Source organism: Pseudorasbora parva, chromosome 10 (assembly GCF_024679245.1).
Source record: "Pseudorasbora parva isolate DD20220531a chromosome 10, ASM2467924v1, whole genome shotgun sequence".
In the NCBI taxonomy this organism is placed as follows: domain Eukaryota; kingdom Metazoa; phylum Chordata; class Actinopteri; order Cypriniformes; family Gobionidae; genus Pseudorasbora; species Pseudorasbora parva.
The window spans coordinates 39239520-39382356 of record NC_090181.1 but is presented as its reverse complement, the minus strand read 5'-3'; the positions used below and the strand labels follow the sequence as shown (position 1 = coordinate 39382356).

Genomic DNA, 142837 nt, shown 5'->3' with positions numbered 1-142837 from the left:
CATTTTAAAAAAGTGAGTAGGACACTCCGAATGCGACCTTCGAATGCGCCCTTCTTTCACAGGAATTCGGAGTGTGCATGAGGTGTATCCTTCATGGCTGGAGACAATTCTTTGCGTCGCTGTTAACAACCGTCATATTTTTTAAAATATTATCGGCTTGTTTCTCCAGCAACCAATGGGTGCTGAACTACTTCCGCTTTCTACTATTGTGCTTCCTGTTCAGTGGCTAACCTCTACTAGCGTGGACCATGATATCGACAGAGAAGGGAACATTACATTGATTAGAATAAGTTGTTTAAATGTTGTTAACATGAGCTCAGGTTCAACTTGTGCCTTTAATGGTTGCCATAACAATTCAAGATTTTGTCCGAAACGTCTTGCTTAAAGGGGATCGCACACCGGACGCACATTATATAGGCGCAAGCTCAATTTTTAATCGACTTTAGGTTTTTTCTTTTTTATTCAAAATATTCATAAACTTGCTACCTATGTCATCTATAGTAACTTATATAATGTGTCTGATATGAATAAAACAGTCGAATTATAACTGTCTGAAAGGATTGATATTGCCACTTCCAGAGACATCTGCGTGTTTTTGCTGCTACTTATGTGCATTTATATGTCTGAAACCTAAAATAAACATGATGTGGTGAAAACGCTGAGTAGTTGTGATGTGACGAGCACTGAGCGCGGCTGTTTCTGGCTCAGCGCCAGTCAAAGCGTGAAAGCACGTTTGATGGCACCAAAATGAGGAACCGAAAAATTCGAACATACGGCAGCACTCGCATGCATTGTACAAAGTTTACCAGGCAAGGACTGTTTTGCCCATGTTTTTGTTTTATCACTGTTGTAGTGAATCACTGAGGAGCTAGCACGTGCATCCATCGACAAACATTAGTGCTGCAACGACGCGTCGACGTCATCGATGACGTCGACTACGGAAATACGTCGACGTTCGTGAAATGCGTCGACGCGTCGTGTCAGACGTTCATCTCGCGTAATGTTGGCTCTATCACAAAAACCTAGACCGCGAATATCAAAAGTATGGGAATACTTTAAACAGAGGCCAAACAGTGTTTCCCACACATAGACTAATTTGTGGCGGACTGCCACATAATCAATAACGGCCGCCACATTCGTCATTCATTCATTTTTACGCTATTTAAAAGACGCACGCATATTCGTTTAGCTGCATTTCCTTAAATTCTCTCTCCGCCCTTTTGCGCGTCTCTTACTCACTCACACACACACGCGTTGCATTCGACCGTAAAACAAGTTTTATTGCATTTTAGCGCATTTAGTATGACATAGCCTTTAAAACCAGAGCAGTTGAATAACAGAGTTGCGACACGCCTTCATCACGCGGCAGCGCGCGGTCACGGCGCTCATATAATTCTAAACAAACCAGCGCGGTGTCAATCAATACAGACCAGTGTTTCCCAACCGGGATCCCGAGCAAAAGTTGCGGGGACGCGCTTACACTTCGGTTCATCTCGCATCTGATGACGCATCTTTATTATGGGTTGTAACTTGAAAATAATGCTGTATGTATGTTTCTGTCGATGGATACACGTGCTGACTCCTCAGGTACACTACAACAACAGCGATAATAAAAGAAAAACGTGGGCAAAACGGTCTCTCTTTGTAAACTTTATAAAACGCATGCGAGTGCTGCTGTACACGTACAGCATATGAGCAGTCATTTTCACCGTCATCACCCCCGTGTAGCAAGGAGACGCGAATGAGAAGATCTGTCTCTGCACTCGTCCCAAAGCGCGCAAATATTGAGTTATCTTTCAAATCCTGTGCTTAAACGGACAAACTCACAAGAAGTATGTCAAAATGTCATAGCCTACTCTATGCCTTAAGTGAACTTTATACAGAAAATACGACGACTATCCGTGGGTCTTAAAGGGGCAGTAGCCTTCACTGCTGTCTGTTTAATGTCAAACAAAAGATAAAGACATCACTCACTGCTCCTGACTGAATAGCTTTTGTAAGTTTAATAAGGATTATTTTTTAATTTTAAACCGTTAAATGTGTGGTTATTTTACTTTTGATTACTTAATTCCATTTCTCTACCTAAAAACTAATGTTAGACCTACCTGAAAATCCTGAAAAGCATTGTTTATTTTGTTCTCATCTTTGCTCAATAGTATTTATTTGTGCTGCTGCTTCTATTTAAGTTATCTGTTCTTATTTTCTTTATTTTCATTTGACAGTAGTCCTTTTTCCCCTGAACATAGCAAATACCGAACTGTACTGAAACGTGAACCTAAAACCGTGATACAAAGCGAACTGTGAGCAGTCTGTACTGTTACACCTCTAGCGTAACTTATGCGAGGGGGTGCCACAGAATTTCGAAAAATTTCAAAGGCTAAAAAAATTAATCGTTAGATTAGTCGACTAATCGAAAAAATAATCGTTAGATTAGTCGACAGAAAAAATAATCGTTAGTTGCAGCTCTAAAACAAAGCATTATTTTCAAGTTACAACAAATATTTGCCTCATCAGATGTGAGATGAACCACATACGTCCACACCGCAGATATATTGCTTTAGACAAGCACTGTTGCGATATCTGTTTTCGTCATCACAACATTTTGCCCGTATTGTTTTGATTATGAAAGTGAACCGAAATTGTTCAGAGGAAAATTGTCCAAAAGTGCATTCTCGGTTTTCGGTGGCCGACTACTCGGTGCATCCCTAGTGTGTATCCACCTTCATTTTTTTTGTCTATTTGTACTTCATCCATGGAGAAACACTGGCTTTTACAGCAAAAAAGATAAGCAAGCTATAAGCTATCAAACATACATTAAGCTTCGAACAGGAAAAGGACAACCGACCTCCTCAAACCTGCTATGATGAATCATGGCAGACTGATCTCATGAAATGGTGTATGTATGACACGGCAATTCGTATGCCATTTTGGCGTGCTATAAAGACGCATAATCGCTTTTTAGCGTGTTTATCAATGCTGTTTCTTTCTACCCCCCTACACTTCCCCTACCCCTAAACCTACCCATCACACACACACACAACCCCTAAACCTACCCATCACACACACAGCCCCTAAACCTACCCATCACACACACACACAGCCCCTAAACCTACCCATCACACACACACATAGCCCCTAAACCTACCCATCACACACACACACAGCCCCTAAACCTACCCATCACAAGAAACATTCTGGATTTTTACATTTTCAAAAAAACATAATTTAGTATGTTTATAAATCCATTTACCTTGTGGACAAACATATTCAGGCACCTTTTGAATGCGTAACTCAAACGCTTCCCTAAACCTACCCATTTGTGTATTATAAAAAACAGGATAACAGGCAGATACGACTGCAGGCATTTATTCAGAAAGTACAAATACTCCAAGTGTTCCGAGGCCAAACGATTGATTTATGTGAAGAAAATCCCCAAAAGCGATCAGTAACAACCGAGTCCATCCGCCAAAGATTAATACATTTCAAATATTGCCGCTGGAAGAACCGTCACGTCAGCTTTGACAGCATTGGCTCTCGTGTGTCTCGTGACCAATCGCATCATTCTCATCGTTGTCGTCTCGTGTATCATTTGAATCAGAAATATTAACGAGTGCGTGTGTGTTCTGTTCACGAAGGGGCGCGCGATCATAATTTCAACGACTAAAACGTTAAGATCAACTGTTCTTAACATGGAGATATCGTCTGACTTCAGAAGACTAGGAATGCAACATGAGTTAATACTTTTATACTATTTTTGGTCCGTTTTTGCAATAAATACATGTGACTGTACATTTATTTGCCTGTTACTTGTTTTATATTGTTGAGAGAGTTGCTCCAAAATATAAAATTAGGCTATAAATATTAATTCTGTCAGATCAGGTTGGCAGAATCGCACGGCGTAGACATGCACGCGGAGATGATGGTTTGTTTAGGCATAGACATACACACGGATAGCTCAATGCGTATAGATAACGTGCCACTTGCCTTTAGAAAGTGGCGTGTATGTTTACGCAAAGTCATGATGTCATGTTGCCTGTCAAGACAAGAAACATTTCATAGTAATTTTCAAGTTATAAATAATTTTCATTCATATAACTGGCGTGAGAGTGCAACGAGGCTGAACGTGTTGGCATAGCAACGTGGTACTTCCTGCCTGTGTGTCCTAAGAAATACGTCTCGTTTAATTCTGATTGAGGACACTCCGTATACTGCATCCTACACAGGATGTGTCCTCCGGACGCAGCCTTTGAAATGTAATGAAATGAGACACAGCTTGTGTTTCTCCCTCATTTAAAACACCTGATTCAACTCTATCACCTTGTTAGTAGAGACTGAGAACTAAATTGGGTGTGTCTGATAAGGGAGACATACAAAATGTGCAGGGCAGGGGTGCCTTCAGGGCAGGTTTGAAAACCACTGCTCTATACAGATAAAAAGTATGCACCCATATTACGTATTCAAACACGCTTGCCAGGCTGAACTTGTAATGTTTGTGTACATGCCGTGGCTGTTTTTGCAGATTCACCTTTCTTGGGGTTTGCTCAGGGATGATGGTGGTATAGTTTAAAAACTATTTCAAAACCTTTCATGGTTTGCGTTCTCCGGCTGCCAGGTGATGTTGCCGTGCAGAAGGGCGTCCGGAACGCATTGGGGGGTTTCTGTTTTGGCTGAGGATGGTGTTGGCGCCAAATAAAATAATGAATCAGTAACGGACAAAAGAAATGTATCAAACAACTTACTTTAGCTTCTCTTCTAAAGCAACATTAATTTCCTATTATCACTGTAAAGCTGCTTTGAAGCAATCTGTTGTAAAAAAAAAAAGTGCTATGAAGGTGACATGACCAAAATTACAATTTGGAGGGGAAAAAAGTTAGCCTTTCTTTCAAAATTTTACTTTCTTTTGCAATTCTGACTTTTATTTCTTGGAATTATAAGGTTTATATATCACAATTATGAGGGGACAAGTCAGAAAGTTGCAAAGATGGTCGCAATTATCTTTTAAATTTTTTTTATTTTGTGGTGGAAACAAGCTTCCATAGCAAAGAGATTGTAATTTATTTGGAGAATGCATCTCTTATAGATAATGAAATGACAGTAATGAGCGTTTGTTTTTCTTTATCACAATTTGTTAGGAATTTAAACCTTTCTTGCAAATATAACACTACCATTCCATTTACCTAAATAAATATGATTTCCTAGCCATCCTTAAGCATTGTGGAATAACACTCTTGAAATGAAATGCATAAATCTTTTCTGATTAGATTGAATGTTGATTATTTGATCAGCCATTTATTAAAACAATTGTTTCTTGCAGCACTACATCAGTGTTTCCCCTACCATTGTCCTGACGTTTGATTGCGTTTTTGTAAAAGACTAACGTTACGTCCAGATGTGATTCAGATCAAAACACAGATGGATAAGAATGAATCTCAGCACTCCTAAAGCTTGATGGTCTTATAGCTTGTCCAGGGTCTGCATTTTATTCAGTAACATTGGGCGGTTTTGATTTACATGCTGCTTAATGTTGATGATTGCAATCTTTTACATAGTGATGTCAATTTCAAACCACTGCTTCATGAAGTTTCGAAGGCTTACAAATCTTCTGTTTTGAGTCCATTGGTTCCGTTGACATATCAAAGGGTTTCGAAACAGTAATGACGTAACAAAGCCTCGTTTACAGAGACCATGTGACTTGGGCAGTTTGATATGCACTCCAAAGTGTCCAAACTGTCAAAGTCACATGGTCTCTGTAAACGAGGCTTTGTTACGTCATTACTGTTTCGAAACACTTTGATATGTCAATGGTTCACCACGAGGGGGGCGACGAGTCATGAAGTGATGAATGAATCATGAAGTCACTGAGAACCATTGAGCAAGTGTCTATGGATTTTACCTCATCTCTGATCAGGCCATCCTTAAAAATATTCTTGTTTGCCGTAACCCGACCGACCCTGTCAATTTAGGGCCGACTCAATTTTTTATTTTTTTTTCCTTTTAGTCCGACCGACTTGCCGGTTGTAAATTGGCTTTAAGACCGACCAATTTCTTTTTTTACTTTTCAAACAACTAATACAACAGTAATAAAATAATATGAATTATATTTTAGTAAGTATTATAAATGTATAAATTGCCTGGGCCATACAAACGAAGGCTACGTTCTTTCGTTTATAGAAAAACCCGTGACGTCATCTATGTTTACACTATGGTTAACGGATGTCACACTATGATGTCACACTATGGCCTGCACGTGCGTTCGTTTCGGTTCGGCTCATACTCTCATTCACTGTAACGTTAGACTATTAAAGCCTTGTCGGAGATTTCGCCGTGTGACAGGAGTCAGGACCATGGACACGTTACACACACCGGGCAAGTGCACTGCAGAAGGGAGGGCTTAGTTTGAGCCCCTGCCCTTTTTGAAAATGAATCAAAAGTGCCGCTCTCAACATTTATCATTACTATATTGTGGCGAATAAAACAGATTTTGAATTATAATTAATATAACAACGTGTACAAAACAGTAACAAATGGCGGAAAAGCCGTTTATCTTGTCTCTGTCAGTCTGAAATGTCGTTGTCATAACGCGTTGCTATGGGTAGCGTGTGTTCTGCTCGACCCCAGCGCGTGGTGGGAGCGGCGGCACTGGTTGTAACTTGAAAAATAATGCTTTATGTATGGTTCTGTCGATGGATACACGTGCACTACAACAGCGATAATAAAAGAAAACATGGGCAAAACGGTCTATATTTGTAAACTGTGTTCAATGCATGCGAGTGCTGCCGTATGACCAGTCATTTTCGCCATCATCACTCAGTATATTCGCCAGAAGACGCGAATGAGAACCCTCTGCAGTAAGAGAAGATCTGTCTGTGCGCAGCGCACGCACGTCTCACAGCGCGCAAATATTGAGTTCTTTCAAGTCTTGCGTTTGAACGGATAAACTCACACAAAAAGTATGTCAACATGTCGATCTTGATGAGTATCCATCAGACAGTCTATATCCCTTAAGAGAACTTTATACAGTTGAGAAAGACGATGCATATCTCTGTATTAGGTCTTAAAGGGGCAGTAGCCTTTACTGCTGTCTGTCAAACAAAAGATAAGGACTCACTCACTGCTCTTGATTGAATAGCTGGTTATAGCTACTTAATTAATTGAATTCATAAAAACAACTTTTTGCTTTTTAATATTCAAATGCACTAGTCTATATCACCAGATGCGTTGGTCTGGCAAGAAGTGCAAGCCACTTCAGAGACACAGATAGTTGCGTGTTCTGAGTTAACACAATCCAGCATAAAAATAAGAAACATATCACGGGAAAATACTAAAACGGGAAGACAGCGGGAAAAGAGCTAAAATACGTGAGAAACCCGGAAAAAAAGGGAGGGTTGACAGCTTTGAGTCAATGACAGCTAGCTGGTGGTTGGACCCTTTTCTTAAAGAATGCACCTGAAATTTATGCAATAAACATGTTTTTGACAAATATTTCAATTTGTTTGTGGTCTATATAGCCTGCAATTAGCCTACACGCCCGAAGGCACGGCTTGAAGACCCAGTCAGTGATGTCACGATATGCCAATTTGTTTAAATTCATACCTACGTAATCACCATCACCAAAAATGTACATTTTTTTTTTTTTGTATTAAAATTTGAAAAAAAAAATATAGACCTACCTACCGACCCTTTTTTTAATTTTTTTTACTGTTACTGCAAACCAAAATATTTTTAAGGATGGCCTCAGTTTTATACATTTGTAGACGTTTTAATTAGACATTTTAATTACTATAATTAAAAGAAATAATAGTAGTTAATAGTCTCGTATCGGTTTATCTGAGCCATCCATGGAACAAACCAATCAAGCCCTGGTAGTTGATAACATATAGTCTAGACTCTAGACACTTAATATTTACTTTTATTAGATTATTAATTACTAGCATTTGAAATGTTATGTTCAAAAACATTTGCAATAGATTTGTAAATGTTTTTATGCATTTTTGGCTTTTTTTGTTGCATTTACACTGTTCTGACCAGCAGGGGTCGCTGTGGAGATGGTTGTCTGATTGATTGGAAGCTTTGACACAATATGGCACATTTGCTTCAACTGTTTTTGTTTGTCATCTTCATGTCCTTTGATCAAGAGAGGCATAAAAGCACCCTCTACTGTATAAAGCCTTGTTTATACTTTTTCATACTATAAATTAATTTTTATTTATTTATTTTTTTAGATTTTCTCCATTTATGCTCTTTAACCATTTGGAAAGACAAGATTCAACCAAGATGTGTTCAATTCCTGGTTTGCCAGAAGTTGGATCCAATACGACTGTTCATATCTCAAGAGTCACTTTAAACCCACACACTATCTTAGTGGAATTTGGGGGGAATTTAAACAATGGAAAAGAGTCCATTGATGTATATCAACAACTAAAAAAAAGCATTGAAGCCCTTCGGAAACCACAGCAAACTTTTGAAGGCAAACTTGGAGAAGTATGCTTAGTAAATGAAGATGGAGCGTGGCACAGAGCAAGGATACTTTCAAAATCTAAACCTGCATACAAGGTGTTCCTTATTGATGATGGTAAATTACTTTGGGCCTCAAGCAAAGTTTTGACAAAATGTCCACACAACCTTTGTAGTCTACCTCCCAAAGTAGAGCTTTGTATACTGGCCTGTGTATCACCTCTGTGTCTTGAGACTGCATGGTCTCAGGCCGCTTTAGAGTTCATCAGATCTTTGTGTGGGAAAAACATCTCTGGGTGTGTTCAGGATGTGATAATGCCTTCCAGAATTATTCTCCTTGACATTCCAAGCATATCCAAACAAATGTATGAACTTGGATTTGCTAGAAAGGTGCCTAATGAAGACTTTAAAAGCCTTGTAATGCATTCATTGTATTTGCCAAGAATTCCTTCCATGCAGACAAACATTGCAACTACAAATGGCCAGAAGGAGACTGCCAATGATCCTGACAAGTTGCATCAATACTTGTGTCCAGAGTTGTTGCCTGGAACAATTGAGATTGTAACTGTAACACAAGTTGTTCATCCATTGAAAATCTTCTGCAAACTGCATGTCTTTTCACATGAGCTCAAGAAATTAAGTGGTCAGCTCCGCGAATACTATGAAGATGCATTCTCTCCTCAGATGCCTATGCCGCTGTCTGATGGGTCTCCATGTGCAACCAAAGGAAGTGATGGCAATTGGTATCGATCTTTACTTCAGCAAAACAACATATCTGACGTTGTCAAGGTCTTTCATGTCGATTATGGAATTGGAGATTTTGTTAAACTCTGCAATATCAGACCCTTATCTGCAAGGTTCTTCCAATTACCAGTTGTCACCTATGCATGCTCGCTACATGGTGTCATTGAAAAAGGCTTTGGGTGGAGGACTGATCAGATAGATTATCTGAAGTCTGTTGTACTCAATCAAATCCTTGTTGGAAGATTTGAGCATTACAGTGAGCATGAATGTGTCTATTATATAACTCTTTATGGAAATGACAATGTTAATGTGAACAACACATTTGGTCGTAGAGAGCAGTGTTTGTCAGTGACAGAGAGGATTTGTGGTGACCCAACTCTTGAGACCCTAAACAAAGTGAAATGCAAATATATGCTTGACAGGAATGTGTCTGTACATTCTTTTCATTCACCCGATTTAACCAGATGCTCCAATTCTCTTGAAGATGTCACTGCAGTGAGACCTTCTAAAACTGAAGAAAACCCTGCAGTCCAAGGGCTCTCGCCGAATATTGCTGCAGCTCTACCCCTTCAGAGTGACTCATATGTTGTTGATTTACCACCTCAAATTGAAGTTGGCGCAAAGGAGACTGTACGAATAACCTGTGTCCAAAGCGTAAACCAGTTCTATGGCCATTTTGCACAAAATACTGAAACGGTTAGGAAAATGACCAAAGATATTCAAATACTGTGCCGCAAGCGACCACAAGCAAAGTTTTCAATTTCCCCTAAGATGATGTGTCTTGCCAAGTATGCAGATGGGCAGTGGCACAGAGGACAAATTGAATCGACGTATCCAAAAATACTTGTCCAGTTTGTAGACTATGGTGACTTGGTAGCTTTGGATAAATCTGATATTCTGCCATTTCCTCCAAAAGAAAGTGTGATTGCATCCACTCCCATTCAGGCTGTTCAGTTTGGACTTTTTAATGTAACGTTACCTGAGACATGTGAGATTAATGAGTGGTTTAAAAACTACGCTACAGACTGCAAGTTTACTGTAATAGTGAAACAAAATTCCACAGGCAAACTTTCAGTGGAGATGTATAATGAAAAAACAAACGTCAACTTAAAAATTAAAGAGCTGTGGAAAAAGACCAAAAGAAACCTCGGCGAGGGAACTGACAAGACTCGTACTTTCAAGGAGTCTTCAGAAGGAGTTGAGTCTAGAGGCACAAGACCTAATTCAAGCACTGCATCACAAGCACATAAGAGAACTTCTACTAAAGTCATGAAACCAGTTGTTCAAGGTACATTGGAACAAAACTTCCAGTCTGTTACTAGTCAAACAACTGGACACCGTAGCAGTAGGCCTGCTTTACAGCAACAAGTGACATATCCTAAGCTCATTGACCTTCCCTCGAGAGCCTTTGATGCGGAATATGTTTCTGACATCTATGTTTCACACTGTAATGGTCCATCAAGTTTCTTTATACAATTGACAAGTGATGAAGATGAAATATTTTCCCTTCTCGACAAACTTAATTCTGCTCCGTTAAGTGATGCACAAGTTGAACTAAACTTGTTGCAGTCAGGTGACCTGGTGAGAGCTGAATATCCTGCTGATGGAGCCTGGTATCGTGCTGTTGTTCAAAGCAAGAGAGATGGCATGGTTCAAGTGCAGTTTATTGATTTTGGGAATGAGGAAAAACTTCTTCACACTAAAATAAAGCAACTTGGCAAGCAGTTCCTTTGCACCCCCAGGCTCAGTATTCATTGCACGCTTGAGGATGGTAGAAGAAAAAGAGATTGGACCCAGGAAGAGATTTTGAATTTCAAAAAGGCAGCAGGTGAAAATGGCGAGAAGAGAATTCAATGCAAGTTTATCCAAGAAGGCATATCTGCTTGGCTTGTCCGTTTAGAACACCAGGGTGTTGTATTGGAAGGGCCTTTGTTTAATGCTGCTCTCAAATCAGTTCCTCAAACTGAATCACAAATGTGCTGCAACGAAGATGTCCAGCTGTTCACATTTAAGGAACCAGCTATAACTCAAGGACAAATTGTAGAAGCATATGCTTCATCTATTGACGGACCAAATTACTTCTGGTGCCAGTTCAAAAACTCTGAGGAACTTGACAAAATCTCCTTGCTTGCACAAGAAATTGGAAACTGTAATCAAACTAAACCAATTCAGCCAGGTCAGTTGTGCAAAGGTGGACCGTGTATAGCACGCTTTTCTGACCAGCTGTGGTACCGTGCACAGGTTATCAATACACATGATAACACGGTCTCTGTTCTGTTTATAGATTATGGAAATGAGTCTGAAATTGATCTGAACTACATTAAGTCCCTGCCTGCCAAGCTCCTGGAAAGCCCACCACAAGCATTTTGTTGTCAATTAGAAACTTTGGGGTCCGTAGATGGCACGTGGAGCGACGCTGCAACTGATGCATTTTTTGAGCTTCTAGTGGATGAACCTTTAAAAGTGACCATTCGGAACAATGTAATGTCCTCTGACCTTCCAAAGTGTCCTCGGTATTGCGTCCTTGTTGAATGCAAGGGGCTTATTGTTAATGATCTTATGAAAGATTACTGGTGTGACCCTAAAGCTCAAGCCTGTAACAAAGTGAGAGAGCCTGTTAAAACAAAACCCTCTGTAGGTAAGGACATTTTTGGAGTAACAAGCTCTGAAACTATTCAGAAAGGTAAAACTCCCAAGCTTAATTCTAGTAGCAGACCATCAAATGATAATGTTAACCCTGACCTTAAAAGCTTTGAGTCACAGATTTCTCAAAATGAATCCAAACAAGAAGAAAGATTACAGAACAATGATGGATGTCAGTTAGAATGTGTTGCAGCCATGACCCTAGATCAAAGCATTACAAACCCAATGTCTATTGACGATGGGCATACTGTGGTTCCTGAACTATCAGCACAGTGTTTACCTCAAGTTGGAGATCTTCCTCCTCGTGTGATAGAACCAGGTACAGTGTCGGAAGTTTATGTTTCGCACATCAAAAGCCTGACAAGTTTTTTTGTGCAATTGGCAATGGATGAGAATACATTATTCACCATCAGCGAACTATTGAATTCCCCTCAGCCATCTGAGAAAGATGAAATTAATGCGTTCAATGTTCAGCAGGGAAGTTTAGTGAAGGCCATGTTTCCTGAAGATGATTCCTGGTATCGTGCTGTTGTGAAGGACACAACTGAAAATGGCAGGATTCAGGTAGAGTTCATAGATTTTGGAAATGAGACCACTGTATCTCCTCTTGAAATTCGCAAACTTGATGAGCGGCTTTTGTCGTACCCAAGGTTCAGCGTTCACTGCAGTTGTAGTGTAGATGATCGATTCAAGACTCAAGAAATGGAGCAGATATTTCTCTTCAAAAAAATATTTGGTGACGCTGGTGAGAATATTCTGTCTTGCAAGTTTATCAAAGATGATTTCATCAGTTGGGAAGTTCAAATGACTCCCAGTGGCAGCTCATCAGATTCGTTGAGTGAGAAATGGGATAATTTAGACTTGAATGCCTTACTGGCAGTTTCCAAACCTATGAAGGAGACATTACAGCTGCTCTTCAAGAAACCAGATGTATCTGTGGGACAGATGGTAGAAGCTTTTGCATCATGCATTGTTGGACCAAATTATTTCTGGTGCCAGTTTTCAAACTCTGAAATGCTTGACCAAATAACCCATGTTGCCCAACAATATGGAAACTCTAGTGAGACTCAGCCAATTCTGCTGGATAATTTGGCTCCTGGAAGCCCATGCTTGGCTTGTTTCTGCGATGATCTGATGTGGTATCGTGCACAGGTTATTAATAAATGCACAAACACCATTTCTGTCCTATTTGTTGACTTCGGAAATGAGTCGGAAATCAATGAAGGCTCTGTTAAGGCTCTACCTTATGACTTGCTGGAAAGTCCACCTCAAGCTTTTCTTTGTCAGTTAGAAGGATTTGATCTGTCATCCGGATCGTGCGACAGTGTAGCTACTGATATATTCTATGAGCTTGTTGTGGATCAGCCTCTGAAAGTAACTGTGCAGTGCATTGCTAGTGCACTGGACCCTAATAGCCCTCCATATTATGTTAAAGTTGAGTCTCCGCAATGTCTTGTAAATGAGCACATGGCAATGTTTTTGAGTAATTTTGCACAACATAATCAGAACTCTGCAGAGGTGATTGAATCCCATGAGAAAAACACTGCATCAACATCTGTAAATCAACCTGTTTCAGTGGATAAAACAAGTGTGAACCTTTCAGTCTCAACAGAGGAAGATCAACCTGTTTCAGAGGATAAAACAAGCGTGAACCTTTCAGTCTCAACAGAGGAAAATCACACAAATGAACCTCATTGTGCTGCTGAACAACTTGGAGATAAAAAAATAAAGTTGTTCATAACAAATGATGAATTGCATGATGTACCTGAAAACAAGTTGGATGATCTGCTTGGAGATGTCATTGCGAATGATCCTACAAAGACCAATTCAGTTTTAAAAATTCGAGAAGTTTGTCATGAATCAGATGGAGTTCCTGTTGGATCAGCTAAGCCAATGCTTCTGCATACTGAGGAAAATGGAAAAGATCTGGAAGATTCTGATAAAGGTTAGTACATTTTTGATAACTTCCTATATGGGATTATTTTTCAAATTGAATAGAATTATTTATTTTAGGGCAACATTTTTAGGTTTTGGTTACTTATAAGCTCACAGGTTTTGTTTTCTAGCACTGGTTTGTTTCAGTACTTGGGTATAGTATTCTCTCTGACGCTCTCCACCTAATTTCTCTAGAGGAGTACTTTAATTTAAGGCTAGAATACATTGTGCTACTTTTGCATATATTTTCGTCACAATTTACAGTCTGAAGAGTCAGTGCTAGCTGTTGAAAGTGTGCTGTTTTTGAGCAGTCTGGTTTGACAGATTAGCATAAAATTGTGTATGATGGCCACCGTCTCAGATTATTTAAAAAAAGTTAAAGGTCTGGTGTCAATTCTTTTTACCTCACTTAATACTTACATCTGAGGAAATTTGATAGATCCCAGATCTTCTAATCGTGATAACTGACATCTGGCTTATTTGGTTCTTCAAAAAAAAAAAAAGTGGATTTGATTAAAATATCTGGAATATGTTGTCTGATATTACTGCTTGATCTTGTGTTCCTTGAAGATTGCAGATGCAGTGTTTCTCTAAACCACAATCAGCAATGCAGCAATTAGCTGGCTGCAAGACAGCAATGTAATGACCAGCAAGTTACTTCCAAACTGTAATATATTATAGACTACTTATTACTGCTATTTAAATGTAATTCTTTACATTACAATATTACCGTATCAGAGATGTAATGTTACATTACTCCTGTATTACTTTTGAGTTACTTTCACCAAAAAACTACAGAAGTAATAATAATAATTAATTAATAATTCTTTACATTTATATGGAGCTTTTCTAGGCACTCAAAGCGCTTTACATAGAAAGGGGAATTTCCTCAACCACCACCAATGTGTAGCACCCACCTGGATAATGGGATGGCAGCCATATTGCGCCAGAACGCCCACAACACACCAGCTGATTGGTGGAGAGGAGACAGAGTGATGAAGCCAATCAGGATATGGGGATTATTAGGAGGCCATGATGGACAGGGGCCAATGGGCAAATTTGGAATTTTTAACGACCGCACAGAGTCGGGACCTCGGTTAAACGTCTCATCCGAAAGACGGTGCTCTTTGACAGTACAGTGTCCCCACCACTATACTGAGGTGTTAGGACCCACACAGACCACAGGGTGAGCGCCCCCTGCTGGCCTCACTAACACCTCTACCATCAGCTACCTGGTTTTTCCGAGTTGGTCTCCCATCCAGGTACTGACCAGGCTCAGCCCTGCTTGGGCTACAGGGTGATATGGCTGCTGGCTAGCTCTTAACATTCTAAAATGTAGGTTACCAGAGAGCATTTTACATCCAGTAGAATGTGATATGATGAAGCATAATGACTGTGGGCTGTCCAGACTAACAATAGAGAATTGGCAAAGTGAAGGCTCAAGACAATGCAAGAAATCATGACAGACAGAATCACAAATTATCCAGTTCTAAGTATTGTAGAGGTAAAGTGATTATCTGGGAATAGCTGTGTAAACTCTAATGTTATGACTGCACATTTGTTCTTTTCTTATATTGTTGCAACATCGATAGTTAATTCAGTTTTAGACAGGTTGCATTTGACTTCATTTGCATTTGATTACTAGCCTACGTTCTTGTCCTTATCTCTGACAAACTAAGTAATGCGCATGTGTCCCTTTCGCGAATGTACTGTAGGGATGTGACTGTGTGGAAATTTTCCCACCGGTTAATCAAAATGTGATGTGGACACACCGGTGATAACGGTATCTGGGTATTTTAAAAAGGTATTTTAAATAACTAACTTTATCTAACTAAAACGAACATTCGCACGGCTGCTCAGGCATTAATAACCGGAGCGGATGCAAAGCGAGTGCTTTCAATGAATTCCTATAAAAGTTAAGCTTCCATATGCATGAACTGAAAACGCGCCAGTGCGCGCACACCGTGAATGACAGCTCGTCAGTAAATACGCGCTCTGTGCGGCCCAGCAGATTTTAGTTTCGGTTTAGAATTAGTGCCGATTCAGGGCAGGTTGCTTGAACTGTAGGTTTATTAGCCTGTTATTCTTAATGAAAAACACAATGACACACTCCCTTTAATAGGCGCTTTTGCATTTCACTTTGAAACCAAATCTTCCACGATCATCTTGTCTGTCAGCTCGAGATCTGAGTCCTGCTGTGTGTGTGCTGAGACACTCGTTCGGATCATGCTTTATTAAGAAGACACGTTCAGTTTTTATTTGACCGATCTGTTCTCTAACTGAACTAAATTACTTTATTACTATAAAAAAATCAAAACGACAGTGTCACAGTGCACGTGATGTGACCGGTGTTGAGTCTGAACACCAGCAACACCGTCTAATGTACAAGCGTTACTGAAAATGTACCAAGTAAAATATTACTGAAAATTCATTTGTAATGCCTTACACTACTGCGTTACAGCATAAAGTAATGTTACTGTAATGTATTACTTTTGTAACGAGTTCCTCCCAACACTGGTAATAATATCAAATAATTAAAGGGTAACTAAACCATAAAACAACTTTTTATTGTATTTTTGTCAATGATCTTTAAGACTGGGGCTTTATTAGTGCTTCGCATTGTTTCAAGTAAATGTTTTGACATTTGGGATTAGTCTCCCAGTTCCTCAATCCTGACTAGTCTCCCAGTTCCTGCCGCTGAAAAACATCCCCACAGAATGATGCTGCCACCACCATGCTTCACTGTAGGAATGATATTGGCCAGGTGATGAGCGGTGCCTGGTTTCATCCAGACAGGTTGCCATTCAGGCCAAAGAATTCAATCTTTGTTTCATTAGACCAGAGAATTGTTTCTCATGGTTTAAGTCCTTTTGGCAAACTCCAGGTGGGCTGTTATGTGCCTTTTACTGAGGGGTGGCTTCCATCTGGCCACTCTTCTATAAAGCCTGATTGGTGGAGTGTTGCTGAGATGGTTGTTCTTCTGGAAGGTTCTCTCTTCACAGAGAAATGCTGGATCTCAATTAGAGTGACCATTGGGTTCTTGGTCACCTCCCTGACTAAGGCCCTTCTTCCCCGATCGCTCAGTTTGGCCGGGCAGCCAGCTCTAGAAAGAGGCCACTGTGCTCATTAGGACTTTCAATGCTGCAGAATTTTTTCTTTACCCTTTCCCAGAGCTGTGCCTCTGTACAATCCTGTCTCAGACCTCTATAGACAATTCCTTGAATTCCTTGTTATTATGGGATATTGTTTGTAAAGTTGGGGGGGGATTAATTGTAATCCATTTAGTAATAAGGCTGTAACATAACAAAATGTGGGAAAAGTGAAGCGCTGTAAATACTTTCTGGGTATGTTGTATATGATGTGCTTGCTTCTGTTTGTGTTCAGATCAATGTGAACGTCTGGTAGTGTGCAAATCTCAGTCTTTTACTGTATGATGCCCAGCTTTTATTATCTGTTACCATTTACAAAGTCAGAAAGTTGTATGCTGAGGGTTTTATATCTGTTTTTTTAAGGTTGTGTAGCGTATTCCAGCCTTTGGTTATCATTGGTTGATAAGTCAAACTTATTTAGATTATTTTACTATGCTTGCTTTTCTACAGACATCCTGATGACACCAAACAGAAGTTCGGATTGGGTGGCTGGTTTAGAAAATCAAATGTTACCCATGGTATTGCTTTTTGTATCTGCTTTGTGTTGTTTTTTTGTTTTTCTTTCTTTTTTAAAGTAATAACTGTTCTTTTTGTTACCTTTATAGGTTTGCACTGAAGACTCATGTGACTCTAAGTGTTTCCTCAAATGAGTAAAGATTTTAACTATTTATTGTGGAAAATTATTCAGTTTTTCATGGGGAAAATAAATGCGCAACTAACTAATATTTGTTTCAAACGTCGACTCATCCTGTGAAAGATTAGAGATTTTATTTGCCATGTTTTTTGTCATGTTTCTTGTAATTTTAAACACAACATGAAGCTTGTCTGATTGCATTGTGTCAGCTTTTGTTGATAGCCTAGTTTATCTTTGTTGATGCTACGGTAATTTTTTTTTTCTTCCTGAATGGAAAGTCATACTTTATGTATGTGTATATACACTCTTGATGCTGTACCTTGAACCTGCCCTGCCTTCACCCATTTCTTTATGGTTCATATGGTGTATACAGTACGTGATGGAGTTTTTTTTTTTTTCAAAATCTTTGTGAAATACAGTTTAATTTCTTTCTTTATCTTTTGTTTGAATATTTTTGTTGTTGTTGAATAAAACATATTCATAGAGTTGAGTTTGTTGTAGTCATTTTGAAGATTTTAATGAGTGCACTTAAGTAGCCCACGAGCTAAAACAATGCAGCCATCTGAAAATAAATCTAGAATTAAGTAGTCTGTATTTTTATTTTTTTTAATTAAAACGTGTACTCTACAATTCATAATCGTTTAAATAATATATATAAATCTGAGTGAAACCCATAGACTGTTTTTTAAAAAAAAGGTTTATACCTGGCCCAGGAAATCTAAATCCGTATAAGAAATGATTTTTACAAAAAGTGTTACGAATGTATTTGGTCCATGTGGGCTGAGAAAAGTAACAGGTATCACATGACAAGTCAATGACTTATGTGCGCTGTCTAACTTTAAAGGGGGGGTGAAATGCTGTTTCATGCATACTGATCTTTTTACACTGTTAAAGACTTGGAATCCCATACTAAACATGGACAAAGTTTCAAAAGTTAAGGTGGACGTTTGATGGGAGTATTTCTTTGTCAAAAATACTACTTCCGGTTAGTCATAAGTTTCGGCAAGTTTTTTGAGATCATGCGTCCCCTTTGACGTTAATGGGGGCGGAATTTCCTTGTATGGGCCTTACGGACAATTCTACCGGAAGCGCGTGAGAGAGAGCGAGGGAGAGAGCGAAAGCAACAGGCTACGCCCATCAAAGCGCTGGCTTGTAGGATGCTGGACAGGTGATGTGCACATAACAATGTCACCAAAAAAGTGCGTTTTTGGTTGCCAGACCAAGACAGTCCTGCACAGATTCGCCAAAAACCCCGCGTTAAGGCAACAGTGGATGTAATTTGCTTTTCCGGTTCAGCAACTGAGTTGCGCGAATGTTTATATCTGTTCGCTGCATTTCGGTGCCGACTGTTTCATAAACAAGGCCCAGCTCGACGCCGGATTTTCCCAATCGCCTAATGCTGAAGGATGGAGCAGTCCCAACGTTAGAAGGGTGAGTGAGACTGCTTCAAATGTCTGTGTTTTTTTAGTCCGCTTACTGTCTACACAAACCACGCGTAAACACACAAACACACGTGCACAACTGCACTTCCCACATGTACACCTTCAAAGACAAAAATACGACGATATAATTCAAGTATAAATATGTAAATAACACAAGCCGCTAAGCATATTATATAGTTAGTGTATAACTTGTACCACATAGAGACGTCCTGCTCTAGTCGTTTTTGCTGCTGCTCCTGTTCAACTGCAGCCTCTGGGTCTGATTCCGGATCATAGATGTATGGCTGTATGATTAAAAGCCATATTTTTATTTTGAATAAAGTTTTTTTCCCGCTGTTAGGGATGACACAGCTTTACGACGCACTCGACTCAACACAATAGCAGCAGCGAGCACACCTCATTATTTAGCTCCGCTCACACGACACGCCCCCACCCGCTCGGCTTTTTTCGGAAAGACTCGGAACAGCGCATCTTTCTTATATAATTATTAAAAAAATAAAGACTTTTCGGAGATATGCAGGATGCAATGCTACTCTATAGGTACTCAAGATTGACATGACACTGACTGAAACTGAGTGTTTCACCCCCCCCCCCCCCCCCCTTAATTTAAAAGTAATTTAAAGACACTAGGAAATCTTGATGGACACTTAATTAAAATCTACATTGAATAGTTTTAAGATAGAATAATACATTTTGTAGGTATTTAAACTGTTCTTTCTAGTGGAAAAAAAAACGCGGTCACGTTGCTGTGGTAACGGGTCTTCGATGGCTTCTTGCGGAAACGGCAAAAAGAGCGAGTAAACCGAATTATACAGTTTTTAATGCAGTTATCTACCTGTTTTAAAAAAATGACACAGTTGCATCAGGCAGCAGCTGCTGGAGATTGATTTAGTGGAAGAAATTATGAATTTTTTTTTGATCCTAATCAGAAAGACTTGGACTGGAACAAGAAGACGTACAATGGGCAGCATCCAGAGGCAGGTTATTCAGGATCAAAATGTGCCATTCTAGATGTCTTTTACTTGCTTTTGTATCCTAAATGTTTATATATAAAAAAACAATCATTATTATAACTTAAACTTCTTATTGCTAGTAATAGTTTAGTAAAAGGTCAAGAAGTTATATACCGAATGATGACTTGAGGTGAAATCTCTGACCTCTGGTCTTGATTTCATGAGATTCACCCAGTTCTGTGTTGCTAAACCTAAACTCTGGTCTTGTCTAAGGTCAAACAGAAGGGGTTCGGATACTGATTGAAAATGGAGCAAGAGCTTGTTTGAGGACGGACAATGGATGGATGGCCGCACACTTTGCAGCAGAGTCTGGAAGACTAGCAGTCAGTCTTCTGCATTCCCTCCTCGCCATGATAAACTTGCCATGATTGCTGAAATCTATGGACGTGAAGATTGTGTTCATTCTTCTCCTTCTCCTCCTCCTCCTCCTCCTCCTCCTCCTCCTCCTCCTCCTCCTCCTCCTCCTCGCTCATTTAAACCATATACTCTATTGGCATCCAGTTATGTGTTTATGATTTTTTTTTATGGTAGCATTTAATTAATATTCAATAGAGTTTTATTCAGAGGTACTTAAAAGCAAGTAAAGTAGATGAGTACACGTGTGGGTAGCACTTTATTGTACAGTCCTGTAAAATGTACTTACTATTGTAATTAAACATGAACCTACCCCTAAACCGTGTAGTTACCTTATATTACCCAGTACTTTATTAGGTAAGTTTACTGTAAGTACATGTACTGTAAAATAAAGTGCAATTGATTTCTAAATAAAATGTCAAATAATCAGTTCTTATTGGATTGACTCCTAAAATTAGAGGTTAAATTATAGTTTATACACAATTTATATTAATTTTACATTGTTCTGTTGATGTGTGAATTGTATTTGTGGCTACTGTATGTTATGTGATGCTATAGACTTTAATAATAGGGTGTTCCCTGTACTTCTAGGGCAGAGATTGAGAGCAGAAACTATCGGCAAATGGCAAAGTTAAATGGGTTGCCCTTAGATGACACTGATGAAGAATGGGAACAGGAGAGAAAAGAAGCCAGACTGCAAGAAAAAAATAAGTAATTAAAAAGTAGGTTTTATTATGCCATGAGAGCAAAAAATACAAAATAATAAGCATTCGTTGCTGTGCATCTAAGAAAAGATATTTAAAAAAATAAAAAAGCATTGTTGGATGACAGTAAAATTACATGCTAAAATTCATATTCATCTATGACTACTAGTTTTGATTTATACCAAGTAGGCTATATAGACATACAAGCATAAATTCATAATACAGTAAACTAACATGACTACATCAATATACATTATCGACTCTGAAGTACAATATAACAGATAATTGTACAGTGTTTTGGAAAACAATCAACTCTTTCTGTTTTATAGCCATTTCCATCTGCATAGAATGTGACAGAAATTAATCCATGAAAAGTTTCCTTGTGTTCCGTGTCTTCTCTTTCAGTACTTCAAGAATAGACAGAGTAAACCTTTAACATGCTGATTTGGGACATAAAAAAACATTAGAACAAAACATGTAGACACAAAATAAAATAATTCTCTTGAACACAAATATAACGTACCTTCAATCTTTCCAATCTTTATTTCTTCTTAAGCGAAGATGTCATTTTGGTTGAGCTTTCACTTTTAGAATGCGCTGATTGCTAATGTAAGAAAATGTGAGAACATTAGCTCTTGTGTTTGTGATGCATTTCGCATCAGTAAAAATGTATATTTTCCTTGTACTTACTAACCTTGGAACCTTTGAAACGCTTCCGAAGTGCATCACGAACCTTTGGAGAAAATCAAATATGCACATTTTATTTAGCACATTAAATATATGCACATTTATGGGTTGTTTCAACCCATGTTTGAGTCAAATATGGATAATAGACGATTTAAACGGTTCGTTTAAATTTAAATATTGTCCATATTTGAGCCAAACATGGGTTAAAGATACACTATGCAACTTTCCGTCCACTGGAGGGCGCCTATTCTAAACAAAGGCGTAGTTTGATGACACAAAGTGTGAGCGCAGCATCTTGGTACATGTGGTCTTCACCTCACAGCCGGTGGAAAATAGGACTCGGGCAGAAATCACGTTCATGGATGCGGTTATTAATGTTACTGTAGTGTGAAGCAGAGCAGGACCGAGTGTTGTGGAGTGATTGTTGCACAAATACCCGCCTCGTGAACACCGGGACTTTTATTATGATGGAACGGGACACATTCGCCGGGCGCCTGCACTGATCCGCTCTTCCGGTTATGATTATGAGGTAACGCAGCTCTGTTTATTATATTAGATACATTTAAGTGTGTTGAAAATGATGTAATTACGTTACTCTGTGCGTTCACTTGTTCACACACGAAAAATAAAACCCGAAACTGAGGGTGGCGCAGATATGACGCAATTGACAGGCAACTTCCTCAAACGTTATGCTGAAACATCCCGGTCCTTAGTTAAAATAGCAATTTTCTCACAATTTACAAATAGTTGCAAACATTTGTTATATTGTAGGTACTCAACTGAACAAAATATATAACACTGGCCTAGTGGTTTTTGGATATTTTACTGCAAAAATACTACATAGTCCACCTTTAAAACAACCTAGAGAAATGAAAATCTGGTAATAGCTCATTTGTTCAATAAACGGTTAAAATGTTATATTTTCCTTCATTTCGAAATCATATTGAGGGTACGTAGTAGTCATAGTTACCTTTTTCTCTCCAAGGCAGTTTGTCAGCAATATGAAAAAGCCCTGTAATGCAATAAGATATTTTAAAGTACATGCATGAATGCACTCGGTATGAAAACATAAATCAAGTGTTTAATGCTTGACCCTCACCTGTAGTGAATTGAGTATTGTAAATGTGTAGTTCACGAAATAGGCCAATGTTTTTTTTGTAAGGTCAATATCCAATACAAAAAATCCTAAGATCCAAGTTATTCCGAGGACAGGGCTTAGGAAGACCATGGTCTTAATCATACTCTTGGCAACTTCCTTTTCGTCCCGTGCCTTTGCCTCTGACACAGTAGGGGTTACTATCTTCATGATCACCACAGCCAGAGTGAAAAAGTTTATAAACACAATAGTTCCAACAGGAAAGACAAAAGCAAAAATGGAGCCCTTAAACGCACCCTTGTATATGAGCCAGCAAGTCTTTTCGGAATAGTATTCCTTAACGGCACCGTTTTTGAATGCAATCAAGGTTATTGCCACACATAATATTGGGCATACGTAACCAAGAGTGATAGACAATCCCATAAAAACCCTTTTCCGCAGGTGGTCAAAGACGAATATTATTTGGTGAAGAATCACAAAACTCAAGCACAGCATCCAGAAGAAGACGGTTAGGAAAAAAAAGTGTTTGACTACTGTGATGTAGAAGCACCAATCGCGGATTTTCTCAGGTTCAGCTGAAGCTAAAAATGCACAGTCTGCAAGCAGCAAGCATAAACAGATGTTGAATATGGCTACATGCCGAAAATTGGAGATGTCTGACTTGACAACTGTATCCCATATCAAAATCTCAATGATTAAACATATAACAAGTGAAACGATTGATATTCCCAAGCCTACGTAGGTCAGTTCTTCCATGTAGGGAAGGGTCTCTTCAGTTTTAGACATCAGTATGGTGAACGCAGAGTTATGGTTACATGTGCATAATTTTGGATTGTCCGCACCGCCCCAATTACACCCTTCTTCAGACCACTTATTGTTAGTTTCATCCCAGAAAACACAATACATTATATAGTTTGGGAGTCTTGTGTTAGAATATTCAAACATCAGCTCTACAATCTTAGTAGTATTGGTATTATTTACATTGGTAACTGACAAGATGGTGGTCTCTGAGGTGGCGGTTATGTTCTCGGGTTGTGGAAAAATTTGATAAAGGTTCGAGAATGCAACGACAGCAACCCCACTGTCTGCTGTGACACTGGCATTGAAGGTTTTGCAATCGCGTTTACAGATCTTCAGTTCAACATTGTCATACTTGTAAGGAACCAGCGAGGACAGATTGGAGTTGTTCATCATTCTCTCGATAGTCTGGAGAAATGTTATTGATAAATTTGTTTTGCCTTCTGGGTTTTTCCAGGCATTTGTGTCGTTCAAAAAATTGCTTGCAGAGTTGACAAGGTCCTGCAATGTAAAAATAACAAGAAAGTCATATGAGATTAGACTTTGAACAGAGGAATTTTTCATTTTGTCGTTTTGAATGAATGGTAAAGTGAAAGGGACCTTACATGCTACAAAATCAAAAATACTGTACACATACAAATCTTAACAGCTTTTGTTGCCATTGGCCAATTCATTGCAATAACTAAGTTTTAGAGCATGAATTAAATGTTTTTGGGTGAGTTACAATAGAGCCCCATAAAATGGTTATAATTATTGTTAAGTGTTAGGAGAAGACCAAAGAGAGATAAACTAGTGAGAAGTTCTATGATATTTTTTTGACATGGGTTGTGTGTTATTCAATTCAATCCGTATGTATTTGTATTGCGCTTTTCACAATACATATTATTTCAAAGCAGCTTCACAGAAAAGGAATGCATCTACTTTACAACTTAAAGTGAATTTGTAAAGTGTAACGTGTGTCCAAGTTATGCATTTCATGAATGTTCATATACAAAGCACACAGTTAGCTAACAATGTATGATTAATCAATATAATAATAGACAATGGGCTAAGTGAAATAAGAATACATTTCGTTAACAGTGATAAGGGAATATAAAAAATCTCCATCAATATATTGTTATAGATCAGAAAAAAAGAACCCTGTTCCTGAACTGTAAATATATAGATGTGGGTCAAATGTATCTGAAGGTTTAAATAAGTATTAAATGCTTAAAAAGACAGTATTTTAGAAAAGAAAACATACTTACAGGCATGACAGAATCATTCCATTGATTTGACTGGCGTAAAGATACATTATTCATAGCACCGAAAATACCTATAGATGTCTGAATATTTGAAAATGCGTTGAATGTATTGGAAGTGGTTGTTCTCCATATACTTTCGAAAATAAATTTTGCATCGTCCTTAATGAAGCCAATACCTTTATTTAATGCCTGTTTTTATGAAGATAAAAAAAAAAAAAAAATCAAGCATTTAGTACTAAGAATAAATCTGGCCAGTAATGGTTAAATGAATACCAAAGAGTCCTACCTCTACATTCTTTTTAATGTCATCCAGCTCCACATTCACACAAGAAGAGATTTCATTTTGCCAATTTCCTTTTTCATTGCATTCTCTTGTTTTCAAACCAACTGCAGAGTTAACACAAGGCATGCTGGCAGTGAAATTGCTTTTTGCGATGGGCCAGCCTTTGTCTTCTGAACAGAATAGTGAGTTTTCTGTATTAAGGAATGAAACATTACAGATTTGGTTTTCTTGTCATTTTTTATTTAAATTTTTTATAATTATAAATCAGAAAACAGTATTTTTTAGTTAGTATAATATGCATCTGTTCGGAAGAAACAAAGTAATGCAGCTGTTCACCCATGTTATCCCATGATGGCATATAGTCCACTAAAAAATTAAACATGCCATTCCAAACCTGTGTGACTTTGAACTTGAACTTTTTTTAAGACAAAAAAAAATTCCATGTAAGCTCTTAAATATTATAGTTTTAGTCTATGCTTTTTCATTTCTATTCAGATCTTCGACAGAGGGAAAGTTCATCATTAATAATGATTTTGTGTATGGATTCAAAAGTCATTTGAGCCACCTTTTTGTCATTTCGGAGTTTAAATAACCCATGGGAAAGAGTGCTCCGAAGACAAAGTCATACAGGTTTGAATGAAAGCACATTTCTGCCACATAAGAAAAACACGCTTTGGTACCTAATAATTAGGATATAAAAAGTCTAACTTATGAAATACTTAGTCATTAATATGAGATAAAAAGTAAAAAAAAAAAAAATTAGATAAAGTTATTTATATCAAATGTATTTCTATTCTTACTGTAATTTAAAAAATTTCAACTTTTTATCTCATAGTTGTGACTCATAATTTGGACTCATAATTTTGATTTATTGTACCAAAGCATGTAAATATATAAGTATATGCATTTATAAGGTGGAGTGGGTCATTTTTTGAAGCGACAGGAACATGTCCATTACCACACACACCCCTGGTCAGACTAACATACTGGACCCGTCCCCAAACTCACACCATTGAGTCAGTGTTGCTGTGTCGGGTTGGTTGATTGCAATTTTAAAAATAACCACACACTTCACCTATAAAATACTGCAACTTTAAAAGAGGTATAGAATTAAGTTAAACAACACAAAAACTTACTCTTAATTATGTTGATCGCCACTGTCGCCGATGCACTTTTGTTCTTCCTGGATCTAACGTTTGTCAATCTACAAGTGATGCTCACTGTTTCTTTATTATCTCGACAATTTATGGTCATCTCTGCTTTGTAAGATATAAATTTCCCTTGGTTTTCTAGAGAATGCAGTAATATGAAAATTGTTTATCATCGTGTGTAAATGTCATAATGTCTATCTGCTTGTGTTTGCATAGTAATTAGCCTTACCTGTTACCTGTGTAGTTACACCACCATCCCATTGAATAGTGTAATTTTCTGAGCTGTTTAGAATTTTACACTCAATTTCACACTGAACTTTTTTTGTTTCGTCTCTACAATCAGGAAATTGGGGATTGCTCCAGGCCTGGATTTCTGGCAAAAGTGCTATGTCCAACTCTTTGCTTGCTGTGTGTTCAATAGAGCCTTGTTTGTAAATGCACTTAAATGTTCCTTCAGAAAGAAAATAGATCAAATGATTTTTCTAATCCATCCGTTGTAATTGTTTGGGTTATTTACTAGCAATTTCTGACAGAAAATTGTTTCTACACCATTTTTTTTAAACACATTTTAACCTAGACATAAATTATTCTGCATATTACATTAAAAAGTGACAAACATCAAATTTAAACTGAAATTTAAGCCAACTGGATTTAATTGTTTTAAATATTTAAAAACGAGTGAAGAGTAAAATGACTAACAAAGTCATGCGATTATCTTAATTATGTGTGCAGAAATACCTTCCCAGCTTCCTGAAATGTTCTTCAGTTGGAGAATATTTGTCAAACTTTTATTTGTCAATTCGGCCTCTATTCCTTTTGTGATCTGTGTTGTTTTATTATTGGCATCAGTTAAGAACCACTCTACATCTGACAGGCCTGCTGGAGGGGGTTGTGGTGGAGTACAAGTTATATCTACCGTGGAGCCAATATCAATGGGTTGATTCTCAGGTACTGTAATAATGATGATGCCTTTGGAGAAAACAACAAGATGTGAATGTGCAATAATTCACATAATGATTCTTTGATTTATCACATAATACTGTGTTTGTAGTATTATAAATATAAAACAATGCTGTTTTATAATACAGTAAAAGAAATGAATAATCCAATGAATAAATAAGTTACCTGTTGTTACCAGTTTAGTTTTTTCCAGTGATGTAGTTAAAGTCACAAGCTTATCAATTGAAGCTTCACCAAGTAACTGCACCGTATAATCTACGATCACACTGCCCGCCCTTAAAATAAAATGGGAAATGTTATTACATTATCTGTCATTTATAAATAAATAGAAAGAACAGGACGCAGTAGTTGCTAGAAGTGTTTGTCATCATGATTACCTGAAACCGTTGATAATCAGAGAATCAAAATATGGCAATGTGCTGTAATTTCCCACAAGCTAAAAGAAATAAAAACATACAGGTGAGGTATATGTGCAAACAGTGTAAGTAAGAAGTCAACTAATCAAACCAAAACTACAATACGGCCACAGTATTTTAGCCATTGCAGGATGACAGTGGGGGGATTTCTGTGCTTCGAACCTTAAAATGCAGGCCCACCACCACAGATGTGAATTATTGCACATTCACATCTACAGGAGGAACAATGTAATGCCTTAAAGTTAATCAAATTTGTCATTTCCAGGGAAAGAGTAAATGCTAAATATAAAACACAAAACACCAGAATAATAAAAAAAGAAGCATGATCTTTAATACAATTTGATGTATCATGCCGGGACTAAACATTGTGTGAGAGATATCAACTAAAATTATTTTTATTTTTACAGTGTTTACTTTTAGCAGTACTACATACCTCATTCTTTATTTTATTGTAACATTCTACGTATATAGAATCTTTTTTGTTTGTTTCATCCCATAATTTACTGCAATTGTTGCCTTCAATTGTAGTAGATCCACTGATGCTTACTGGAAGTAGAAGGGGAAAAAAACATTCAATGAATATTTTTTTTTTTTCATCGAGAAATCTTGTGGCCATATCAAGCCCAACTCTACCTCTCTTGTCAGATAGGCACACAGCAGTTTCTTCAGCGTTTAGAATGCAACTCTTGTTTTTGGAGCAGCCATATTTTATGCTTATGCCCTCACGCCACGAGTTTTCTGGTTGACACGAACAGTTCTTCTGCATCTCATTCAATACAACACAAACTGCAAACAAGCACATTAGTGTATTTTTTAAAAATTATTATTATTATTTTTTTATGTTGGTAATGTCAACAATTATAAATTAGAAATGTAGCTATTGCCCATTCCCCTTGTGCGGTGCATTTTCATGTCCACAACAGATAAATATTATTTTTATTGGCATTCAATTAAAATTAAAACTTTTCTGTATGGACTTTGACTTATTACACAGCAAATCCATATATATATATATATATATATATATATATATATATATATATATATATATATATATATATATATATATATATATAATTATATTAAATGAGGCAATCAGTAAAGTTTAGGCAAAACTTGTATATTTTTATTTTGTAATCATACATTTTAACTGCACTGAACTATAAATATTTAAGTAAGCTAATTCATACAACTTAAAAATATCATGTAATGTCAAAGTTTTAGTAGTGGAAACTTGACTAGCTTTAGCTAGCTAATTCAATAAATATCACCTTGCTGATTGTTAAATAAATCATTTAACATGTATCTGTTCTTAAACTAATGTCATATTATGACATGTGTATTCATACATATTCATATGCATGGAGTGATTTTTGTGCCATAATTAAACAAACAAATCCAGCATTTTCAAACAAACATGATCTGCTTTGGAAAGGAAAACTCGACTCGCAAAAAAACAGAAAGCGATGTGCAAATACAAAGAACAGTCTGAGCGAAAACACAGAGTAACAAATATATGTATTGTATTTTGCAAATAAATATTTCACAAATAAATACAAACAATCCTACAAATTACATGTAACCTTTGAACAAATACCAAATCTAGTCCACACAAATGCATGATAGGCTACATGTCTGTTAGAATCTCTCAGCTTCATTTTCTCACAAATGCAGTTCGAGCTAGCCAAGAAATCTAGACGCACCCTAGCGGCAGCAAATTTAATCTGTCTGCGAGTGTCGTCTAGCAACTCTCAATACCCTTCTGAGCTGTATTCGCCTAACTCTTGCCGGGCCAATCACATCGTGTATAGAGTCGGTGGGCGGGGCCATAATGACGACGGCCGAGTTGCGATTTGCGTGCTTCTAGTAAACACAGAAACTGGCGAACGGCGGCGGTCTCTCGAATCAGCTTTGACTGCGATTCTGGAAGACTTGGAGTTAAGCTTTTCTCTGAGAAAAGAACAAAGAACGGCACTGAAGTCATTCTTAAAAAGGGAAGATGTTTTTGGAGTTTAGCCGACTGGATACGGTGAATGTTTAATCTATCAACAAGATCTGTTTCACCTTCGTTGCTCTGGTTGGTTGTAGCGCTATCCTATCGCGTGCAGAGGGAGTTTGAAAGACAACCGTTTATCCCGCCCCTCGGATTGAGCCCTGTCAATGGTGAGTTTCCGGACCAAACATCTTGATGTGGGTCTGGCTTGTCAGGCTAAGTTCGAGCAGATTTTGAGCAACTTCCTCTACCAGAACAGCAGATGTCACTTTGGGTCATTTACAATTTTCAAACATGTTTTCAGTTGACGAAAATGAGCGGTGAACAGGATGCAGTATTTTTTAGATTTTTACTATCTCAACCCTATTTCAGAAAAAAAAAGAACATAAAATATAAAGATATTATTGTGACCGATAAGTGCAAAATCAGTAGTGACATGGCTGAAAACATTTTAGCTAGGGCAAATCTTTTTCTCTTTAAAGGGGGGGGGGGGCACTCAGTTTCAGTCAATCTCATGTCAATCTTGAGTACCTATAGAGTAGTATTGCATCCTTCATATTTACTTATAAAAGAAAGATAGGCTGTACCGAGTCTTTCCGAAAAAGCCGAACGGATGGAGGCGCATCGTGTGGGTAGAGCTAAAGAATCACAAACATGCGTAGCTGTTGCATTGAGAGTGTCTGAAAGCTGTGCCATCCTCAAGCGTGGAGAAGAAAACGTTACCCTAATAAACCATGGCTATCAATCAGATTCAACTAATACAGATATGATCCAGAATCAAAACCGGAAGCTGAAATCAATTGAACAGGAGAAGCATCAACAGCAGGACGTCCGTCTCTGTGGTATGGACTGTATTTAGTGGCCTGTCAACATTTGTGTGTGTTTACTCGCAGTTTATGAGGACATGATTCGGTTTATGGACTATTGTATGTGACTAAACCTTAGCAGTAGCAAGCAAAACGGTTTTGCACGTCAGACTAACGTTATACATAGAACAACAATGGAGTAACCGTTCGCATTTGAATGACGAAGCACGCTTTGTGTGTACCTCCCCTAGGTTTATGTTTGGGTGATTTTGCAATAAACAAACTGACACCTATATTGGTCAGCTAAACAAATGTATTTAAACACACACCATAGATCGCATGCTCCATTGATAAATAAACTAACGTTATACACGATCGTGTTGTTTACTGATGTTTACTTACGCGACGATAGCCAACAACATAGACATTTGAAGCAGTTTTACTCACCGTCTGCTTCCAAAGCATGACCGTGAACCTTTATCGTTATGACCGCTCCATCAAAAACACACTTCTTTGGTGACATTGTTGATTTGGTGAAGTCCTGTGACAGCAGTGAGTGCAGCATTTATGGACATTGTGCATTTCCTCTCTCTCGCTCTAGTCACGCGCGCGCACCCTTCCGGGAGAAGAGCCCGTACGGCCCATACAAGGACCTTCCACTCTGTCGACGCCAAGCCGACCCATACTCGAAAAAAACTCTCAGAAACTTGTGAGAAACCGGAAGGAGTATTTTTGACACAGAAATACTCCATCAAACGTCCAACTTAGTTTATAAAACTTCGTCCATGTTTAGGATGGGAATCCAAGTCTTTAACACTGTTAAAATCTCAGTATGCATGAAACAGCATTTCACCCCCCCCCCCCCCCTTTAAAATGCATGCGTCCATCCTCCATACCATGTATCCACTGTAGTGTATATAAAAAAGTATTTACTTTTATGTAATTTGTACATTTGGTGATAAAATTCAAATGAGAAGATTCAAATTTATGTAAGGGTGTATCGTGTCACAATATACTGCAATACAAAGATGCAACAGTTTTAAAGGATTTTAAGGATTAAAGTTTAGACAGATTTAGTTTTGTATGATATGTGTTAATGTCATATTAAATATGGTAAATCCTGATCAAATAAAATATAAGCAAAAAACAACTGCATTTGTGACAAAATTTGCCTGAACTGAATTTGTGAGAAAATCTGCCTGAATTTAGCCTGACAAGCCAGACCCACATCAAGATGTTTGGTCCGGAAACTCACCATAGACAGGGCTCAATCTGAGGGGCGGGATAAACGGTTGTCTTTCAAACTCCCTCTGCACGCGATAGGATAGCGCTACAACCAACCAGAGCAACGAAGGTGAAGCGGAGTTGATAGATTAAACATTCGCCGTATCCAGTCGGCTAAACTCCGAACACATCTTCCGTTCTTAAGAATGACTTCAGTGCCGTTTTTTGTTCTTTTCTCAGAGAAAAGAACGGCACTGAAGTCATTCATAAGAAGGGAAGATGTGTTCGGAGTTGGAAGTTTAATCTGTCAACTAGCTCTGCTTCATGTTGCTCAGGTTAGTGTAGCGATATCCTATTGCCTGCAGAGGGAGTCTGAAAGACAACCGTTTATCCCGCCCCTCAGATTGAGCCCTGTCTATGGTGAGTTTCCAGACCAAACATCTTGATGTGGGTCTGGCTTGTCAGGCTATTTGCACAACACTTTCTGTTTGTGAGTCGTAATTTCCTTTGCAAAGCAGATCGTGTTTGTTTGCAAAATGCAGGATTTGTTTGTTTAATTTTGGCACCAAAATCATTCCATACCATACGCTCCACTCGTCACCATCATGGTAACTGTACAAAAAACAACATAACAGAAACTCTTCTGAACTAACATAAGACATTAAACACTACTGAATCTCCCACTTGCACAAAAACATAATACAATTTACTGTCCCTTTTTGAGTGTTGTGGCAAAGCATGCTGGGAAATAGAAATCCTAGCCCAGGTTCAGTTAAATTGAAGTAACTAGGGAAATGAACCTACCTCAGGTTTTGATGTAACTGATTACAAGCATTCTGTGTTTGTTTACCTGTTGTTTGGTTGATTCCGTTTACATTAGCTTTGTCTATGTTTATTTGTGTAGATGTTCCCAGAATTGCTGTTACATTGGAATATGCCGATTCCTCGATTTCAAGCTCAATCAAGAACATCTTGTAGTAATTCACTGGAATGTAGCATTGCAATAGTATTCAGTCTGACATTCAGATGATTAATGGAAAAACACATTATTTCTTCAACAGATTATTATTGATAATAAATAGAAACAATACCTGCCCCAGCAACCTATCAAATAAAAGTGTGAAAGAGTTAATGCTTAAATATAATAAATTGTTTGTATACCATAGAATTAAAAAAAAATATATCAATCCACCTTAAAAGTCAATGCCAGAAAAAGGAGAATTATGCCTCTAGAAGATTTCATTTTTGTGGCATCAGTTTCTGGCGGATAGAACAGAGCGCTGTCATTCATATGAACATGTGCAGATGCCCTCCATCAGTGACGTCAATCAAGCAATACATTTACATTTATTCATTTAGCACATATATTTATCCAAATGAGGAATACAACAAGAGATTCTTAAGGAGGCAATAGATGTACATTTATTAACTTTCAATAAAAGGGGTGGGTCCATTCAGTTAAACTACCAATCAAAATTTTAGAATTTGTTTTTGGAAAAAGTCTTTTATGAACAAAGGCGGCATTTATTTGATCAAAGATACAGCAAAAGCAGTAATATTAAGAAATATGGTTACCATTTTAAAGAACTGTTTTCTAATTGAATATATTTTAAAATGAAATGTATTCCTGTGTGCAAAGCTGTATTTTCAGCATCATTTCTCCAGTCTTCAGTGTCACAGGATCCTTCAGAAATGATTCTAATTTGGCGAGTTGATACATTTCAGATTATTATCAATATTGAAAACATAAAATATTTTTGTGGAAACCATGATACACTACAGAATTTAAAAAATTGAGGTAAATAAGATATATAAATATCTATAAGATATAAGATATATTCAGCAACAAGGCAAAAGATTTTAAATCAGCTTTTCCAACAAAGAATCCTGGAAAAACAATGTATCATATTTCCTTTACATCTTCAATATAATAATAAGAAACATTATTAACAAAATATATTTTTGCCTGTATTTTGGATTAAATAGCTGTGAGCATAAGAGATTTCTTTCAAAAACATTTAACATCTTAATTATTCCACTTTTTCTTGAGTTATTCTGTGATACATGGAGCTGAAATGAAGACTGCTAGAAACCTTTAGGCGTGTTGACGTACCTCTTTGGTTAGTAAGTCCTGATAGCATTTTTGACCTCTGGATTCAGGCTGTAATTTAATTGCAGTGATCCCTTCCTTACAAAAGTTATGAGTGTCCATAAAGACAGAGTGAGAGGAGGGAATGATATCCCAGACAACGGATTTTCCCAATAACCCTCCTGATTTGCATTATTCAGGTCACATGACTCAAAAGCATCAGTGACTTGATTCAAAGATATTCTCCACTACAATAAAAAAAAATGTCTTCTTTCGATTAAAAATATAGTCTACTGTAAGTGATACATTGTATTAAAAAAAAAAAAAATACACCTTAAAGGTGCCCTAAAATGACAAATTGAATTAACTTTGCCATAGTCAAATAATAAGAGTTCAGTACATGGACATCACATACTGTGAGTCTCAAACACCATTGCCTCCATCTTCTTATGTTAATCTCATGCATAAAAAACACCAACAACAATTTAATTAAAAATCGTTTGTCCTGTCTACTGAAGCAACCGTGGACAGTTTTTATAACCTGGGACAATATCAAGCATGCTTCGCTCAACGTCTTAAACTGAAGAAAGGGGCAATTCCAACTGTATTCCTTCAAGCAGTAAGTAGTGATTCATCCACTTATTGACTGTCTAAACAATTTCTGATTAAATTGAAAGTTTCTTAAAAAGACAGCATTGTCTAGATAACGCAAGATGCTAGTACAGTAACAATAGGAAACATCAAGTACCATACAAAACTAAATAGTGTGTCTAATGACAAAGGGTAATATTATTTGTATTACAAAATACAACCGTAGATACGTATGTCATACTACGTTAGTTTACTGCTTACAGATCGTCACTTGATCCTTATAGCTAACGTCACCTTCTCCACTATATACACTCACCTAAAGGATTATTAGGAACACCATACTAATACTGTGTTTGACCACCTTTCACCTTCAGCACTGTCTTAATTCTACGTGGCATTAATTCAACAAAGCAATCTTTTGAAATGTTGGCCCATACTGATAGGATAGCATCTTGCAGTTGATAGAGATTTGTGGGATGCACATCCAGGGCACGAAGCTCCCGTTCCACCACATCCCAAAGATGCTCTATTGGGTTGAGATCTGGTGACTGTGGGGGCCATTTTAGTACAGTGAACTCATTGTCATGTTCAAGAAACCAATTTGAAATGATTCGAGCTTTGTGACATGGTGCATTATTCTACTGGAAGTAGAATAGAGGATAGGTACATGGTGGTCATAAAGGGATGGACATGGTCGGAAACAATGCTCAGGTAGGCTGTGGCATTTAAATGATGACCAGTTGGCACTAAGGGGCCTAAAGTGTGCCAAGAAAACATCCCCCACACCATTGACCCTCATTTATCAATCTTGCGTAGAAACGGGTGTATATGTGGGCGTAAGATTATGCTTACACTCCTCTCACCGCCTGATTTATAAAGCTGTGCGTACCTCTGCAATCCAGGTGAACGCAATACCTGCCTTTGATAAATGTGTCGGCTGAAAAACGATCGTCATTAGAATAACACGCCCCTATATATTCAAGTCTCCGCCTCCCCCACGCCCTCATTTTACGCCATGGATACACGGAAGACGGCAAAGAAGCGAAACTTCTCCGACGTGGAGATCGGGCGCGTCTCAATCATCTTACTAGTCCACTAGTCAGGGCAGTGATTAGGACATAAGTCAATGGGCTGACTCCCTGATCAGTGCCCTGACTAGTGAACTAGTGAGATGATTGAGACGCACCCATCGAGACCATCAGGGAAGTGGAAAAAAGTGAAATAGTTTTATTTGAGCACCCACAAAAACCCCTGTTGATAGTGTGGGGGTTGAGAAGCGCACTCCAGCAGTTTAAATAGGTAATTTCTCATCCAAACAGCTATCACAATGCATTACTTTACAGAACATGTTTTGAAACAATTAGCATTTATTTTCGTATTATGTCACATGTATTGGGGTGTACGATAGTGATGATGATGTGATGTGGAGTAGCCTACCATTCATTCACATTAATAATAGCATGACAATTTGTAAGATTCTTAATATTATTATGATTTTTATTATTTATGACGCTTATTGTTATTTAGAAGAAGAATGTCGTTATTATTTATTTTACTATTATTATTATTACTATTTAAAAGAAGAAGAATGTCATTTTTATTATTTTGTCAGTCTGAATTATTTTCAGTCCCAGTCCGTGCGCAGCTGCCAGGCCTAACCCTGAACCTTCAGGTAAAGCGCACAGGCTCGCAGGAGGAATACATATGCCTACAAATCAAATGCTTTGGTATCACACAAATTAAACATTGAAGTCCATGTTGCACAAAAATAAACACTGAACTTTGTAATTACTATGTTGTTGTTGTTTTTTTTTTTTTACAGTGGGTCATATAGCATATCTTTGTCAGTGCGTTTTGTGGTGTTAGGAATTGTTTTTCTGCGCATTTTTGCAACAAGTGGCTGGGGCACTCAAGGACATGCACAGTTGTCCAATAGCCACTGTTGGCTTTGTTATCTTGGCTGTGTGCTTAGGGTCGTTGTCCTGTTGATCGATGAACCTTTGCCCCAGTCTGAGGTCCAAAGCGCTCTGGAGCAGGTATTTATCTCCCAGTTCCTGCCACTGAAAAACATCCCCAAAGCATGATGCTGCCACCCCCATGCTTTACTGTAGAGATGGTATTGGCCAGGTGATGAGCGGTGCCTGGTTTCCTATAGACATGGTGCTAGCCAATCAAGCCAAAAAGTTTAATCTTTGTTTCATTAGACCAGAGAATTTTGTTTCTCGTGATCTGAGAGTCCTTCAGGTGCCTTTTAGCAAACTCCAGGTGGGCTGTCATGTGCCTTTTACTGAGGAGTGGCTTCCATCTGGCCACTCTTCTCTACAGGCCTGATTGGTGGAGTGCTGAAGAGATGGTTGTTCTTCTGGAAGTTTCTCCTCTCTCCACAGAGAAACGCTGGATTCACAGTGTTAAACAGGAAAATAATGCAACAGAATTTTCTCTGGAGAAAACGTTGATGTCACCCAGCTCAGTGCAATTATCATATAGTGTCAATGTGGGCAGATCTAGCCTAGAAATCTACACGCACCCTAGCGGTAGCAAATTTAATCTGCCCGCAAGTGTCGAACTCTCAATACCCTTCTGAGCTATGTTCCCCTCACTCTGGACGGGCCAATCACATCGTGTATAGAGTCGGCAGGCGGGGCCATAATGACGACGGCCGAGCTGCGTTTGCGTGCTTCTAGTAAACACAGAAACTGGCGAACGGCGGTCTTTCGAATCAGCTTTGACCCCGACTCTGGAAGACTTGGAGTTAAGCTTTTCTCTGAGAAAAGAACAAAGAACGGCACTGAAGTCATTCTTAAAAAGGGAAGATGTGTTCTGAGTTTTGCTGACCGGATACGGCGAATGTTTAATCTATCAACAAGCTCTGTTTCACCTTCGCTGCTCTGGTTGGTGTAGCGCTATCCTATCGCGTGCAGAGGGAGTTTGAAAGACAACCGTTTATCCCGCCCCTCGGATTGAGCCCTGTCTATGGTGAGTTTCCAGACCAAACATCTTGATGTGGGTCTGGCTTGTCAGGCTAGGGCAGATTGGTAATATATTTGAAATTTAAGTGTCCCCAACTGAGCAAGCCAAAAGCCAAAGGCAGCAGTGGCAAGGAACCAAAACTCCTTTAGGGCCAGAAAGGAGAAAAAAATGTGGATGCATATAAACAATAGTCACAAAAAAGAGAGCATAAAAGCCACAAGAACTAAACGTCAGTAAAGGCTTCATTTCATAAATGCTGTGAGGGAATGCAAAGTAAGTTGCAAATATAGTTGTGCTATTTTGAGTAGTTTTTGTGAGCAGCATTTGTATCTTGTACTTTTATTTGTTACTGTAAATGAATGAGCCTGCTGTTGACAGGCCTGTTTCCTTGAGGCTTAATTCCTCAAACAAATGAATTTTACTAATATTCAAACTAGCATCTGATGGACGGTTATTTTGCTACATTCTGTGATGTTTAGTGCATTTTTTCCTTTAGACCTTGGACGCATTATTATTTATCTATCAATCAATTAATCAACAACAAAAAAACACACAAAAAAGAAATCCTTGAAATGAGCTTTGTACACAATAATAAATGGGGCCTGCATACTGTATGAAGGTTTTTTCCCATGGTTTTTGATGATCACTATTATTTCAGTGTTGGAAAAAGGTATAATGAAAGTAAACGATTAGATGTGTCTAAACCTTTCTTTGCTTTTGTAGCCTGCTGGGAATTTTTTTCCTTTCTTTTCAGAATAACTAGATAAACCAGATGAAGTTTATTACAGTTGCATGTTGCTTGTAAGCAAAATAAATGCAAATAAAGAATGTTGTACTGGAGACATGAGATAAGCAGAGTCATTTGTGGGTTTCACAGTACAGAAATGTGTCCTTGCTAAATAAAAAATTTACATTCTAACAAATCAGATGACGCAAATTACCAGGAAGTCCACAGTGTTAAAAACTCTGTTAAAAAAAAGAAGAACTAAAATATCAACAAGAGAAATTGTATGTCTGTAAAGAAGCAGAGCCTTAAAATTATTGGTGCTCCAAGCCATATTCTTCAGTATGAGCTGATGCCCTCGGACAGGAGATATAGGGTACCTATCTGCACATTTAAAAAGTATAAATTCTCTCTAATTCCACTGTCAGTTAAATTATTGAATAATAAGTGTGTGTGGGTGAGAGTAAATGGGAAATGTGTTGGGTATTGTCATTTAAGTGTAGGTGTAGTGTAATATTAGGATTATGTAATTATTAATGTGCAATATGTCATTTGGGAATTGTTGTATGGATGAAATGCATTCGTATAGTGAATTGTTGTTTGCTGACAAATTTCCATCCATCCATCCACACATGCATACGCATATATACATTAACTCATAAAGGTCCTTCTCCAAAAATTAGCATATTGTGATAAAGTTCATTATTTTTAATAATGTAATGATAAAAATTAAACTTTCATATATTTTAGATTCATTGCACACCAACTGAAATATTTCTTTTATTGTTTTAATACTGATGATTTTGGCATACAGCTCATGAAAAATCTCAAAATTCCTGTCTCAAAAAATTTGCATATCATGAAAAGGTTCTCTAAACGAGTTATTAACCTAATCATCTGAATCAACTAATTAACTCTAAACACCTGCAAAAGATTCCTGAGGCTTTTAAAAACTCCCAGCCTGGTTCATTACTCAAAACCGCAATCATGGGTAAGAGCGCCGACCTGACTGCTGTCCAGAAGGCCATCATTGACACCCTCAAGCGAGAGGGTAAGACACAGAAAGAAATTTCTGAACGAATAGGCTGTTCCCAGAGTGCTGTATCAAGGCACCTCAGTGGGAAGTCTTTGGGAAGGAAAAAGTGTGGCAAAAAACGCTGCACAAGAAGAAGAGGTGACCGGACTCTGAGGAAGATTGTGGAGAAGGACCGATTCCAGACCTTGGGGGACCTGTGGAAGCAGTGGACTGAGTCTGGAGTAGAAACATCCAGAGCCACCGTGCACAAGCGTGTGCAGGAAATGGGCTACAGGTGCTGCATTCCCCAGGTCAAGCCACTTACTTTTTTCGGATGAAAGCAAATTTTGCATGTCATTTGGAAATCAAGGTGCCAGAGTCTTAATTAGCTCCTCCTTTCTCTTGCAGCCACATCCCTCATCTCCGATGATATGGTGCGAGGGCGGGGCAACCTGTCAATCACATGAGATCGACCAATAGCAAACAATATTCATTCAATCAAATCAATATTCAGTGCCACAAGCAGTTTTTCTCGGATATACAGTACAGGCCAAAAGTTTGGAAACATTACTATTTGTTATTTGTTTCTTCTGCTCATCAAGCCTGCATTTATTTGATCAAAAATGCATATATATATATATATATATATATATATATATATATATATATATATATATATATATATATATATATATATATATATATATATATATACACTCTAAAAAATGCTGGGTTAAAAACAACCCAAGTTGGGTTGAAACTGCACCGACCCAACAATTGGGTTGTTTTAACCCAATGGTTGAGTTGTTTTAACCCAGTGGTTGGGTTAAATGTTGCTTAAGACAACCCAATTGCTGGGTAAGAACAACTCAACCATTGGGTTAAAACAACCCAATTGTTGGGTCGGTGCAGTTTCAACCCAACTTGGGTTGTTTTTAACCCAGCATTTTTTAGAGTGTATATATATATATATATATATATATAGTGATATATTATTACAATTTAAAATAATTGGTTTTCAATTTATTATACTTTAAATGATCATTTATTTCTGTGATGCAAAGCTGAATTTTCAACACAATTCCTCCAGTCTTCAGTGTCACATGATCCTCCAGATATCATTCTAATATGATGATTCATTTTCAAAGTTGGAAACAGTTCTGCTGCTTAATATTTTTCATAACCTGTGATACTTTTTTTTTTTATAATACTTTGATGAATAAAAGTTAAAAAAAGAAAAGAAAAAGAAGCAAATGTTTTAAAAATAGAAATCTTTTGTAACAACAATATACACTACTGGTCAGTAATTTGGGCTCAGTCGTTTTTTTTATTTATTTAAATAAATCACTAATTTTATTCAGCAAGGATGTGTTAAATTGATACAAAATGATAGTAAAGGAGATTTATATTATTTAAAAATATGTTTTTATTTTGAATAAATGCAGTTCTTTTGAACCTTTTATTCATCAAATATATTAGGCAGCAGAACTGTTTCCAACACTCATAATAAATCATCATATTAGAATGATTTCTGAAGGATCATGTGACACTCAAGACCGGAGTAACCATCCTGAAAATTCAGCTTTGCATCACAGAAATAAATAATAATTTAAAGTATAATAAATTGAAAACCAAATATTTTAAAGCTACACTGTGTGATATTTTCCCCCATCTGGTAAAAAGGTATATGACCATCCAGTGAATATTAGTTTCTGTTCCTCAATTCCGATTTCGTTTTAACTCCTACGGTGGCTGATTTAGTCCAAGATTAACATGGCTTCCAGTTCGACCTTGTTCATGACTGCCATCGAGTGTTAAAACACGAAAAGCGAAGCTTGAATTTACAGGTATGTCCCTCTTTGGCTAATGTACTTTCAAGATGGAGGGGCAACATGGCGACCGGCATTCGAACCCCTCACCCGTATGTATTTTCAATGGCATATTATAAACTTACGAGAACTTTATTACTTGAAAGAAGTAAATATACATTACTGAGCACATATATTTTTGAAAGAACTAAGTGTTTTTAGCTAAGAATAAACAAAAAAAGTTACACAGTGTAGCTTTAAATTGTAATATATCACAATATTAAAAATAAATTAGGTATTTTTGATCAAATAAATGCAGGCTTGATGAGCAGAAGAAACTTCTTTCAAAACATTACAAATAGTAATGTGTCCAAACTTTTGGCCTGTACTGTACATCACAATAGATAAGAAAAGACTAATCACAACTTTTGTTTTATGCCTCCTTTAACAAACAAAAAAAAAGTTTTTTTTTTTTTTTAAATGCATGCACAGATGTTTTATATGTATAAAGAAAACAAATAGGGTCAATTTTGAGTTTATGCTGACTTTCACAACTAAGCAGAACTTAGAGACGACAGCTGTCTTCCTATGGTGGTCTGGTTACTTTAGGGGCAGATGTCAGTTCAATTTACATGTACAGTGCTTTTCATAATCCAATAAAGCTGTACAAAGACCAGTGCTTGACAAGAGCTCCACTGAGGAAACCAGGAAGGAAAAACTCTGTGATGATGCAGAATTAACACTATGCTTACAGTCAGCACTCTGAAAAACATTATGTAAATGCAGATTATATTTTCTTTACGCTGTTTAAGGGATTAAGAGAAAGTGCTTTGTATTTTTTTTGGGCTATCTTTAATAGATAAAAAAGACTTCCCAATAAGCTTGTTCATACAAAACAGCATCATTACAGCATACATCTATTTTACAATGCAAATCAACAAACACAATCAAATCTGAATGAAGGGAACAGTATGTTGTGAAGACTCGGGCTGTTACTGCATGTCACAGCACAGTATCTGCTTTCACATGGTGCCACGTGAGTGGATACTGCAAATTATATTAACATTTTGAATTGCATATAGTAATTGAAAATGTTTATATTTGAACATTTGAATTGCATCAACATGATTAAGGTCCTCAAGGCAGCATCATATTGTTTTCCATATAGATTGATAGGCAAAATAAACACTTAAAGATTATTTGTCGGCACTCTACGAGTCCATCTTTCATTGCAAAAAAAGGTTATTTGTAGTGAAAAAAAGAAGATTTTTTAGATTATTCAAATGTTCTTCACACTAAGGAAAAACATTTCCATGGAATGCTCTCCAGGAACCAAAAATGAAATTGCTGTTGAAAAATTCCTAGTGAAACCTCTGAAGGGGCGGTTGCATGCGATTTCACTTTTTTAACTTTAGTTAGTGTGTAATGTTGCTGCTTGAGCATTAACAGTATCTGCAAAGTTACAGCGCTGAAAGTTCAATGCAAACGGAGATATTGTCATAAAGGTATACCCTAATAAAGGTATACAAATATAAGAAAAATACAGTGTTTTAAAAAAAAACAAGTATTAAGACATGTTATACTGCACCCCATAAACACAACCAAGCCTAGAAAAAACCACAGAACCACCGCTTTAATTCTGAGAATGTTGAAAGACCAGAAAGTGCTGTTGATAGCTTTATTTAGCAGGAAGTTCCCGTGGGCTATCATGTGATGCGTTTCACTGAGTCTTTGGATTGCCACCGTCAGCTCACCGTACTTCAGTTAGAGAACTGACATTTAGTCAAGAAATGGTGCTCTGAAATGTCAGCATGACATTTGTCTGTTTGTAAAGTTGCATTTATGACATCTCAGCCGAGCACCTGACCGTGAAACCTAAAATCACCTCACCCAATCTGCTTTAATATACATTGTCTTTTGATTCAGAGTTTAGTCTTCAGAGGTGTTAACTATACCGTTATCTGTTTTCTAAATGGGCCTGGAGGCTTTTAAGAATGTAAGAAACCCCAGCTTGTTCCTCAAGCATATTTTCCCTGTTACAGTGCTGTGCATATGAATAGGGCCTTTCTGGATTTTGCACACTGGAGACATCTGCTGGTCCAGTGATAGAAGAACTAAAACAGTGACAATGCAGAGGCTTGAAATTGGGATGATCCTTGCAGTTTTTAGGTAAAATTACATATAATGCATACATCTTCATAATACATACACCAATCAGGCATAAAAGGGAGCGAAGGCTGGCCCGTGTGGTCCGATCAAACAGATGAGCTACTGTAGCTCAAATTATTTTAAGAAGTAAATGCTGGTTCTGATAGAAGGGTGTCAGAATACAGTGTATCGCAGTTTGTTGAGTATGGAGCTGCATAGCCGCCAACCATGCTGAGAACACCTGGGGAACACATGGCACCAGGATGCACTATGGGAAGAAGGCAAGCCGCAGGAGGCAGTGTGATGCTTTGGGAAATGTTCTGCTGGGAAACCTTTGGTCCTGCCATCCATGTGAATGTTACTCTAACACGTACCACCCACCTAAGACCATGTACACCCTTTCTAATGGTATTCCCTGGTGGCTGTGGCTCTTTCCGCAGGATAATGCGCCGCCACGAAGCAAAAATGGTTCTGGAATGGTTTGATGAGCACAATGAGTTTGATGGGTTGACTTGCCCTCTCAATCCAATCAATCATCTGTGGGATGTGCTGAACAAACAACTCAGATCCATGGAGGCCTCACCTCATAACTTACAGAACTTAAAGGATCTGCTGCTAACAGCTTGGTCCCAGATACAACAGCATAACTTCAGGGGTCTAGTGGAGTCCATGCCTCGATGGGTCAGGGCTGTTTTGGCAGCAAAAGGCACAATATTAGGTCATATTTTTAGGTCCTCATAGTGTTATGCCTGATCGGTACATATATAGAGGTCCTTCTCAAAAAATTAGCATATTGTGATAAAGTTCATTATTTTCCATAATGGAAAAGCAGTGGACTGAGTCTGGAGTAGAAACATCCAGAGCCACCGTGCAACAGCCCTGACCTGGGCTACAGAGAAGCAGCACTGGACTGTTGCTCAAATTTTGCATGTCATTCGGAAATCAAGGTGCCAGAGTCTGGAGGAAGACTGGGGAGAAGGAAATGCCAAAATGCCTGAAGTCCAGTGTCAAGTACCCAGAGTCACTGATGGTCTGGGGTGCCATGTCAGCTGCTGGTGTTGGTCCACTGTGTTTTATCAAGGGCAGGGTCAATGCAGCTAGCTATCAGGAGATTTTGGAGCACTTCATGCTTCCATCTGCTGAAAAGCTTTATGGAGATGAAGATTTGGTTTTTCAGCATGACCTGGCACCTGCTCACAGTGCCAAAACCACTGGTAAATGGTTTACTGACCATGGTATTACTGTGCTCAATTGGCCTGCCAACTCTCCTGACCTGAACCCCATAGAGAATCTGTGGGATATTGTGAAGAGAAAGTTGAGAGACGCAAGACCCAACACTCTGGATGAGCTTAAGGCCGCTATCGAAGCATCCTGGGCCTCCATAACACCTCAGCAGTGCCACAGGCTGATCGCCTCCATGCCACGCCGCATTGAAGCAGTCATTTCTGCAAAAGGATTCCCGACCAAGTATTGAGTGCATAACTGAACATAATTATTTGAAGGTTGACTTTTTTTGTATTAAAAACACTTTTCTTTTATTGGTCGGATGAAATATGCAATTTATTTTTTAGATTTTTCATGAGCTGTATGCCAAAATCATAAGTATTAAAACAATAAAAGACCTGAAATATTTCAGTTGGTGTGCAATGAATCTAAAATATATGAAAGTTTAATTTTTATCATTACATTATGGAAAATAATGAACTTTATCACAATATGCTAATTTTCTGAGAAGGACCTATATATATATATATATATATATATATATATATATATATATATATATAAAACATTCATCTAGGAAATAAAAATTGTTTCTTTAACAAGATCAGAAGTCAAGTCATATTTAACCCCAAAATCAAACATACAAACATTTATTTTTATATTTAAATTGTTGAAAGTATGGTAAATATTGGTAAAATGTACCAATAATCACATTTAAAAATCACTTTATGGCACAGGTGGTCAGTAACTAAGTACATTTACTTGAGTACTGTACTTAAGTACACTTAAGTATCTGTACTTTACTGGAGTATTATTTTTTCAGGAAACGAATGACTTTAACTTCACTACATTTGAAAGACAAATATCGTACTTTTTACTCCACTACATTTCTATCAAGGTCCTCAAAGTCAAAAGTCATTTCTGTAGAAGCTTTGAAAGTCAGTGGATGATTGTTTCCTTTTTTTAAAAGGTGTTTGGGTTTTTGCAGAAAGCCTATCAGGAATCACTCTTGTAGAGTAACGTGAAGTTCAATGATTCCCCAGACTTTTTTGAACACTGAGTTATAGTTTATAGCAAAATGGAAGGAGCCAGATGTCAACATGTTGATTTTGTTGAGTATTCACATAAACAAAGTTGATTATGTCTTAAGTGAAGGTAAACAGTTGGGGGAATATCAGCTGTGTATCAGTGTATTGGATCCGTGTATTCATCCTTAAAGTGACAGCAGCTTTGTAAAGGGCTTTGTAACTTTTATACAAGTATTAAAATGAGTTTAAGTTAGTCGTATGCTAGTATGTCGGATGGAGCATCACTGACTGGCTTAAACCATGATAGTATAGTGAGCATTTATACAACAATAATAAAATACAACATACATACGACATAAAAAAGGAAATTTAAGTACTTTTGAAAACAAATACTTCTGTACTTTTACTAAATTAAAAATCTGTTTTTGCAACTTTCACTTGTCCCGGAGTAATATTTGACCAGAAATACTTTTACTCAAGTAATGAAGTTGTGTACTTTGTCCCCCTCGGCTTTATGGCGTACCTTTATGGCTGCATAGTTACGGCATATCTCCTTTTGCATGTATTTGGCGCTCCCTATTGTTGCGGGTGTATTATTGACATGTAAATTGAATATAAGACAACCTCATTTTTTGAGACGTATTGTCAAGAAAAAAAGTCTTCAGAACAATACAGGTCATTTCACAATGGGAAAAAATCATAATGCCTAATGCTCCTATTATTTTATTAGGTTGACATATGAGCCAGACCGGTTGGTGAGATTCACCCACAACAGCAGCAGCACATGATGCACACATGCTTTTATTAGAAAAGTTGATCTGCAGAACATTGGATTTGTACTTTACATCTTTACATATATTAACATTGTAGCGCATGCTGTAAAATAGCTTTCATTGGTTTTGTATACAGCAGCTACAAATACAAAGAATACAAACATGACAGAAATATACAGCCTATTATAAAAATGTACATCCAGGCACATTTCTTCCTTTACAATAATTACAGCCAGACTGAGCTCTTACACATCTCGGCAATAAGCATTACCATCACCATCAATATACTAAATATTTATAATACTCCACATTAGAGTGCCGGCTAACTGAGCATTTTTGATATGTTTGCTACACGGAGGTCTCTCGCTCCTCATGAGACGCTGGATTTGATGGGAGAAATGTTTCTGTCTCTTCCTGTGTTCCAGCATCTTCCTTTACGTTTCCATTTATTTCTTTATGTCCATCAATCTGCTAGAAGCATTTTCAATACTGTAAAATCACTCAAAGCAGCAACACAATGTATTGATCAGACACAGTAGCGTCTTACCTTGCGTTCAGGAGGTGACGTGCAGCAAGTGCTCGGCTGCACAAGCTTGTACATAAGGGATCGTGCGGTTCTCATCACCGGATACACTGTGCCAGACGCCACATCGTCTCCTTTTGTAGGGCCTTGCAGTAAAAAAAAGAAATTGCATATGAGTGTAAAACTGTATTTTTAGATCATTGACCATGTAACACTCAACACAACAATGCAAGGGTGTAGGTGGTTGCCATCATTTTTATGTAACTATCATTACTATTTATAGTTTTTTTATTAACATTTTCTTTTACAAATCAACTTTTGTCCTTTTTCATTAGTTTTTTTTTCATTCATTTATTTTTTTATTCATCACTTATGTAAGGCACCATCCAGCTCGTCGGGAGCAGCTGGGGTTAGGTGTCTTGCTCATGGACACCTCGACACTTGGTCAGGTGGAACCGGGGATTGAACCACCAACCTTTCGGTTTGTAGACAACCTACATGAACCACTGAGCCAATGCCGCCCCTAAATTTGCACTGCTCTTGGTAAATTGCATTAATTGTGCTTTAATTTGTGTGCAGACAGTAGATCACTTGCAGATCTTTCCACTCCCGTCTGTACTTTAATGGAATCCTGCTCTCACGCTTATTTGCCTTGTTTAGTAAATCTGTCCTGAATCATTTAGAAAAGTAATATCATAACACTAATCAATAAGCAACACAACTTCAGGCATTTTTTATGTCTCATTTTGAATAAATACTATCAGAAGCTCTTCAGGTGAATGTTTCTCACCTGTCATGAAGCTGATAATGAGTCCGATAAGCACCACAGTGGAGGAGTTGAGCGCACTGTACCACATGTATGACAGAGAGTAGAAGCCGTGCAGCCCTACAGGTCTGCTGAAAATCACAGAAAAAGCATTTGAATTCTTTTTCTCAATATATGCATATACATTACACTCCATGGTACTGATCTACAAGTCACCTGGCAGCATCTATGACGGCTGTCACGGCTGTGATGGTGATGTTGTCAGGGACGGCTGCTACTGTGTTAGTAGAGTTGAATGGAGAAACTACAAAACTGGACGTCCGAGAAAAAAAGCCACCAATGCCAACCCAGAAAGCCATGAGCAGACCTGCAGCAAGGCCTATTACAGCTCCCTGAATGACAAAGAGAAAACATTCTTATGTGAAATTTATTCAAGCTTATTTACACCACAGAATTAAAAAAAGGTAATTGTGATTTTTCTACATCACAATTTAGACTTTTTGTTTTGTTTTGCAACAGCTAAATATATTATAGCTAAATTCAGATTTTTGAGATATAAACTCACAATTGCAAGAAAAAAAAATCAGAATGGAGAGATATAAACTTGGAATTGTGATACATAAAGTGCTAAAAAATTATGAGATAAAATTATTATAACCTTTTTTTTTATTATTCCGGGGTGGAAACAAGCTTCTATAGAAGCTGGATGGATTGATAAGTAGAGGGAAGGAACTTACAATGCTATTGGCACATGGGAAAAAGATGCCGAGACAGAACAGACCGAGCAGTGGCCCACCGACCATCCCGAAGATACTGAGAGCAGCCTTAAAGTGAAAAACACAACCAGAGGTTAAGTAAGGGATTACATACATCCAGACGATTGTTAGAGCAAAATATACCCTGACTGGATGATTGTGTTGGGTCTTGTATTATCTGGTTATTTTTTATAATAACCGACTAAATGTACGTTATATTAAGTTTTTTGTGAAGAAAAAGTTCCTAGCAATCGCTCATGTTTCACTTATTTCTCTGATTGGCATGCCATGAATAAAGATGGGAACATGAAATGTTCAAATGAGAAGAAACCATCTTAAAACTGTACCTGTTTATTATCTTATAACCTGTTCTATTTCACTTGTTCCAGACTGCCAGAGAAGGTCAAACATGGTGAAAAAGGAAGCATCTCGCACGTCACATCGAGAATCTCGTATTTATTTAGTCTCACGTGACTTCAACCAATGACATGTCAGAAGCTGTATACACTTCTGACTAAGTCATGGTCGGTCTATTTGTCATTCTCGGGGGAGAGATCTCTCTCAGGTGTGTGCAGCTTTTTTGGGCTGGCGTTTGCTCCTCGCTGTAGCGGTGTCTCAAGAAAACAAGGAAAACAAAGATATACGGGATTGCATTGGATTTATTACTTGAAGTTGATGGATGGGATTGGACTGTTTCAGACTCATTGGTTATCCAGGGTTCTTGTTTTCACCGTGTGTGCCTAACTATAGCTCTCAATTGTGTTACAACTGCGCTTATTGGTAAACCATGGTGTTAATGTTTTACGTGCAGTTACTGTGGCAACAACTCAACACGTTTATTGTTGAGTACTATATTTATCGCTGCTATTAACCCATTGGGTGACCAGGGTTGTACTTAAAGGAATAGAGTGATGGCTGCCTTGTGTGCTCTATGTTCAGGTCCTATGGATCCTATGGATACCCATGTTCAATGCCCTGTCTGTCTAGGCATCGAACATCTTAGGGTTGCTTTAACTGAACCTCGCCCAGAATGCAATTTGATGCCTCTGTAGGTTAGGCAACAAAGGTTTGCAAAATTTGAACCTGTCGTTTAAGATTGTTTGACACCAGTGAAAACTAAAGTTTAGACTGGTAGCAAGCGCTCAGCTAGCAAAACTGAGGGGCCTCCAAGTAAGAAGCAGACCCCAGATACACCATCACACCAGGTAGCTGAGCTTTCTAATGCTGTGCAGGGCATTCAGGTTTTATTGGCAAGATCATTTACTTCTGCTACTCAGTGCACAAGTGAGGAAATGAGAGCGCTGGTGCCCAATTCCTTATTGACCAGTTTTGGACCAGCAGCTAAATGTGCTTGGATTTGGATACATTGTCTCTTGCAGCCTCAGATTCTTTAGTCGCTGACGAGCAGGATCGTTTTACTCCCTTGGAGGAGGCTTGCTCAGTCTCAGCACTCTCATAGTTATGGGAGCTCAAGCTTTCAAGGTGCTGGTTCTTCAGTGACATTTTCGTTGCAAGACACAGTAAAGATGGCTCTTGCTAAGTTGAATTTAGACCTACCTTCTCCGATAATTGGGCCTTCGAACCTCTTGCGTCGTCTGGTTGTTCGGCCAGAGGATATTCTCATACCTGGTTGTCCAGACTTTTTCAGAGGTTGTTTTCTTAGCATTTCTTTCTGCCACTACTTACAGACCGGATCGCGTATCACGCACTTTAGCGGCAATGACTGAAGCCCAGGAAAAAGGGCTGGGTGCCGTATATTTCTTTGGTGGTATCTCCGGATGAGTCCCTTAAAAACAATTACTACCCCAACCCAGAATGCAGACGTACTGATGATTTTTTTGTTTGTGTATATAACTCTGTGTCAGGATTGACTCGTGTGGGGAATTCAATGACTCATCTTTTACTGGCACTTCATTCAATCTTGTCTACAGAAACACCAGATAATACTACATTGGGACTGCTTGACGCTTCTCTGCAGGCGTTTGGGGTAAATTGCCTTCTCCAGAGGGAAGGCCCTTGGCTTGTTACACAGGCTAGATGGGAAGTGTGGCTAGCTCAGTCCAAGCTTCCAGAGGTATATCGCAATAAGCTCTTGAGCGCAGGGCACAGGCTGTGGAATCCTGACCCCAAAATATTGGGCGCAGTGTGAGTTACCCTGCACTGGCTGCACAGCGAGTACCTGTTCGTCATTCCATTCCACAGCAGCATAGACATGGGCAATCTTACAAGCTGCCGCAACAGGATTATCGGCTTGGGTTGTCGAGTGTCGAGAAGGGAACCACCCCGGTCTCAGTTCAGGCACCTTCTCGCCATATGTCTACTCACCGGCACCCCGCCAGGGATAATGGAAAGCCCCCCGCCGTCGCTAGGGGTTCAGGGTCTGTGACGGGATTGTTTTCAACCTCTCAGTTACATCATTGGAGAGGGCAATCAGGTTACACTTTGGCTGAACCCAGCATTTCAGCCCAATGTATTGTCGCCTCAGTTCACAAACTAACATATTTGGTTGGCTGTGTTTATACAGGAAGACAAGGCACCCCTAGGTCTAGTCCGTATGTTGAGGTAGTATGTGTCCACCTCATGGCATACCACAGACCAGCTTTTTGTCTGTTTTGGGCCCGGAAGGAAAGGTGCATCTTTGTCAAAGCAAAGGCTTGCTAACTGGGTGGTGGACACTATTAGTGAGGCATATCGTTCAGCAGGCCATGAATTGCCTGCATCTGTTCAGTGTCATTTGACTCTGGCAGTGGCCACTGGCCACTTCTTGGGCAGCACTCTGTGGTGTGCCTCTTTCAGAAATATGTGCAGCGGCTACATGGTCAGCACCTTACACGTTCACAAGGTTTTATTGGCTTAACGTGGCTCCCACTACCTTTAGTTAGGCTGTATTGCCAGGGAACGTTTGAGCTTATATCCTCTTACATTCGTCTTCCACCATGTTTGACTGTCTCTGGCACTCTGGAAAAAGTGAAATATGAATAGTGGAAGACTCCCAGAGTCTCTGGTCACTTGGTTTGAGAATGACAAGAGACCAACCGTGACGTAGTGGAAAGCTTATATAGCTTCTGACATGTCATCGGTTGAAGTCACATGTGACTGAATAAATAAGAGGTTTTTGATGTGACGCACGAGAGGCTACCTTTCCCACCATTTTTGACCGTCTCTGGTGGTCTTCCACCATTCATAGAACCCCAGTTACGTCAGTAACCAGCGTTAAAGTGAGTGTACAAAATCCTTCTAGCAACAAGATGAACACTTATAAACTCGCAATTCAGAGGAAAAAAGTCTGAATTGTGAGATAATTACTTTCTATGAAAGAAACAAAGAACTGAATTGTATTAAGATGTAAAGTCAGAATTGTGAAACATAAACATCTCGGTTACGACTGTAACACTGGTTCCCTGAGAAGTGGAATGAGTAGGGGTGGGTGATATACCGTTTTTGACAACAGTACTGCTACAGAATTTGGACTATCACAGTTATGCTCACATTATTGTGCTTCATGGTCACGTAAGCTTATTGTTTGCATGCGTTTTTAAGCACTGCGTTTTAAAAACAAGTGATTTTAAACTGTTGAAGTACAGTAAGCAGTGAAAGACAACTAATTTCAGTATATGCGTGCACTGTCTGAGAGACGCGCAACATGAAGCTGCTGCTCATTAGAGCATGTAAGAACTGAACAGAGTGTTTTGCTGCCTAATTGGTCTTGAACGGTTAAATACACATACATACTTATGTCAAAATGCCCGTCTTTACAAGTATTCTTTGCAAGTATCCCTTATTAATGTCTAAATGACCGGCTGAGAAATGATGTGATTTACTCCCCCTCATGCCATCCTAGGTGTGTATGGCTTTCTTCTTTCAGCCGAACACAATCAGTTATATTATATATAAAAATGTTTAAAAATTAAATTAAAGTAACTTGGATTTTGAATCCATTCATCCATCCATCCATCCATCCATCCATCCATCCATCCATCCATCATAAAAGTAATCCATAAGACTCCAGTGGGTGAATAAATGCCTTCAGAAGTGAAGCAGTGTTTTTTGTAAGAAAAATATCCATATTTAAAATGTTAGAAACTATAATCACTGGCTGGAAGAGCCAGGATTTAAAAAAATATATTACTCTGATTGTGTTCGGCTGAAAGAAGAAAGCCATATACACCTAGGATGGCATGAGGGTGAGTAAATCATGGGATAATATTAATTTTTGGGTAAATAATCCTTTAAAGTGACAACAGCCTAATAAACTTGCTGTCATTAATGTTAATCAAACATCAAAAGAGAAAATATTTTTTCTTTCACTGCTCTTCGCTGAATCATTTTGTAAAATGAATAAGAATAAATTGTATGTTTAATTTACACAGACAGGATATATTTTTGATTCCTTAAAATAAGCTGATTGCATCTATAAATTCACCAGCGCTTACGCAAGAATGTATGCTTACCTGAAGAACTGAACTGTTCATCAAATGGACGACATAAGCCATAGCCAGACATACAATCCCATATGATAGGGCTGGATGAGGAATATAATCATGCATTATAAACACTCACTGAAAGCTTAATTTGATCACTTTGAGCAAAGGGGAAATCAGATGAAACATGTTCTATCAGTGGGAAGACAGATAATGGGACAATGTCTCACCCAGCATCTTTGACAGAAGAGTGGCTCTGGCCTCTGTCATTGAGTAATGGGGTTTGATCAGATCCACCATTGTCACCGTGGCCAGTGAGTTCAACGCTGAGGATATTGTACTGTGAATGAGAATGAGAACATCTCAGTTTTATTTTACATATAAAGTGTACTTTCTATATTTTTAATGCATCCTTGTCATCTTTATTTGAGTTTATTATCGATACAAAAGTACATGAAGTTTGAGTATGATATTTGTTTTAAAGAAATTATTGTTGTTATTCTACAAGGATTTATTAAAGTGATAGTTCACACAAATTAAAATGATGTCAATTTTCTCACCCTCATGTTGTTCCAAACCTGTATGTGCATATATATATATATATATATATATATAAACTGAAACCCTTACAGTACCAATTGATTTCTATAGTAAGACTATGAAAGTCTATGAAAGTCAATGGCCTGACTATGGCCTGAAAATAAGACTATGAAAGTCAATGGCCTGGTTACCAACATTTTTAGTTAAACAGAAGAATAAAACTCAACAGGTTTGGAACAACATAAATATGCAACAAAAATATGAAGCAGCACAACAGTTCAACGGCGCAATGTTTACAACATTGATAATAATTATAAATGTTTTTTGAGCATCGAATCCTCATATTAGAATTAATTCTGAAGGATCATGTGACACTGAAGACTAGAGTAATGATGCTGAAAAATTCAGCTTTGCCATCACAGGAATAAATTTGCATTTATGCATATATCAGAGCATTTTGTACATTATTTTTTTTTAAACATTTTTATGACAATCATTCTTAAGGAAGATTGCCATTGCATTCTTACTATAATACAGTCACTTTGCTTTTACTGAAATATGATCGCTTCAATCATGTTACCTGAGAGATGCACTAAACAAGCAAGCCACAAACAATCCAGGAAGTCCAGGGAAGTTTTGTAACGTGTCCATGACAAAGTAGAGCACCATCTGTAAAGTCAAAGAATGCCACTATTCATATCAGGAGCTGTTGATATCTGACTATAAGATCACAGTAAATGTGCTACTAGTTTGTTGCGGCTAACCTGGTCTTTGGATGTGATGTACTGCTGTTCTAAAGGGCTGTTGTTCCCGTAGCAGGCGTACATGACCAGCCCCATGAGACAACTGAGCATTAAAGCCACCTGAAGGCACGGAAACACCATATAGCAGGACCTGCACAAGAATTGTGACACATAAATAAGAAGTACGGCTCTACAGTTTATCTGAGAGTCTTTACCAGGGTCTGGTAAAAAGAGCGCTTACATAACGGCTTCTCTCTCCGTACGAGAGCTGAGGTACCTCTGAACCTGGGCCTGGTTCACGCCATAAAGAGACAGCATCAGGAACACTCCTCCAACACCTAACGTCCAGAATGTGTGTCTCACCGTTGGGTCAGGATTCAGGCTGAACAGACAGAGGCAGTCAACTGGAGTTTTAACACAATATCACTCATGTCTGTAGCACAAAGTACAGGATGAGTTGCATGGCTAGATTTAATATTTAAGATATTTAGGTTTCTTTCTTTCAGTTCATCCAGCTACTATGCTGAGGCAGTCAAAAGATGTCTATATTAAAAAAAATTCTCAAGGTCAAAACTTGGTTTTAAAAAGCAAAAAGTCATTTAGTAGAGTTTTTAAATGTTAGTTCACCCAAAAATGAAAATTCTGTCATTAATTACTCATCTTCATGTCATTCTAAACATGTAAGACTTTCATTCATCTTCAGAACACAAACGAAGATCTTTTTAAATTTCTGGAATTAATAAAATATTAAATTAATTATACTTTTTTTTTGTGAAATCTAAAATTAAATCTGTTCATCATATAGTGATCGTGCCCTCTTCAGAAAATGTGAAATAAACCGCTCAGTTAAAGGTGCCCTAGAATGAAAAATTGAATTAACCTTGCCATAGTGAAAAAATAAGAGTTCAGTACATGGACATCACATACTGTGCCTACTACTTATGTAAATCTCGTGAATGAAAAATACCATGGAAAAATAAGTGATTCTCAACATAAGGCCATAAAAATATATATACTAAAAAATATATATATATATATATATATATTTTCTCTTAGTCAGGGGCATTGCCTGTTACGTCGTTTTGGTTATTGGCTTCCTTGTTGAACGCATAATATTATATTTTACATACTTTTTTATTTTCCAAATCGAATTAATTAGACCAAGAACCGTTCGGTACATAATGCGTACCGCGTACCGAACCGAAAGCCTCGTACCGAACGGTTCAATACGAATACGCGTATCGTTACACCCCTAGTTCTGTTCACAGAAAAGCTCTGATTGGGAGATTTAAATGACTGAAATCTGGCAACTGCAAGCACGAACACTCTCTTGCGCATGCGCGGATGATCTGTAAACACCAATAAACAAGTAGGCTGCATTTCAGCAATCTCCATTTGAGATGTTCTGCTTAAAGTTTCATTCAGTCGGTCTGCGTTCTGTCAGGACTCACGAGCTCCTTCGCTGAACAACTGAACTGCTGTGAGCTGCTGAAATAAGCCAATCAGAGCAGAGCTCAACATTAATATTCATGACCCTTCCAAATAAGGCAAAAACAGAGCATTACATCCTAGGGACAATTTATAGGGTTGTAAATTGACCTGTAAAACTGTATCTGGACAAGTTTTGCCCTTAAATAAGCCACATACCATCTATGTAGATACCAGAGAATAATTTCACATATTGTTTCAACTCATTCTAGGGCACCTTTAAAATGGATTAGTTTTACAATCTTTTCATGAACTTTTTGAAGCACCAAAGTGGTAGTGTAGCTGTCAATTGAGGGACAGAAATATCTCAGATTTGATGAAAATATCTGAAGAATATCTGGGTAAAATATCTGGGTTCTGAAGATAAACAAAAGCCTTAAGGGTTTGGAACAACATTAGGGGGAGTAATTAATGATGGGCAAACTATCCTTTTAAAGGTGCACTATGCAACTTTCCGTCCACGAGAGGGCGCCAATTCAAAGCAAAGGCGTAGTTTGATGACGTCAAGTTTGAGCGCAGTATCTTGGGACATGTGGTCTTCACCTCACAGCCGGTGGAAAATAGGACTGAGCACGGCCGCTGGAGTGATCGAAATTCAAACACCCGTCTCGCGAGCGCCGGGACTTTTATTATGACGGGACGGGACACAGTTGCCGGGCGCCTGCACTATTTCCGTGTTTCCGGTCATTGGTATGATGTAAAGCAGCTCTGTTTATGATATTAGATACATTTAAGTGTGTTTAAAATTCACACTACTAAGAGAAGAGTGCTTTTGCAGAATAAAACCAAGGGTAACGCAGATATGACACAATTTGTAAGGGATGTAAAATATATTAAATGAATTAAATGAACCCGACCAGTGGGTGTGTCAGCGGTGGGTGTGTCAGACAGAGTTATGGCATGCACGGAGATGAGAATGGTATGTATGGACTTATTAACTTTGGGGGATACGGTGAATAAGATAAAGTTCCAAAAAGTCAGCGTGTTCCTTTAACAGTTTATCTGCTTTGCAACAATATTTATTGTGAAAACTGGTACCTATCTAACATTAAAGGGACAGTAAACTAAGCATACTATCAGCAGCTATCATGCTTCTCCAGAGCTCATTTACCCTCCTCTATCCCCAGCTCCTCCTCTTGTCCAATCAGGATTTGGTATTCTGATTCTCCCTGAATCAGACTAAATTCCCAAATTATGCTGTACAAACCCGATTCCAAAAAAGTTGGGAAACTGTACAATTTGTGAATAAAAAAAAGGAATGCAATACTTTACAAATCTCATAAACTTATATTTTATTCACAATAGAATATAGATCAAATGTTGAAAGTGAGACATTTTGAAATGGCATGCCAAGTATTGGCTCATTTTGGATTTCCACATTCCATGGAGTTACACATTCCAAAAAAGTTGGGATAGGTAGCAATAAGAGGCCGGAAAATATAAATGTACATATAAGGAACAGCAAGAGGACCAATTTGTAACTTATTAGGTCAATTGGCGACATGATTGGGTATAAAAAGAGCCTCTCAGAGTGGCAGTGTCTCTCAGAAGTCAAGATGGGCAGAGGATCACCAATTCCCCCAATGTGGCAAAAAAATAGTGGAGCAATATCAGAAATGAGTTTCTCAGAGAAAGAGTTTGAAGTTATTATCATCTACAGAGCATAATATCATCCACAGATTCAGAGAATCTGGAACAATCTCTGTGCGAAGAGGGGATGCCACACAGTGGTAAACATGCCTTGTCCCAACTTTTTTGAGAAGTGTTGATGCCATGAAATTTAAAATTCAAATTAAAGTTTAAAATTAACTTATTCTTCTCTTAAAGGAAAACCACTGTTTTTAGAAATAGTGCTTATTCAACTTCATTCCTACATTTAGATATGTGGGCAAATACATTTTTGTCTCAGTGCATGCATCGTTTTAGTTTGGCAGGGTCGCCGTTAGCTTAGCTTAGCATAATGAATGGAATCCTATGTTGCCAGCTAGCATGTCCCGAGTAAAAGTGATCCAAAAAAAAAAAAGCACAGCACAGACGAAGCACTGCTACTTGGGCACAGAGATATTACGGCTCTCATCTTCACGTCCTCTGGCTGTTGAGCAATCGCAATGTGTTGTGTGATTTTTCTGCGCCCAAGTAGCAGTGCTTCGCCTGTGCTTCCCCATAATAAAGTCTCAAGTCAACATCTTCACGGATACACAGGGAGTTCTTGCCCAGAAAAGAACTATACCGCCAATCCAAACAGTATGCTAATAGTCAATCATCTTTGGCGATAGTGGTCCCAACAGAAAAATTCTCCATCATTTCTTTACCCTGAAGTTTTTCCAAGCCTATATGAGTTTTTCTTCTGCTGAACACAAGAAGATATTTTAAAGAATGTCGATATCCAAATCGGAAATCAACCCACCATTGACTTCCATAGTATTGTCCCCCATACCGTGCTATCCCACACCAAACTAGTTAAAGTGAACATACTCGAAGCCAGAGATGCGTCCACCGTCTCTGACTTTAACCCAGGTCTCGGACAGACCACCAGCCTGCTGAACGCCCACAATGATGACGGCCAGCTGACCAGTAAACATTACTACTGTCTGGAAAACATCAGTCCAGACCACTGCCTTCAGCCCACCCTACCAGAAGGAAACACATGCAAAAATAATTACTTAAAAAATAAAAACTTCTTAGAGAAAATGACAACAAACTAGCAAATTAAAATGGATTGACATTCATTCTAAAGATATTTAACCCTGTGCAGCCTGACATGTGAAATAAATAATTATTCAAACTTCAGACAAAATATGAAAAATTAGAGTCAACACTTTACAATAAGATTCAATATGTTAAAGGCAGGGTAGGCAATTTGTTCCAGAAACATTTTGTGTTATGCTGGTTGAAAATATCTTCACATTCTTCTAGCAATCTCTAAGATAAAAGGGGTTATGAATTGAGAAATCAACTTTCCCTTGAACTTTTGATATATAAAAGGTCATGGTAATATAAAAATATCCTGTTAGTTTTAGAGCTGAAAACTTCCTAGTTAGTCAAAAAGAGCCTTTATAGACACCAGGCCCAGCAAACGATTGATTTCAGAATATGCCACACTTTAACATCATCTGTCGTGAAGCACCGCCACAACAGATGAACAACACCTGATTCTGTAGCCCCGGATGCAATTACATGAATTAATGAAGACCGGATGCAATTACATGAATTAATGAAGCAACACACTAATATGAGTAAAAGAGTTTTTTTTGAATAAGTGACAGCATGTGAATTCAGTGAATGAATATGCCCTTTACTGAGTGAGATTAGCCTGAATGCCAGCTGAACTCAACCCTGCCCACAACATTTGAGCTCGGGCAGTTCGGTCTGGACTTGATCCATAGAGGAGTAATTATGGCCGAACAGAAACTGTTCGGACCAATGAAATCATCAGGGCGGGCTTTAGACGATGACGGACAGATGATCAACAGTAACGTAATCATTTATGCCATCAAAGGTGCTTAGATGAAATGATGTTGGTAAGTAACTGTGTATGTTATCCTTAAATACTTTTTTTACAACACCTGCAACGATTGCTTATTCCAGCGTGCGTGCAGACAGGGTTGCCAAGTTTTTTACAACAAAACCCACCAACTAACAACCTAAAACAATAGCTTCTCGGGGGGGTTCTCTGGAAAAAAAATGGTGTTTGGGGAGTAAAAATGTGTGTTGTTTTGAGAAAGGTGCCTGCTAAAATTTGCATTCTTGGGTCTATATATCACATAATTGAGGTCGCTTCAAAACAACCCGTGGAAAAAACACAGATTTGGCAACACAGTGCTGTTGAGCTCTGTTGACATGCGTCGCTTCGTTGCTCTGATTGGTTGTAGGTCTCTCCAATTCAGGTCTTTCCTGGTTCGGTTGAAACACGCCCCATAATCACAGCCCAATGGAGCAGTTTCAGACTCATATTCTGACTAGAATTGAGTATGACCACGTCAGGCTAGAATGAGATACTTTTGAATCTGAACGTGAGATCTAATTCATGAACAAATTGAATGAACTGGTACATGTCGTTCGTGAAGTTAACATAATGAGCCAGGTCTTGAAAGATACTGATAGCGAACAGGTAGAGCTCGGCTCGTGTAGTTTGGTATATTTGCAGCAAAGAAAGAAATGAACACTTTACCATTGTAATTAGAACAGTGTAATACTGCAGGTTGATGCTTAAATGATTACAGTACAGAGTATACACACTGGTTTTGTGATTGTATTATGTATGTTTGTCTTTTGGAAGAGATTGTAACCCGTCACATTATTAAGTGGTCACTGACTAAAATGTAAGCATTTCTATGACAACACTCTCAATGGCGAAATTAATCTGTAGCAGTCAGGTGGTACAGGTCAGAGCTCTTTAAGTAGTTTATTATGAGGTATCTTTGAGACATGAGGTAGTTTAACGCCATCTCTCGTGACACTTTTGTTTGTTCTCTGCTGTACGCTTTCATGTGTTTTTCAAGGAGGTGTGGATTTAGAGATGTTTTGAAGTGAGGAAGGGATCTCATGCTTTCAAAGCTAGCTTGCAAATGCTAACATTTCCCAAAAAAATTGCCTACCCTACCTTTAACATTAGTTAACTACATAAGTTAACATGAACTAATGAAACCTTAGTTAATCTCAACATTTAATAATACATTGTTAAAATCAAAAGTGTATCTGTTAATGGACCTGAGCTGACATGAACTAACAATGGAAATCAATGGGAACAAAAAAAATGTTAATAACATTAACTAATGGGATCGTATTGTAAAATTTCACCAAACTAATTTTAAGATAAATATGCAATTTGCTGCAAATGTTGTTATTTACATGATCAAAAATTAAGATGAAATTATGATCGCTTGTAAATAACTGAGATCAGTATAACAGACTACTTACAAAAATGCATATAAATATCAGTTGTCTTGCTAAACCTCTCAATAATATGTAATGTAAGATGATATTTAAATGGTTATTTTTATGATCTTTGATGTTTTTACTGCGGGGTGCAAAATACGTAATGGTTTTAAATGTATAAACATTTTAGATGCAGTGCAAGATGCTGAAAGTTTACAAAGATATACATTTTATCATGCATTGATGAATTTTGCACAATAAGACCAGATGCATCTAATCTGTAAAGCAAGTTAGGAAATATTAATATTGCATTGGCCTTTAATAACTAAAAAAAAAAATATATATATATATATATACATATATCTTACCAGTGCCGTATATATAGTGCAGACTAACCCAGTTGCCAGTACTGCTCCCCATAAATGAAAACCAGTAACTAGAGAGAGACATGTCAGAGCAGAGAAATGTATGTCTTAATACAATGTTGATATAGTTATTTGAAAGTTATTGCAACATTACCTGCATTCAGTGCAAGAGCCGGTGTATAGATGCCAACACCCACATAAATGACCTGCAAAAAAGACACACACAGTAACTCTCTCCAAAAGAGCCATTTAATACATTAAATATGCAAATATTTAAAATGTATTTCACAACAGAGAGGCTAAAGCTTACCATCTGAAAGATAAATGTAACAGTGCCACACATTCGGACGGCTTTACAGAAGCGAAGCTCCAAATACTGTAAGGTGAATGAGAGGTGAGCATGTTTTATCAAGGCATCGATGACAAGAGCATGTTAGTGGTGCAAAACTCGCCTGGACTGTTGCCAAGCTTTTGTTATGGGGTTGCTAGGGTGGTCTCTAAATAATATGTGTACCTGGTAAACACTGGTGAGATGCAGTCTGTAGAACACAGGAATGAAAATGTGTGCTGGTATCAGGAGACCCAGAATGTATGAGCAGCCAATGAACCAGTACTGCGTGCCATTGGTGTAGACTTCAGCCGGTGTGCCAATGACGGCCACGGCCGACTGGAAGGTGGCCATGAGAGACAGAGAGAGTGGCAAGCACTTCATACTCCTGTCTGCGAACAGAAACTCTTGCGTGGTGCTCTGGCGTCCTCCGGTGAAGGCATAGTACAGCCCGATGGACATGGAGGCCACCAGCAGCAACGCAAATATCACATAGTCGATAATAGTGAAGTATTTGGGCCCTGATGGATCCATACTGAGACTGCAGACATGAAGCGTTATATTAGATTCTCCCCTGCGTGATCAGGACAAAGGTCAAAGCCATCGGCCGCCTTCAAATCTGATGACGACCTGTCACAAACTGATAAAAGATTCAGGTTATGATGTCTTGTTATGCTAGTACTGTATGTTGACATTTAAAGTTGGCATCTATTTTTCAAATGCATGTTATAGATTTTATGGTGAACATTTCATCCTTGTAAATGTTTCATTTTTTATTTCTTTTATTTGACCTGATCATTTTAATCATCTGTTTTCCAAATGCATGTCACAGGTCGTAAACATTTTTAATTATCTCATTAATTACTCATGTTGTTTCAAACCCGTAAGACATTCGGAACACAAATCATCCATGTGACTCCAGTGGTTCTACCTTAATTTTATGAAGCATCGAGAATACTTTTTGTGTGTAAAAAACAAACAAAAATAACACATTTATTTAACAAAGTCGTCTGTGTCAGTCTCCTATGTTGTTGACCATGAAGACATTCGTGTGATGCTGACTCAGGAGCTGACCAATGTAAACTGTGTAAAGAATGACACAGACAAAAATAAAATTTTTAATAAATGTTTTGTTTTTCTTTGCACAAAAAGTAATCTCATCTTCATAATATTAAGAATGAACCACTGGAGTCACATGGAGGGTTTTAATGATGTTTTACTACCGTTCTGGAATCTGGGCTGAAATAGTTAATTAATAAATAGCTGTCTATGGAGAGGCCAGAGAGCTCTCAGATTTCATCAATATCTTCATATATACAGGTGATGGTCATATAATTAGAAAATCATCAAAAAGTTGATTTATTTCACTAATTCCATTCAAAATGTGAAACTTGTATATTATATTCATTCATTACACAGACTGATATATTTCAAATGCTTATTTCTTTTAATTGTGATGATTATAATTGACAACTAAGGAAAATCCCAAAATTCAGTATTTTAGAAAATAAGAATATTGTGAAAAGGTTCAATACTGAAGACACCTGGTGCGGTGCCACACTCTAATCATCTAATTAACTCAAACACCTGCAAAGGCCTTTAAATCCCAGATCCCAGAGTCTGGAGAAAGAGAGGAGAGGCACACAATCCACGTTGCTTGAGGTCCAGTGTAAAGTTTCCACAGTCTGTGATGGTTTGGGGTGCCATGTCATCTGCTGGTGTTGGTCCACTGTGTTTTCTGAGGTCCAAGGTCAACGCAGCCGTATACCAGGAAGCTTTAGAGCACTTCATGCTTCCTGCTGCTGACCAACTTTATGGAGATGCGGATTTCATTTTCCAACAGGACTTGACACCTGCACAGTGTGCAAAGCAACTGGTACCTGGTTTAAGGACCATGGTATCCCTGTTCTTAATTGGCCAGCAAACTCGCCTGACCTTAACCCCATAGAAAATCTATGAGGTATTGTGAAGAGGAAGATGCGATATGCCAGCGCCAACAATGCAGAAGAGCTGAAGGTCACTATCAGAGCAACCTGGGCTCCTATAACACCTGAGCCACAGACTGATCGACTCCACGCCACGCCGCATTGCTGCAGTAATTCAGGCAAAAGGAGCCAAACTAAGTATTGAGTGCTGCTCATACTTTTCATGTTCATACTTTTCAGTTGGTCAATATTTCTTAAAATCCTTTCTTTGTATTGGTCTTAAGTAATAGCTTCTAATTTTCTGAGATACTGAATTTGGGATTTTCCTTAATTGTCAAATATAATCATCTAAATAAACATTTAAAATATCAGTCTTTGTGAAATTAATTAATATAATATACAAGTTTCACTTTTTGAATGGAATTGGTGAAATAAATTCACATTTTGATGATATTCTAATTATATGACCAACACCTTTATGTGTGTGTGTGTGTGTATATATATACACACACTCTACTGGTCAAAAGTTTGGAAACATTAATATTTTCAATGTTTTTAAAGAAGTCTCTTCTGCTCATAAAGGCTGTATTTATTTGATCCAAAATATAGCAAAAACAGTATTATTGTGAAATATTTTTACAATTTAGAATTACTTTTTTTCCTATTTTACTATATTGTACAATGTAATGTATTCCTGTGATCAAATCTGAATTTATCATCAGTCTTTAGAGTCATATGATCCTTCAGAAATCATTCTAATATGCTGATTTGGTGCTCAAACATTTATGTTCAATGTTGAAAACAGTTGTGTACAATCCCCCCCCCCTCCCCCCCCCCCCCAGATTATTCAATGAATAGAAAGTTCAAAGGAACGGCATTTATCTGAAATAATAAAGCTTTTCCAACATTATAAATATCTATGCTGTTGATCAGTTTAAAGCTGAATAAATGTATTAATTTATTTAAGCCCTACTCTCCCAAACAAATATCTTACTGACCCCAAACTTTTGAACGGTAGTACAATGTTACAAAAACGTTCTATTTCAGATAAATACTGTTCTATTACACAACTGTTTTCAGCCCTGATAATAATAAAGTTTACCTTTACTTATATAGCACTTTTTACAACTACGATTGTTTCAAAGCAGCTTTACAGTGTTAAGCAAAAGAATAATGTAACAATTTAATTTGATTCAGTTGTACAGCTGCTCTGGAGAAAAATGTCATCAGCTCATTTCAATGATCATATAGTGTCACTGTGGGCAGATCAGTGATATAGTTGAAATGTAGGTGTTCCCAACAGAGTAATCCAAAAACTAAAGGCAATCGTAAATGTTTCTTGAGCAGCAAATCATGATTACTGAAGGATCATGTGAAACTGAAGACTGGAGTAATGATGCAGAACATTCAGCTTTGATCATTTTAAAATATATTAAAATAGAAAACAATATTACAGTTTTTGTTTGTATTGGTAATAGTGAGTAGAAGAGCCTTCTTTAAAAACATTAATAAACCTAACTGTTCTAAAACTTTTGACTGGTAGTGTATATAGTAATCTCAAATTATTATTTTTACTTCCAGAACCCAACTGTAATGGAAACTGAGGAACATTAATATAGTACTATTTAAGTATCATGTTATAGATCACAGTACAATGTTATTTGAATCTATTCAGGGATCCAAATGGTTAATGGAGGATTGTGAGCACTTTCCTACCAGACACTGAAGGGTTAACACTAGTTCCTGGCAGTAGTACTAGTCTGCAGGGGCGAGACGCCACTAGCTTTCAACTTTACCCCAAATGCACTTCCTAGGACCATAATTCATGTAAATATATTATATATTCAAGTATAAATACAGTAGCGTTTACTAACTAATCTACCTAGTTATCCCCACTATTATTGTGCAACTTCACTTCCGTGTTATTGTCAGTTATACTGCATTCACGTGCTTTCGGAATTATAGTGAATACCTTATAGGTAAAAATTGCACACAAACGCCCTCCTGTTTCAAAATTTGAATTCGATAAGCTCGTAATCACGACTTCAGAAGTGGGAATTATCAAATTTCCGATAGCACGTGAAGGCGGCATTAGTTGTTGGACGCATGTCTTGTTCCTCAGTGTTATTGTAGTGTTTTGTTCCTGATACACAAGCACATCAGTGGTGCAGAACGTTACATGTTCACTCGACATGCAGGTGATCTTACCTAAAGCAGTCAATCAGATCAGCTGGAGCTTCATACACTCCATGAGTGTCATCCGGGGGACAGACAGTGAATGTCACTAAGTTGCCATCACGCCTGAAGGTTGCAGAGCCACTTTGTTGCAGTCAAACACCTGTGCACCTCACAATTTACTATCTCCTCAGAGATAGTGTTTCCCATCACACACATATGCAGCAATTTTTTTATTCGTGCTTTAAAAAAAGGTTGAATATTGAATTTAATATGTATTAACAATATGCGCATTGCAATAAAAAAATGGAAACACGTGGGGGGAAATAAAGCGTACTCGTGAGCACAGATTACGTGGCTGCGCAAACAGCGCGCAGTGATGATGTTCTAAAAGCACTGTTTGTGTTTTTTAGCTTCCGAGGTCGCGCATGAAACAACAGCGCGCCACAATTCGAAACACTAGATTCACATTTCCCAAAGAAACACAAAATATTCGCGCGTCAAGAACACAATAATGGACGGCCAAATGGAACCAATGGAGCAAGGTAAAGTTATGTAGTTTGTTAACATCTAAATGTGTCAAAGATGTTTTCAAAAGAGCTTTTTCTGCCTTCACATGCTATTGGACATTTCCTACTTCCCACTTCTGAAGTTGTGGTCACGAGCTCATTGCATTCAGATTTTGATATGGGAGGGCGTTCATGAGCAATTTTTACCTAGGAAGCTCGTATGTACGATAATTCCGAGGGCACGTGAATGCAGCGTAACGTTAAGTGTATTTTCACACGCCTTGAATTAATTGAGCAGATATGTACTTTTAATATTTGCAGACACGTCACACACCCAGAACCAAAGTCCCTTTCTTTGATACAACTCAACTCACTTCATTGTCAAGATTGAACAATATACAACCGACAATCCAAAAGCAAATTTATCTCAATAACAAAAAGCTAAATATATAGAAATGTGCCCAACAGTAATTTGCTAAATAACAATTTAGTAACATTACACTAACAGTCAAACTGTCACTTGTTTTACAGATTCAATTCATTAAGTTAAATCCAACTCATAAAGAGTTAAAAGATATAGTCTTCAGACATCAAAGTCTTTGTTCTACATAATTTTTCATAATAATTCATAAAATAACTAATTACATTTTCTTTTATTAAAATATAATTGAGACACGATAGCAGTCTATTTTTTGCAGACAAATGTATAAATACAATTCAACTAAATTTATTGTCAAGATTGTGCCTTTAAAATGATCCCAAATACAAAAATCGAAATGCTTAAAAATGTGCACAACATTAATTTTCCATAACTAAATAACAATTTAGTAACATTACAATACAAACTGTCACTTGTTTTACAGATTCAGTTTAATCCAATTCATAAATAATTAATAAAAAGGTGTATTCTTCATACATCAAAGTCTTCTACTGCATAATTTTTTCATAATAATCCATAAAATAACTAATTTAATTGTCTCTTAATAAAATATAATTTCTAAGGAGAGACACAATAGTGGTCTAATGAGAAAATGTAAAGTTTTTACAAAATGTTAATCATTATTATAGTTTTGATGACTTTACAATTATTCTACAATGCTGAGTACACAAGAATGCTGGTACACAAGATAACACTTCATTCTGACTTTATAACTTGCAATTGTGAGAAAAAAAATCTGAATTCTTAGATAAAAAGTTGCAATTACTCTTTTTTTATTATTAAGTGGCGGAAATAGACTTTCATAAAGACTACAGTATATCTAACTTCTAAAAGTTCACTTTTAGGCTTAAGTTATGGCTAAAGACGAACCAAAATTGTAATAATTTTTAAATGTTTTTTTTTTTTTTTTTTCTGTGAGTGGGAGTTTGCGTGAGCATATGTGTGAAGAAATGTGAACGTTTTATGCATGTATGTATAATTTTTAGTATGTATTTAGAAAAGCCCAACCATGGACAGGAGTTGAGAATTAGCACTAGCTATAAACTCTATATGCTGTGCATCAGCTGCAGTACTTCTGTTGTAACTATGTTGGACTGCATTGTCCCTGTTATATAAATAAATGAATAAAGAGACACAATAGTGGTCTAATGAGAAAATGTAAAGTTTTTACAAAATGTTAATCATTATTATAGTTTTGATGACTTTACAATTATTCTACAATGCTGTGTCCAAACCTTTGTCTGGCGGTGTAAGCATATTTTCACTTACTCTGTCATTTTTTTTATGCTCCCTGTGTTTATGTGTTGTGTTATATACCAGGTGTTCTGGGTCACCTGATGGCTTTAGAGAAGGAAGGTATGGGACGGCAGAACCAGCATCAGTCTGAGAGGTTAGAGATGCTCAAGGTCAGAGCTCTGACCCTCCGTGCCAAAAGAGATCAACTCAAACGCCAGACAGAAGCCATCAAGGTGAGACGACTTTGAAATAGTAATGAGACAATGAGCACATTTACATGCAAACCAGTAAGCTGATAACTCACAAATTTTAGCTTATTGAAATAACCAGTTTTCCCCATTTACATGCAAACCAGCAAACTGACAACGCAAGTAAATCGTGTTTACATTTTTTTATTATTAATAATGACTTTATTAATAAACCGGGTTATTTCCTTGTAGTGATTTTAAAAATAATAATGTCCGTATCTGACTCTGAGTTTTCCAAATGTTATGTCAGTTGTGATGTTAAATAAAGCGTGCACAGTGTCAGCGGGAGATTTATGGCTCATATTATTCTTTCATGCAGTTACAGATTCAGCGTTTTGACTTAACCTTCTGCTGCATGAGATGAACACATCTTTACAATTTTCTGGGTCTTAAAAGAGTTTGCGTTTGTGATATATGTCCTTATTTCATGCAAAACACTTGCTGGATGCATTTAAATCTGCTCAAAGTATGCGGTTTTTGTCACCTGTCACACATGCACTTCAGTAAGCCGACAGAAAGCAGGTTAATGCGTTAACATGCAGCGAAATTGACTATATCTGACTTCAAAAAGTTCACTTTTAGGCTTAAGTTATGGCTAAATCAAAATTGTAATAATTTTTAAATATGTTTTTTCCTTCTTTTTTTCTGTGAGTGGGAGAAGGAGTGAGCATATAGTTCTGTTCAATCCACGTTCGCCACTCGACGTAAGACGCTGCTGACGTGTTATTTTGTGTGCCCATGTATTTGGGTTCAAATAAATATAGCTTAGCAAAAAAATGCTCAGCTATATTTGTGTCTTTCTCTGTGTCGAAATCCTTAGACATGTTTGCGAAGGTTGTTTTGTTTACAGTGTGCGTCTCCCTCAGACTGTAAATGAAGCTCGGACACACAAGATAACGCTTCATTCTGACTTTATAACTCGCAATTGTGAGAAAAAAAAATCAGAATTCATAGATAAAAAGTTGCAATTACTCTTTTTTTTAAATTTATTATTAAGTGGCGGAAATAGACTTTCATGAAGACTACAGTATATCTGACTTCAAAAAGTTCACTTTTAGGCTTAAGTTATGGCTAAAGACAAACCAAAATTTCTAATAATTTTTAAATGTTTTTTTTTTTTTTCTGTGAGTGGGAGAATGAGTGAGCATATGTTTGAAGAAATGTGAACGTTTTATGCTTGTATGTATATGTTTTAGTATGTATTTAGAAAAGCCCAACCATGGACAGGAGTTGAGAATTAGCAATTAGTACTTCTGTTGTAACTATGTTGGACTGCATTGTCCCTGTTAAATAAAAAAATGAATAAATAAATAATTAACCATTCAGAATCCACTCAACCTTTGACAGCGCATGCTTATAGCAAACACAAGGTTATTGTGCATTGGTGTGAACACTAAAGTTATAGTTATTGGTTTGTGCGGGCCTTTACTGCAAATGTACTATAAACTTATTGTCATTGTGTGGTAGATCCTTAAAGATAAAATCAGCAAAGATCTTCCTTTACAAGATGGTGCTGATGCTGGCGGCCTCGTAGAAATGCAGCAGTCTTTGTTAACTGCCTGGAGAATGCAGTTGAAAGACCTTCAGCGTGCTCATCATTTAATTGGTAAGTATATACACTCCTGTTTTATTGATGATGTTAAGATCAGTCCTAGATTATGCTTCTGCTTAGGTCTGATCCATTGTTCTGTTTTTTTCTTAGGTGGCTATGATTTGGTGGAGTGTAAGGAAGGGAAAAGTGTGTGTGTGTCTTTTCACACAGCCTTTGAGGGTGTGTATTTGGACACATATAACATGGAGCTGGATCTGACGCGCACCGTGCAGATCTCCCGCCATAACATTCCACCGTCATTACCTCTCGAGAGTTTTGCCAAACAGCACCTGCAGAAAGACCTTAAAGCCTTCCTGCGAACCCTCAGCCAGAACCTCAATGCTTTAGCTGGCCGCAGACAGCAGGTCTCCCTCGTCAAGGTATTATATATATTCATTCCATAAAAAAACAAGAATTTAAATTTGTTGTGACTTTCATGCTGAATATTTTGAGGCGGTGATTCAAAATATATACTTTGATGAATCAAAATTTTAAAAGAAAAGCATTTATTGGATATATAAATATTTTGTAACATTATAAATGCATTTACTGTAATATTTGATCAATTTAATGTATCCTTGCTGAATAAAAATGTAATGTACCCTTGCTTCTGTCTTTGCCACAGGAACTCGTTGGTTCAGTGGAGGTGATGGAGAGCAATCAGTTGTTCAACATTCTCGTTCTCATGTGTACCGAACAAGGCGAGACTCCCAGAGCTGTTCTGTGCACACTTGAGTATGGAGATCTCACACAAAGTCTCCCAACACATGTCACCATTGAGAGTGAAGGTACGGCACATCACTATTTAATTGACCCTGACTAAACTTTACCCTTGCTTACTCTTTCTCTCTTGGAAGAGAAGATTCCTGTATCTCAAACAATAGAGTTTTTTTGGCTTCGCCGTTTGTTTATCTGCTTTAGCCCATCGCTTTTGATGTGCTCGGTTTGGGGACACTAAGATTTCAATCTAAGTTTTCAACTAAATATCCTAACAAAATGAATTACTAAATTAACTGTATCAACTATATCACTGATCTGCCCGCATTGACACTATATGATAATTGAACGGAGCCTGTTGATATAATTTTCTCCAGAGCGGTTTTACAGCCGAATCAAATTCTGTTGCATTATTTTCCTGTTTAACATTGTGAAGCTGCTTTGAAACTAGAGCTATATAATTAAAGGTGTCTTGACTAGAGCATTTCTAAGTCACTTTGGGTAAAATAGATGCAAATTTAACAGAATGAATATGAATTTAATGGGATAGATTACACAAAAATATAAATTCTGTCATCATGTACATCAAGTCTTTGGTTAACCTTTGAAACACACTTCTAGATATTTTTAATGAAAGCTGAGCGGTTTCTGTCCCTCCATTGAAGGTCCAGGTAACCAAAACTTAGAAGATCCAAAAAGTTCAAGAATTGTAAAATGAATCCATATCAATCTAAGGCTTGTGAAGAGACTGTATATGATTGAACAGATTTGCTAATGCTTTTATTCACAAATAAACAACACGCATGCATATAGCAGATCAGTATGGTACACGGAAACCCACATGTGCATCTCATTCTAGTACAAATCTCATTGGTTCTCGTGCGTCACACTCGTGTTTACCATCAGTCACGGCTCGTCTGTATGGGCAGATGGGCAAAATATTCATCCAAGACCTCTATACACACAAAATTAATAATAAATTATAAATGTGTTCAGCATTCTGCAGCGAAATGTTTCAATTTTTTATTTTTTTTACTATTTTAAGTCGTAAAGCGAACATGATTTATTAAAAACGAAGCGCATGGATTCGGCAGGCAAGTTTTGATGATAGTGGGTCAGCCGGTCTCGGAGCCCTCCCCAGCTCTTTAGCGGCACACAAATTTCCAATGTAAATCTGGGGTGAAACATGGAACCGCAGCACACTCTAATTGAGAGCTATTGGGACAGATTTCTGGCTGCCCTGCTTATATTCACGTTAGGTAAACACACCTTACTTAAAGCTCGCTCCAGACCAAGACGATGTCTGTCCACTTCAGCTCCGTCTGCATCATATCAGTACCTAGTTGGCATGTCTGTTCTATCTGTGTGGAGTAGCATATCAAATTAATGAGCGTAAACCCTAGTTTAAATGTTTTCTTGTGAGTAGCTTTTATATACTGTAGTTATGTTGTGTTGGTTTTATATTTGAGAATAGACATTTTCTTCCTCACTGGAATTCCTGCTCAACTTGTAATATTCTAAAATAACATTTGGTTGCAATAAATACTACATTAAGGCATTTTTAGATGGCATTTTACACGTTTGTCATGTGTAATAAAGTCTGTCAATAATCAGAGCGCTACCCTCAGACTGAATAATGCAAGGACATTAGAACGCTGTCAAAATGTCTGTCGGATGTGTTCAGCGAATAGAAAGCTTACAAAATGTTTATCATAAATTAGTGCTAAAACCCAGAATCTGCCCTACCTAAATGTATGGCCAGGAGCCGCTACTGTTTTTACCATATATGATGTGCTCTATGTATGTGCCGATCATTGTTTAGATGTAAATTAAAGCCTTAATGAAATCTGTATTGTGTAAAGTAATCATGTCTCTTTTCAATACTGCGATTAAACCACACGACTCATATGGATTAATTTTACCATATACATTATATTTATTTGACCTTTTTGGGTCTTCTAAGTTTTGGTTACCTGGTCTTTCAGAGGAGGGACTTCTACCCCTTTAATATGAAATGATTTTCAGTAAAATGGCTGGAATGTGTGAGATTACTAAATATTTTGATCTGCTATTTTTCATGCAATAACATAACTAATCATTTTTGAGGCTTAACAGAATCAGTTCAAATGAAGGTCTTATCTGATTATAAAATTTGTTTAGATTGAATGTATATATGTTCTTATGTCCATTTTGCTATAAGGGGCGGTCACATTGTTTAATCCAAAACATGCACTTTTTTAATTTAGAGATTTGAAAAAGAAAAGGAACTGAGATTACATTAATTTTGTGTTTGTTTGCTTTCATTTTTGTAGATAAAACACTTTCAGAATCTCCACAGTGGAGGAAAAACAAGTCGCTGCTCCTGGAGTCTCCAGCTCATACGGCTCTCCTGACCATGAGGAAGATGGGGAGCATTGCTTAAGGAAATACATTTCTTTAATGTAAATAATGTCCTGTTATAGTGCAGTTAAAAACTGGACAGTTCTATCAATGGATGAGATGCCACAGAGCTTTTACATTCAGGGGTAGATTAGCATGCAAATGAGGAAATAACAATTTAGCACCTATCAGTTCAAAATTTCCTTAATGACACGTAAAGGTTCATCTGACAAGCATACATTGTTAAATATGCTCTATAGTGCTGAGAAAGCTCCTTATTTTCTGCTGTAGTTTTTCTCTCTGCAGTTGCTTCAGTCTTTCTTTATACCGTCGGTAATACTCTTGCTGATACATCAGCTCTTTCTGGGAGATGCTGTCGATCAACGCCAGGTCTTTCAGCTGTAGAATAGATAGCTGACCGTTCTCCGACGCTTTGAATTTTTCTGTTGCTATCACAGGTGGAGATGAATCATCTTGCTTGACAGGAAATGATGCTGATTTGGCAAACCTCTGTTGGTTATTATCATGCTCAAAGGCTTTTGCTGAGTATAGAGCTCTGAATGCAGGGGCAGATTTTGAGAATCTCGTCTCGTGTGCATCGTTTGCCATCCTGACCTCTGATATGGCCCTCATTGTGTTATTTATCGTTGCGTATGGTTCGCAAACCCTTAATTGCAGCAGCCGCTTGTGCTCTTTCAGGACTAACTGCCGCTCCTGCTCCAGCAGCCTGAGATCGAGTCTGTATTTGACACCGATGATGTGTAGTTTCCACTGAAGATCCACATCCTCTTTGTGGTTCAGCAGTCTTACGTCCGTGTGAATGAAAGACTTGGGTTTCTTAATTCTTGGCTGTGTTGTCATTTCGAGATGTTCCTTGAAACAAATGCTGTAAATGGAACGGACAATATTTTTGGGTTAAGGACATGCAGATTGTTCCCAGGTGAATTTATTTTACAAACACACAAATGTCTCAGAAGCTTCCGATTTTAGACTGCAATGATTGTTTCAAGGCTAATTTATTTTATGAAAATATGTACATGGACATTGTATACATAATAAATGCAAGTTTACTGTACCTGAAACTGCCGCATATGTTTTCTAGTCTCGTATGAGCCCATAATAGACTACGATTCTGCTGCTATGACACTTAAACATAACATGCCTTTCGTTCTGTCAGGTTTCAGAGTTTTGAGTTTCAAAGTCCCTCAGTCACATGATCACTATTGTGTTGATTGAAATAACAAAGTAAAGTGGGAAGACTGGAATCTTCAGGCCTCTCCGTGTAATAGCTTGCTACTCATTTGTGACATTTCCTAATTTTTTGAAGGGGTTATAAACATGATTTTGTGTTTAAGTAGCTTGGTGTTTTAGACTAAGATTCTCTACTCTACAGCAGTACACGTGTCAGTTCTTTATTTGTATGATTTATTATAATATTATGTGGGGTTAAACTATTTGTTTGGGATGAAATTAATTCATAATTTCAAGAAGTTTGGAGAATGGATACAGTATTATTAAATGATAGTAATAAATAATATTAACTAATGGAAATTGTCATTAACCTTACGTTTTTCTTCTGCTGAACACAAAATAAGATATTTTGAAGACAGTCTGATACCAAACAGTTAATAGCCCCCCATTGACTTCCATAGCAGGAGAAAAAATAAAATGCAAGTCACTGAGGCCAACTGGTTACCCATATTCTTTAAAATATTTTTTGTGTTCAGCAGAAGAAAAAAGAAAAAAAATTCAGAGGTAGAACAACTTTTAAGGGGAGTAAATGATGACACATTTTTTTGTCCTTTAAGCCTAGCAATATTTGTGTATATTTTAATATGTTTAAATATGTTCCATAATAACTATTTACAAATATAGGATCTCCTTTTCAAACGTCTCAAAACGCTCAACGAATCTTTCAGAATGTGGTTCGTTAAAGCGTATGGTTGCCATTGTGTGTGTTTATAATGGTACTATATATGGATGTACCAACATTACCTCCATATAGTTTTATAATTTAAATTCTGTTTCGATGTTTGCTTTCAAACGTGAATGTCATCCATTTAAAGAGCTGTGCAAAGTAGTTATATTGTAGTCAGCAAAACAAAGATTGAAGTCGTGTCGCAATTTGTGTAATTAATACAGAAACGAGCTATATTGCACTGGTCTGATCTATACCAATATATGATATCAGTGCTGTGTAGATGTTTGCACGAAAGCAAAGAGTAGTTGAAATAGCTCATGTGTGCGTTGAAATTGCGCAGAAAACCAGACACTGGTGAAATACTCATACAACTTAAAAGTCACGCTTTTCAATCGTGTGTAAGTTAGGTTGCATTACAATGTTATGTGTGAAATGAAGCTTTACATTTATTTCACGTTTTTAGGGTTTTAATTTAAAAGGAAAACTGATGTCCTGTTTGTGTTTGTTAGATCGCATTTAAGTGCAGCAATGTCCGAGGAGAAAACTGTAAGTGAACATTTATGAATCGTCTTAATGAAGTATTGTATCTTTCCAGTGTTTTAAAGTTGTTGTTTTTTTGAGATGTTGTTTTGTAATCACGATCATATTACTGTATTAGCATTGTATACTTTGTATATTGCCAAAGTACAGGGGGAAAACAAAACAAAAAATGAAAGCATAACAGCTAACACTTTACAACAGGTTCATTTGTTAACATTAGATAATGTATTAACTAACACGAACTAACGATGAACAAAATATTTGTTAACGTATTAATCTTTGTTAATGTTAGTTAATAAAATACAGTCGTTTATTTTTAGTTTACACTGCATTAATGTTTAAAAAAAGTCTGATATAATAATGAAATAGTTAAAAATAAGATAGTAAATGCTGTAGAAGTATTGTTCATTTTTAATTCATTTAAACTTAAGTTATTAAGTAATGAAATCGTATTGTAAAGTATTACCAAATAATAAAATAATGTTAAAAAAAAAACATAAAAAATAAAAAGCATTATAAACAGCTTGTATTTCGTCTCACTTTTGAGTCAATGCAGGCAGTATTTGTTGATGAAGCAGGGAAACTGGATGTGAAACGTGTTCCTCGGCCTGAACCCAAAGATGGGCAGCTCCTCATCAGAGTCGCATCAACCGCTTTGAACAGAGCTGATCTTCTACAGGTGAACCACAAATCCTGCACATGTTTGTGCACTGGACAAAGTGAACCCCATTGATGGCTCTTTTTATTTGACAGAAAAGAGGTCTTTACCCACCTCCCCTCGGAGAGAGTGAAATCTTGGGACTGGAGGCCAGCGGGGTTATTGCTGACATCGGTCCTGGGGTCAAGGGCAACTGGGTGCTGGGAAGCAAAGTGATGGCTTTACTCGGTGGAGGAGGCTATGCAGAATATGTAGCTGTTTCAGAAGAACTCCTCATGCCTGTCCCATCACACCTCAATCTTCATCAAGCAGCAGCTCTTCCTGAGGCCTGGCTGACTGCCTACCAACTTCTGCACTTCATAGGTAACAATGTCAGCTTGTGAATTAAAGTGTTAGTTCACACAAAAATGAAAACAGTGTCATTAATTACTCACCCTAATTTCATTCCAAACCCCTAAAACCTTCATGGATTAGTTCACTTCAAAATGAAAATATCCTGATAATGTACTCACCCCCATCTCATCCAAGATGTTCATGTCTTTCTTTCTTCAGTCGAAAAGAAATATTTTTTGAGGAAAACATTCCAGGATTTTTCTCCACATTATAGACTTCTATGGCAACCAAAATGTTGAAGGTCCAAATCAATGCAGTTTCTAAAGGGCTTTGAAGGGCTTCAGAGGCTCTGCACGATCCCAGACGAGGAATAAGGTCTTATCTAGCGAAACCATCGACCATTTAAAAACAAAAAACAAAAAAAAGTGTATACTTTTTACCCTAAATTCCTCATCTTGTGCTGCTCTGGGATGTGCCACTAATTGCACAATCTCGCTGAAATGGTCACACTAGACGTAGGTGGAAGTACCGCCCTTGTGTTTACAAAGCAGACATGCAAAGACTAATGCAAATTCCCTTTAACAAAACAAAACAAAAGGTAAAGCAACAATGTCGGATGATTTTGAAGTAGACGATGAGGTGTGACTGTTCCGGCGTGATTACGCAATCTGTATAATGTGCAGAAAAATCATGGAATGTTTCCCTCAAAAAACTTTTAGACTGAAGAAAGACAGATCTTTGGAACACAAATTAAGTTATTTTGATGAAATCCGAAAGCTTTCAGACTCCTCTATAGACAGCAGTTTAATTAACACTTTCAAGGTCAGAAAGGTAGGAAAATCATCATTAAAATAGTATGTGACTCCAGTGATTCAACCTTAATGTTTTGAAGTGACTAGAATCCTTTTTTTATGTAAAACTAACAAAAATATCGACTTTAATTCCTTTATGTCTGTGTCAGTAAGTAACGAAGTAAATACAGTCGAGCGCTTCCGAGTTACGTGAGAATGCCAGCTTACCATTGGCCGAAGCTGTTCCTGTCAGCGAGGCATGTGTGTGATGTTGACGCAGGAACTGGCTAATGTAAACTGTGTAGAAGACTCACACAGACAAAAGTATTTGTTGAATAAAGTTGTTATTTTTGTTAGGTTTTTTTTGTCACACTCAGTCTTCTCGTCGCTTCATAACATTAAGATTGAACCACTGTAGTCACTTGGACTATTCTTTACTACCATTCTGAAAAATGTTCATTAAATTGCTGTCTATGGAGGGGTCAGAGAGCTCTCGGATTTTATCAAAAAGATCTTCATTTGTGTTCCGAAGATGAACAAAGGTCTTATGGGTTTCATACGGCACAAGGGTGGGTAATTAATCACAGTGTTTTCATATTTGGGTGAACCAACCCTCTTAAGTGTCCAAAAATGCTTTTGAGGGCCACTATATTCCCATATTCTGCTGTCTATTTTAGCCAAAGTGAAGCCGAATGAGACAGTGTTGATTCATGCTGGAGCGAGTGGAGTCGGTACGGCTGCCATTCAGCTGGTTCGCTTATGCCGTGCGATTCCAATAGTAACGACGGGGAGCCCTGAAAAGTTAACATTTGCAGAACAGATTGGAGCAGCTCTGGGAGTCAATTACAAAGAGGAGGATTTCTCAGAAAAAGTACTGCAATTCACTGAAGGTCAATAATTTTAGCATTCTGAATATGTTTTTTTAAATATTAAAATGAATGCATTTTAAATGTATTGTGTGTTTTTTGTTTAGGTAAGGGAGCTGATGTGATTCTGGACTGCATTGGTGGATCTTTTTGGGAGAAGAACATTTGTAGCCTTGCAGTGGATGGGCGATGGGTGCTTTATGGCACATTGGGAGGTAAAACAGCAGATGGAGACTTGTTTGGCAAGCTTTTGAGGAAAAGAGGCCATCTCCTTTGCAGTCTCCTCAGAAACAGAAGTTTACAGGTAAGATGAGTTTCTCCAGATCGCATTGCAAAGAACACCATTTTTATTCATAAATGAATGTAGACATTATTTATTCAAAGCTCATGTCACCCCATCCCATAATGCTGTTAATGTTGGGCCTGTTTTAACTCATTTAATGATGTATAATATTCAGTTTGACATATTAAAGGTTTACGCTTTAAATTAACAATTGTGTTTTTATTTCTAGTATAAAGCAGAGCTGGTCAGGAGTTTCACAGAGCAGGTTTTGCCGCACTTCCAGTCGACAGATCCTCCCTTGCGGCCTGTGATTGACAGCATGTTCAACATGGAAGATGTTCAAATGGCTCATCAACACATGGAGGCCAACAAGAATATTGGGAAAATAATTATCAAAATTGGAACCTCTTGATCGCAGTATTATTATGGAATACAAACATACATACAGTCAGTAACATCACTTTAACAGCCCATGTGCCGCAGCATTGAGAATCTATATGCATTTACATGGAGCAACAATCAGCAGATTTGTTGTCGTCACTGTTTATGACCACTTTCAAAACTGCCGTCAATGATAAAAAATAATGAGAGCTTACAGCATACAGCTTAGGATGGAGAAAAGTTCCTATATTACCTAGATTAATGACCTCAGATGTTGTAATTGGTTTAAATCTTCCTAATATCTGTTATTCCATCATTTCCTCAACCCTCATCCTCTCCTCACACTACCTGTAACAAATCCTTCTCTCGCGGGGCAGTATGGACTACAAATTTTAATCTTTTTTTTTTCAGAAACCTAATTTTGATATTTTTGTATTTTTAATTAATTTTTAAAAGATAATTTATTTTCCTCTAAATTACTTGTGTATATATATACGTGTGTATGTGTATATATATATGTGTATATATATATATATATATATATATATATGTGTATATATATATATATATCAAATTGATTTGCCATACATTTTTATACAACCACAAAAACAATCTTTTTGACTGTTATCGATTTTTTTTTTGAGTGTATTCAAAGTTCAGTTGCAACAAAGGACCTAAGTTCTTGGTTCAAAAGGACCAGAGAGGATGAGTTCTAGGTCCTTTTCATTTAAATGACTTTCAGGACATCATTTAGATGGTCTGCTTGAATAAAGTTATGTAAATATACTTTATTCAGATGGGAAAATCTTATTTTTTGGCTACTAAATTAGAATTGTTAAATTAAAATTAATATTTTATGTAATAACATGGGTGGCTTATTAATTGGTATTATTATAGGGCATGGCCTAATATGTGATGATAACAGACGATATGATCTATAAAAAAAATGCGTAGTTGACGTGACATTTAATCTTCAAGCAAGATTTTCATAAAACTTTGAATAATTATTATGCAGTAACTCATATTAATACTGAATTGAATGGATGTTGAATCGTATAGGAACATAGCCTACTCTCCGTTATTCTGTCACATATTTTATGTAAAATGTTGATGTAAAATAAAATAAAGAGACTGTTATTTGTCAGCAGATGTCCTGTAATTCTAACAACTCAAATACACCTTTGTGGATGTTTTTTTTTTTTAAATTAACTAGTGCTTTGGGTTTCAAAGACAGACAGATAGATAGAGCAGACAGACCGATAGACACCCTGCTCACGGATGCTCTGTGGCAATGAGTTTTCGTACTTGACGTAAGAGAAACTTTATTTCCTACTTCCTGGTTTAAACTGATCGTTCCATGGATCAACTTTCTGTATCGCTGTAAATATGAAGACATACGCAACTTTATCAAACATCAACTTCACATTTTCTTCTTAAACTGTAAGTAATCGATATATAATGATATCAGTCAGGATGTTATCTCTTAATCAACGTAAATTATCTGAAAATGAAAATATAGCCGCGGAAATGTAGCTATCAGCCAGTTCAGTATTAGTCCTTCTGATGATGAATTTCTAACCCTGTTAATATTTTAATATCTTAATAAATAATAGTGAAATTTACGTGATTTCTTATACCCAAATATAGCCTAGTAAGTGGCCCTGTTTGGGTGTATTAATGTTTAGCGTCACCCTCCGAATCGGTTGTGTGTTCTGCTGATTTTTAGTCAGTGTATCGCGCCAGAAGTTGTCACAGGTGGAATCAAATCACACACAACGTGTGCTCGTGCTATTTTGCTAGCACTTTACAATACGGTTCTGTTTGTTAACGTGAAGTAGCCTATATGTAAAATATTTTAAAATCTTAGTTAGTGTGTATTTCGTTTACTAATACATTATTACATGTAAAAGTTTATAATATTATTTATGGACCTGATCTAACATTTTATTAACTAACATTGACAAAGAAAATTAACATGAATAGAACATAAATACTGGAACAAACTTTTATGTTAAAGTGTTCACCCAAAAAGGAAAATTCTGTCATTAATTACCCTCATGTTTCGGAACACAAATGAAGATCTTTGTGATGAAATAAAGATTTCTGTCACTCCATTGACAGCTACACAACTAGCCTACCACTTAAAAATTTAATAAAGAGAATGTAAAATCGTATATATATATATATATATATATATATATATATATATATATATATATATATATATATATATATATATATATATATATATATATAATTATTATTATTAAAAAATCCATGAATTAAGTGGTTTTAGTTCAAATTTTCTGCAGAGACATGATAACTTTACGATGAACTCATTGCATTTGGGCTTTTATTCTAATATAAATATTCATCAGCTCACACATCAGAGGCTCAAGCATATTTGCTTGTGTGAGAGAACCAATGTTCATTCTCATGTTACGCAGCACGTTTGAGCTTCAGCAAGACCCAATGAGGTTCATTCTTGTGTTACACAGCACGTTTGAGCTTCAGCAAGAACCAATGAGGTTCATTCTTGTGTTACGCAGCACGTTTGAGCTTCAGCAAGAACCAATGAGGTTCATTCTTGTGTTACGCAGCACGTTTGAGCTTCAGCAAGAACCAATGAGGTTCATTCTTGTGTTACACAGCACGTTTGAGCTTCAGCAAGAACCAATGAGGTTCATTCTTGTGTTACACAGCACGTTTTAGCTTCAGCAAGAACCAATGAGGTCCATTCTTGTGTTACGCAGCATGTTTGAGCTTCAGCAAGAACCAATGAGGTTCATTCTTGTTTTAGAATGGTCATATAAAGTGATTGACTCAACTGCTCAATTCATATGGATTAATTTTTCGGTATCTTTATCGCCACCTTATTTATCAGAGATTTTAAGTGTCCACTGTCCAAGCAGAGCCCTCCGGTCGGCTGACCAGATGAGGCTAGTTGTTCCGAGGTCCCGGTACAAGCATTAGGGAGATCGTTCATTTGCTTTTGCTGCTCCTAACCTCTGGAACTCTTTACCTGTAGACCTGCACGTTCTTACAGACCTGGCCCTGTTCAAGTCCAGGTTAAAAACACATTTATTTAGACTGGCCTTTAACACACTGCAGCACTGTGTCACTTTGAATTATTATTATTTTTTTAATGCCTTGCTTGGTGTATTTTGTGTAATTGTTCCTTTGGTTATTGCTTAATGTATTTATATATTTCATATTGTAGATGTTCACCTGTTTTAAATGTAAAGCACATTGGTCCTCCTTTTGTTTGTTGGAAGGTGCTATACAAATAAAGATTGATTGATGGATGGATGGATGGATGGATGGATGGATGGATGGATGGATGGATAGATGGATTTTTTTTGTCCCAGAAGCGTCAAAGTGGTAATGTGTATATAGTTGCTTAGCTGTCAATGGAGGGTCAGAAAGATTTCATAAAAAAAAAAAAATCTTCATTTGTTTTCCGATGATAAAAGAAGGTCTTACGGGTTTTGAACAACATGATGGAGAGAATGACAGAATTTTCAGTTTTGGGTGAACTAACCCTTTAACTAATAGGACCTTATTGTAAAGTATTAACCTAATTTTGTAATATAAATGACATTTTGGTTTGATATTTTGTTTTCTAATACAGTGACATTTTTTACATTGCCAATGTTTTTCTGTTACTTTAAGTAATAGGATGGAAAGCTAAAAATGACTCGCTTCACTTCTGATCTTCAGTGTTTTTAGCAGAATTTAACAATGGCCGATTCAAGCCGACCTCAACGCAAGCTGTCCAGAGCTGGAGAGAGTTTATACAAGACATTAGGCCTGGAGAAAGGAGCGTCATCTGATGATATTAAGAAAGCATATAGGTATGTTTTTCAAATAATGCAACTGTTTTGTTAATTATTATTGAAAACGATCCAAATATATTTAGCTATTCAAAAAGAGTATTGATTCATAATTACTTCGATTAATAGCTCATGTCAGTAAAGGAATTCATAAATGCAACATCCCTGAAAGGCTGTTTCATAAATCCTCACCTTAAGAAAACTAGCACTGAAGTATCATCCAGACAAGAATCCCAACAACCCAGAAGCAGCAGAGAAGTTCAAAGAGATCAACAATGCCAACACCATCCTCAACGATGACACCAAAAAACAGATCTACAACGACTATGGCTCCATGGGCCTCTACATTGCAGACCAGTTCGGAGAGGACAGCGTTAAATACCACTTCCTAATGAAGAAGTGCTGGTTTAAGGTGAATCCTTTGTGTGTTTGCAAATCTATCTGTTCTTTGCTTTTAGTTATTCAGCTAAATATTACAGTTCATTTCATGCACATAATTGGTATATTAATCTCTTTTTTTGTTTTGCTGGACCATGTTCAGACACTCATTGTGTTAGGTTCGCTGTTCACATGCTGCTGCTGCTGTTGCTGCTGTTTTTGCTGCTGTGGTAAATGCGGCGGTTCAGAGCATGAGGAACATTTTCAGTATATGGATCCAGATGAGCTGGCGGCGGATATGTCAGAGGAGCACAACAGAGGTGAGGAGCAATTATGTTTTCAGGTCTGGAGACTGCAAAATTTCCCAGTTTCCATCTGGACCTGCTTAAAGGAATAGTTCCACCCAAAAATAAAAATGATCTTATAATTGACTTACCCTCAAGCCATCCTAGGACTAGGAGTATGTGACTAGAACTAAATAGTGCCCGAGCTTTCATAAAAGTTTAAATGTAAAAGTGATCATAAAAGTAATCCATATTACTCCAGTAGGTTAATAAAGGCCTCCGGAAGTGGTTGGGAAAGAATAGACGCCTCTATCAAAAACCACGTAACTCTCTCGTGAACGCATGTTCAACCATTACCAAAAGCCAGTGATTATATTTGAGTTTTAATATAGATATTTTTCTTACACAAATGCAGCATTTTGCTTTAGAAGGACTTTATTAACGCTCTGGAGTCATATGGATTACTTTTATGACGGATGGATGGATGCGTTTTGGAGCTTTACAAACTCTCTTCCTCTAGTCTATTTAATGCCGTTACAAAGGTGGGAAGGGCCAGCCAAGAAAATGTTTTTAAATATAACTGTGTTTGACTGAAAGAAGAAGTTCATCCACCTAGGAGGGCTTGAGGTTAAGCAAATCATGGTATAATTTTTTTTTATTTTGGGTGAACTATTTCTTTAAAAACAGTTGTTATTAAAGACAAGCACATTGTAATATTTATACATAGCCCACCACTGTGTTATTTGTGATTCACAGGCAATGACACAGTAATAACAGGACAGCCTATTCCCGGTCCAGCACCTGGAGATTCAGGTGAACATTTATTATTTTTTTCTCACTGCTAAATTCTACGCTCAACTGTTAGTGGTATTATAACAAAGCGGAAGCAATTGGGAACAACAGCAACTAAGTTAGGAAGTGGTAGGCCATGTAAAATCACACAGCGGGGTCAGCGCATGCTGAGGCACACAGTGCGTAGAAGTCACCAACTTTCTGCATTCAATAGCTACAGACCTCCAAACTTTGTGTGGTCTTCAGATTAGCTTAAGAACAGTGTGTAGAGAGCTTCATGGAATGGGTTTCCATGGAATGGGCCGAGCAGCTCCTCCAAGCATTATATCACCAATTGCAATGTAAAGTGTCAGATGCAGTGGTGTAAAACATGCCACTACTGGACTCTTGAGCAGGGAAGACGTGTTCTCTGGAGTGACGAATCACACTTCTCTGTCTGGTAATCTGATGTATGAGTCTGGGTTTAGCGGTTCCTGGAGAACGGTACTCACCTGACTGCATTGTGTCAAGTGTAAAGTTTTGTGGAAGGGGATTATGGTGTGGAGTTGTTGTTTTTTTAGGGGTTGGGCTTGGCCCTTTAATTACAGTGAAAGGAACTCTTAATGCTTCAGTATATCAAGACATTTTGGGACAATTATGTATAATAAGCAGAAAGGAGGCAGGAACCGGTGAACGTTAAACAAACTTTAGTCTTTGCATAAACAAAATGCAAGCAGCTCCTCATGAACGACTGCCTCGCACACACATAATAAAACATTAACAAAACAGAATGAATATTCCACGCCTGGTCCTCTCTCATCCTTCACTGTCGTCGTTCCTCCTTTAATGCGACCGAGCTCTTCTGTGAGACACGAGACATGCTCTCACGGTCCCTCGGCCTCGCTATTTGCCACAACTATGCTCCTAACTTTGTGGGAACTGTTTTGGGGTGGCCCCTTCCTGTTCCAACATGACTCCTGATAGAACACCTTTGGGATGAATTAGGGCGGAGACTGAGTGCCATCCCCCATCGTTCAACATCAGTGCCTGACCTTACAAATGCGCTTCTAGAAGAATGGTCAAAAATTCCCATAAACACACTCCTTAACCTTGAGGAAAGCCTTCCCAGAAGAGCTGAAGCTCTTATAGCTGCAAAGGGTGCGCCAACTTCATATTAAACCCTACAGATTAAGAATGGGATGTAATTAAAGCTCATGAGCATGTAAAGGAAGGCGTCCCAAAACTTTAAGGTAAATACTGTGGGGTGGGGGGGCTTTTCATTCATCAATGAACTGACACTCCTGCTAATATCCCTATTGCACAGTGATTCTTGTTTTGTTGGTCCTGATATTACTGGATTTACTTTTTTGTGTGTTTTTCAACAGAACACCCTGTGTTTGTAGGGATGCCCATTCCTGAAAAGTCAGGTGAATATCAGTAATTAGCATTAGCATGCTATATTCTGTGTGATGTTTGGATAATGTACTTTTTGGCAATGAAATGGCAAGAGTTGTGATGAAATGCTGATAGTCTGCGTTCTCCTGCAGATGGAGACACTGTCATACTGATCACTCCAGATGCACACAGCGAATAAACAGAGTGAACGACAACCTGAAGATTGCCTCGTCCCTGTTTCAGCAAAATGAGGACACTGAAACGTGGTTCAGTGTAAGGTTGTGAATTGTCTGTGCAGTATGTTTGGGTCATTTGATCTCCAAGCATAATGCTATGTCTGTTTACATCATTTTATAATTGCGTAATTTTTATTGCAAAGACACTTTTTCTAATGCTTCTTTGTTGAGGCACACAGAACAGATGCAGCCTTTTGAATGACATCTAGAGTACAATCAAACAAAGCTTGCTTGTGTAAAATATTGCCAAATTTCCTGATCTTAAAATAAGAATGTACTGTTTTTTTTAACAACACCGTATTTATTGATTTGCTCAATTTTTTCCCAGAGAGAACTGATCACAATAATTCTTATGAAGCCTTTGGAACCTTTATTAATATTATATTTGTACGATGTGAAGTCATTGAGGCTCTAATACAGTGATAACAAATAAATCTGTATCACTTTACAATAAGGTTTTTATTAGTTAGCTTCATGAATTAAGATGGAACAATACTTTAAACATTTATTAATCTAAATGAATGTTAATTTCAACATTTACTAATACATGTTTAAAATCAAAAGTTGTATTTTTTAAGGTTAGTTAATGCACTGTGAACTAACATTAACAAAAACGAACAGCTGGATTTATATTAATTAACATTAACGAAAATGAATAAATTCTGTAACAAATGTTTTACTTATTGTTAGTTAATACATTATCTATTGAAACCTTATTGTAATGTTACCAAATAATCCAGCAGTCCTTTCTTATCTAAATGCAAATAAACAATGGCAATTTAAAGCTAACCATTTTATGATATATGATCATTTACTATGGTATCTATCTTTCAAAAGTTTTAAATGAACGTATATAAAAGATGAACATTATGCCATATGATCAACAGGGCAGGGGTTCAGGTACGGTCTGTCCTGCAGAGCTTAAAAGACTACTGATATTTTATTTCAGCTTTTATTTCAGCTGGTAATTAAAGAGATTCATATTTTGTTGCTGTTTATTGTTTATGTTAATATTGCACGGGCTCAGGGATGGTTTTGTCTGAGATTCTGTATGTATATGTATGTTTATGTTTATAATTTTTATGGTTGGCAAATGACTGCTGCTGCACTATCAGTTTCTATGAGGAATTATGAAAGAAGAATAAATATGGTTGATTATTGTTTCTCCTCAAGCTTTCAGTGAGTTTGTTCATGTGAATTTGCTCTATATAGACATCTTTACAGCAGTGAAAATGCTATATGTGCACATCTGTTATCCAAAAAACTCACTTTATCTCAACTTTTGGAAAGTGACCTTGATGAAAACTAAATATGGTTTCACTGCACCAACTCATTTTTCCGGCATGCGTGTGAAACGGCATATGGCTTTAAACTGACTGGAACCTTAGATTCACATTAGTTCATCTTTAAAGCTCTAGAGATTTTAATGCATGCTGTATTTATATCTGCCCTGTAAATACAAGCACTATTTATTTGTAATTTACTATTTGGAAGGATTTTTCAATAATGGCCTCCAAAGTGAATTTGGAGAAAGTCCAGCTAAGCAAGCAGACCTTGACAGACTCACTTGAACTTTTGGGGTAAGTCTCTCAAAACCATTTAGCTGTTATTGGAAATGTTTGGGAAGTGTCTTTATTCTCTTTTTGATGCTTTCCTCTAGTCTGCTGGATAATTCAGAGGATGAATACCTCAGCACTCAGTTTGAGTGTAAACGTGATGCACAAGCTTTTCATTGCCACAGCCTGAAAGACACTCGCTTGAAGCACCAGGACAAAACACAGGCCCGGAGAAAGTTACTCATCACATGTGTTGTATGCTTGATCTTCATGATCGGGGAAGTCGTTGGTGAGAATTAAAGGACATGCTCGGTTTATACAACCTAGTCTGCTGAATGCAAAAAATGCAGTTGACATTACTGTTACTTTTAGATCTGTTTGGGACCCAACAAGCTTGAATAGCTTCTAGAAAGGGTGTTATTATCTCCTGTAGCAGGTCATGTGTGGTAGTGTGTTGACACTGCTCTTCTCATAGGTGGTTACGCTGCTCACAGTCTCGCTATAATGACTGATGCCGCTCATCTTCTCACTGACTTTGGCAGCGTTTTGATCAGTCTCTTCTCGCTGTGGATTTCCTCCAGACCGCCGTCCAAACATCTGACCTTTGGATGGCATCGATCAGGTGTGTGTGTCCTTATATTTTAAAATGTAATTTATTTGATGCAAAGCTTAATTTTCAGAATCATTACTACCAATTTTTTTTGTGAAAACTGTGACAAACAAAAATGCAGGATTCTTTGATGATTAGAAAGTTCAAAATGGCAGCATTAATTTGAAGTAGAAATATTGTATAACATTATAAATGTCTTTACGGTCATTTTTGATCTATTTAATGCATCCTTATTGAATAAAAGTGTTATTTTTTATTTAATTACCTCAAACTTTTGAATGGTAGTTTATCAAGGTTTCCACAAAAATATGAAACGGCACAACTGTTGTCAACATTAATAATAATAAATCTTGAGCAGCAAATTAGCATATTAATGATTTCTTAAAGATCATGTGACAATAAAGACTGGAGTAATGATGCTGCAAATGTAGTTTTGATCACAGGAATACATAACATAAAATAAATTTAAATAGAAAACTTATTTTACATTTTTATAATTATATTTTACAATATTACTGTATTTTTGAATAAATTAATGGTGAACATAAAAAACAATCATACAAACGTTTGACCGATGATACAGTATTGTTCAAAATAATAGCAGTACAATGTGACTAACCAGAATAATCAAGGTTTTTCGTATATTTTTTTATTGCTACGTGGCAAACAAGTTACCACACTCTAAAAACTTATACTATGATTTACTCAATTTTTTTGGTGAAACATTTTTACACTAAAAAAATTAAGTAAATTTTAAAGCAGTGAAATCAATTATAGACACCATATGAACTGAGTAAATGTAAGTAAAAAAATTAAGTAGATCTGAGTAACTGCATTTGTTACATTAACAAATTCAATTGAGTAGAAAAAATTGGGTAAAAAGCATTTAAAAAACAATATTTATGACTAATATGAACTGTTTTAATTTATGAGTATTACTAACTTGTATAGTATAACTTTTATTTCCTCTAAACCTTTGTAAAATACTCCACAGTCCACACAAACACACTTATACATGACATGGCCTTTATTGTCGACGAGTACAGCAATAACGTTACAGCATATTACTGTTTTGAAATGTAAAGAATAACAGTTATTTTACAACATTTAAACTCATGTAACAAACATTTTAGAAGTAAAAATTAAACGTTTAAAAGTAATTCAAGTGTAATCAACCGGTCTGTTAACCCATTTCCACCGTATCAGCGCTGTTTCTCGAGCCTGAGATGGACTAACGTTAGTGGTCTGCGGGTGGACTTTGAACTTGAGACCGCTGTCCTGCTGTCCTGTTTCATAGCTGAAAGATGCTGCGAGGCGCCAGACTCCATAACCTGACAATAAACAAACAGTGCCCAGTTTTAATAAGATTTTATCATCCAAATTCATTATATTCATTATCTTTAGGAAATAATGTTGTGTTTTGAGCAACACAGCAGGCGTTTCAAAGACCAACGCCACACGTTAACTTAAGGTGACTCACACTGTCCCTGTATGTTGTTTTGAATTAAATAAAATGCCTTTAAGCACAGTAATGATTATATAGATTTAAAAAAAACACACACAAACCTGATTTTCACAGAGGAAATGCCCCAATTCTGCGACGCTGAGAAGAAGAAACTGGCTGCTCTGGTGACTGAGGAGAATTCAAATATCCGCACTCACTCAACCGTCGAGCTGTCGTCGCGTCAGAGGGTGGGGGAGGGGTGCATTGTTTTAATCGAGTAAACTTACTCAATTTCTTCAGTGTGTGTTAAATATTAATAATCTTGATTTTAATTAAGTAATATTTGTGGTTCTTGAATCAGATCGGTTTAATTCTCCATTCTCAAATATTTTGAAATAAATTTCACAAATGTATTAAGTATATTTAAAATAAATAATTGGTTATTTGAATACTAAATTATTTTAGTGAAAAAAACTTAAATATAACTATAAATTTTAGACAAAATTAACTGTTGGATTTTTAGTCAATTATTTTGTTATGTTTAACTAAAACCATCAAGTAAATGATATTGAGAGATTTTATTAAGTTAATAAAGTTAATCATTACTCTGATATTTACTAAGCCACTGAATTATTTTTTAGAGTGCAGTAGGTTCAGTAGATTCTCAGAAAACAAATGAGACCCAGCATTCATGATATGCACGCTCTTAAGGCTGTGCAATTGGGCAATTAGTTGAATTAGTTGAAAGGGGTGTGTTCAAAAAAATAGCAGTGTGGCATTCAATCACTGAGGTCATCAATTTTGTGAAGAAACAGGTGTGAATCAGGTGGCCCCTATTTAAGGATGAAGCCAACACTTGTTGAACATGCATTTGAAAGCTGAGGAAAATGGGTCGTTCAAGACATTGTTCAGAAGAACAGCGTACTTTGATTAAAAAGTTGATTAGAGAGGGGAAAACCTATAAAGAGGTGCAAAAAATGATAGGCTGTTCAGCTAAAATGATCTCCAATGCCTTAAAATGGAGAGCAAAACCAGAGAGACGTGGAAGAAAACGGAAGACAACCATCAAAATGGATAGAAGAATAACCAGAATGGCAAAGGCTCAGCCAATGATCCCCTCCAGGATGATCAAAGACAGTCTGGAGTTACCTGTAAGTACTGTGACAGTTAGAAGACGTCTGTGTGAAGCTAATCTATTTTCAAGAATCCCCCGCAAAGTCCCTCTGTTAAAAAAAAGGCATGTGCAGAAGAGGTTACAATTTGCCAAAGAACAGATCAACTGGCCTAAAGAGAAATGGAGGAACATTTTGTGGACTGATGAGAGTAAAATTGTTCTTTTTGGGTCCAAGGGCCACAGGCAGTTTGTGAGACGACCCCCAAACTCTGAATTCAAGCCACAGTACACAGTGAAGACAGTGAAGCATGGAGGTGCAAGCATCATGATATGGGCATGTTTCTCCTACTATGGTGTTGGGCCTATTTATCGCATACCAGGGATCATAGATCAGTTTGCATATGTTAAAATACTTGAAGAGGTCATGTTGCCCTATGCTGAAGAGGACATGCCCTTGAAATGGTTGTTTCAACAAGCCAATGACCCAAAACACACTAGTAAACGGGCAAAGTCTTGGTTCCAAACCAACAAAATTAATGTTATGGAGTGGCCAGCCCAATCTCCAGACCTTAATCCAATTGAGAACTTGTGGGGTGATATCAAAAATGCTGTTTCTGAAGCAAAACCAAGAAATGTGAATGAATTGTGGAATGTTGTTAAAGAATCATGGAGTGGAATTTGCTGAGAGGTGCCACAAGTTAGTTGACTCCATGCCACACAGATGTCAAGCAGTTTTAAAAAACTGTGGTCATGCAACTAAATATTAGTTTAGTGATTCACAGGATTGCTAAATCCCAGAAAAAAAAAATGTTTGTACAAAATAGTTTTGAGTTTGTACAGTCAAAGGTAGACAATGCTATTTTTTTGAACACACCCCTTTCAACTAATTGCCGAATTGCACAGCCTTAAGAGCGTGCATATCATGAATGCTGGGTCTCGTTTGTTTTCTGAGAATCTACTGAACCTACTGGTAACTTGTTTGCCACGTAGCAATAAAAAATATACTAAAAACCTTGATTATTCTGGTTAGTCACATTGTACTGCTATTATTTTGAACAAGACTGTATATTCACTATATTGCCAAAAGTATTGGGACACCCCTCCAAATCATTGAATTCAGGTGTTCCAATCACTTCCATGGCCACAGGTGTATAAAATCAAGCACAGTAGGCAGAAGCTTCTACAAACATTTGTGAAGAATGGGTCGCTCTCAGGAGCTCAGTGAATTCAAGCGTGATACGGTGATAGGTTGCCACCTGTGCAATAAATCCATTCATGAAATTTCCTCACTACTAAATATTCCAACTGTTAGTGGGATTATAACAAAGTGGAAGCAAGTGGGAACAACAGCAACTCAGCCATGAAGTGATAGGCCACGTAAAACCACAGAGTGGGGTCAGCGCATGCTGAGGCGCACAGTGTGCAAAGTCAATAGCTACAGACCTCCAAACTTCATGTGGCCTTCATATTAGCTCAAGAACAGTGTGAACAGAGCTTTACATCACCAAGTGCAAAGCAAAGTGTCAGATTCAGTGGTGTAAAGCACGCCGCCACAGAGCTCTAGATTAGTGGCAAGTGTAAAGATTCCTGTTCCAACATGACAAATCAAGGACCATAAAGACATGGATGAGCGAGTTTGGTGTGGAGGAACTTGACTGGCCTGTACAGAGTCCTGACCTCAACCTGATAAAACACCTTTGGGATAAATTAGACCGGAGACTGTGAGCCAGGCCTTTTCCAACAACAGTGCCTGACCTCACAAATAGGGGTGCGCCAATATGATATTCAGTATCGGTATTAGTATGATACTGGCCAACATCACTGGATCATATATAGTAGGAGTCTAGGGAGTATAATTCGATATGATATGAGCATGGACCATAGTCTTCAACTGTTATTCAAATGCTCAACAGCGACACGCAGGGCTACCAGGTTTTGTTTCGATATCGGCAAAAACTCATGGTTGAGGTATCGTATCGGACATGAAAAAGTGGTATCGAGCCACCCCTACTCACAAATGTGCTTCTAAGAATGGTCAAAAATTCCTAAATCTTGTGGAAAGGTGGGCCAACTCCATATTAAACCTTACCGATTAAAAATGGCATGTCATTGAGTTAAAGTGCTTGTAAAGGCAAGTGTCTGCCAAAACTTTTGGCAATATAGTGTATGATGTCACTAATGTTTATACATTCTTAGGAATTACATTTGACAACTATGTCAACCCTTTGACGCGTTTCTGTTATTTGTTTCGTGCAGAGGTTTTAGGGGCTCTTCTGTCTGTTCTGTCAATCTGGACTGTGACGGTGGTTCTTGTTCTCGTTGCTGTTCAGAGGATCATCAGTGATGATTATGAGATACACAGTGATGTCATGATAATCACAGCTGGATGTGCTGTAGCACTCAACATCTTGTGAGTAATGTTATTTGATTTCATTGGTGGTGTATGTTAAGTCAAGAATCACTGTTTTAAGTGTTCATTTTGTGCCATTCACCATGTAGAAAATTGTAAATGCGTGAACAAGTGACCAATTTTAGCCACAGCTTCAGTATTTATTTTGTAAGGCCCCACTTTATATTAGGTTGCCTTAAGTACTATGTACTTACATCAAAAAATAAGTACAATGTACTTACTGTGTTCAAATTGTATTGCAAAGTCCTTTTGCTGATATTGAGGTGGGATATGGGTAGAGTTAGGGACAGGTGTGGTGGTGTGGGTCAGTTTAAGGGTAGAGTTAGGGTCAGGTGTGGTGATATGGGTCAGTTTAAGGGTAGAGTTAGGGACAGGTGTGGTGGTGTGGGTCAGTTTAAGGGTAGAGTTAGGGTCAGGTGTGGTGGTATGGGTCAGTTTAAGGGTAGAGTTAGGGTCAGGTGTAGTGGTGTGGGTCAGTTTAAGGGTAGAGTTAGGGTCAGGTGTGGTGGTGTCGGTCAGTTTAAGGGTAGAGTTAGGGACAGGTGTGGTGGTGTGGGTCAGTTTAAGGGTAGAGTTAGGGTCAGGTGTGGTGATGTGGGTCAGTTTAAGGGTAGAGTTAGGGACAGGTGTGGTGATGTGGGTCAGTTTAAGGGTAGAGTTAGGGACAGGTGTGGTGATGTGGGTCAGTTTAAGGGTAGAGTTAGGGTCAGGTGTGGTGATGTGGGTCAGTTTAAGGGTAGAGTTAGGGACGGTGTGGTGGTGTGGGTCGGTTTAAGGGTAGAGTTAGAGACAGGTGTGGTGGTGTGGGTCAGTTTAAGGGTAGAGTTAGAGAAAGGTGTGGTGGTGTGGGTCAGTTTAAGGGTAGAGTTAGGGTCAGGTGTGGTGGTGTCGGTCAGTTTAAGGGTAGAGTTAGGGACAGGTGTGGTGGTGTGGGTCAGTTTAAGGGTAGAGTTAGGGTCAGGTGTGGTGATGTGGGTCAGTTTAAGTGTAGAGTTAGGGTCAGGTGTGGTGATGTGGGTCAGTTTAAGGGTAGAGTTAGGGACAGGTGTGGGTCAGTTTAAGGGTAGAGTTAGGGTAGAGTTATGGTCAGGTGTGGTGTTATGGGTCAGTTTAAGGGTAGAGTTAGGGACAGGTGTGGTGGTGTGGGTCAGTTTAAGGGTAGAGTTAGGGTCAGGTGTGGTGATATGGGTCAGTTTAAGGGTAGAGTTAGGGACAGGTGTGGTGGTGTGGGTCAGTTTAAGGGTAGAGTTAGGGTCAGGTGTGGCTGTATGGGTCAGTTTAAGGGTAGAGTTAGGGTCAGGTGTAGTGGTGTGGGTCAGTTTAAGGGTAGAGTTAGGGTCAGGTGTGGTGGTGTGGGTCAGTTTAAGGGTAGAGTTAGGGTCAGGTGTGGTGGTGTGGGTCAGTTTAAGGGTAGAGTTAGGGTCAGGTGTGGTTGTGTGGGTCAGTTTAAGGGTAGAGTTAGGGTCAGGTGTGATGGTGTGGGTCAGTTTAAGGGTAGAGTTAGGGACAGGTGTGGTGGTGTGGGTCAGTTTAAGGGTATAGTTAGGGACAGGTGTGGTGGTGTGGGTCAGTTTAAGAGTAGAGTTAGGGACAGGTGTGGTGGTGTGGGTCAGTTTAAGGGTAGAGTTAGGGTCAGGTGTGGTGATGTGGGTCAGTTTAAGGGTAGAGTTAGGGTCAGGTGTGGTGATGTGGGTCAGTTTAAGAGTAGAGTTAGGGACAGGTGTGGTGGTGTGGGTCAGTTTAAGGGTAGAGTTAGGGACAGGTGTGGTGGTGTGGGTCAGTTTAAGGGTATAGTTAGGGACAGGTGTGGTGGTGTGGGTCAGTTTAAGAGTAGAGTTAGGGACAGGTGTGGTGGTGTGGGTCAGTTTAAGGGTAGAGTTAGGGACAGGTGTGGTGGGGTGGGTCAGTTTAAGGGTACACTGTAAAAAATTATATGTTCAATAAGTTATGACAACATATGTTTTTACATTGTTTTAACTCATCAAAATAAGTTAAGCGATGTTAAACTTGTTTTTATTAGTTATACAAGATGTAACTCATTTTTTAAAGTCAGTTTAACATCATTTAAGTTGAAATAACTTAAACATCCAAGACGATTGCACTGCAAAAGTTCAAAATTTGCCTTTTTTTTTTTTTTACAGTGTAGAGTTAGGGACAGGTGTGGTGGTGTGGGTCAGTTTAAGGGTAGAGTTAGGGACAGGTGTGGTGGTGTGGGTCAGTTTAAGGGTAGAGATAGGGACAGGTGTGGTGGTTTGGGTCAGTTTAAGGGTAGAGTTAGGGACAGGTGTGGTGGTGTGGGTCAGTTTAAGGGTAGAGTTAGGGACAGGTGTGGTGGTGTGGGTCAGTTTAAGGTTAGAGTTAGGGACAGGTGTGGTGGTGTGGGTCAGTTTAAGGGTAGAGTTAGGGACGGTGTGGTGATATGGGTCAGTTTAAGGGTAGAGTTAGGGTCAGGTGTGGTGATGTGGGTCAGTTTAAGGGTAGAGTTAGGGACAGGTGTGGGTCAGTTTAAGGGTAGAGTTAGGGACAGGTGTGGTGATATGGGTCAGTTTAAGGGTAGAGTTAGGGTCAGGTGTGGTGATGTGGGTCAGTTTAAGGGTAGAGTTAGGGTCAGGTGTGGTGGTGTGGGTCAGTTTAAGGGTAGAGTTAGGGTCAGGTGTGGTGGTGTGGGTCAGTTTAAGGGTAGAGTTAGGGACAGGTGTGGTGGTGTGGGTCAGTTTATGGGTAGGGTTAGGTGTAAGGGAAGTGCCAACTGTGTAATTGCAAATGTAACTGCATACATTAATTATAGACATAATTACATGCAGGTATTTTAAAAATGTAAGAACAATGTAACAAATATTAGTACATAATAGTTAAGGCCACCTGGGGGCGGGATATCAGACTCTAGAGAGCATTTCATTGGACAGAAAATCTGATGAGAAGCTGAAGTGCAGCGTGATGTCATCAAAATCATTGATCCATATTGATGTGGAAGTGAGAACTGTATGTTTTGAATGCTTATATCTTCTAAATGTGAATTATGGCATTGTTTTGGAGCACACTAGCTTATAGATAACAGTAAGGCTAACTTATTCATACTAAAAGCCAAAAAACTTCATGGGCACTTAAAGTTTTGTTTTCTGGAAACAAAATTATCAAAATTAATTGAGTAGAATTGAATAGAGTTTATGCTTAAGACAAGAAAATAAATCTGCCAGTGTGGTCAGAAAAACTACATTTTAAGCTTAAACTCGCTTCATTTTGATGAATTTCTCAGAAAAAACATGTAAATATCTCTTGATTTAAGACTTTAAATATTTGTAACGGAAAACAAGACATAAATATAAACAAGACATAAATGCTAAGTAAGAAAAAAGGAAAACTATTTTTTTTTTTTTTAAAGGTACATTTTTAAGAGATGATTACAATTGTAGAACCACCTTTGATTCATTATTTATGTAAAATGTATCAAAACATATGCCTCTTGTACAGTACAGTGTTTCCATGTTTGTTTCCATCAGTTTGGCTTTCATTCTCCATCAGTCTCCAGTCCATCACTCTCACAGCTCTCTCGGTGTCCCGGGTCATTCTCACGGCCTCACAGAAGAGCACAGGAACACCAGTGTGAGGGCTGCTTTTATTCATGTGCTGGGAGATTTACTGCAAAGTTTAGGGGTGTTGCTGGCGGCCACTATCATCTACTTCATGGTTAGTAACATTACTATTACTGGCATATACAGAAGTTCTCAGACTTACACTTTTATGGACATATAGTCAGACATATAAATGTGTGAATGTGATTTGTCAGATCAGTGTGTCTTCCTCTTCACTAACGCTAGCACCAACTCCTCTTCATCATTTGTGCTCAGTGTGTTTGAATCAGCTAGTTTTTTGATGATATATGAAGTCAGTTCTCTCAACATGATCCACATTTTAAATCGTTCTGTAAGAAAAAATGACACTTGATAATTTATAATTTAACACAGGTATTCCCAAACTCTTGTGTCAGCCTAATCCCTTTTTAACAAAATATTTACTTGAGGTACTCCCTAAGATTAAGTTTATATATATATATATATATATATATATAAATATAAATAAAGAACATATTTCAATGCTGATGTTTCTGTGATGACAGTTAATGGTCACAATAAGTATGTTTTTAGTAAATGTTTTATTTAGATTTTTATTTTATTTTAATTATACACTTTTATGATAAACTTCCAAGTGAACCTCAGTTCGGGAAACCTACTTCAATGACAATTTTAAATGTGACATATGGAAGGCTACTTTTTTTGTGGGGGGGGGGGTGGTTAGCACTGTAGCAAATTAGCTCAAAATGGGAATATGTATAATTAATTACAACAAGTTATAAATATTTGGATTAGTTTCAGAATTGACTGTCGCAGAATTAATATTACAGTTATTTAATCAGTTTGTCCACCGAAGAGACAGCATAATCAGTTATCGTTTCTAGGAAATAAATTATCTTCCTGTGCAAGAAAGAATAACTTTTTTTTCTACAGTATATAGCAGGGTAATAGCAAGTAGAAAAATCTAAACGTTTAAATGACTTGCAAAGCAGCGAACACAGAGAAATTCGGATATAATGGGTTTAATAAATGAAATTACAGGTAGGCTACATACAATGAAACTAAGCAAAGGTTATATACAGAATAAAGAAAGAGCAAAAAATGGCAAGATTTACTATCAGTACCGCAGCCTTTGAGAACCATCAAAGGATTTTGATTCACTCACTTTTGATTCACTCATTTGATTTTTTTTTTTATACGCGGGTTGGTCTTCGCTGTGTCAATGCATCTAGAACATGCCTAGTGTGTGTGTGTTTCCCGCTCCCTCGCTAGCGTTGCTGAGAAAGATGAGATGTATACAGTGACTTAAGACCTGGCTCTTTTGTGGCTCTCAGCATGTGGAAAAGGAAACGGTTCTTAGAAGGCTACAACTTCGAACTGGCACTAGCACTGGCTCTGAACACCCGGTTCATTCTGGTGGAAAAGGGGTATGTGTGTTTTGACCGCAGGGACCAGGGTCTAAATGAAGTTCTGGGTAAAATTTCCCCCTCAAAAAGTCCCTGCTCACGAGGTAGTCCTTTTTTTTAAAATTCAGGAACTTTTGGGGGTGGGACTTGGGAACTGAAAATGCTGATTGGCTGAGTTAATGCAGCATTTTATGTCAACTACCCTTTTTAAAAGTCTGTTGCAGTGCGGGCAGTAAACTTAGAGTTATGATCGATGGACCGACAATTAGGTTCAAAGAGATTTTATTAAGCGTATATGCGTAGGATGAAATCCAGCAGGAACTGGAGAGTTGTTCAGGGTAATTTCAGTGTAAACGCAGCTAAACTCTGCAGGACAGTGGCCCTCCAGCACCGGGTTTAGACACCTCTGGTATGGTGGAACATTTTTCTTTAGAGTTTTAAAATGATGTTCACACTGAGAAAAAAAGTTTCCTTTCGAAGAAAAAAAAGGTCACTGTAAGGTTCTTTGAGGAACCAAATTAGTTATTTTCTAGCATTGTTTTGAAAATCCCTGTTGGAACCCTTATTTTTAAGAGATTATGTGCAAATACTTTTTCAACACCTGCATATGCAATACAAATGCTTCCATAACCTTTCTTTCTTTGTCCTAACAGCCTGAATGGAAAATAGCAGATCCAATTTGTACATTTCTGTTTTCAATACTTGTGCTTGGAACAACATTCACCATCCTGAAAGACATATTCAAAATACTCATGGAAGGCAAGTGATTGGTTGATCTGTATATGATCATAAATGCCAAACAATGTTCCAAACCTTTAAATTACAGGTTTATTATTTAAAGGTTTGGAACGACGTGAGGGTGAGTAAATGATGGCAGAAATTTTCAGTTTTGGGTGAATTATCCCTTTAATGTTTTATCTGAAGGAGTCCCACGCGGTGTTGACTTTGACTCTGTGAATGGCGTTCTGCTGGCAGTGGGCGGAGTCAAATCTACACACAGTCTGCGCATGTGGTCTCTATCTGCGAATGAAACGCATCTCTCAGTTCACGCGGTCATAGGTAAAATGTGTGCACAATCAAATGCTTCTCCAAAAATATCTGTTGTTTAACCCAAACAAGTTATTTAATTTCCAGATGAGCAAACCAACCCACAGACTGTGCTGATGGACATGAGCACAATACTCCAGGCAGAATATGGATTCAGCTATATCACTATTCAAACAGAGTCTTGTTGCTTACAGTGCCAGGAACAGATGGACTGAAATGGGAGTTTAGCTTTTCATTACATGGGTTGAGTGTATAATTTAATAAATCAAAATGATCATGCAAGTGACATATCATTAGGATTTCAGTACAATAAACATTCAGATTTTAGTTTTTCAAAGAAAATGTTTGTTTTATTCCTCCATATCTTTTTAGATTTTTCTTTTTAGAAGAATTGGGTACATTAACAATATAGTGGGTGATTTATGTATAGGCCTATGATTTATTTTACAATATCATGATGAACTATATGCCTTTTTCCTCTGACGATCTAAGCTGTTCAAAGTGTTTTGGTAACATTTTACAATACGTGTGCACTGATATGCATTAATTCATGCTATCTAATGCACAGATAATCATGAGTTAATGTATGACTCATGAAGAACTAACCCATTTATTAATGATTTCTGCATCAGCAAATGAAGATTCTATATTATTAATAGATTAAGTAATCATTAAATTGTTATTAGTTAAATGTGTCATAATATACATTTACCTAAAGGATTATTTTGCACAACCATTTCTAGGGTTTACAAAGAATGGTGTGAAAAGGGAAAAACATCCAGTATGCGGCAGTCCTGTGGGTGAAAATGCCTTGTTGATGCTAGAGGTCAGAGGAGAATGGGCCGACTGATTCAAGCTGATAGAAGAGCAACTTTGACTGAAATAACCACTCGTTACAACAGAGGTATGCAGCAAAGCATTTGTGAAGCCACAACACACACAACCTTGAGGCGGATGAGCTACAACAGCAGAAGAACCCACCGAATACCACTCATCTTTACCACAAATAGGAAAAAGAGGCTACAATTTGCACAAGCTCACCAAAATTGGAAAGTTGAAGACTAGAAAAATGTTGCCTGGTCTGATAAGTCTCGATTTCTGTTGAGACATTCAGATGGTAGAGTCAGATTTTGGCGTAAACAGAATAAGAACATGGATCCATCATGCCTTGTTAGGCTGGTGGTGGTAGCGTAATGGTGTGGGGGATGTTTTCTTGGCACACTTTAGGCCCCTTAGTGCCAATTGGGCATTGTTTAAATGCCACGGCCTGCCTGAGCATTGTTTCTGACCATGTCCATCCCTTTATGACCACCATGTACCCATCCTCTGATGGCTACTTCCTGCAGGATAATGCACCATGCCACAAAGTTTGAATAATTTCTAATTGGTTTCTTGAACATGACAATGAGTCCACTGTACTAAAATGGCCGTCATAGTCACTCAGATCTCAACCCAATGGAGCATCTTTGGGATGTGGTGGAACGGGAGCTTCGTGCCCTGGATGTGCATCTCACAAATCTCCATCAACTGCAAGATGCTATCCTATCAATATGGGCCAACATTTCTAAAGAATGCTTTCAGCACCTTGTTGAATTAATGCCACTTAGAATTAAGGCAGTTCTGAAGGTGAACGGGGGTTAAACACAGTATTAGTATGGTGTTCCTTATAATCCTTTAGGTGAGTTTATAATGTGTGTGTTTGTGTATGTGTGAGAGTGAGTGAGAATGGTAAAATAGGACAATTTGCTCTTGTAATTTTCAAGAAAAATGTCAAGGCTTAGAAAATTACCCTATACTTAAAAGTGTTCCTTTTTTCCTCTTTTTGGACAACCAACCAATCACAGTCTTCAAAAGACTGTGTCATACGTAGCAACGGGGTCAGCCTAGGATTCATAGTTGGAATATTCATCTTTGTATATAATGAAATATTTTGCCTCTTCACTAAGATAAAAGTTTTTGTATTTTCCTTGCTCAGAGTGCTCTCATATCGGTCCCGAAAAGCTCTTAAGCTAAGACTCCTACATAAAACTTTTTAAGCTAAAATAGGAGTTTTCTGAGAGGTCATATGGGTCGATGTTGTTGATGCCAAGCAGTTTCTCTAAAGTCTCTCCTGTCAGAGCACACATTTGAATATCCGTGTTTACTAGTGTTGACTACAAGCCAGGCACAAGCCTGCCGCACTCGTGATGAAAACTGAAGTCAAAGGGTCTCGATCGCCCCCAGGTGGTTGGTCCCAGTATAGGTCACTTTTCTAGTGGACGTGAGACAAACTATACAATCAACTACACTTAAAATAATTTTTCCCCTAAGATAGCTTCTGTCAGTTTATGCAGTTTTTTTTTTTTTTTTTGTCACTGAGCGAAAGTCTTACGGGTTTGGAATGACAGGAGGGTAAGTAATGACAGAATTTTAGTTTTTTGGTGAACTATCCCTTTAAGCACTCCAATTTAAGATACCATAGTACAACACTAGCCAGATACAACAAATATAATGGGTGATGCATGTCTAAGGATGACTGAACTTTTAAGTCCAGCTGAACTTCTCAGTGTAACCCTGCTCATTAGAGTTATTTTTTTATTTTAGACAAACTGTTTGTTAGCATTTTGTTTATCAAACAATGTGGTCAAAATTTGAATGAAAATCACTGTTATGTACCATCACAAGCCTCATCTTTTGGTTTCTATGGAAGAAAGAATTCGTTTAGAACAGGGATGGTAAAAAATATGGCCTTCAGAAACTTTAGAACAACATGAGCGTACAGTAAATGAGTTCAAACAATGACTGATTTTTAAACATTTTCTTTAAGAGTATTAAATCACAAAATAAACATATCAAGCATATGATGTCATCTTGACAATTAGGTCATATTTGGTTCTGCAAAATCAAATGGATATTTTACTCAAGATTGAAATACAAACCAAAAAACAATAGCTGTTAACAGTGTTCTCCTCGTTTATAGATTTACATCTTTAATTATATTATTCAAGTATAATCCACAGCCAAAGACCCTCCATTTACTGCTGTAAAGTTAAGCTTGAGGCCAAATAAAGTGCATATTCATCATTCTAACATATGGCATTTAATTATTTTCAAATCCATTTCTGTCTGGTACACACACGTTGATATGCCCAATGGTTCATTTTGCAGTTTCTTTTTGCCGATCTGTCCAGTATTTATCGTAGGCCTCCTGGAACATGTTCTTACAGCTTATCTTGGCCTTCAAGCGAGAGCAGATGAGGAAGGAGCCGCCCATCTTGCGGTGCAGTGAGTATGTTTCCTCCGGCGGAGGAGTCAGACGCTCCTTCAGCATCACAGGAATCAGACTGTGGATCCGCTCTGTTGTGCTCTGGGACCCGAAATCAAATGGCTCATATGATGCGAATGCTTCCCCGAGGATCATCACTGCATCCACATGGGCGTCCACCATGGCCTGAAATATTGAAAAGAGTTGAGGGAAATTACACTCAAGGTTGTGTGCTATTCAGAACTGAATTGAATTAAGGTTTCGTGGGAAAAAGGATGCAAAACCATGATTTAAATTAGATTTTATATAATTAAATATATATAAAAGTAATCTGAAGCAGTACATTTTACATCCAATCACATTAATGATGGTAATAAATAAAGCAGGCAATGCACCGGCAATTTGACCAGAACTGAAACAAAATCCAGTGTCCTCTTAGTCTGAGACCAAAACAAAACCGAGTACAAATGTGGTCGAGACCGAAACCGTCTTGAGACACTAGTAAGTTACTCTAAAAAAGTAAAAGTAGCTGAATCGACCAGTTGAATAAAACAAGGATAGATGTGAAACTGATCTTTTAATTCTTTCAAATATATTATATAAAGTTGCAAAAATGATTATTGAACTGACCAAATTATTCAATGGGTTCCAAAGTTTCCCAAAAAAGCACCATTTTGAGAAAAAGCTGAGAAATTCTACATCCAGATACGCTTCAGAATGCTGATTAAAACACAGATGGAGTAGATCGAGTCCATCATCAAGCTGCACAGTCCTGTAGCTTGTCCAACATTTCATTGAGTAGCATTAGGCAGTTTTGATATATATGCAATATTTTACATAAGCATGCGATTATATGATATCGCTTGTTTCTGTGTCTTCTTTGCATGTGTTTTTATCATGAGATTCAGTACTCTTTCCGAAGATGTGTAATAGCGCCCCCCTACCATATTACAGTGAAAACACAGAAACCTGGAAAATTCTGTCAATGGCAGGGAAAGAGTTAATAATTGAATAAGTCAAATAATTATACTTGATTTCTTACTCCTTTGTTGTGTGATTACGTAAAGATTCTGTGACTTATAATTCAGTCAGTTCTTTCTATCACTGCCGTTCAACATGTGGAGTCAATTCCATTCACACTTATGAATGTCCAATGTTTACTATGCAAATGGAGCTTCTCAAACAAGCTGAATTATTATTATAAGCTACGTTATTTTTAGGTCGGTGGGCTCTTTGGAGTGAATTACTGTACCTTTGACTCGTATCCGGTCAGAAATTTCATATCAATTGAACGTCTTAAAACTCCCTCTCTGTCCCTGTCTGCAGCAGCCTTGATAATCTGATTAGGAAAACATTAATTTTACAAAATGTCAAAATTTAAATACACATAACAATTAAAAAAATATACAGATTGTAAAGTTTACAGTGTTACCTCAATATAGACATCAGTGAAGCTTGCATCAAAACCTCTAGTGGCTCCAAAGTCTAACAGAGCAACCTGCATATGAATGAATCCCTGAGAATATTAACTGCAACCAAAACAACACAGATTAAACGATTCCAAATATACAATAAAAACAGAGAAATATACCTTGTGTGTTTGTGGGTCAAAGAAGAAATTGGACCAGTTGGGATCCGTCTGCATGTATCGAAACTCAAAGAGTTCACGCAAACACAGAATCAGAATCTGCTCACAGATCTGATAAAGAGCAGATATAAACATTATGGCTGTTCAGGACTATAAAAATACTAAAAAAAGACTGCATCAGCCTGAAGGCATGTGTTGCCGGCTTTACCTCATTCTTGAGTTCCTGTGGCAAGTCATCAGCCTTATCCAAAGGGAAACCGGACACCAGCTCTGTAGTGAGGACATGCTGGCTGCTCAGTTCATCCACAACATTTGGCACGTAGAAATAAGGATGGCCCCTCAGTAACTCCCTGTGATGATATTAACACACACAGAATGTTACACCTGTGCCACAGAAAAAAAACACTGTACTCTACATAAACAATATATTGCAGAATGTTCCAGAAACATGAAATCTAACATGCATTTGAATATTTTTACACTAAACTTACACATTGGTATAATTTATATTACAAAAGGTGCAATAAAGTCAATTTGATTGGTGATATCTAACTCTATAACGAAATGCAGTTCATAATTCCTATCTATGATTCAGTGTTGTTCTTATAAAAATATCAAAAACAGTTTTTGTTACTATTAAAACAAAGCAAAAACAAAACAAAAAAACAATTGAATATTAGAAATGTTGCTATGGCAATTAACTGAAATAAAATAAAGGCAAAATATGTAAGATTTTGGGATTTAAATACCTATGTGTGTACTTGTACTTACATTATCCAAAATGTGTTTTTCTTCTAAGAATGTTTAAATCCAAAGAAATAAGTAATTATAACCAGGACACGGACCGTGTCCATGCGTCGCCTATTCTGTTTTTATTTTGAAGAAATCATGGAAACACCACAGATTCTTTAATATATAATTTTATTAGACAGTTGAGCAACTGTTTGGAGACATTCATTGACAGAAAACTAACCATTGTTATATAGGTCACCTGAGCAGTGCCACAGACTGATCGACTCCACGCCACGCCGCATTGCTGCAGTAATTTAGGCAAAAGGAGCCCCAACTAAGTACTGAGTGCTGTTCATGCTCAAACTTTTCATGTTCATACTTTTCAGTTGGCTAAGATTTCTAAAAATCCTTTCTTTGTATTTGTCTTAAGTAATAGTTTCTAATTTTCTATTCTTATTCTAATTTTCTGAGATACTGAATTTGGGATTTTCCTTATTTGTCAGTTATAATAATCAAAGTTAAAAGAAATAAACATTTGAAATATATCAGTCTGTATAATGAATGAATATAATGTACAAGTTTCACTTTTTGAATGGAATTAGTGAAATAAATCAACTTTTTGATTCTAATTATATGACCAGCACATGTATATGCGCTTTCCGTCTGACTTAGTACACAATGTAACTATACACTAGCCAAGAAATCTAGACGCACCCTAGTGGCAGCAAATCTAATCTGTCGCGAGTATCGTCTAGCAACTCTCAATACACGTCTGAGCTGTAAAAACCAAACTCTGGTCAGGCCAATCACATCGTGTATAGTCGGTGGGCGGGGCTTAACATAATGACGGCCGAGTAAACACAGAAGCTGGCGAACAGCGGTCTTTCGAATCAGCTTTGACCATGACTCTGGAAGACTTGGAGTTAAGCTTTTCTCTGAGAAAAGAACAAAGAACGGCACTGAAGTCATTCTTAAAAAGGGAAGATGTGTTCGGAGTTTTGCCGATCAGATACGGCGAAAGTTTAATCTATGAACTAGCTCCGCTTCACCTTCGTTGCTCTGGTTGGTTGTAGCGTTATCCTATTGTGTGCAGAGGGAGTGTGAAAGACAACCGTTTATCCCACCTCTCGGATTGAGCTGTCAATGGTGAGTTTCCAGACCACACATCTTGAGTCTGGCTTGTCAGGCTAACTATACACATCACAACATTTAAATAGGAAAATGTTGGCGTTATTTTGTCACTTATTGAGCAGTAGGCTAGATGGAGCCTTTTATCTCCAGTCTTTGTGCTAAGCTAGGCTAGCGGTGGGTGTGTCAGACAGAGTTATGGCACGCACGGAGATGAGAATGGTATGTATGGACTTATTAACTCAAAATGTAATTAATTATTAACTTAAAAGTTCAAAAAAGTTCCATCAGATTCTTTTCCACCGGCTGTAGAGGTGAAGGCAATAACTTCCATGATTCCTTGAAATCAAGCTACGACATTGTTTTACATATTGTGCCTTTAAGGTGAAATAGTTGGGGGGGGGGGGTTCTAAAAATAAATATTAAAGCTAAATATAAATTAATAGAAATGACAAAAGCACAAACTTAATCCAAATTAAAATGAAAACTGAAATAAATAAAAGCTAATTAGAAATATTAATAAATAATATAACATAAATAATACCTATTTAGCATATAAATAATACTAAAATAAAACTGGTCTGAAGTCTAACATTTGAGTATTAAGTCTCATTTAAATATTAAATGAACTAGGCTGAGATTATGGGCCCACACTTTGGATCTAGATATTGAAATACTCACTGGAATTTCTTGGCACATTTGGCTTCTCGTACATAATCACACTCCAAAGCCAATTCCCTGCTCATGACTTCTATGAGATGCTCCGGAAACAAACCTTCACGCGAACACAACGACAGATACAGTTACAGTAGGGCTAAAATAAAAGCATTCTGACACAACATAGTTCATACCTTCAGGTAAAGCATTGCTGATGCTGAGGACTGCCATTAGGTTGTTCACGTCGCTGTTTATACTTTTGGCCACTCCTGGATACTGGCAGCGTATAATAATGTTCAATTATTTAATGTCTAGAATAGGTCCAGCAGCACAAAGCATATATGTGAAACACTATGAAACAAAGCCAACTCTCGAACCTGGATTTTCATGGCCACCTCTCTGCCGTCCTTCATTCTGGCCAGGTGAACTTGACCGATGGAGGCCGCCGCAAACGGACGCTCCTCAAAGTACTCGAGTTTATCCTGCCAGTTTGGACCCAGATCACTGACCACCGTTTTCTGTCCAAATAATAAACACACCATAAAACAAAATCTTATATTGTTTTTAAACTTATATGCTGTTCGACCTGCGAAGTGTTATCACAGGCTACACCCAAACTAATCCAGATACATTTGGAATGCATTTTTATCCTCTATGATTTCTGCTTTGGCAATTTTGTGCTGCAAAACCCTCCCCAAGTTGATAAATTTTAATATTTATTTAACGTTGTTGTGTGGACAGTTAAAACTGAGATGATGCAACTTTGAAAAAGATTATGCATGTTTAGTCATGTGATGCATATTGTATGAAATTGCTCTCCTGCTGTAAAACATCTGTTTTAGACCATACATGCAATAGCCACTGAATGCGACCTAGTGAGATATTTTTTTAAATAAAATGATTGTGTCTGAAGAACAATGTGAGAATGTTATTATATCAGGTCTATTTGTAACATCTATTATTATTATGAGCTATTATTACATTTTATGCAATCACAGTAAAATTATTTCATTTTTCTGTGTTTCAATGTGAACGGGAAACTTTTGGAAAACACTTCAAATACTAGTGTGGATGGACAGCACTTTGAAATGTCATTTTCAAATGTATCTGGATTAATGTAGCCTTAGAAACCATTATATTAATGGAGTCAAAAATTATCATCTTTCTTAATATCTTTAAATTCAGCTCAACAGCAAAGCAGTTCACATTACAGACATAAAATCAATTGCAAACGTTTTTTAACTTTAAGCAGTGTTGGGGAAAGTTACTTGTAAAAGTAATGTATTACAATATTGCATTACTCCCTAATAAAGTAACTAATTGCCTAACTTAATTATGCAATTAAACTTCAATTTTGTTTATTGGTATAGTTTAATTGGATCCTCGAAGGTCAGAAATGAATTGGAATTGGATCCTGCAAAGACAATGGTTGATAAAGTGAGATTAAATACATGAAGTATATCTGCGCTGTTCAACATATTAAATTATTGCAGGTTTGGGTGTGCCACAGGTACAGAGTACAGGTGCGGAGACTAGATGGAGAGTTTGCAAGTTTATTGAGCACCAGTGAGAGTGTAACTGGGTGAAGTGCAGGTGAACTGGTGATGGCGTGGTCTGGGTAGGCTCAGGATGCACAGGGGAATCGTCAGAGAAATCGCTGGAGAGGAACGCTGGAGCACACGGAACACACACACACTGGACACAGGATTTTCGAGGAGACTAGGCAAGAGATGCTGGAGGCTGGTAGATAACATCGAGGGAGTCCTTAAGGTAAGCAGAAGAGGTTAGTACCTTTCTCTTGATGAGACCGGACAGTGACTGAGTGCCTGTATGTGACTTTTGTGCTGCTGGTGATTGGGGTTATGATGGGGTGATGATGGGCTGCAGGTGTGCGTGATCAGTATTCAGGTGAAAGTGTGCGCTGTGAATCTGTGACGTGGGAGCCTGGCGTGTCTGTGACATTACCCCCCCATCCACGGCCCGCTCCTGAGGGCCACGGACCCTGACTTCGTGGTGGTCGACCTCGGTCTCATGGTGCAGGTCTGTTGGGATGAGAGGCATGGAAATGTTCAAGCAGAGTAGGATCAAGAATGTCATTTCTGGGTACCCATGAACGTTGCAATGGTCCGTAGCCCTCCCAATCCACCAAGTACTCCAGGAGACCACCACGGCGCCGGGAGTCCAAGATCTCCTTTACGCTGTACGCGGTGCCGTCTTCCACAATGAGTGGGAGGGGGGTCTCTTCGGCAACGCCAGGCTCTGTGGAGGGAGAGACAGAAGGGTGGTGAGGCTTTAGGAGTGAAACGTGGAACGTGGGGTGAATCCGGAATTCAGGTGGGAGTTGGAGCTTGTAAGTGACAGGGTTGATCTGCTTGGTGATCTTGGAGGGGCCAATGAACCTGGGACTGAGCATCCTGCATGGCAGGTGCAATCTGAAGTCCAGTGTTGACAGCCATACCTTCTGTCCCGGCTGGAAAGTGGGAGTGTTGGACCGCCGAAGGTCAGCTGTCATCTTGCGCCTGCGCAGGGCTCGCTGAGTCCCTCTCGCTCTCCCGGAACCAGTAATCGATGGCTGGCACATCCGATGGTTCTCCCGATCAGGGGAACAGTGGGGGTTGGTACCCGAGCATGCATTGGAAGGGGGTCAGTCCAGTGGTACTCGGCCCAACCCAGGAACTGGTTCCAGGAGTTCTGGTGACCATGACAGAAGGTACGGAGTAATTGACCGATCTCCTGGATCTTCCTCTCCGTCTGCCTGTTTGTCTGCTGATGGTAGCCAGACGATAGACTTATGGTCACACCTAGGAGCGAGAGGAATGCTTTCCAGACTCAAGAGGTAAACTGTGGTCCTGTGTCCGACACAATGTCCTCAGGGATTCCGTAATACCAAAAGATTACATTAAACATTAACTCAGCTGTCTCTAGGGCTGTAGGCAGGCTCTTCAAAGTTAGAATCGGTCTACCACCACAAGGATGCAGGTATTGCCATTGGACACTGGGAGATCGGTGATGAAATCCACTCCTAGTTGTGACCATGGACGATTTGGCACGGGCAGCGGGAGGAGCTTGCCCACAGGGTGTCGGGGACTCTTGGAGATGGCACACTCCCGACACCCTCTCACGTACCACCTAACATCTCCTGCCATGTTGGGCCACCAGAAGCGATCATGTAGCAGCGAGATGGTTTCATTGGCCCCAGGGTGGCCATTGCCCAATGAGGTGTGAGCGGAGTGAATGAGTGAGGTGTGCCGTGCTCGTGGGATGTAATGGAGTCCTGGGGGGCAGCCCGGCGAGGTGTTGGTGGAGGCATTGGAGGAGGGCAGGGTCTCCTCGGACCAGGTGATGGGACTCATGAAGATCTTGTTTGGTAGAATGGGATCGGACCATTCAGGTTGTTCTTCGGAGGACTAGGCAAGAGACGCTGGAGGCTGGTAGATAACATCGAGGGAGTCCTTAAGGTAAGCAGAAGAGGTTAGTACCTTTCTCTTGATGAGACCGGACAGTGACTGAGTGCCTGTATGTGACTTTTGTGCTGCTGGTGATTGGGGTTATGATGGGGTGATGATGGGCTGCAGGTGTGCGTGATCAGTATTCAGGTGAGAGTGTGCGCTGTGAATCTGTGACGTGGGAGCCTGGCGTGTCTGTGACAGCGTGATGGTTTGCATTTGACTGTTTTTATTAATTTTGAGAAATCCTGAATCCTGTAAATGTACGCTCACTTTTAGTTCAGAACTACAACAACAGCATTATATATTTGAAAAAGTAACTCAAAAGATATTTTGTTGTAAATTTAAAATTTGCGTTACTTGTAATGTGTTACCCCAACACTGACTTTAAGATGCAAAAGCTGTTTCCAACTGTTTTCAACTCTCACATTTGAGGATATACCATCATTTGCTTGGTGGGCATGAAGTCGGCGCTCTGTCGAACACGGTCAAAGATCTTTGCAAGCTGAGGGTTGATGAAAGCATCGTCTATGGACAAGAAAAGATGAGCAGAACCAAAGATCAATGTGTAGCAGATCATGCAAACACGTTTTAGGCGAACTCCAAACATGTATTTTTGCTGCGTGAACGGCATGAAGCACTAAAAAAAGCTTTGCATGGTTATTGTGGCCAGCTGGTTTTCTTATTTTGGATCATGAATCAGCTAGCTGAGTCCTTCACCTCAATGACATGGCATATAATTCACCTCAATGACATGACATATAATGCATTACAGGCCTTTTAAAAAACAACAACAGATTAAATGAGACTTAATGTGATCTTATCAGCTTTCTGTCTGGATCTACTTTCCTTTTAACAGGTGACAAGATACAGAATGTAGTCAGCAACATAAACAGATCTACACTGTGTCCAGGGGAAGGGGTGTAATGATATTTCAGAATGACATTTGTGTTAAATTCTTAACAGGAATAAACCCTGCCATGAGTCAGTACAGCAAACAGGTCAATGCCAAGGGTATAGCAGCCGAATGAGAGAAGAAAACAAGTGATAAAAACCTTTTACCATCCTATTTTTAAATATTTGTGATAAAATTAGTATGAATAATTAGTATAAATAGAATGGTTTTATTCACTGATAAGCAATCTATACTATATATATATAGTATAGATTGCTGATCAGTGAATAATATCATTCTATTTATACTAATTATTCATACTAATGCCACGCGCCTTACCATTACGGGCAGAAGTCACATCTGCACAGACTAGCATGGGTTTATGATGTCACCAACCCAGGAAGAAGCTTGTTGTAGTGCAAACCGGTCGTTTTTGTAGGCAATAAACTGTGGTAAATTTAAAAGACAATATCTCCGTTTACATTGAACTTTCAGCGCTGTAACTTTGCAGATATTGTTTATGCTCAAGCAGCAACATTACACACAAACTAAAGTTAAAAAAGTGAAATCGCATGCAACCACCCCTTTAGGATTGAACATTGGTCTGGGGAGTCTGCTCTGTATTTTCTAGTGCACAAGGGGCGTGATCAACTGGCATTATTCAAATTACTCTGTACGTAATTGGATAGTCCTTCAACCAATCAGACCACAGGAAACGATCAACGGGAAACGACTCATCGTTTCTACATCCGTCATTGTGTTAAACCCACCAAAAGCGTGCCAGGTGGACAATGACAAATGACAAAGCTAGACCACATACTGCATCAATTACAACATCATGGCTGTGTAGAAGAAGGATCCGTGTACTGAAATGGCCAGCCTGCAGTCGCATCATAGAGAGGAAGATGCGACAAAGAAGACCTAAGATAGTTGAGCAACTAGAAGCCTGTATTAGACAAGAATGGGACAACATTCCTATTCCTAAACTTGACCAACTTGTCTCCTCAGTCCCCAGACTGTATTATATATATATATTACACAGTCACTTTCAAAAATATTAAATATTTCCAAACTGGTAGTGTATATGGGGTACTTCAAATAAATAATTAAGCTTGCACTGAATTTAAAAAAGACTACACTAATGTTCATTATCGCTACAGACAGATGTGTTTGGAAGAATCTCTCACCCTGGATGCTGAGCATCTGTCCTAGTTTAAGTGCGGCTCCTCTCACTTTGCAGAGAGTACGAACAATCCTCTCAGCATTGGCTTCTGATATGAATGGGTTTGAGTCCAGAATTGCTTTTTTCTGTCCTGCCAAAGAGGAGAGAGAAATAAAACAACCCAACTTGTAAATCACCGCCAACCATAATGTCCAACCATATTTACCCACCTGATTTATCTCCAGGTGCAAGACTCTTTTTTGCCACTTCAGCAATGGCTCCAATGCCCAGTCCAACAGCTAAACCTGTGGGAAACAAGACAGTTTTTACGTTTGCTTTTTTGCCAAACCCTACCTTTTTTGAGATAATTAAACAAGCAATCACACTATAATGTGTTTGTGTTATCTCACCTCCGAAGTTCACCAACCTTCCGAGCCTCGTGACTGGCACTTTTCTCTCTCTGGCACTCTTACTTAGCTGAGAAAACAACAGTGGATAATATACTCAGAGAAGGTGTTTCTAGTTACTGCTTTAAGATAAAAATCGATTGCAATGCCGCTTAGATGTTAAAGAATTCAAAGTAAATCAGACCAAAACATATCATTTTTAACACTTTCAGTCAGGGCGGTGTTACAAAAAAGAATTTACAGTTTGTGTGCTGTACCATTTGCTTATGTTTTCTGGAATCAGGTGTTTTAATTTCTTTGGTTGTGTCAACACCTTCTCTTTTCAGTCCACTGTAATATCTGTGGTCTTGGTGGAATGAACAGATCTTCCCATAGACGTGCTGTTGGGCTGGACAAATCTCTCCAAATAGCCTCTGTCCAGATCTCCCCAAATACCTGTCACGACCCGTGGCACGTTCAACAACACCCATAACGCCACTGGACCTGGAGGCATTTGGGTGGCTGCAACTGTCACACTCCTGAAACTGAGCATGTAGAGCAAACAAAGTAAAAATTCGGTCTACATTGATCTGGATGAAGCTTTGGAAATGTTGACTTCAAATCATGGCAGATAACACCACTCAGACAGCAGATTGTCAATCTTACCTGTTCTTTCAGGAGAGGTGTGGTGAAACGGACTCGTTTTTGACCTCCAAGTGTAACTTTTCTGAACCTGTTGATTCCCCTTATCAATAACATATCAGCTGCCATTTTTATCTTCCAGAGCTGTAAAATAAGAACTTTTGATATATATATATATATATATATATATATATATATATATATATATATATATATATATATATATATATATATATATATACACTTATATATATAAGTGATCAAATCGATTAAATCGATTAATCACATGCAAAAGTTTATGTTTACATAAAATCTATCTATCTATCTATCTATCTATCTATCTATCTATCTATCTATCTATCTATCTATCTATCTATCTATCTATCTATCTATCTATCTATCTATCTATCTATCTATCTATCTGTCTGTCTGTCTGTCTGTCTGTCTGTCTGTCTGTCTGTCTGTCTGACTGTCTGTGTACTGTGAATAATTATTATGGCTATATATAAATGTGTGTGTGTGTACTGTGTGTAGTTATTATGGCTATATATAAATACACACACATGCATGTATATATATATATATATATATATATATATATATATATATATATATATATATATATATATATATATATATATATATATATTGTATTTCAATTAGTATATACATGCAAATATTTTTTAAATAAATACCTGAATGACTGTGCATTTACAATTTTGCATATATATAATAAGTATATACAACACGCACACACACGCACGCGCGCGCACGCACGCACGCACACACACACACACACACACACACAAACTTTTATTTTGGATGCGATTTGACAGCACTCATATATATATATATATATATATATATATATATATATATATATATATATATATATATATATATATATATATATATATATATATATATATATATATATATATATATATGAGTATGATATATAGTATCGTAATTAAAATAACGTTATAGTGACATAATATTATAGCTTTTAGTCAAATTTTGAATAAAAATAATAATTAATAATAAAAAGCCTACACATATATGTATAACCTACATACATAAAAACAACACTTAACACTTAGAATGCAATCTCCATTGGATTCAGAATGAACCCTGATCAATTCTACATTAATTCATGATTCAAACTTCATTTAACAAGTTAAATGACAGCAGTGAACTAATGACCAAACAAGCTTTCTGGTGCATATTTCATAAGGAATAAACTTACTACAATCCTTAGTTGCATTCACTTAAGTCTTCATACACCAGTCTATGCTCAGTCTTCATTAAGTCTCCGTGAGCTGCCCGGGCATACCATGGCATGCAAATGAAGCAGTGTGAAAACAGTGAGCTGAGGTTCTGAGATACTGCAGCCAAAAACGGATTCACTAAGCGCTTCTTCCTCCAGGCGGCGCTACGGACATAGGTTGCCAGTTCTGCGTAAACAAAACTATCCCAATGGCAATAAAAATAGACCTATGACCAGATCACAAATATAAAAACTTTTAAACCTGGTTTCAAAAACAAGGCTTAAGCCTTGTAGTTTTTGGATTAAAAATGTTTTGTAAAATATTATTTTTTTCATTCTTTTTTAAAATGCCTTCACTGAAAGTAACTAGCAGTGATATATCTTAATCACTGCCATTGTTTTGTCTCAAGATGAACACATACACTAAGGCATGTACCATTTTAAAAGCTACTTGAATGTCTTGATTTATTCTAAGGCCCAATACTAGCTTAATCTAAACCCTGTCTGAAACCAGGATATATGCTATTCCCTTACCAAAAATACATATTTTATAGACTAGTCACTGCGCAAAATTAAAAACACTAGCCTGTATCTTAGTGATCAGAAAAGTACAATGCTATCATTATTTCTATACAAGCATTTCAGTCAAATAAAATTTCAAACCCTTAACCCACAAGTGTTAAAGGGAAAGTGCACCCAAAAACTAAATGCTTACCCCCAGGGCATCCAAGATATAGGTGTGTTTGTTTCTTCAGTAGAACACAAATTAATATTTTTACATATATATGGGGTATTTTATATGAGAGTAAAAAACACATAGACATACAAATCACAGTTTTAAACACAGTAGCTCGTGGAGACACATTGATGTCTTTAAGACACACAAATGATCAGTTTGTGTGAGAATCCGATCTCTTTCGTGTATCTCTACGCCATATCGTGTAATTTATCATAGCTATCAAAATCCAGTGTTCTGTATTTTCCGTACGTGAGTATTTGTTGTAGCTGGCTATAAAAAAATAAAAAATAAAATAAAAAAAAAGTTGTGTACTGTGCTAATTACATTACAGCTCTTACAGGTTGTTGGCCTTGTTTGTCTCGTTGCTTCTATTGCTCTACCCTTTTTTGTAAGTCGCTTTGGATAAAAGCGTGTGCTAAATGATTAAATGTAAATGTTAAATGTAAAATGTAAATGTAATTTGACCTCACTTGCAGTCAGTGATGGCGTGGTGACGACTAATGTACATAGTGTTGTATTTGAGGTAAAAATGATATAAAAACTGTTGGGTTTCTCGCACAAACTGTTTGTTTTGTGTCTTAAGACATCAATGTATCGTCACGTGCCACAGGGTTTAATTTGGATTCGTATGTTACTCTCATAAAAATACATCCCATTGACATGCATTATAGGAGAAACAGTGTGAGTTAAAAATCTTCATTTGTGTTCTACTGAAGAAACAAACACACCTACATCTTGGATGCCCTGGAGGTAAGCAGATAAACATCTCATTTTTGGGGAACTATTACTCTAAAGGATCCCACTTGCGCAGGAAAACATCAGACTAGGCAACTCTGGCAAGGACCGCCCATTTTTAGATTTGAGACAAATTGTATTTTCTGCCATCTACTGGTAAAAGCAAGTTTTCCACTTTTGTTTTTACAGTATTGAAAGTTAATTTCATTACTCTAACCTTTTTGTTGCCTGGCCTTCCATTTCTTTCTATAGTTTACCCACGTGAACACTGTATGTATTTAAAAGCCCTATTCAGACGGTAATTGTTTCTCTTGTGGACATCTGTAAAAAATAAACGTGCGTGCCATTGCCACCTCAGCGATAAACTCGTTCATTCAGAAGGTGATTTACGGTGAAGGAGCGAGTCTCTTAATCTCTTTAACCTTTGTTGCTGTTTCACCTTCTCTTTATAGCTAGCGATCTTTTCCTTGTCCATTTTCTTTGTTTTTATTAGATCCCCCGTGCATCCCGTTCTTTCAAAATAAAAATACTTTGAGGTCCTTTACACTCCCCACACCAAATTATTTTTAAATCATATATTGTTTTAACACACTTAAATTTAAACATAAATAATTTTAAATAAAACAATCCCTTCAATGAACAACTATTAACCTTATAAGCTTAACTGTATGTTAACTTACAGTTTTCTCTTAAGAAAATTCTAATAGTACAACTAACTTATGAAATGGATGTTCAACCACAGACTCTGCTCTGCCTTTCACCCTTTTTGTTCAGATTTCTGTCACCAAGAATTATTCTGACCCTCCTAACGAGTCCATCTTTGTCTGTTACTGTCACCGAGACTCTTCCAAGCCTCCACGCAGATCTTGGTTGTGTTTTGTCAGTGTCCATCTCTACATCACCTACTTGAATGTTTCTCTGTGCCACTGTTGTCTGAACATGATGTTATGGAGATACTCCTTCCTCAAGTGGTTCCAAAATTGATCTGCTAGGAAATTTCCTTGACGCCATCTCTTCTTTCCATACAAATCCTCTCTAACAAACCTCCCAGGAAGAGGTAGAGCAGTAGTAGACTTCATGGAGATGAGGTGATTAGGAGTGAGTGGTTCCAAACTGTTTGGATTGTTCAGGTTCTCTGTTGTAAGAGGGCGACTATTCACAATCACAGTAATACAAAAAGGTCCATAGGGAAGCATCATTGAGTCGAGAAAATGAGATGGTGAGTGTAGCGTTGAGAACATTCCTCACAGTCCTTATTTGTCTTTCCCACACTCCGCCTGCATGACATGCGTGAGATGCATTTAATTCTAAATCACATTGTTTTTCCGCAATAAATGTTCTCAGTCTCACTGCATCAACTTCCTGTAGAGCTGTAGCGAGTTCATCTTTGGCCCCTACAAAATTGGTCCCTTGGTCACGCTTAATTTGCTTGACTGAGCCACATGTGAAATAAAGCATCACAGTCTGTTGAAAAAGGCATCGGTTGATAGGTCATCCAGCATTTCTACATGAATAGCATGAGAATAAAAACATGTAAAGAGCAGGCCATATCTTTTTTTTCTTTGCATCCTTGTTTATTGATAAACGGCTCAAAGACATCCATGCCACAATAGGTGAAAGGTGGAGAGGGTTCCACTCTTTCTGTGGGGAGATCACTCATTTTCTGTTCTTCCACGGATCGCCTTAGTTTCAGACAAAACACACACTGGCGAATATAGGATTCAACTGTTTGGCTCAGCTTGGGGATAGTCATTGGATCGAATCTGATTCATGGTAAAGCCTTTGCCCTGATGATTAACCCTTTCATGATGGTATGCGATTATCAGTTTTGTGACATGATGTTCTCTTGGAATGACTGTTGGATATTTGAATGAGTTAGGAAGAGATGAACTGTGTAGTCGTTCTCCCACATTGAGAAGGCCATCACTGTCTAAAAAAGCATCAAGATGGTAAAGTTTGTTGTTCCTTGGTAAATAGTCTACCTTTGCTTAGTATTTTTATTTCCTCTTGATATACTTGTCTTTGCAGATCTTTGACACCATGAGTTTAGCATTTTGTCATTCATTAAAAGTAGAGTGTGAGACCGACATAGACGTGATGGAGTATAATATGTTAAAGGACAACTCCGGTGAGAAATGAACCTAGGGGTAATTAACAGATGATTACAGAGTAGATCGTTCTCTGGGATGCGTTTTCATGGAACTCGAATGTAAAGAGTTTTATCTTTAAAAACAGATTAACTTATAACACTAGTCTATGGGGCACAGAGTAGTGAAATTAAATCGCTAGTTAATACCACTAACAAGGCTCAAAATAGCCTCACACTAACACAGTAGCATAATGAGGGTCCCAACATGCAAACCGAAGTATTGAGAACTTTGTAAGAGTACAAACAGTTTAATAAGAAGACACTTTATAGACATAGTGCTTTACGCGATCACGGACAGGTGCCATCTTGGAAAACAGTCTCGACTCATCGAGCGACGAGAGCTCTGCTAAGTGATGAACTGTGACTTGGAATCTCATTTTCCGGAAGAAAACACTGAACACAACAGAGAAAATAAATAAATAAATACAAAAATGTCCATGTTATTACATTTCACAAACTTAATTCCTATCGACCAGCTCACTTAGAACAGCGCTCGTAGATTGATTCATCGAGACTGTTTTTCGAGATGGTGCCTGTCCGTGAACGCGTAAGGCACTATGTTTACAACGTATCTTCTTATTAAACTGTTTGTACTCTTACAAAGTTCTCAATGCTTCGGTTTGCATGTAGGGACCCTCATTATGCTGCCGTGTTAGTGTGAGGCTATTTTGAGCCTTGTTAGTGGTATTAACTAGCGATTTAATTTTACCACCCTGTGTCTACCCTGTGCCCCATAGACAAGCATTATAAGCTAATCTGTTTTTAGAGATAAAACTGTTTACATTCGATTTTCAAGAAAACGCATCCCAGAGAACGATCTACTCTGTAACCATCTGTTAATTACCCCTAGGTTCATTTCTCACCGGAGTTGTCCTTTAAGAGCTTGCACTGGGGAGCTAAACCATTTAGACATTTGTAAGTAATAAGTATGATTTTAAAAAGTATGCAATGTTTAATAGGGAGCCAGTGCAGTGTTGACAGAACCGGGCTAATATGATCATACTTCCTGGTTCTAGTAAGAACTCGAGCTGCTGCGTTTTGGACCAGTTGGAGTTTGTTTATTAAGCAAGCAGGGCAACCACCCAGTAGAGCATTACAATAATCTAACCTTGAGCTCATGAACGCATGTACTAACTGTTCAGCATTTTGCATTAAAAGTATGTGCTGTAATTTAGATATATTTTTAAGATGGTAGAATGCAGTTTTACAGACGCTAGAAACATGGCTTTCAAATGAAATATTGGTATCAAAGAGCACACCAAGGTTCCTGTCACAATTCACCAGTGTGAGTGCCCGTGATCACCACCAGAGGGCACTCCACCCCGGACTGTCACTCCATCACAAACTACATTACCCATGAGTCTGGGGAAAGGATTATGGGTAATGGAGTTTGTGATGGAGTGACAGTCCGGGGTGCAGTGCCCTCTGGTGGTGATCACGGGCACTCACACTGGTGAATTGCGACAGTTCCTCACTGACGACTATGGCTTGATAGAGCAGTCATCAAGTGTTAGACAGTATTCTAGGTCAGTGGTTCCCAACCACATTCCTGGAGCCCCCCTAACACTACAAATGTTGCATATCTCCTTTGACTGATACTAATGAGTGAAATAATGTCACTACTAATGAGCTGATGACCTGAATCAGGTGTGTTTGATTGAGGAGACATGCAAAATGTGCAGTGTTAGGGGGGCTCCAGGAATGTGGTTGGGAACCACTGTTCTAGGTTACTACTTATGGAGCTTTTCTGTGAAATAATTAAAAATTCAGTTTTATCTGAATTAAGTTGCAAGTTAAGTTAAGTTTAACTTAAATAAGTTTCATCCAAGTTTTTATATCAGCTAATGTATTCTGTTAATCTTATGAATTGGTAAGTTTTGTCAGGGTGTGAAGAAAGACCTGATGTTCTGCAGTTTGTGTGTGTAATGTTTGCACCTTTCTCACCTCAGGATCTCCGACTGGAAGCTCTGTGTTTTCATTTGCTGGAAGTTGTATTTCCTTTTCCTACAGGAATTTAGGGCCTGTTTACCAGTCGGTTGAGAGCAGTCCATCTACTGTTGTTCCCCTAGATGCCTTGTCTGCAGGGTTTTCATAGGTTAAAACATAAAACCACTGCTGAGGGGTCATATTGTTTTGGATCTTTTGCACCCTGTTTGCAACAAATGTGTGGAAACATCTTGCTTTATTACTTAAGTATCCTATAGTGACTTTAGAGTCTGTCCAAAATAACTCTTCCACATCGCTGCCTGAGACAGTTGCAGCTGTAAGTTCTAATCTTGGGATTGTGGTGACCTTTGTGGGAGACACGCGTGCTTTTCCCATGACAAAAACACAGTGAAAATCTCTGTCCTTATTTATCATTCTCAGATAATAACACTGTCTGTATCCATTGGTGCTTGCATCTGAAAAGTCTTTTTACCACCTTTTTCAAAGTTGGTAGGCATATAATATCTAGCTATCTGCAATTTCTCCAAATTAAATGAGATCTTTTTTCCAGCACTCCCACCGTGATGTGCAGGTAGTAGGTCGTCCCATCCGGTTTCTTGTCGACACATTTCTTGATGAATTCTTTTACCATTGAGAAGATAGAGGGCGACGAATCCTAGAGTGCTCTTCGGTTTGTGTCTCACAGAACACAAGATCTTTAGTCTTGATGTCAGATGCATGCTCTGACGTCGGTATGCTTCTTAGAAAGGCACTACTGTTGGACAAAAACTTATGCAATCGCAGGCCACCTCTGACACACAGTTCACGTGCCTCTTGAGTTAGCTGCATGCCGTCCTCCACTGTTTTCACACTTGTAACTCCATCATCCACATAAAAGTCTATTTTTTTAAGGATATGAACTGGGAGCCTAGTTGGGAAGTAATGCTGTTCTCTTTGGCCAGATGTTTTAACGCATAGTTTGCACAGCCTGGCGAAGAGATGCACCGTCATCCTGAACATCCTGAGGTTGTGTGCTTGTGTCTCCATCTCTCCACCACAGGAAGCGAAGGTAGTTACGATCTCTCTCCTGGACCTATAATTGATAGAACACTTTTCCTATGTCACACAGTAGAGCTATTTGATGTCATCGAAAGTGTAAAAGGACACCTGTCAGATTGTTAATCATGTCTGGACAAGCCTAGAGATGTTCGTTGAGACTGGTCCCTATATGTTTGACTGAGCAGTAAAAAACTATGCACAAAAACCTTTTCAGGTTTCTTTTTGTTTCATGGTGTAGTATATACCATGCCTCGCCAGGGAGTCCATCAACTTTGATTTCTTCATGTAGGCTACTTAATATAATCCTCCTTTGTATTTCTTGTTTCAGGTTAATTTCCTTTTGAGGTGATTAAGTCAGATCTCTGCGGATCTTATGCCTTGTTGAAGTTCATCAAGGAAGACGAGATCTTTTTGTGACACTGTGATGCCGTTTACACTGACTTCTCTGAAGTCACCTTCCATTGCACAGATTGCATCCAAGGGAGTTACTGGGGGAATTTCTTTGACGACAACACGATGGCAGAGGCTGCTCATCATACCTGTCTCAAGGTGGGGTTCTGAACTACCAACTAGGCTCCACCCTAGGTCTGTCTGAACGGCGTATGGTTCATCATCTCCGCCTAACATTGTTTGCCTGGGTGCTAAAGCTCTGGGACAATAGTAACCTGAGGAGAGGAGGGATTTCATCTATGATTTGTGAAAAGTGACTGCAGCGGTTGGCTGTCTCACAGGTTGGTATGTTTTGACGGTTGGCCGGTATGTAATCCTTTGTGTATGCATGAGAGAGAGTTTGATGATTGTTGTTGAACTGTAGCCTCTTATGAGGAGATCAGACAACTTTCCACTATTCACAGCCGTGTTCTTTCCCATCATAATAGTTAGTTTTAGTTTCACTGTAGACACCTCAGCTTGTAGTGTCAGTTCATGACTAACATCCTGGACAAAAAAAGCAGTATCACTCTGTGTGTTTAACCATGCATACAACTTTTTTTTTTTTTTTGCATGGGTTTGCAGCAGATGACACCCACACTGGAACTATCATTGAGGTACTGACAAGACACTCCTCCTCTGGCCACATGGTGTGACATGGCGGGTGTTGTTGCTAATGTGTGATTCTTTGTTGTATCTTCCATGTTCACATGCCTTTGTCCTTTCAGATCTTTACAGTAGTTCTCATCATGAAGATAGGTTGGGTGTCTTTTAGTGCAAATGTCACAGGTGAGGCAGTGTCTACAGTCCTTTGCACTATGACCTTGTTTCAAACAGCCATAACAATTTAACATCCTTCAATTTTCCAGGGACATTTTCATGAAGTTTGGACATTTGTGAAGCTAGTGTGTGCCTTGGCAGATTATGCATGGAGGTCTCATGTATGTTTTGGTTGCTGGTTGTTTGTCAGTTTGCACAGTAGTCTTCATGTTAAATGCACTTGTCTTATTCCTTTTAATGTCCTTTAGATTTATCTTACTGTTGGTTGATTCAAGAAAGTGAATCACATGGATGGAAGTTACTGGGTTAGGCTACTTCTAGGGACAGGAATGTAGCAAATCAATGAAGCTGGGAAAGTCTTTGCCCTTCATTAGTGTCTTTGAAACCTGGCGATTCCACCTGGCTGCTGTCCATTCAGGTAGTTTTGTAACAATTTTTGACTTTTATCGCAGTTGTATAGGATTTCCATTCCTTTTACATGAGGCATGGCACGCATGCATGCATTTACAAAGTCTGCAAAGTTTCTCAATCCTTCAGCATCCTTTGATTATATTTTTGGTCAGCAGGACAGTTTCTTTCTATATGCTTTCTGGATAACAAATGTCTGACCATATCATTGGTTGAGCCTTTCCCAAGCATCTTGGTAAGCTTCTTCATCATTTCTATAGAAAGTTTCCTCGAGGCATTTACAAACCGGACCGCTCGCATATCTTTTTTTAAGTAGTACAGTTTATCTGCAGCAGAGATGCCCTTTTGGTCAATTAGTGTCATGAAGGTGGATTTTCATTTAATAAAGTGAATTGGTTCACCATTGAATACTACTGGCTCTGGGGTAGGAAATCTATTCATCAATATACTTTCCTGCATGGCCCTTGCAAGCTGAGTAACAGTGGGGGCTCTGACAAGAATGTATATCGTCATACTTTGAGGTCCTTTACAATATGAACAGTTAATTTTGAAGTGATCTCTTCTTCGTACAACAATTAAAAGACCACATGACCTTGGTGTTTGTCAAAAAACAGTAGGTAATTCAGCCGGAGATTTTTACGCGGCTGGTGGGAGAAAATCACTGACATTCTGGATTCGCACAGAAATAAAATCACAGACTAGCACCTACAGATGATGAAAATAGCTTATGACCCCACGAAAAACAATTACTGCCCAAACAGGGCTTTGACTATCCTATAAATATGCTGTAAAAATCTTCACAAGCAGCTTAGTGTCAATTTGTTGCTCATTGACTTCTTTCAGTTTTGAGACCCACTGTATATTTATGTTTTTATTTCAGTTTATTTCATAAGCAATGATACAATATTTGTTTGACATCAAATCAAAGAAAATTTTTTTCTCAAAATACTTTTCTTCTGCTTTAGCAGTTGTGGTCATTAGCAGTCACACCACCGAATGGGAACAATAGGCTACATGTCGAATAAAAAACCCCAAATGATTAATATTTCAGTCAAATAAATGAAAATCCGATGTCCTCTGAAAAAAACAAAACAATTCTTGATCACAATTTCTCAATTTCAATTATTATTTTTTTTTTTTTAAAGACAGCTTTAAGCAACTTTGCAGAGGTGTGTATTAATGTCAAGCTTTGATTAATGTTTTTAATTTGGGGAAAAGGTGCAGGGCATTCTGGGTAGTGACCTCTATGACCTTCTCCAAGGGAATTCCTTTGATTTTGGCAATATATTCAGCACTAATGCGGATGTTCCTTGGTACATTCCTCACCTATATTTAAAACACAGATGTAAATTAATGAAAAAAAACATGTCAAATGATGTTTATGAAAAAAAACTGAAACCTGCCATACCTGCTTCTCGGGTCCCAGTGCAGGAGAGTCCGTCTCTAAACACATGCTCTCCAGAGGAAGCTGCTTCACAAGTTTCTGCTTCTTATAAGAGGTGGATATCATGTGATGTGTGAATAAATGCACTGTGGTGTTTTATTGTAAATTATACAAATGGATATACAATAAGTTAAATGTTTGGACAAGATCTTAAGACATTAGGAACATTTTCACATAAATACTTTCACTTAAATGCTTGAAATTAGTTTGTAGTCAAATATAAATGTGTATTTTTTTTATTAACAAAGGTTAATACAAAAAAATCTTTGCATTTGATTGAGAATGAATAAGCTCAAATATGAGTTTTGATTTGTTTGAGATTTTGGTTAATATGTAATTCTCATATTTACATTTCTGTTCATTTTGATTAGTTCTATTTTATTGTTCAAGCTTTTGTTTTGGAGTGTACACTATATTGCCAAAAGTTTTGGGATGCCTATCTTAACATGAACTTTAATGATATCCCATTCTTAATCTGTAGGATCTTTCTAACTCTTCTAGGAAGGCTTTCCTCAAGGTTAAGGAGTGTGTTTATGGGAATATGTGTCCCTTCTTCTAGAAGCACATTTGTGAGGTCAGGCACTGATGTTAAAAGAGAAGGCCTGTCTCTCAGTCTCCGCTCTAATTCATCCCAAAGGTGTTATATTGGGTTGAGGTCAGGACTCTGTGCAGGCCAGTCAAGTTCCTCCACATCAAACTCGCTCATCCATGTCTTTATGGACCTTGCTTTGTGCACTAGTGCGCAGCCATGCTGGAACAGGAAGGGACCATCCCCAAACTGTTCCCACAAAGTGGGGAGCATGAAATTGGCCAAAATGTCCTGGAATGCTGAAGCATTAAGATTTCCTCCCCTCCACCAAACTTTACAATTGGCACAATGCAGTCAGACAAGTATCGTACTCCTGGCAACTGCCAAACCCAGTCTCATCCATCGAACTGCCAGACAGAGAAGTGTGAATCAGCTTCGATGCAGCTGCCTGGCCATGGAAACCCATTTAATGAAGTTCTCTACAAAATGTTCTTGAGCTAATCTGAAGACAACTCAAAGTTTGGAGGTCTGAAGCTATTGACTCTGCTGAAAGTTGGCGACTTCTATACACTGTGTGCCTCAGCAGACTCCGGTCTGTGATTTTACGTAGTCTACCACTTCATGGCTGAGTTGCTGTTGTTCCCAATTGCTTCTACTTTGTTAAAATACCACTAACAGTTGACCGTGGAATATTGAGTAGTGAGGAAATTTCACGAATGGGCTTATTGCGCAGGTGGCAACCTATCACGGTATCAAGCTTGAATTCACTGAGCTCCTGAGAGCGACCCATTCTTTCACAAATGTTTGTAGAAGCGTCTGCATGCTTAGTGCTTGATTTCATACAGTTGTGGACATAGAAGGGACTGGAGCACCTAAAATCATTGATCTGGAGAGGTGTGCCAATACTTTTGGCAATCTAGTGTAGGTCTGTTAGCAGAGCAAATACTGAAAAGAGAGCTTGCAATTATTGGCATGAGTCGAAATCTTTTTACAGTATATTTACCTGATCACTCCTTACAATGGATGGAGGAATTGAGAAAAAATAACCAGCTTTTACACCCTCCATTGCAACCGAAGGTTTTCCGTCAAATGCATGAAGAAGTGCATTTTCTACACCTTATTGAAAACAGACAAGATTGAAAACAGACAACTGATTTATGAATAAATACTGTTTGTCAATGCATGTTTTGGTATGCATACCCAGCTCCTTCAAAAGATGGATGGTTGGTCTTCCAGCAGATCTTGAGTGTACATTCCTAACAGACAAAATGCATATATGCTATATGAAGGATCATAACTTATGTGCACAAATATACAAAGCCAGAAGACTGATACTTACAGAGGCAGATTTAACTGTTTGGCGATTTCAGCCTGTCGAATGAGTACCTGTCTCTGAGCGTCTTTCCCAGTGTCACTGTTGACAATACGTGGTGTGAAATCCAGGCCAACCTACATGTAATGATAACACAGTATAATCATAACATTGAATAGTTCATTTAGGTACTGATGGAAGAGGAAGACCTTGTTTTTTTTTTGCCTGCATTAACACAAAAGTTTGACTAACAATTTAAGACTGCTCATTAACAGTGCATTCATGCAGTAGTGAAGCAGTTGTTATTTTCTATTCATTAGACAATTAAAGGTAGGCTAGGCATTTGATTTATACAAATGTTTTGTTATTCTGGTTGAAACTTTTCACATCCTGATAGCAATCAATAATAGAAGTGGTTTAAATGTTAAAGCATGCACAAACACAGATCAGGCATAACATTATTGACAGGTGACTTGAATAACACTGATTATCTCTTCACCATCATGGCACCTATTAGTGGGTGGGATATATTAGGCAACAAGTGAACATTTTGTCCTCAAAGTTGATGTGTTAGAAGCAGGAAAAATGGGCAAGTGTAAGGATTTGAGCGAGTTTGATAAGGGCCAAATTGTGATGGCTAGACGACTGGGTCAGAGAAACTCTAAAACTGCAGCTCTTGTGGGATGTTCCTGGTTGAGTATGGAGCTGCATAACCACGGACAAGTAAGGGTGCCCATGCTGACCCCTGTCCTCAGCCGAAAGTGCTAACAGTTGACATGAGCATCAGAACTGGGATCACGGAGCAATGGAAGAATGTGGAGTATTTTCTTTAACATCTCATAGATGGCTGGGTATGTGTGCATTGCTGACCTAGGGAACACAAGGCACCAGGATGCACTATGGGAATAAGACAAGTAGGCAGAGGTAGTGTGATGATTTGGGCAATGTTCTGCTGGGAAACCTTGGGTCCTGCCATCCATGTGGATGTTACTTTGACACGTACCACCCACCTAAACATTGTTGCAAACCATGTACACCCTTTCATGGAAACAGTATTCCCTGGTGGCTGTGGCCTCTTTCAGCAGGATAATGCGCCTGCCACAAAGCAAAAAATCAGGAATGGTTTGATGAGCACAACAACGAGTTTGAGGTGTTGACTTGGCCTCTAAATTTCCCAGATCTCAATGCAACCGAGCATCTGTTGGATGTGCTGAACAAACAAGTCCGATCCATGGAGGCCCCACCTCGCAACTTACAGGACTTAAAGGATCCGCTGCTAACATCTTGGTGCCAGATACCACAGCACACCTTCAGGGGTTTAGTGGAGTCCATGTCTCGCTGTGTTGGGGCTGTTTCGGAAGCTAAAGGGGGACCAACACAATATTGGTTATGTTATGCCCAATCTGTGTATTTCTGTGGAAGTCTCAGAAACAAAACAATTCCTGAGACTGGTCTTCCTGTTTCATTGGAAATTAAGTCAACACATTGAATAATGCTGTGCATTTCAAAGTAGTGAAGGCACTTTAAGGGATTAATTAAAATCTTACAGAGTTCTATAAATACAGTATGTGTCTAACCTCACCAATAGCCACAATGTTCTCTTTGTATCTGTCAATCAGCGGTAATGCAGCATCTAAATCCTGCAGGGCAGAAAAGAAGGACACTGTGTCAGTTGTAAGTCAGCAAATAAAATACATGCATCTTTATTTGCACAAGTTTCAGACCTCAGGTAAGGCTCCCCTGGGTTGTGCTGGATCTTGGACAGGATGAACTCCAAGGCATGGCATAATAAATCCAGGGAACCTATAGGACATTAAAGCCATTTCATATCGAGTTTGAAATTAATATATATATATATATATATATATATATATATATATATATATATATATATATATATATATATATATATATATATATATATATATATATATATAAAAGATGTACCTTTGTGAGAGCTGTATAATTTTCTCAAATTCACCAGCATGCTCTGCTACAGCAAGAAGGGCAACAAGCCCAGCCTAATAATAAAATACACATTATTGCACTCTTAATATGGATATAAGATTGAAAGAGAATGTAGACTGAAAGCGGTACCTTTTTAGACTCTTTAATGACATCATCAATGTCCTAAAATAAACACAACACACAGATCATTATGGAACTTCTCAGATAGTTCCATAGTATTATGAACCTTGCAACTATATTTCTTTCTTACACTGTCAAAATCCTCGGCAGAAATATGACAGTGACAGTCGATATATCCTTGCATAGATGTATATTTTTCAGATCGTTCAAATGTCCACATGGATCAGCAGAAGTAAACTACACAAGCGGATGTGACGGTCATCTTTACCCCACTACGGCGAAGGTTTATGTCATGAATATTAATTAGGTCCTCCAGTGATGCCTCCATCTTTCTGCCGTTCGGCCAATCGTCGGTGAACGTCGTAGTACGTACTTAATATTCATAAATCGAGCCTTCACAGTGGTGGCGCTTGTTTGTTTCCAGGTTACAGAATGAGGAAGCATCCTCAGACAGTTGCTATTGTTTTAAACATTTTTTTTGCAGTTGACACTGGCGTGTGACAGATCACGTGAGTTTATGGAGACAACCACACCACATCATGTGATTTGAAAGTGAAAAACTTCCATTTGATCGCTGTTGTAGTAGTGACAGCAGCAGCAAAATGTATCACTGGAGTGTTTTGTCCCTTTCTTTTCTGTTGATTGGCAGTTGTGTTTGTCAATACAAGCCTACGTGGGAATCAATTGATTCGAGACCTCTACCGGAATGGTTCGATCAAGCCAAATTCGGCATATTCATTCACTGGGGAGTGTTTTCAGTTCCCAGCTATGGCAGTGAATGGTTCTGGTAAGTCTACAAAAAAAACTGCGATAAAGTGCAAAACGTTCAAAAGTGCATGATTATATTAGGCATTTTTCTGTGACTAACGTTACATTAATTATACTTTTCCATGTAACGATTCAGCTTAACTTGTGTATTATTTATAGATATGTCATACCTGTTTAATGTTATGCGTAAATTGCATAAACCTATTCAACTTGGTGTTTTGATACATAACGTTAAGGCTCTTGCCACACATCCTTAACACTTTTTAGACAATTTTTTTGAATGATATATATTTACTTCCTGGTCACGTGAACTGATAAAACCCACTGTTTTTTACTAACAAATAGCTCACATATGCTATTTGATTTTGGGAACATATCTTTGTTAATTTTATTTTATTTTTAAAACGAATAATATCTATTTAACTTCCTGGTCAGGTAAGTTAATGCTGCAATAACTGCTGTTTTATATAAACAAATATCTCTCACACATCTTGCATGTATGCTATTTGTTTTTGGGAAAATGTGTTTGTTGATTTTAGACCATTTTTTAAACTAATACCATTTATTTCACTTCCTGGTCATGTGAACTTGCTTCTGCAAAACATCAAGTTCTCTCACACACCTTACACATACAGGTTTTTCTTATCATGTGATCTGATTATGTCACACCCTTTTTTGTGTTTTTGATGTTTGTTAGTTTTTTTTTTTTTTTTTATGTTTTTTATTTAACTTCCCGGTCATGGGACCTGTGCATTGTACTCTGCATCATGCATTCATTTAAAAAGCTTTTTAGTAAAGGAATGTTGTAGGTGCAGTAAGGGATTTCTGAGAAACACAAAAAACCTAGCCTGACAAGCCAGACCCACATCGAGATGTTTGGTCTGGAAACTCACCATTGACAGGGCTCAATCCGAGGGGCGGGATAAACGGTTGTCTTTCAAACTACCTCTGCACACAATTGGATAGCGACCAACCAACCAGAGCAACATGAAGCGGAGCTCGTTGATAGAGTAAACATTCGCTGTGTCCTGTCGGCAAAACTCCGAACAAATCTTTCCTTTTTGTGAATGACTTCAGTGCCGTTCTTTGTTCTTTTCTCAGAGAAAAGCTTAACTCCAAGTCTTCCAGAGTCGCGGTCAAAGCTGATTCGAAAGACCACCGTTCGCCAGCTTCTGTGTTTACTAGAAGCACGCAAGCGCAACTCTGCTGTCATTCTGTTAAGCCCCGCCCACCGACTCTATACACGATGTGATTGGCCTGACCAGAGATTGGCATTTACAGCTCAGATGTGTATTGAAAGTTGCTAGACGACACTCGCGGCAGATTAGAATGGCTGCTGCCATGGTGCGTCTAGATTTCTAGGCTACAAAAAACCCAGACAAACACACCTGTCCCTTCATTGCTCCACCATCAGAAGCTGTATTGTATTGTGTTGTATTCTCTCTCTCTCTCTCTCTCTCTCTCTCTCTCTCTCTCTCTCTCTCTCTCTCTCTCTCTCTCTCTCTCTCTCTCTCTCTCTCTATCTCTCTATCTCTCTCTCTCTCTCTCTCTCTCTCTCCTGAGTTGACACGCCCCCGACTGCTGATTGGCTATGTGTGTCTTATCCACTCTCAATGGTGTTTCTCAGAAATCACTTACTGCACCCTTAATTCATAAAGGAACTTTGTTGTTGTTCATGCACAAAGTTAATGAGTTTTTGCTGTATTTAAAAGCAATGGACAACTTTCAGTGAAGGGAAATTGCCACTACACATCCATGGGTGTGCAAAATCTATTTTTTGCTTAATTAGCCTTTTTGTTAAACATTTGCATATTTGAAATCATATCTAAGTTGTATGGGCAGTTTTACTTATATAGGTTATATTGCATGCAGTGTGACATCATTAGATTACATAAGCATTAAAATATATAATTGATTTGATTATTCCAAGAACTGGGAATAATACACAAAATAAGAATTCCCTACAATCAAATAATGTATAATAGTTTAATTTAAAAGATATAAATATAAAAAATATTATAAAATCACCAAAGACATGTTTCCACAAACAACTGCATTAGATGTGTGAGAGATATTTGTTAAAATAATACAGTCAGTAATAATTACTGTTAGCCTGACAAGCCAGACCCACATCGAGATGTTTGGTCTGGAAACTCACCATTGACAGCTCAATCCGAGGGGCGGGATAAACGGTTGTCTTTCAAACTCCCTCTGCACACGATAGGATAGCGCTACAACCAACCAGAGCAACGAAGGTGAAGCAGAGCTCGTTGACAGATTAAACATTCGTCGTATCCGGTCGGCAAAACTCAGAACACATCTTCCCTTCTTAAGAATAACTTCAGTGCCATTCTTTGTTCTTTTCTCAGGGAAAAGCTTAACTCCAAGTCCTCCAGGGTCACGGTCAAAGCTGATTCGAAAGACAGCCGTTCGCCAGTTTCTGTGTTTACTAGAAGCACACAAGCGCAACTCAGTTGTCATTATGTTAAGCCCCGCCCACCGACTCTATACATGATGTGATTGGCCCGACCAGAGTTTGGCTTTTACAGCTCAGAAGTGTATTGAGAGTTGCTAGACGCTCACGGCAGATTCTAGGCTAAATTACAGTGTGAATGACACTAAAAAATAAAATAAAATAAAAAGTATCACGGCACTATCAAAGTTCTACAATATTATGATGTTTTGCACTACAATATTATGATGCTGTACTGTATATCAAAGTACCATGGTACTTCAGTCTGATACCTTACCATGCTACAGTACTGAATGTGAATAAGTGAATAAGATTAAAACAGGTAAAAAAAAATATAATATTTTAAATGCTTTATTCAATGAAAATGACATGAATCCCCGTGCCTCCTCCTGACATTTCACTTTTAATTTACAGTATATAGCAAAAAATAAGGTAATAAAATATTTTTCAAAAACAAATTCGGTGTAAATTCGTAGTGTCATTGTTTTTCCCCTCATTTCAGTAATAACAATTAGACTTTGCACATTACAATGTGCTTAATCTTAATCAAAAAAATATATGAATGCAAATCATACAAAATGTTTTTAATCAAAGTATAATTTTAATTTATATCAGATAAATGACTATGTTTTTTGTATTTATATATTTGAGTTTAATTGTACTTAATTGTTTTGTTTTCCAACAGGTGGTACTGGCAGGGCCAGAAAAGTCCATCTTATGTTAACTTTATGAATCAGAATTATCCTCCTGGCTTCACCTACGCAGACTTTGCACCTCAGTTCAAGGCTGAGTTCTTTGATCCTGTAGAGTGGGTTGACATTTTTGCCTCGTCTGGAGCCAAATATATTGTGCTCACAACCAAACACCATGAAGGTTTGTGAGAAATGACTTGCATATCTGTCAACTTTTGTTATATTAATGCTACATAATTACAATTAAAAATAAAAATGCATAAAGGTATAAAAAGGTATAAAAACTATAAAATGTATAAAACATTACATTTTTTATTTAATGTATAAAACTATGGAAGCCCGTCTCCGCCACTTAATAATTTTTTTTTGACTTTTTTTCTCACTATTGCAAGTTATAAAGTCACATTTCTGACTGAGAAATAAAGTCAGAATTCTGACTTTATATCTCACAATTGCGAGTTTATATTTCAGAATTCTGACTTTATTTCTCAGTCAGAAATGTGACTTTATAACTTGCAATAGTGAGAAAAAAATCACAATTGTTTTATTTAGTAGCGGAAATGGGCTTGCATAGTTTTATAAATAACCTTTTGCACAAAAAAAAGAAAAAAAAAGAGAAGAAAACGTTCGATATTTGCAAATGCAGGGACCATCTCTAAAGTTACATACGACATTGTTACACCTACACATTTCTAACTTCAATAGCATTTGAACGGAATGACTTTATCAAACTCTTACAATATCAAAACTAACTGTAAAGTGTTCATCTAGAGGTCAGCTATGATACACACCTTTTATATATACCATTCAAATGCTATTGAAGTTAGAAATGTGTAGGTGTAACAATGTCGTATGTAACTTTAGTTTACTTGTTTACTTGTCTTGTTTACAAGGCAACAAGTCACAAACTTTAAATTTGTACACTTGTTGCCTTGCTATCAGGCAATGACTTTGCAGGCAGCGTTTGTGCACACAGGTATAGCTCATAAAACTGATTGCAGACAGGCGTTTGAGGCAGCGCAATTGGGAGTTTGTATCTCAGAATTATGACTTTATATCACGCAATTGCGAGAAAAAAGTCAGAATTGTAACTTTTTAACTCGTAATTTTCAGAAAAAATAGTCAGAATTCTAAGATAAAAAGTCGCAATTACTCTTAATTTTTTTAATTTAGTGGCGAAAACGGGCTTCCATATAAAAGGCTTTAATGTTTCACCGGAGCTAATCAAAATATCCATTTCTGCCGCTCTGGAATTAAAAGCACGCCGTTGTTTCACCATTTTAGGTTTGCTTAACAGACCTGCCAGCTGATTACCGAACTCAATTGGTTTAAAGGGGTGGTTCCGTGGGTTTTTTTCTAGGCTTGGTTGTGTTTATGGGGCGCAGTATAACATGTCTTAATACTTATTTTTTCTTATTTTTCTTATATTTGACCTTTATTCCACACCGCTGTCTCCACTATCCTTTGAACAGCTCGTTTGCTTCCTGCATCTATGAAGCCCATCCCGCCGAAAAACGCAATGGTCTTAGATGGGTTAGATGGCCAAAGGTAGTTTCATTTATTTTTATTGGCCGAAGTGCCAAGCACAGGTTGCCGGAAACGCCATGCCCCTTACCATTACGGGCAGAAGTCACATCTGCTGTGACTAGCAAGGGTTTATGATGTCACCAACCCGGGAATAAGCTCGTTGTAGTCCAAACCAGCCTTTTTTGTAGGCAATAAACTGCCATAACTTTAAAAGACAATATCTCAGTTTGCATTGAACTTTCAGCGCTGTAACTTTGCTGATACTGTTTATGCTCAAGCAGCAACATTACACACAACTAAAGTTAAAAAAAGTGAAAACGCATGCAACCACCCCTTAAGGATTTTCTAACTACAGATAAGATTATGTAGCCGGATTCTGGGGGCGTATTACAGAAACTTTCTGTCTTATCATATTCTAACTCATATGAAAAGTTCATTTAGGATTTTAGGACAGATTACTTTTGAGATTTATTTATATAAAAAATACTGTATTACAATGGAATACACTTTAAAATCACAAAATGCAAAAAATGTGAATGTTTTAAATTGAAGACCCTGTTTTTACACTTTCTTAATAGGATTTGTGTGATTTACCCATGTGTTTCAATTCCTTAGGCTTTACATTGTGGGGCTCAAAGTATTCGTGGAACTGGAACGCAGTGGAGGTCGGGCCGAAGCGGGATCTGGTGGATGAGATCGCCACCGCTTTACGGACACACAGTGATTTGCGTCTGGGGCTTTACCACTCCTTGTTTGAGTGGTTTAACCCTCTGTACAGATCTGATGCTGACAACCACTACAAAACCGATGTGTTCCCTACTACAAAGACCCTGCCTGAGCTGTACGAGATAATCAATAAGTACAAACCTGAAGTGCTGTGGTCTGATGGTGATGGAGATGCGCCCGACTCTTACTGGAACAGCACAGGGTTCCTCGCCTGGCTTTATAACGAGAGGTAAGGCCACCTTAACACCTTAAGTGTCATCATGATTACAAACCAAGAAACCAACATGAGGTCCAAAGAAGGCAGATTACATAAAATATCAAATTCAATTTCCATTTCCTCCCTTAGGGGGTCACACTTTGACAACAGTTATTTTACTTTTTTTTTTTACAATTGCTGTTGTACTGTCTTTTGTTTCAATAATCTTTATTTCTTAGTATTTGCATTTTGATATTTCTTGGAACCACACTATTCAATTTCTACAAATTCAAATAATAAAATTTACTACAGTCTGTGTAATATATATCAGGCACAACATTGACATATAATAGGTGAAGTGAATAACCCTGATCACCTCTTCAATATGGCACCTGATAGTGGGTGGGATCTATCAGGCAGCAAGTAAACATTTTTGTCCTCAAAGTTGATGTGTAAGAAGCAGGAAAAAAGGGCAAACGTAAGGATTTGAGAGAGTTTGACAAGGACCAAATTGTGATGGCTGGATGACTGGGTCAGATCATCTCCAAAACTGCAGCTCTTGTGGAGTGTTCCCGGTCTGCAGTGGTCAGTATCTGTCAAAAGTACTTCAAGGGAGACACAGTGGTAAACCGATGACAGGGTCATGGGCGGCCAAGGCTCATAAATACACACTGGCTCGTGCGGTCCGATCAAACAGACGAGCTACTGTAGATCGAATTGCTCAAGAAGTTAATGCTGGTTCTGACAGAAAGGTGTCAGAATACACAGTGCATCTCAGTTTGTTGTGCATGGAGCTGCACAGCCGCAGGCGAGTCAGGGTCCCCATGCTGACCCCTGTCCACTGTTGAAAGCACCAACAGTAAGCATTAGAACGGGACCACAGTGTAGCTGCATCTACCAGAAGGGCTTACTTGACTCTCACTTGACCATGGTGGCCTGGTCTGATGAATAACGTTTTCTTTTACACCCTTTTCATGGAAACTGTATTCCCTGGTGGCTGTGGCCTATTTCAGCAGGATAATGTGCTCCTGCCACAAAGCAAAAATGGTTCAAGAATGGTTTGAGGTGTTGGTGTATAAAACAGCATATTTAATACAAAAAGCAAAAGCATAATCTTCAAACACTTTAAGGTGCAGTGTATTTATGAGGATATATTGACAGAAATGCAATATAATATATGTAACTTTTTAGTGGTGTATAAACACCTTACATAATGTACAGTTATGTTTTTATTACCTTAGAGTTTTTTTTACTCCAAATTATTACAAGATTTTAATTTACCATATAACAATAGCATTTTTTTCTGCTAAATGCTTATTTAGTCAATATTTTGGAGTAAGCTAGTGTATAGATGAACTCAAAGCTAACAGACATAGACTGAAGCCTTTCATTTTTAAATGTCATAACATTGAAGAGAACCAATCAAGTTGCACACTTAGAATTGTCCAAGTGAAGTTATGTAGCTTAACTGATGGCAAATGTGTTTTCAGCCCTGTGCGGGACACAGTTGTGACCAATGACCGCTGGGGATATGGCAGCATATGTAAACATGGCGGATATTACACCTGCTCTGATCGGTACAACCCAGGTCACCTGCTGAAACACAAGTGGGAGAACTGCATGACCATAGACCAGAAGTCATGGGGCTACAGGAGAAACGCCAAACTCAGCGATTATCTCACCATTGAACAGCTGATAGGAGTAAGTTTTACATGTACATACAGTCGTAAAATGTTAGAAAGTGAATTCATAGTTTAGAAAACAACTTGCACAGGCATACATTTTGGGCGTTATGCTTATCAAGCCTACATTATTTGAAAAAATTACAGCAAAAGCAGCAAGATTGTGATGTGAAATATTATTACTTGAATATTACTTGAATATATTTTAAAATGTAATGTATTCCTGTGATGCAAAGCTGAATGTTCAGCATCATCACTCCAGTCTTCAGTGTCACATGATCCTTCTGAAATCATTCTGATATGCAGATTTGTTGCTCAAGAAACATTATATTGCTATTTTATATGACATATCTTATTATTATCAATGTTGAAAACAGTTGCACTACTTAATATTTTGTGAAAAGTGTGAAACATCTTTTGTTACATTGTAAGTAGTGAATTTACTGTCACTTTTGATGAATTTAATGCATCCCTTCTTATAAGTAATCTTACTGACTCCAAACTTTTGAATGGTGGTGTATCAATGCACTGAGCACTGAGAAGTCCTCCATTTGTCTTACAGACTCTTGTGGAGACTGTGTCCTGTGGGGGGAATCTGCTGTTGAACGTGGGCCCCACACATGACGGCCTAATCATGCCCGTATTTGAGGAGCGTCTGCGGCAGATGGGTCAGTGGCTTAAGGTGAACGGAGAAGCCATTTACAACAGCAGCGCGTGGAGAGCTCAGAACGACACTGTTACTCCTGGAGTTTGGTCAGTTACTTTATGAATTCACTCTCATGTACAGTAACATGCAATGCGAATGTCTGTTTGTCTCTCTGCCTGTGTTTCTCTCTTTCTCTGTTAATCTCTTTCACATTTCACACTTTTTTTTGTTCTAACAGGTATACATGTAATAAGAAGGAGAATGCAATCTATGCATTTTTTCTTTCATGGCCCACTGATGGGTACGTTGTTCTAAGCGACCCCATTGTGTCAGCGTCCAAGACTCAGGTAATGTCTATTGTATACAATATGTTAAAAAAAATTCGTATTGAATAATTGATTGTTTTCTTAGCCCGGCTTTAACTCATTAGCAACCAACCATACCTTAGCAGCTGTTACCATTTCATCAGATTACATTTTGATGTACACTAACGTTTAAACGTTTGGGTCAGTAAGATTTTGTTTTTGTTTTTTGTAAGAATTAATCATTTTACAAGGATGCATTAAACAGTAAAGAAATTTATAATATTATAAAAGTTTTTACATTTAAAAAAATGCTGTTCAACAAAGAATCCTGAAAAAAAAGGAGTAAAGATGCTGAAAATTCAGCTTTGCATCACAGGAATAAATTGTATTGTATTGTAATTATATTTAACTAAAAATACACAGTATTACATTTTTTACTGTATTTTAATCAAATAAATGCAGCCTTGAGACTCCTTTCAGAAATGTTAAAAAATCTTACCAATCCCAAACTTTTGAATGGTAGTGTTTGTCCTGATTCTTTTTCATTGATTCTAATTCTTACCCCTGACAACCCTCCCTGCATTTATCCACCTCCAAAATTCACAAGCACACAATGCAAGAATGAACGTCTCTTTATCATGGCTGAAGCGAAGCAAAATAAAGCTTCATGAAAAATAAAGCGAAGATGAAGAATGAACGACAAGGAAGAACAAAAAATGAACATGCAGTACACAAGAGTACAGTGCATCTGGAAATTATTCACAGCACTTCTCTTTTTACAAGTTTTGTTATGTAACAGCCTTATTCCAAAATGGGTTCAATTCATTATTTTCCTCAAAATTCTACAAACAATATCTCATAATGACAACGTGAACGAAGTTTGTTTGAAATCTTTGCAAATGTATCACAAAAAAAAAAAAATCAAGACATGCACATAAGTATTCACAGCTGTTGCCATGCCGCGCAAAATTTAACTCCGGTGCATCCTATTTCCACTGAGCATCCTTGGGATATTTCTTCAATTTGATTGAAGTCCACCTGTGAAGAAAAGCCATCTCTGCAGCATTTAACCAATCAGGCCTGTATGGTAGAGTGGCCAGACGGCACATGACAGCCCACCTGGAGTTTGCCAAAATTCACCTGAAGGACTCTCAAACAATGAGAAACAAAATTCTCTGGTCTAAAGAAAGAAAGATTGAACTCTTTGGCCTGAATGGCAAGCGTCATGTCTGGAGGAAACCAGGCACTGCTCATCACCTGGCCAATACCATCCCTATAGTTACGCATGGTGGTGGCAGCATCATGCTGTGGGGATGTTTTTTAGTGGCAGGAACTGGGAGACTAGTCAGGATCGAGGGAAAGATGATTGCAGCAATGTACAGAGACATCATTGATAAAAACCTAGACCTCAGACTGGGGCAAAGGTTCATCTTCCATCAGGACAACAACCCTAAGCACACAGCCAAGATAACAAAGGAGTTGCTATGGGACAACTGTGCAAATGTCCTTAAGTGGCCCAGCCAGAGCCCTGAAAATGGCTGAGCACAGACATTCCCCATCCAACCGGATGGAGCTTGAAAGGTCCTACAAAGAAGAATGGCACAAACGGCCCAAAAATAGGTGTGCCAAGCTTGTAGCATCATACTTAAAAAGATTTGAGGCTGTAATTGGTGCCAGAGGTACTTCAACAAAGTACAAAGCAAAGGCTGTGAATACTTATGTACATGTTATTTTATTTTTATTTTTTTATTGTCATGTTTTTTTTTTTTTTAAATACATTTACAAAGATTCCAAACAAATTTCTTTCACATTGTCTTTCAAATTTTGGAATAAGGATGTAACATAACAAAATGTGGAAAAAGTGAAGTGCTTTGAATACTTTCCGGATGCCCTGTACAGTCCCTGACAAAAGTCTTGTCGCTTATCTATTTTGTAGAAATACCTGATATTAACCTGACTTTTAATTAATCAATTGGTGTTAGAAATAGCTCATATGAAAAGCTAAAACCCTCCCGAATGATGTTTAATGCACTGAAATAAATAATTTTCACAGAAGAAATATTTATCATTTAATCAAGACAGAAAGGTCAAATTTTGGCAAGACAAAAGTTTTGTCGCCTATACAGAAATGTAACAAATTTACTGCAAATACAAAAATATGTCAGCAAATTAAGTTGTGGCGCTGTGAAATCCAAATTTAATATCTTGTATGACTTCCATGAGCTTGAAGGACTGCATCCATGCGGTTTGGCAAGGATTCATACAATTTATTGATGAAGTCATCAGGAATAGCTAAGAAAGCAGTCTTGCATGCCTCCCAGAGTTCATCAATATTCTTTGGTTTCGTCTTCCATGCGTCCTCTTTCATCCTACCCCACATATGCTCAATGATGTTCATGTCTGGTGACTGGGCTGGCCAATCCTGGAGCATCTTGATCTTCTTCGCCTTGAGGAACTTTAATGTGGAGATGGAAGTATGCAATGGAGCACCGTCCTGCTGCAGAATTTGGCCTCTTTTATGGTTGGGAATATAAGAGGTAGCTAAGATTTCTTGGTATTTTAGACTATTGATGTTGCCTTCCATCCTGCAGATCTCTCGCACACCCCCATACTGGATGTAACCCCAGACCATGATTTTACCGCCACCAAACTTCACTGTTTTCTGGGTGAATCTCGGATCCATTCGGGCACCAGTAGGTCTCCTGCAATATTTGCGGCGACTGTGGTGTAATTCAACTGAAGATTCATCTGAAAATCCACCTTCTGCCACTTTTCCTGCGTCCATCCTTTTAGCAGGCTGTGGGCCTTGGCAAATGCCACACAGTTTTTCAATTGTCTTTTGTTTAGTGCTGGCTTCTGGGCACTGATTCGACCATGGAGGCCATTTCGAGGCAGAATCCTACAAACTGTTCTGGTTGAGACAGGGACTTCAGGTGACCAGGTCTCGTGGAGCTCTGCTGCAGTGGAAAATGGGCCTTGGATTTTCGAGCCAACAAACGGTCCTCTCGAGCAGTTGTCTTGCGGGGTCTGCCTGACCTGGACTTGTCAAAAACGTCTCCAGTCTCTTCAAATCTTTTTTTTATCCTCTGTACTTGACGCTGAGACACATTGAAGGTGTCTGCCACATCAGCAGTGGATCTGGTCTTCAGCCTCTTGATAATCAAAACTTTAGTCTCAGGGTGAATCTTAGGCATGTTTGCAGAGGTCTAGTTGCAGTTGATGTGAAGGTCTAGTGTACTGGGGTTCTTTTTATACACACTTGAGACCTAATTGATCCAATATTAGTCACAGGGGAAGCTCATATGACAAGGTGACAACACTTATGTCTTTCCAAAAATTGACTCTATGGGCTTTACCAAGCTGTGAATATTAGAATACTTTTTGAAAGTTTAGTTTTTCACTGAAACATTATCACAAAAGCTGGTGGGATTAAAATGAGCCATTTCTTGTAAAAAAATCTTGATTAGAAATATATTTCAGCGGCACTTAAGGTCAATTTGTACACAAGCGACAAGACTTTTGTCAGGGACTGTATACACAAGCAAAAGTTGGTTGTTGGCCCCCAGCAGCTCCAGACAAAAAATTACAATCAAAACTGTCCTGTTATTATAGCTAACATTACAACAACAGCACATCTTGGTTCTGTGAAACAGAACATACAATGTTACTTATGTATGGAGCAAAACTGATCCTCTGCGTCTGTTTTCCTCCCTGCTTGGCTTTCCCCAGCACTTTTCTTTGTTGTAATGTCTCTCAGGAATCTGTCTTTCTAAAGTCTTTCTTCAAATCTCCCTCTTGCTCATTCTCCCGCAATCGTTAGTGGGCATGCTGCTGACTGGCTCCCTCTTACTCCTCCCCCATCACGAGTAGACATGCCCCTTACTGCTGACTGGCACCCTCTCTCTCCTCCCCCATCATGAGTAGACATGCCCCTTACTGCTGATTGGCTCCCTCTCTCTCCCTCATCACGAGTAGACACGCCCCTTACTGCTGATTAGCTCCCTCTCTCTCCTCCCCCATCACGAGTAGCCACAACCCTTACTGCTGATTGGCTCCCTCTCTCTCCTCCCCCATCACAAGTAGACGCAACCCTTACTGCTGATTTTGCTTTGGCAGGCAATTCAAATGGTTAGTCACAGTGACAACTGCGATTTTTGGGTTAATAATAGTCAATAAATGCATTTTGCATAAATCAATAAATGCATAAATGATTTTCAATCATTTTATTACACATCGACATGTTATATTTAATTAATATGTAACTTACCATACCTTGCAAAAAAAGAAAAAAAAAGAATAATTTTCTCTAATTCCATAAAAATGGATGAAACGGAATTAAGATGTGCTGTTAATTTAAAATCTTACTGATTAAACGTCTTACCTTTTAAAAGTGCATCACAAACGGTCTGTTCTGCTTTCACTCTATGGTGCGGCTGCTACTTCCGGGAATTATTGAGAGTCTCCACGAGCCGCCATTGCTGTAGAAAAAAAACCTGTTCCATTGGAGTCTATGGAGTTGTCGTGACTCTCTCTCTATGGCTCTGTCCTTCCCCATCATGAGTGGACACGCCCCCTTTGCTGATTGGCTACCTCTCTCCTCTCCCATCATGAGTGGACACGCCCCCTACTGTTAATTGGCTCACTTTCTTTCCTCCCCCATCATGAGTAGACACTGCTGTAGACTACTGCTGATTGGATCCCTCTCTCTCCTCCCCCATAATGAGTGGACACGCCCCCTACTGTTGATTGGCTCACTTTTTTCCTTCCCCCATCACCAGTAGACACACCCCCTACTGCTTATTGGCTCACTCTCTGTCCTCCCAAATCATGAGTGGATACACCCCCTACAGCTGATTTGCTCCCTCTCTCTCCTCCCCCATCATGAGTGGCCACACCCCCTATTGCTGATTGGTTCCCTCTCTCCTCTCATCATGAGTGGACACACCCCCTACTGCTGATTGGCTCCCTTTCTTTCGTCCCCCATCATGAGTAGATACGCCACCCTACAGCTGATTGGTTCACTCTCTGTCCTCCCCATCATGAGTAGACTTTTTTTTTTCTTGTTTCCTTTTCCAAATCAGGTGGTGCTGCTTGGCTATCAGTCCGTCCCGTGGCAGTCCATGAGTCCCACAGGTCTGAAGGTTCATCTGCCTCAGCTGGCCCCCAGTCAGATGCCCTGCTCCTGGGCTTGGACACTGCGACTGACTGGTGCCATGTAGCCGGAGGATAGTGGCACAGTTTGTTATTCATTTTAAGACTAATGAATAATATATATAAATCTTGAATCTGAATAAATATTTAGGAGTTAATTTACGTTATTTAATTGCACAATGTATCCTGATTGCATAGTATATCACTGTAGGGACTCAAAGTGGAGAGGTGTGCTGTTGCTTTGCTAAGTGATCAGACATTTTTGCCTTGATGGTAAAACGAGTGAAAAACCCCTGAGCCTAGAATGCTGAAGATCATGTTATGTTGGACTATATTAGGCCAGTAAGCAGCCACCTGACAGAACGTCCTGGCAACCGCAAAGCAACGCACTCTCTCTCTCTCTGAACAACTTAGCAAACACATAAAGGATCTAGGGATTTGATATAACCTGTTTAGTATTACTTCAAGAAAGCAACCATACACCTCTGTTGTTTTATCTTCTTAGTTTTTTTTAAATTCATCATGGGTCATTTATGGAGTTGTCATTTGATTTATCATTTAATCATTTATTCATATTATTATAATTTGATTTGCACAATGTAAACATTTATTCATCATTTTATTCGTCATTATATATTAGTTTTTACTTCCTTTCTATGATTGTGTTGTTTCAGAGAATGTGCAATGTATGTCTTTACAAATAAAAGATGAGAGAAATATCTGCATTTGGCTTTATGGGATGTTGTTGTGAAGCAGTTTGGTTTAAGAACCCTTGATGTATTTGTGCTGGTCAGATGAAGTCTTGAAACATACACAACATACATTAAATGGGTGTCTTCTCACAGAATCCGGGATCGAAACGGATATTTCTGATGTGGAGATCCATCCGATCTAACAATAGCAATCTCTGTTAAACACCTGATCCATCTTAGTGTCATGATAGTGACTTTAGGATGGGCAAAAATATAATGGTTTCATAAGAATTACATTGCAACAATGTATAAATAAACTAACTAAAAAAAAATGTCTTAATTGGAAGCCTGATTGCCTTGACAACCACATGAGATATATTATTGCTGTTTTGTATGTTTGATTATCTTTTAAAATATTATTGCTGTTTTGTATGTTTGTATGATTATCTTTTAAAATGAATAAAGATTTATTTGATTAGCATCAGTGTCTGTTTTTATGTGGATTTATAGTTAGCATCCACACAAACAGGTGCGCTAAATGTTTAAAGTGCCCCATAATGCTGTTTTAAAGGTTCCTAATTTAGTTTCTCCTACAACAGGTTTACATGCATTAAAGGTAAAAAAAACACACATTGATTTTCTCGTAATATACATTGCACATCACCACATTGTTCAATGATTGTCAAACTTGTCTGATGAATCAGTCTCTTAAGTCCTACTTTCCACAAACCTACTCTGTTCTGATTGGTCAGATGGCCCAGTCTCTTGTGATTGGTCCACATTGGAAACAAAACTCCTTACAAAAACTGATCTTCAGCTCCATGCAGAGGCTCAGCGATTGTACACACTGTACAGTAGACAATAATAATGATGTCGATTTTACCATATCAATCCGAGCATGAGTGATGAAGAAACATTGGAAAAACTAGTAAATCATTCCGAACCCGGGTATGCAAATATATTTTCTGGTGAGGTAGAACTGTCAAACAGTAAGATTTGAACAAACAAAAAAAGACTCTTTAATGCGGTTCAGAGTCTATTTTTTTCTTTTGGGAGACAATAAATTTATAGAACATTTACATTCGCAAACAGCTCTGTTACATATTGCATGAAAGGGAATATTAAAAAAAAAACATAATTGGGGTATTTAAATAATTATATGTATGCAAAATTTTATAGTGTCTTGCAAAGCAATTTGCTGCATTTGTAAAGAAAGTGGATTATTATAGGATTATTTAGATTTATTTATGCTATTTCGAAATAGCTTGCATTTTTACAC

At 38.0% G+C, this 142837-nt stretch overlaps 11 protein-coding genes and 1 long non-coding RNA gene across 23 annotated transcripts in view; 7 read left to right on the top strand and 5 right to left on the bottom strand.

Moving 5' to 3' along the window:
• Positions 1–18049, top strand: part of LOC137091552 (tudor domain-containing 6) — a 28336-nt gene extending 10287 nt beyond the window's left edge. Inside the window, exons 2-4 of the mRNA XM_067456092.1 lie at positions 8223–13786; positions 17376–17443; positions 17531–18049. Coding sequence (XP_067312193.1) covers positions 8236–13786; positions 17376–17443; positions 17531–17575 — 5664 coding nt within the window. The 5' untranslated portion in view covers positions 8223–8235 and the 3' untranslated portion in view covers positions 17576–18049. The remainder of the gene's footprint in view (positions 1–8222; positions 13787–17375; positions 17444–17530) is intronic.
• Positions 18050–19849: 1800 nt separating this feature from the next.
• Positions 19850–21083, top strand: LOC137091555 (ankyrin repeat domain-containing protein 66). The gene is given in 5 exon segments (XM_067456097.1): positions 19850–19955; positions 19958–19978; positions 20228–20362; positions 20365–20411; positions 20940–21083. Coding segments are annotated over 5 exon segments (453 nt in total).
• Positions 21084–21100: 17 nt separating this feature from the next.
• Positions 21101–31190, bottom strand: adgrf3a (adhesion G protein-coupled receptor F3a). Its single transcript, XM_067454422.1, has 13 exons — positions 31122–31190; positions 27669–27727; positions 27457–27566; positions 27070–27300; positions 26561–26782; positions 26317–26469; positions 25184–25371; positions 24901–25086; positions 22859–24154; positions 22730–22771; positions 21767–21805; positions 21596–21676; positions 21101–21479 (listed from the first exon to the last, which is right to left on the bottom strand). The coding sequence occupies exons 1-12, from the start codon at positions 31188–31190 to the stop codon at positions 21614–21616; spliced, it is 2658 nt and encodes an 885-aa protein (XP_067310523.1). The 3' UTR covers positions 21101–21479; positions 21596–21613.
• A 1460-nt stretch (positions 31191–32650) lies between these two features.
• LOC137090759 (uncharacterized) lies at positions 32651–34051 on the bottom strand. Its single transcript, XR_010907965.1, has 3 exons — positions 33844–34051; positions 32923–32990; positions 32651–32834 (listed from the first exon to the last, which is right to left on the bottom strand). It is a non-coding gene; the product is annotated as an uncharacterized lncRNA (long non-coding RNA).
• Positions 34052–46112: 12061 nt separating this feature from the next.
• slc5a6b (solute carrier family 5 member 6) lies at positions 46113–65163 on the bottom strand. Of its 5 annotated transcripts, none has more exons than XM_067456089.1 (16): positions 65041–65163; positions 61094–61537; positions 60890–60955; positions 60734–60785; positions 60583–60650; positions 57812–57966; positions 54090–54230; positions 53870–53999; positions 53686–53774; positions 52796–52905; positions 52596–52666; positions 48127–48213; positions 47606–47781; positions 47414–47517; positions 46648–46769; positions 46113–46571 (listed from the first exon to the last, which is right to left on the bottom strand). In XM_067456089.1, exons 2-16 carry the CDS (start codon positions 61439–61441, stop codon positions 46449–46451), a joined length of 1842 nt encoding a protein of 613 aa, XP_067312190.1. In that variant the 5' UTR covers positions 61442–61537; positions 65041–65163; the 3' UTR covers positions 46113–46448. The 5 variants fall into 5 exon arrangements, with proteins under 5 accessions (XP_067312190.1, XP_067312186.1, XP_067312189.1 ...); XM_067456085.1 differs by having other exon boundaries at positions 47414–47520; positions 65041–65160; XM_067456088.1 differs by having other exon boundaries at positions 46113–46568; positions 47414–47520; positions 65041–65159.
• A 214-nt stretch (positions 65164–65377) lies between these two features.
• On the top strand, positions 65378–73195 carry cenpo (centromere protein O). Its single transcript, XM_067456091.1, has 6 exons — positions 65378–65552; positions 67276–67424; positions 68907–69045; positions 69142–69410; positions 69656–69818; positions 72060–73195. The coding sequence occupies exons 1-6, from the start codon at positions 65522–65524 to the stop codon at positions 72167–72169; spliced, it is 861 nt and encodes a 286-aa protein (XP_067312192.1). The 5' UTR covers positions 65378–65521; the 3' UTR covers positions 72170–73195.
• A 1154-nt stretch (positions 73196–74349) lies between these two features.
• On the top strand, positions 74350–78363 carry tp53i3 (tumor protein p53 inducible protein 3). Of its 4 annotated transcripts, none has more exons than XM_067454709.1 (7): positions 74350–74445; positions 74557–74593; positions 75163–75266; positions 75341–75608; positions 77047–77259; positions 77343–77539; positions 77748–78363. In XM_067454709.1, exons 1-7 carry the CDS (start codon positions 74365–74367, stop codon positions 77928–77930), a joined length of 1083 nt encoding a protein of 360 aa, XP_067310810.1. In that variant the 5' UTR covers positions 74350–74364; the 3' UTR covers positions 77931–78363. The 4 variants fall into 4 exon arrangements, with proteins under 4 accessions (XP_067310810.1, XP_067310811.1, XP_067310813.1 ...); XM_067454710.1 differs by having other exon boundaries at positions 74369–74445; positions 75135–75266; XM_067454712.1 differs by having other exon boundaries at positions 74416–74445; positions 75144–75266.
• Positions 78364–79133: 770 nt separating this feature from the next.
• Positions 79134–85963, top strand: dnajc5gb (DnaJ (Hsp40) homolog, subfamily C, member 5 gamma b). 3 transcript variants are annotated; one of them, XM_067454707.1, is made up of 7 exons: positions 79134–79339; positions 81632–81753; positions 81931–82144; positions 82274–82430; positions 83151–83207; positions 84551–84592; positions 84713–85963. In XM_067454707.1, the coding sequence occupies exons 2-7, from the start codon at positions 81641–81643 to the stop codon at positions 84757–84759; spliced, it is 630 nt and encodes a 209-aa protein (XP_067310808.1). In that variant the 5' UTR covers positions 79134–79339; positions 81632–81640; the 3' UTR covers positions 84760–85963. The 3 variants fall into 3 exon arrangements, with proteins under 3 accessions (XP_067310808.1, XP_067310807.1, XP_067310806.1); XM_067454706.1 differs by having other exon boundaries at positions 81572–81753; XM_067454705.1 differs by having other exon boundaries at positions 79141–79339; positions 81620–81753.
• Positions 85964–86302: 339 nt separating this feature from the next.
• On the top strand, positions 86303–98170 carry LOC137090458 (proton-coupled zinc antiporter SLC30A2-like). The gene is made up of 8 exons (XM_067454421.1): positions 86303–86376; positions 86457–86641; positions 86828–86974; positions 91777–91930; positions 95431–95617; positions 97562–97667; positions 97833–97967; positions 98043–98170. The coding sequence occupies exons 1-8, from the start codon at positions 86303–86305 to the stop codon at positions 98168–98170; spliced, it is 1116 nt and encodes a 371-aa protein (XP_067310522.1).
• Positions 98171–100486: 2316 nt separating this feature from the next.
• On the bottom strand, positions 100487–118801 carry coq8ab (coenzyme Q8A, genome duplicate b). Its single transcript, XM_067454704.1, has 16 exons — positions 118670–118801; positions 113082–113329; positions 111860–111979; positions 111472–111738; positions 111218–111284; positions 111038–111112; positions 110833–110958; positions 109193–109278; positions 105682–105822; positions 105499–105580; positions 105329–105422; positions 102996–103137; positions 102791–102898; positions 102632–102697; positions 102452–102538; positions 100487–101385 (listed from the first exon to the last, which is right to left on the bottom strand). The coding sequence occupies exons 2-16, from the start codon at positions 113097–113099 to the stop codon at positions 101092–101094; spliced, it is 1773 nt and encodes a 590-aa protein (XP_067310805.1). The 5' UTR covers positions 113100–113329; positions 118670–118801; the 3' UTR covers positions 100487–101091.
• A 3029-nt stretch (positions 118802–121830) lies between these two features.
• Positions 121831–126974, bottom strand: LOC137091549 (TatD DNase domain containing 3-like). 2 transcript variants are annotated; one of them, XM_067456083.1, is made up of 10 exons: positions 126831–126974; positions 126710–126742; positions 126560–126633; positions 126337–126415; positions 126190–126252; positions 124640–124749; positions 124501–124556; positions 124304–124416; positions 122736–122816; positions 121831–122653 (listed from the first exon to the last, which is right to left on the bottom strand). In XM_067456083.1, exons 1-10 carry the CDS (start codon positions 126918–126920, stop codon positions 122510–122512), a joined length of 843 nt encoding a protein of 280 aa, XP_067312184.1. In that variant the 5' UTR covers positions 126921–126974; the 3' UTR covers positions 121831–122509. The 2 variants fall into 2 exon arrangements, with proteins under 2 accessions (XP_067312184.1, XP_067312185.1); XM_067456084.1 differs by having other exon boundaries at positions 122736–122813.
• A 139-nt stretch (positions 126975–127113) lies between these two features.
• fuca2 (alpha-L-fucosidase 2) lies at positions 127114–142039 on the top strand. Of its 2 annotated transcripts, XM_067456082.1 has the most exons (8): positions 127114–127209; positions 127350–127487; positions 130627–130814; positions 132776–133115; positions 134573–134783; positions 135327–135517; positions 135649–135757; positions 140797–142039. In XM_067456082.1, exons 3-8 carry the CDS (start codon positions 130670–130672, stop codon positions 140932–140934), a joined length of 1134 nt encoding a protein of 377 aa, XP_067312183.1. In that variant the 5' UTR covers positions 127114–127209; positions 127350–127487; positions 130627–130669; the 3' UTR covers positions 140935–142039. The 2 variants fall into 2 exon arrangements, with proteins under 2 accessions (XP_067312183.1, XP_067312182.1); XM_067456081.1 differs by lacking the exon at positions 127114–127209 and having other exon boundaries at positions 127216–127487.
• The last annotated feature ends 798 nt before the right edge of the window (positions 142040–142837 follow it).

Bases quoted from the DNA above. Each gene is read 5' to 3' on its own strand.
- adgrf3a (XM_067454422.1), bottom strand. From the start codon at position 31,190: ATGGGTCGGCTTGGCGTCGACAGAGTGGAAGGTCCTTGTATGGGCCGT. The intron at 26,783-27,069 runs GTATTTCTGCAC...TTCTTTCTGAAG, and splicing joins CATTTCAGGAAGCTGGGAAG to GAACATTTAAGTGCATTTAC. The intron at 24,155-24,900 runs GTAAGTATGTTT...TTTACATTGCAG, and splicing joins GGAATGATTCTGTCATGCCT to GACCTTGTCAACTCTGCAAG.
- slc5a6b (XM_067456085.1), bottom strand. From the start codon at position 61,441: ATGGATCCATCAGGGCCCAAATACTTCACTATTATCGACTATGTGATA. The intron at 60,651-60,733 runs GTAATGTTGCAA...GTCTCTCTCTAG, and splicing joins GGCTCTTGCACTGAATGCAG to TTACTGGTTTTCATTTATGG. The intron at 54,000-54,089 runs GTAAGCGCTCTT...ATTCTTGTGCAG, and splicing joins ACGGAGAGAGAAGCCGTTAT to GTCCTGCTATATGGTGTTTC.
- cenpo (XM_067456091.1), top strand. From the start codon at position 65,522: ATGGACGGCCAAATGGAACCAATGGAGCAAG. The intron at 69,411-69,655 runs GTATTATATATA...TCTTTGCCACAG, and splicing joins AGCAGGTCTCCCTCGTCAAG to GAACTCGTTGGTTCAGTGGA. The intron at 69,819-72,059 runs GTACGGCACATC...TCATTTTTGTAG, and splicing joins TGTCACCATTGAGAGTGAAG to ATAAAACACTTTCAGAATCT.
- tp53i3 (XM_067454709.1), top strand. From the start codon at position 74,365: ATGTGTGCGTTGAAATTGCGCAGAAAACCAGACACTGGTGAAATACTC. The intron at 74,446-74,556 runs GTAAGTTAGGTT...TGTGTTTGTTAG, and splicing joins GTCACGCTTTTCAATCGTGT to ATCGCATTTAAGTGCAGCAA. The intron at 75,609-77,046 runs GTAACAATGTCA...TGTCTATTTTAG, and splicing joins CCAACTTCTGCACTTCATAG to CCAAAGTGAAGCCGAATGAG.
- dnajc5gb (XM_067454707.1), top strand. From the start codon at position 81,641: ATGGCCGATTCAAGCCGACCTCAACGCAAGCTGTCCAGAGCTGGAGAG. The intron at 81,754-81,930 runs GTATGTTTTTCA...CCTCACCTTAAG, and splicing joins GATATTAAGAAAGCATATAG to AAAACTAGCACTGAAGTATC. The intron at 82,431-83,150 runs GTGAGGAGCAAT...TGTGATTCACAG, and splicing joins GTCAGAGGAGCACAACAGAG to GCAATGACACAGTAATAACA.
- LOC137090458 (XM_067454421.1), top strand. From the start codon at position 86,303: ATGGCCTCCAAAGTGAATTTGGAGAAAGTCCAGCTAAGCAAGCAGACC. The intron at 86,642-86,827 runs GTGAGAATTAAA...CTCTTCTCATAG, and splicing joins CATGATCGGGGAAGTCGTTG to GTGGTTACGCTGCTCACAGT. The intron at 91,931-95,430 runs GTGAGTAATGTT...TGTTTCCATCAG, and splicing joins GCTGTAGCACTCAACATCTT to TTTGGCTTTCATTCTCCATC.
- coq8ab (XM_067454704.1), bottom strand. The intron at 105,423-105,498 runs GTATGAACTATG...GTTCGCGTGAAG, and splicing joins CAGCAATGCTTTACCTGAAG to GTTTGTTTCCGGAGCATCTC. The intron at 102,899-102,995 runs GTAAAGCCGGCA...GCTCTTTATCAG, and splicing joins CACAGGAACTCAAGAATGAG to ATCTGTGAGCAGATTCTGAT.
- LOC137091549 (XM_067456083.1), bottom strand. From the start codon at position 126,920: ATGTGGACATTTGAACGATCTGAAAAATATACATCTATGCAAGGATAT. The intron at 126,634-126,709 runs GTACCGCTTTCA...TTTTATTATTAG, and splicing joins TCATTAAAGAGTCTAAAAAG to GCTGGGCTTGTTGCCCTTCT. The intron at 124,417-124,500 runs GTATGCATACCA...GTTTTCAATAAG, and splicing joins CCATCTTTTGAAGGAGCTGG to GTGTAGAAAATGCACTTCTT.
- fuca2 (XM_067456081.1), top strand. From the start codon at position 127,303: ATGTATCACTGGAGTGTTTTGTCCCTTTCTTTTCTGTTGATTGGCAGT. The intron at 133,116-134,572 runs GTAAGGCCACCT...ATGTGTTTTCAG, and splicing joins GCCTGGCTTTATAACGAGAG to CCCTGTGCGGGACACAGTTG. The intron at 135,518-135,648 runs GTCAGTTACTTT...TTGTTCTAACAG, and splicing joins ACTGTTACTCCTGGAGTTTG to GTATACATGTAATAAGAAGG.